General features: G+C 54.2%; 2 protein-coding genes and 1 pseudogene across 7 annotated transcripts; 2 read left to right on the top strand and 1 right to left on the bottom strand.

Moving 5' to 3' along the window:
• Positions 1-19,464: 19,464 nt before the first annotated feature.
• Positions 19,465-62,990, top strand: PITRM1 (pitrilysin metallopeptidase 1). Of its 4 annotated transcripts, none has more exons than XM_027073311.2 (27): positions 19,465-19,619; positions 22,120-22,219; positions 24,698-24,804; positions 25,141-25,292; positions 25,802-25,916; positions 25,991-26,087; positions 27,256-27,416; positions 35,401-35,527; positions 35,793-35,881; positions 36,590-36,718; positions 37,313-37,426; positions 37,609-37,705; positions 38,235-38,369; positions 50,054-50,192; positions 54,322-54,438; positions 55,076-55,208; positions 56,198-56,318; positions 56,420-56,496; positions 56,749-56,914; positions 57,162-57,262; positions 58,851-58,971; positions 59,645-59,716; positions 60,149-60,261; positions 61,140-61,265; positions 61,933-62,078; positions 62,380-62,482; positions 62,578-62,990. In XM_027073311.2, exons 1-27 carry the CDS (start codon positions 19,567-19,569, stop codon positions 62,669-62,671), a joined length of 3,105 nt encoding a protein of 1,034 aa, XP_026929112.1. In that variant the 5' UTR covers positions 19,465-19,566; the 3' UTR covers positions 62,672-62,990. The 4 variants fall into 4 exon arrangements, with proteins under 4 accessions (XP_026929112.1, XP_053081171.1, XP_026929113.1 ...); XM_053225196.1 differs by having other exon boundaries at positions 58,815-58,971; XM_027073312.2 differs by lacking the exon at positions 22,120-22,219 and having other exon boundaries at positions 19,527-19,619.
• On the top strand, positions 51,667-51,835 carry LOC113603746 (uncharacterized; annotated as a pseudogene).
• An 803-nt stretch (positions 62,991-63,793) lies between the features above and the next one.
• On the bottom strand, positions 63,794-116,900 carry PFKP (phosphofructokinase, platelet). Of its 3 annotated transcripts, XM_053225198.1 has the most exons (23): positions 116,699-116,900; positions 104,579-104,652; positions 94,571-94,648; positions 91,405-91,594; positions 90,308-90,473; positions 88,905-88,949; positions 88,685-88,793; positions 86,007-86,102; positions 84,787-84,879; positions 84,084-84,209; positions 81,700-81,764; positions 81,177-81,246; positions 80,905-81,051; positions 78,541-78,611; positions 76,812-76,899; positions 76,165-76,317; positions 72,482-72,634; positions 70,200-70,364; positions 70,068-70,129; positions 69,273-69,384; positions 68,059-68,158; positions 64,461-64,563; positions 63,794-64,201 (listed from the first exon to the last, which is right to left on the bottom strand). In XM_053225198.1, exons 1-23 carry the CDS (start codon positions 116,808-116,810, stop codon positions 64,054-64,056), a joined length of 2,526 nt encoding a protein of 841 aa, XP_053081173.1. In that variant the 5' UTR covers positions 116,811-116,900; the 3' UTR covers positions 63,794-64,053. The 3 variants fall into 3 exon arrangements, with proteins under 3 accessions (XP_053081173.1, XP_026929114.1, XP_026929116.1); XM_027073313.2 differs by lacking the exon at positions 72,482-72,634 and having other exon boundaries at positions 116,699-116,898; XM_027073315.2 differs by lacking the exons at positions 72,482-72,634; positions 104,579-104,652 and having other exon boundaries at positions 116,699-116,840.
• Between the last annotated feature and the right edge of the window lie 23,750 nt (positions 116,901-140,650).

The raw sequence follows: 140,650 nt of genomic DNA, 5'->3' as shown, positions 1-140,650 counted from the left end.
TTTCCTTGTGTCTGTGATCACTTAAACCCTGCTCCTGGTTTACTCCCGGAAGCTCAAGTCTGCAGCACACGACTGGTGCCGTCCACGCGTCCACGACCACCGTATTTCAGTGATACAAGCAGGTGCGGCTTCCTTCACATTCCTAGGACCCAATACCACCACCACCGGGTTGACTTGCGCAGCCACTGAAGTACGTCCTGGTAACATCACAGTAAGTAGAGAGGACAAGCCCCCAAATTATCATTTTATGGTATCATATCATCTCATACGAAAGAAAGAGGGACTCTTGAAAACTGAGAATAAACTGAGGGTTGATGGGGGGTGGGAGGGAGGGGAGGGTGGGTGATGATCATCGAGGAGGGCACCTGTAGGGATGAGCACTGGGTGTTGTATGGAAACAAATTTGACAATAAATTTCATATAAGAAAGAAAGAAAGAAAGAAAGAAAGAAAGAAAGAAAGAAAGAGAAAAAAAGAACAGTTTACGATGGCATACAGGTGTAATACAAACGAGTAAAAAGTAAAGCAAGGATAACGTTTTCTTGGGTTGCCCGGGAGGGGATGCTCTCTGGGAACAAAATTGTTCTTGTCACATTTTAGAACATTGCAAACACACACATGTACGTTGTGACGGGTATTTGTACGATCGAGTCTATCCATCTAGTCTATTTCTCAGCAGAATTTTTGTCGTGTCCGATGTGAAACCGGGCGTGAGCTGCTTCAGGAGGGATGGAAGGGACACGGGGGACCGAGATCTGTTTTCTGCTGATGTTTGCAGGTTTCCAAGAAGAGAGGGGTCCTTGTGTGTAAGCTGGAGTTCTTCCCAGCGTGATCGTTGCTGTCCAACAAATTCCTCGAATAACAGAATGTTAGAGCAGAAAGAGACCTTGGAGGTCTGCTGGAACCTCTTTATTTTGTAGACAATGCAACTGAAGCCCAGAGAGGTTATGTGCTTTTCGCAAAGCCACACAGCTAAGCGGAAACCAGGCCTCAACAACCAGCCCAGAGCTTGTGAAGCACACTTCTCTGCTGCCTCCCAAACACTATTCAAGACCAGAATTATGTCCCGGCCCTTGTTCTGTGCGGCCTTGTTGACATTCAGTTGAAACTTGCAAAATGCCTGCCAAAAACCTGGGAAAGAACAGTTTATCTGTGAAATCAGAAACAGGACAGACGCTATTTATGGAACAGCTTTATTTTGTCCGGAAACTGAACAGAATTGATGGCACACAGAAAAGACTTATTTTCCTTATGAATTGTTTCGTTAAATTATTTCCACCTTACGGATCCATTGGCATTAGATCGCTCATCTTAGAGTTTGATACAAACTTTTTTATTAGCAATCACAAGACAGGGGCTCCTGGGTGGCTCAGTCGGTTAAGTGACCGACTTTGGCTCAGGTTATGATCTCGCGGTCCATGGGTTCGAGCCTCGCGTCGGGCTTGGAGCCTGGAGCCTGCTTCGGATTCTGTGTCTCCCTCTCTCTCTGCCCTTTCCCCACTCACACTCTGTCTCTCTCTCCTTCAAAAATAAATAAACATTTAAAAAAATTCAGGAAAAAACAATCACAAGATAATGTTTAAATATTCCTTATTGAACTGTGACAAAAATATCACTTTGGAAAAGAGAAAAAATGGCCTATGATATTCAGTATTCATGGAAAATAAAACAAAATGATACCGAACGTGAAGAACCAGGTAATACGTGGTCAATCTCCACCCGCCATTTACATTTTAAAACACGTTTTTAAATGCTCACCGTTTTGCTTTTAAAGGTGCACTAAGGTTTCATCAAGGAGAAAGTGTTAAGGATTTGCATTGCCTAGATTTTGAAAAACTTGCAACTTTCGTTCAGAGTGAAGAGGACATATGCTCTTGTGCCCTTGACTGACTCAGCCCTGACCTTTGATAATTGGTTCAGCTTGCCTATGTCGATCACAGGGGATAGACGCGCTCAGGCTTGATTATGTGAGGAGGTGTCGGCTTGAGTGCCCGTGAGAGGCAATGAGGAGATTGAATCTCAGAGAAACTTTTAAAAAATCATAAGAGTCCCAGCTTGTATGGAGGTAACTGCATTATCACCCAAGGCCACGCCAAGATCCCACAAGGAGGGACCCTGGGACCCCACTCCTCATTAACATAATTCAACTACTCGGTATTCTACACCTCCCTTCCCTTCCTACTGGCTTGGCCTTTCTTTGGTTTCCAATATAATCATTAGGAGAAGGCTTCAGTAGACTCAGGTAATAACATTGATTCATCACATCTGAGTGGAGCCTTGGGCACTGAGTCGTAGCACAGACCCGCAGGCAGCCTGTGAACGGGTGGTCACTGGCTGAGGGGCCCAGCCTGGGCTGAAGGATCTGGTGGTGGGACTCATTGTAGCTGACAAACACTGGCCGCCCCAGAAATGGTGGCCGTTTTCTTGAGGGGCTGTGGATACACCAGGCCCTGTGACTGAGTTGTCTCACATGTGTGTTAATTTAAGGAAGTACATTGTGCATTCCCTGTGGAAATGCGAGAATAAGCCTTGGGGAGCAACGTTTTGTAAAGGGCATCGCTCATCTGGCCTCTTGGGGAGCATTGGTCTGGTACCTGTGTGGTTCAACTGGTATCTCTTAAGTTCAAAAGTACTTTTGTAGCAATACGTTGAAGTATATACAGTAAAGAACTAGCCATACCCAGAGAGGGCTGGCCTTTGCCCTGGGCTCCTGGAAGATCACCTCTAAGCCCCTGGAATGTTCTTCCTGATAGGACTATCTCTGTTTACCTGAGGCCTCGGGCCACACTGATAGTCTAAGCCTGATTTAAGGTGGCGGCTGTGGGCCATGTGGTATCAGTCAAGTTCAAAAGGGTCTGGAGACTAAACGTCAGACAGGCGGACAGTCAATTATGATGGAATCCTCATAAAAATTTCCAAATACAAAGGCTCCAGAAGCTTCCCTGTTTGGCAAAACTCCATGGGTATTGTCACTTGTCATTGCCAGGAGAAGGCAGCCCCGGCCACAGTTCCAGGGGACAGGACACTGCCCCAGGGCCCCTCTTCCCTTGGCTGACTTTGATCTCTATTCCTCTGTCGTAATAAAACACAACTATGAGCAAAATAGCTTTCTGTGATTCTGTGAGTCCTTCCAGGGCGTGGTCAAGTCTGAGAGTGTCTTGGGAACTCCCAAACTCCGCGAAGCCTTGTTGTCCTTTATTGAACTTCTATCATTTCAACGACTAAGTCAAATGCGTGTGCAATTTAGCCAAATGACAAACATACACGCACGCAGGATACACCGGGCATCACATCTCTGGCATCATCATCCAACCTTGCTGGGGAAGCGCCTTCATCCGAGGCGGCCAGGGGCTAAGAGAAACATCCCTGGCCCTGCCGACTTTTCTCCGTGCTCTTGTTCCGGCTCACTGGAAGTCCTTTTCCGAGATCCATGCCGTTCTGTGTGGACATTGTTACTTTTTTGTATTCACCCCTCTGCAGTTGCCGGGATATTTAGCGTGGCTCAAGGGTGCACTGGAGCTGGCTCGGGCAGGGTCCTGTGGAGTCACCCGTGATGAGTGTATTTACACCCAGGGGAGTCTCCAGAGGCTGCAGATAGGGCTTTCCCTCCCTTACCACCCAAGGCAGTTGTCCAACATTGACCTGCAAATCACAGTCTCCAACAACTCATTTCCACCTCCTTTTGTGGCCTTAACCACTGACTACAGACCAGCAGCTACGGCTCCCTTCTAGACTAGAATCCCACCTCTGCCCAGCACACCCCGACCTGGGTGCTTGTATGTCTCTGTTCCAAGCTGCCTCTCTTATGTCACACTGTAGGGAAGGAGGTATGTAGACCCTGTCTTTTTCAGGAGATAAGTCACCTGCAGGTGGCTGGGAGACCCGTGAATGAGTGTTTCCCATTGTGCTCACATGTCAGTATTTCCCAAACTACCCTCGACATGGGACCGGTTCTGTGTTTCTTTGATTTCCAGTTCTGGTGGATTGAATTTTTTCTAAAATACAAAAAAAAAAAAAAAAAAAAAAAAATCTTAGATAAAAAATAGGAACCCTACATTTTCATCTTATGTATTATTTATTTATTTATTTACTTATTTACTTATTTATTTATGTATTTATTTATTTATTGAGAGAGAGAAAACATCAGAAGGGAAGGGGCAGAGAGAGGGAGCGAGAATCCCAAGCAGACTTCATGCTCAGCACAGAGCCCGACTCGGGGCTCGATCTCATGACCGTGAGATCACGAGCTGAGCTGAAATCAAGAGTTGGATGCTTAACCAGCTGAGCCACACAAGCATCCCAGGAACCCTACGTGTTTAATATGCGATTCAAAGAAATAACATTTCTGTTAGAATGTCATAAAAGTTTCTAAACTTCCTAACCCAATTTCTACACTCAACTTTTGGAAACGTTTTGGTTTCCAAACGCTTTGATTTCAATGGTTGACCCTCTGCACGCTCTGCTTTTGGACTGAACTTGCTATAGGCCAGAAACAGACTGTTGGTGGACCACACTGAGCAGCCCAGAACACACTTCTTTGTGATGATGTACGAATGCGGCCAGTGCAGGGGACCGCTCAGCCGTTACCACTGCTGCGCTCCCATTCAGGAAGGCTCCACGTTCATATCTCCCGTCATCAGAGACCAGGCCTACTGAATGAAAGTAAATCACAATTTGAAATTTGGTTTCACTTCACATAATACTGATCACGGACAAGCGATTGAATCCCAACCAGGTTTTCCAATTAAGTACATCTGTCTGTACACCCACCGAGTCCTGACCTGGAGGCTGGCTGTACAAGGCAACGTACAAACGAGCTCTATTGGAATTCACAGAGATAATTACAAGGCAATTGATCAGATCGCCAATTAGTTGGCCCAAATCACTGAAAATGACAACCAAGACAGCTCAACGGGTCCCCTGGTTACATCTATACTGTCTCTGAAGTTTAGCTTGATGTTCCTCTTATAATATTCTAAGCATATGAATATTCAAAAGGTCTCCTAAAAGCCAGAATCTGTGTTGAAAAGGTTTATCCATAACTTATGTTGCAAAAAGAAAGCCCCAGGTGGGATATATTCATTCGGTGGTTAGATGATCTAACACAAATGAATGCATCCATGTACGACCGTGAGCACGAGACGGCATTTAACGGAAATTAGTGGAGACTGTTACAATGGGCTGCACCTTTATTCCTAGCGGGAAAAATTTCGTTAAATCGGGTAATTTCTAACTACACCCTTCTGTAGTCTGATACAGTGCGCGTTAACATCATAACCAAAGTGTCAGAAAATCCTTTGGAAGCCTTGCTAAATGCACTTCCTGAGTGGACACCCTCTGGCGTGGCCGAACCCCTGGAAGAAGGGTGCGAACAAGGACTCCCAACGGCGTTCTCATTAGGGGACAAATACAGTACAACCACAGGAGCGATTTGTGGGACAATGTGATTAGCACTTCAGATACATTATCTCCTTAAATTTCCGCAAAATGTCATGGCATGAGTTCTAGTGCGATTAGACCCATTTTATTTTTCAAAGGAGGGTCGTTTTATGCAATGTAGTTTCAAGGGTTACTCACATGTCTGGAAAAGTCTATTGTAATCTGTTCCTTTGGGTTAACGACAACTATCTCTAGAATATCGAGTTCAATGTAAGTATTTCCAAGAGAAGGAAGATCTTCAGCATTTGTCAAAATTGTGAAGGAACAAAGAATCGCAAGCAGTTGTGCTCTGTTTATGTGGATTTTAAAGAGGCATTTCTTAACTAAGGAGCAGACCCTGTAAGAAATCTATTTGGGATAATTTCGATTATGGGGAGGCCAATTATCATTATAGCAGTATCGATGGGTAAGCAGCTCTAAAGCTGTTGAAGTACCATTTAGCCTTCCCGGTAAGAGAAATAGGCTGAATATTTTATATTTTCTGTGAGATAGGTAACAGGAAACCAAAATGTTATGAATTCAGGTGATGAGAAAAAAAGGAATTTAGGTGATGTGCTGAAGGTCGAATCGTTCCTAAGTGGTGGAACTTTTCTGACTATGAAACTGTATTCAATAATCCTAAGAAATTGGCGGGAATCATATTTTATGCAGTCTGCTCAAAAGCAGTAGAGTCAGATGAAGAAATGTTACATGAATAGAGGCAATGAAGCAAAGTGGGCACGGAGGCACAGGGCATCCAATAGCGTCTTCCCGGTCTCAATGGAAACAAGACAGGATGGGGAGGACAGGGAGGACGAGGAAGAGAAAGGAAAGAGAGAGAGAAGGAGAGATGAGAGAGAGAGACAGAGACAAGTGACGCAAAGGGCATAGAGTTGGGGAATCGCTCTACGCTTACCTCGGTGTTTTCAGGGATTAGCAAAACCCCCAAAGACAGAAACACCAAGCCCTCTGTACATGCTAGAAATGGCCCTGGGAACGGACGGCACGAATACAAATTAGACCCCGTCCCTGCCTTCAAGGAGACCCAGACAAGTGGAGGAATATAGTTCTTTCCCAGGAAAATTAACACAGAAAAGCAAAAGGTGTGCACAGCATAAAGTCACATGAGAAAGGAGCCGTGTGGAAGCCAGAGGCTTTTCTGTTTCATGGTTCCCATGAATCTGTTGGGGAGCGTGTCTATAGAAACAGTACGCACTTACTTGATGTAACTATTGCAGTATATACACATGGAAAAAAGTTTTAGAAAGATGTAAAGTGAAAGATAAATGTTCTCTATCCCTCACATTCTTTCTACCCCTACAGATAACCATTCTTTTCTAAAAAAATTTTTTTTAATGTTTATTTATTTTTTACAGAGAGAGAGAGAGAGAGAGACAGAGCATGAGCAGGGGAGGGGCAGAGAGAGGGAGACACAGAATCCGAAGCAGGCTCCAGGCTCCGAGCTGTCAGCACAGAACCCAACTCGGGGCTCGAACTCACAGACTGTGAGGTCATGACCTGAGCTGAAGTCAGATGCTTAACCCACCGAGCCACCCAGGCGCCCCTCCCATTTTTATTTTAATTTTTGTTTCTTTAGTCATATCTTTGAGGGTCTTTCATTTTTTTATTGGTCACTTGTAATTCTATTTTTGAAATAACTCTGCCAGTTTTTCTTATTGTTTGCAGTTTTTTTAGAGATTTGTAGAATTTATTTGTGTACTAAGGACTTCTCTGTCATGTGATTTGCAATTACTTTTTTTTGGTTTGTTGTTGTTTTGTTTTTTTTTTTTTGTAATGATACTTTTGTTGTACACATATTTTTAAATTGTATGTTGACAAATGGACCAGTTTTGTTTTTTTTTTCGGGATCCTGGATCTTTATATCATACTTATACACAATTCCTAAATTGCGTTTTAAAGTTACCCATCTTTCTTTTATGTTTTTATGAGCTCATTTAAAAATTTTTTTTTCAACGTTTATTTATTTTTGTGACTGAGAGAGACAGAGCATGAACGGGGGAGGGGCAGAGAGAGAGGGAGACACAGAATCGGAAACAGGCTCCAGGCTCTGAGCCATCAGCCCAGAGCCCGACGCGGGGCTCGAACCCACAGACTGCGAGATTGTGACCTGGCTGAAGTCGGACGCTTAACCGACTGCGCCACCCAGGCGCCCCTATGAGCTCATTTTATACTAAACTCATTGACCTATCTGGAATCTCTTTTGCTGTAAAAGATGGGTTGGTTTTGAACTGACTTATTGCAACATCATTTCTTAAATAATCTTGACTTACTTGTATGATTTAAAAACTTTTTTTAATGTTTATTTATTTATTTATAGAGAGAGACACAGCACGAGGGAGGGAGGGGAAGAGAGAGAGAGAGGGAGAGAGAGAGAGAGAGACAGAATCCAAAGCAGGCTCCAGGCTCTGAGCTCTCAGCACAGAGCTCGACACAGGGCTGGAACCCATGAACCTTGAGATCATGACCTGAGCCAAAGTTGCACGGTTAACCAACCAGCTGAGCCACCCAGGCGCCCCATTACTTGTATGATTTAAAATGCTTCCTTGGGGTGCCTGGGTGGCTCAGTCGGTTGAGCGTCCGACTTCAGCTCAGTTCGTAATCTCACAGTTTGTGGGTTTGAGCCCCGCGTCGGGTTCTGTGCTGCCAGCTCGGAGCCTGGAACCTGCTTCTGCTTCTGTGTGTCCCTCTCTCTCTGCCCCTAACCCACTCACATTCTGTCTCTGTCTCTCTCAAAAATAAATAAACATTAAAAAAAAAATTTTTTTTAAACGCTTCCTTTATCATAGATGAAAGCTCCATAGGTTCTGTTGTCTTTTTCTGGGCAACTATCTGGGGTCCCTGAGATCAATCTGTCTGTTCCCTCTGAAGCAGTAGCCATCTGTGCTGGGTTTCTGGGGCCACCAGAACAAGGGGCTCAGACAGCAGACTTTATTGTCTCCCCGTCCTGGAGGCTGGGAGTCTGAGATCCAGGCGTGGGCAGGGCTGGTTTCTCCCGGGAACTCTCTCCTGGGCGTGTAGATGCCGTCCCCTTCCCATGTCCTGAGGTGCTCTCTCGTCTGTGGGAGTCTGTGTCCCAATCTCCTCCTCTTAAAAAGGCACCAGTCAGATTGGATTAGAGTCCACCCCAGTGACCTCATTTCACCTCAGTCACCTCCACGGAAACCCCATCTCCAAATATAGTCACATTCCGAAGTCCTGGGGGTCCTGGGGGTTCAGCATATGAGGCTGGCTGGCAGCTCATAACACCATCTTATAACCAGAGACAAAAGATAGTCCCAGTGGAAAGATAAAATCAGTAAGAACATAAACGCCTGTCGTGTGAACCATGACGACCCAGCATACCCGTCGTCTGCCATCCGAGCTTTGCCAACGACCACAAATGTATATCCCAACCTTTGATTTCTCTAGACATATATCAGACAGCAACACAAAGTCAGTAAGGGGTCTGTGAGTCAGAGGGTCCAGCACACCGGACATCTGCCTCCAGCTCGTCTGAAAGGCCAAACGTCTGTAGCCATGCCACCTGCCACCTGGGGCTGGGGCATGATGGAAGAGGAGACTGAGTACTCACTTGTGATGTGCAGAAGTCCCCCAGGGGCCCACGCCTGGTTTCTGGCTTGCTTCTCTCATCCAGTTCCTGATTCTTAGTTCTCTCCCTGCTTGCATTTGGACTTAATATTTGAGTTGAGACCTTCCCACCTTTGTGTTTTCAAACTCAGGTCCCCTAAAGACGCGTTCGTTAGAAATGGGGTCATCCTGCAAGGCCAGATCCTACCCTTCGTGATCCACCTCTGGCACAAATGTATTTGGCTCTTGACCCAAAAGATCTTCACGGGTTCCCCAAGAAGGGTATGTCGGCAAGGAAATGACCCCTTCGTTGTCAATATTATCAATAAAGGAGTGATTAATTACAATGATGGGGAGGTTGAGAGATGTGTTGAAATGAACCTACTTTAACGATGATATGTTTTCGGAGTTAAAAAAAGAACCAATTCGGAAGTAACAAAAACACCTTTTCCCCCATGAGCTTTATGTTGTATAAATATGCTCTCGCCTCTGGCTTGTTTCCACTAAAAAGACATTTCGCTAATGAATATTTATTCCACTGCCACGGATAATAATGCACAAAAATGCTAAATAAATGCTGTCGGGGGCATTCTTTCCCCTCCCCCCTCCTCTGATATGTGCCTATTTGTTCTTTCTCTAACTGACAGGTATTTGTCTCAAAGCTCCAAAAAGTGATGTCTGGAAATTCAATTATAATATTCATTTCCTTCTATTTCTGGCATGTCAAAACTCTCCCTTCAAACAAATAAGCTAGACTATTGTAGAATGTTCCGCTGAAAATACCAACAATTTGCAACAAAACTTGAGACTTGTGCTGTGAAATCATGATTCTGACCAGTAAGTGAAACTCAAAAAAGAGCTCAGGGGAAAAGCCCTGGGCGGGGGGGGGGGGGGAAAGCCCTGGGGGGTACTGAATGGGGAGCCATTGACGTCCTCTCTTTAGGATAGAAACCTGACAATTATATTCTAATACAGCAACAACAGATAGAACGATAGAACACAAACATCAGTATTTTAAAGATTCTTCTAGTATTTCTAGTATTTAGTCAATACATCAATTTATTTTAACCTTGTGGGAGGTAACGTAATGGTCTCCAGGTGTGTCCACATCCTAATCCCGGGAATCTGTCAACACCAGGATCCATGGCCAAGAGGATTTAAGGTATCGGATGGAATTAAGGTTGCCAACAAATGATCTGAAAATAAAGAGACTACCTTGGATTATCTGGATGGGCCCATCAGTAATCACAAGGGGCCTTAAATAGGGAAGCAGAAGGCAGAAGCATCAAATACAGAGAAATGGCGTTGGGAGAAAGACCGGACCAGCCATCGCTGGCGTAGAAGATGGAGGAAAGGGCCACGGGCCAAGGAATGTGGGTGGCCTCTCCAAACTGGAAAAGGCAAGGAAACATATTCTCCCCGGAGCTTCCAGAGGAAGTGCCCCTTTGGGCTTCTTGATTTTAGCCCTGCGAGACCCGTGCCACTTGTGGCCTCCAGAACTGGAAGAGAATTAACTCGCGTTGTTTTAAGCCAGAAAATGTGTGGTCATTTGTTACAGCATCCATAGGAAATAAAGATGAACATGTTACACTGTGATTAACTCACCCTTTGGGGAAAGTCCAATGTGTCCCCTTCTCGAGGAGGGCTTCTCTGAGCCATCATTTGCTGATAGAATCTTCACCTTGGCGGTCCCAGAGGCCACTGCACCGGATGACACAGTAATTTTCCATTTATTTTTCTGTAACCTGTGCTAGACCAAGGGTTCCGTAAAAGTGGGGACTGTCTTTAATCTCTGCTTGAAGAGCTAGTTTCTAAACCTTTATCCAAAATTTAGCAGTAGCTAAGTAAGTAGCCTGTCCTAGGAGGTCAATAAATATCCAACCAAAATGATGATGGACCCATTGCACTCCTACCTGGAAACCAGTTACAAACATAAAGTGTTAAAAGTTTTATGAAATGACTTGTCATATGAAAGCTGTAACCCATGACCACAGAGCAGATGAAAGGTCAAACACAGAGCCTGGACCTGAATAGCTCTGTGTTGTAACCACCTGACAGCTGTGGGTTCGTAACACCAGGGACAAGTCTTTCACCTGGAAACAGTAGCATTTGAGTTGCAGTTAAAACATCAGAAATATACAAAGTGATTAGAATGTGAGTAACGGCCAGCCTTGGAAAAGAAACATTTGAAGGAAATAATCATGGCTTTGGAACTTCCCAGGGTTTCATTTGCCCTCTTCGTTTTATCGTTTCTACCTGGTGAAATCGTGCCATACTTAACACCTCTTTTCCTTTTCAGTAGTTTCTTCCCGCCCACCGCTCAACAGAGGTCATTCGGTCTCGGTGTGAATTTAGGGGAATGAGCATTTGCACTTCAAGCATCTTGCCCGATTTGGAACTCGAGTCTGTCTCCTACTAAAGTGTTTCCGGCACCGGTAAATTACATGCTAAGGACGAGATGGGGTGTGGGTATCTTTTCTGCCTGGGTTCCACCTCTAAGACCTTGGGGGGTCCAGTCTAATGACTCATTCTGTAGTCATTTTATTTATTTATTTATTTATTTATTTATTTATTTATTTATACATTTTTTTTCTTTATTGAGAGACAGAGACAGGGCATGAGCAGGGGAGGGGCAGAGAGAGAGGGCATCACAGATTCCGAAGCAGGCTCCAGGCTCCAAGGTGTCAGCACAGAGCCCCACACGGGGCTCAAACTCCCAAACTGTGACATCATGACCTCAGTGGAAGTCGGAGGCTTCACCGACTGAGCCCCCCAGGCGCCCTACAGTCATTTTCATCTTGAGGATTTGTTACAGGAAGCAGAAACAAAACTCAAATCGTGTGTATTAAAAGCATAGGTGAGAAAAGTAAAACTTCAAAGCCCTTTGAAGAGACACAATATCACTATTGCCTTGGGGTAGGTACAGAGTGACTTTAACCAGAAGTTCGGTTTTTCCCAGATAAACTACAAGACTTATTGAATCTGTTCTCCACTGACCTACTTCTAGGTGTCTATTCCCGGCTTTCGTTACAGTCCTTTAGCCTCCCTGCCCTTCTCTGTGCTAATATTAACACACTGTCTTATTTGCTACAGCTTTTTATAGACTTAGTACGTCTAAAAGTCCTTGCTGGTAAGATTTGTCTCAATAGCTGCTAAAATAATTTCCCCACATTGTCCCTCTTCAAAATTGCTATGCAGGGTGCCTGGGTGGCTCAGTGGGTTAAGCGCTTGACTTCAGCACAGGTCATGAGCTCATGGTTCATGGGTTTGAGCCCCGCGTCGGGCCCTGTGCTGACAGCTAGGAGCCTGGAGCCTGCTTCAGATTCTGTGTCTCCCTCTCTCTCTGCCTCTCCCCTGCTTGTGATGTCTCTCTCTCTCTCTCTGAAAATAAATAAACACTAAAAAGAGAATTTTAATTGCTTTTCCTGTTCTTGAATCTTTTCTCTTTCATCTGTATTTTAGGATCATTTTGTGCTCCTGATCTGTTGGGATTTTTATTGGAATTGCGTTGCATTTTTTTTTTTTTTGCAAAGAAATGTTATCTTTATCACACGGTGTTTCCTGTCTATGAACATAGACTGTCTTGCCATTTATTAATTCTTCATAAATTTCTTTTATTCAAGTGTTATGTTAAGCATAATCAAATCACAACTAAAATCTCCTTTTGACTTGTTCCCCTCAAATGGGAGTATATTTTTCTCACTCAGTGAGAGCTTCACCCCCATCTAGCTTTTTTTTTTCTTACTAATTTGTGGTATATATGTGAAAGGTAACGTATATCACTGTTTTTAGTATCTGTGCAGTATTTAATTATATGGATGTGTTATATTTTATTTAAGAAAACTTTTCTTGGTAGACTTTTTTCAATATTTGCTAAAGTTAAAAATGCTGCAGAGAACATCTTTACTTATACATCGTGCTCTTGTGAGGATACAGATGTAGGATAATTTTCATTAAGTGAAATTTCTGCTGAAAGTACATTCGCTTAAAATGTGTATAAATAGTGCCAAAGTGCTTTCCGAAAGGTAAATATATATATATAGAGAGAGAGAGTACCACATAGTACCCAGAGCATAAAAGTACCAGATCTTGGGACACCTGGGTGGCTCAGTTGGTTGGGCGTCCGACTTCAGCTCAGGTCATGATCTCGCGGTTTGTGAGTTCAAGCCCCGCATCGGGCTCTGTGCTGACAGCTCAGAGCCTGGAGGCTGCTTTGGATTCTGTCTCCCTGTCTCTCTGCCCCTCCCCTGTTCACAGACTGTCTCTCAATAATAAATAAATGTTTAAAAATTTTTTAATAAACTAAATAAATAAATTAAAAAGTACCAGATCCCCAGAACTTCACAAGCCTCCCTTAGGTTTTATCAACTTGTTTTACCTGATAGATAAAATAATATCCCGTTTTATATCAATGTACCTTTTCTTTAATTATGATCAATCCTGGACTTTTTTTCACATCTATATACATAAATGTGTAAAATCTCTAAAAATTATTAAGATTCTTAAAGGCACTAGCCAAGGGGCGCCTGGGTGGCTCAGTCGGTTAAGCGTCCGACTTCAGCTCAGGTCATGATCTCACAGTCTGTGAGTTCGAGCCCCGCATCGGGCTCTGTGCTGACAGCTCAGAGCCTGGAGCCTGCCTAGGATTCTGTGTCTCCCCCTCTCTCTGCCCCTCCCCTGCTCATGCTCTGTCTCTCTCTGCCTCAAAAGTAAAAATAAAAATATTTAAAAAGAATGTTGTATAAAGGCACTAGCCAAGAGGAAATCTCAACAACATCTGAGGTTTTCTGAGACAATGGTTCAAAACACCTGAAATCAAACTCCATTCAAGGGGACAGCTTATCTCCCTCAAAGGTGGATATCGGACAGCATACCTAGGAGCAGAAATGAAACTAAAATCTGCCAAATTCATCTGAATTTCTTCCTTCGCTTCATTTTAAACACGCAGAAAAAAATGAAGCTGAAGGCTGGAGTCCATGCCGTACCAACGTCACAACAACCTGAAGTAACAAAACCTTGGAAACGTAGGGTTGAGAGGAAATGAGCAGAAAATCGCAGCCCAGTTGTACAAGTTCAGCAGGAAGATGAAAAAGGCTTTATTCAAAGTCATTGTGGCAAAGCTCAGGCTGGCAGATAGATGACACTCAATAACAACCTGCTGAATGGCACAAATGAGTCCTGGCACAGAGGGCTCGCTGGTTTTTGGACAGGGCTTTTCGCCTTACTCTGTGCTGTTAGCATTGTTTGCTGACATTGTATACATTTCTATAATTTTAAAGTTGGAGGCGCTGAGCTGATCTCTTATCGCGCGTTTCCAAACCCCGCCACTTGTGGTTTATGACAGACTCAGCAATAAAGGATTTCCAAAAAGCAAGCCTTCTGTCGAGGACATGCCATCCTGGAAGACAACATATGCAGCCAAAGTACTTTGTGTCCTTCTTCGGGGGGTGAAGGAACCTTGACTTCTCTGTCTTAGCTTGCTGGGGCTGACATCCCGAGGTCCCGTAAACTGGATGGCCCAGAACAGCAGAAATGTCTTGTCTCATAGCTCTGGAAGCCAGAAGTCTGAGGTCGAGGTATCGGCAGATAGGCTTGTGCGGAGGCCGTGTCCGGGAATCAGTTCTCTCCTGGCCTCTGGGGCGCCCAGCCATCGTCGGTGCTCTTTGGTCTGTAGAAGTATGACCTTGATCTTTGCCGTCCCCTCCACATGGCCTCCTCCTGTGTGTCAGGGTCTCCAGGTTTCCCCTTTTTATAAGGACACTGGTCACATTGGATCAGGGCCCTACCTAACGACTTCATTCTAATTTGATTACCTCTGCGAAGACCCTCTTTTCTTTCTTGTTTTAATCTTTTTTATGTTTATTTATTTTTGAGAGACAGAGAGAGAGAGAGCATGAGCATGAGGAGGGGCAGAGAGAGAGGGAGACACAGAATCCGAAGCAGGCTCCAGAGCCCGACGCGGGGCTCGAACCCACGGACAGTGAGATCATGACCTGAGCCGAAGTGGGATGCTCAGCTGACTGAGCCCCCCAGGCGCCCCAAGACCCTATTTTCAAACGAGGTCACAACATCTTTCTGGGGAGATACAGTCCAATCTGTCACACTCACACATTCCCTTGATTGCCTTTCTGCATCCCAGACACCACCTATTCTGATCATTGCTCCTCTGATTAAAACAGTGAATTTCATTGGGGCTTTGGAGGTGGTTTCGAAATATAGGATACTGCATAGACAATTATTTATTTTTAATTTCTACATTGTAGTGATTTTGAACATATATGGAGATTACATGTGACTTAAAATTATATCGGGCACTGTTCAAAATAATTATCTATAAATTCTTAGTGTGTGTGTGGGTTGTATCCTGTGGGAATATCCCAGTAAGTGACAATTACTGGATGGATGTGGCATACCCATTCTTCAGAGAGGTCATAATACTGTAACTTCCCAGTGCTCATTTTCCTGAACACTCACAGCGGGGCTAATAACACCCCACTGTCCCCGCAGGGTCACAGAGGTGCTGTGGTGGCCCAGTAACCTTTCTCACCCAGCTTCTCCATGCAGTAAAGGGACATGCACAGAGTTGCTTCTAAGCATCACCTGTTTGCTCTGGTTCAGCTGGTTTCTCCTCCGGTTAAAGAGGTACTGGGTTACTTGCAGAATCCACTGCACCGTGAAGAGCTTTGGGGAGACTTTTGGTGGCTGTTCAATGCAACGTTACCCTCCCCATCATTGCCAGAGCATTTATGTATTCAAACAGATGGCACCTGTCTACTCAGGAGCCTTTCTTCAGAGCCCAGAAGCAGGGGCAGGGAGATTTGAGTCCATTTGCACGAGTGGGCCGGGGGAAGGAATGAAGGAGGAAAAGAGCAGAGAAGACCAGGGCCCTGTCAATCGATGCAGGAAAAGCATCTGACAAAATCCAGCATCCTCTCTTAATAAACACCCTCAAGAAAGTCGGGATAGAAGGAACATACTTAAACATCATCAAAGCCATTTGTGAAAAGCCCACAGCTAACGTCATCCTCAATGGAGAAAAATTGAGAGCTTTCCCCCTGAGATCAGGAACACAACAGGATGTCCACTCTCACCACTGTCATTTAACATACTGTTGGAAGTGCTAGCATCAGTAATCAGACAACAAAAGGAAATCAAAGGCATCAAAATTGGCAAAGAGGAAGTCAAGCTTTCATTTTTTGCAGATGACATGATACTCTACATGGAAAACCCGACAGACTCCACCAAAAGTCTGCTAGAACTGATACATGAATTAGCAAAGTCGCAGGACAGAAAATCAATGTACAGAAATCAGTTGCATTCTCATACACTAACAATGAAGCAACAGAAAGACAAATAAAGAAACTGATCCCATTCACAATGGCACCAAGAAGCATAAAATACCTAGGAATAAACCTAACCAAAGATGTAAAAGATCTGTATGCTGAAAACTATAGAAAGCTTATGAAGGTAATTGAAGAAGATATAATGAAACGGAAAAACATTCCGTGCTCATGGGTTGGAAGAATAAATATTATTAAAATGTCAGTACTACTCAAAGCTATCTACACATTCAATGCAATCCCCAATCAAAATTGCACCAGCATTCTTCTCGAAGGTAGAACAAGCAATCCTAAAGTTTGTATGGAACCACAAAAGACCCTGACTAGCCAAACTAATATTGAAGAAAAAGACCAAGGCAGGAGGCATCACAATCCCAGACTTTAGCCTCTACTACAAAGCTGTCATCATTAAGACAACATGGTTTTGGCACAAAAACAGACAGACCAGTGGAATAGAGATTCCAGAATTGGATCCACAAATGTATGGCCAACTAATCTTTGACAAAGCAGGAAAGAACATCCAATGGAAAAAAGACAGTCTCTTTAACAAATGGTGCTGGGAGAACTGGACAGCAACATGCAGAAGGTTGAAACTAGACCACTTACACCATTCACAAAGATAAACTCAAAATGGATGAAGGACCTGAATGTGAAACATGAAACCATCAAAATCCTAGAGGAGAAAGCAGGAAAATAAAAGAAACTTCTCTGACCTCAGCTGCAGCAATTTCTTACTTGACATGTCTCCAAAGGCAAGGGAATTAAAAGCAAAAACGTACAACTGGGACCTCATCAAGATAAAAAGCTTCTGCATTGCAAAGGAAACAATCAACAAAACTAAAAGGCAACTGATGGAATGGGAAAAGATATTTGCAAATGACATATCGGACAAAGGGCTAGTATCCAAAATCTGTACAGAACTCACCAAACCCCACACCCGAGAAACAAATAATCCAGTGAAGAAATGGGCAGAAGAACAAATAGACACTTTTCCAAAGAAGACATCCAAATGGCCAACAGACACATGAAAAGATGCTCAACATCGCTCCTCATCAGGGAAATACAAATCAAAACCACACTGAGATACCACCTCACGCCGGTAAGAGTGGCTAAAATGAACAAATCGGGAGACTAGAGATGCTGGCAAGGATGTGGAGAAATGGGAACCCTCTTGCACTGTTGGTGGGAATGCAAACTGGTGCAGCCACTCTGGAAAACAGTGTGGAGGTGCCTCAAAAAATTAAAAATAGACCTACCCTATGACCGAGCAATAGCACTTCTAGGAATTTACCCAAGGGATACAGGAGTGCTGATGCACAGGGCCACTTGTACCCCAATGTTTATAGCAGCACTCTCAACAATAGCCAAATTATGGAAAGAGCCTAAATGTCCATTAACTGACGAATAGATAAAGATGTGGTTTACATATACAATGGAATACTACTTGGCAATGAGAAACAATGAAATCCTGCCATTTGTAACAATGTGGATGGAACTGGAGGGCGTTATGCTAAGCGAAATCAGTGAGGCAGAGAAGGACAGATACCATATGTTTTCACTCATATGTGGATCCTGAGAAACTTAACAGAAGACCAGGGGGGAGGGGAAGGGGGGGGAAGTTACAGAGAGGGAGGAAGGCAAACCATAAGAGACTCTTGAATACTGAGAACAAACAGGGTGGATGGGGGGGGTGGGTGATGGGCATGGAGGAGGACACCTGTGGGGATGAGCATTGGGTGTTGTATGGAAACCAATTTGACAATAAATTTCATATTAAAAACAAAACAAAACGAGAAGACCAGGGCCCTGAGGATCTACGGAAGGAGGCGGGGCCTCTCCCCACTCCTGCAGGGCCCAGATGTGGTTCATCCCAAAGGTCTTCCACCTCCACAGCCACAGTGCGCAGATCCGCATGATCTGCACTCCTGTTCAAGGGCCCGTGGGTACTTTGGACCCTTAGAAGTGTAGAGTCTTGGGGCGTCTGGGTGGCTCAGTCAGGTGAGGGTCAGACTCTTGATTCCAGCTCAGGTCGTGATCCCACCAGAGTTGTGGGATCGAGTCCCGTGTGAGGCTCAGCGCTGACAGCATGGAGCCTGCTGGGGATTTTCTTTGTCTCCCTCTCCCCCGCTTTCTCTATCTCTTTCTAAAATAATTAAAAATAAAATAAAATAAATAAGTGTGGAGTGCTCCCAGACACGAAATGCAGGTAGGGAAAGCGGTGAGTCTAAGCACCCTTGCAGGCGCTTTGTTGGGGGGGGGGGGGTGGGAAGGGTGGTCCTGGGGTTCCCTGGGGACATCCTGTACCAGACCAGTCTTGAGGACGATGATGTCATGGTACCCCGGCCCTGGAAATCTTCTTGCGCAGGCCTCGGGCCCTTTCCACAAAGCCAGGTAGCAAGTGGGTTAAGGCGCTGGAGGCCCTACTCTCACTTAACTGCTCCAGTTAGACCTGTGAGCGCCCACAGCGCAGGCGCACAACCTTCTCCAGGAGACGACGCCCACACGGAGGCTGAGGAACACGCCTCTCACCCGGCCAGCGTGAGTCCGCCCCTCCCCTGCAAGGCCCGCCCCTCGACTTTGCAGTGTACGCCCCTCCCGGCCCAGCCCCAGCCCCAGCTCCAGCCCCAGCCCCTCCTGTGCAAGGCCCGCCCCTCAACAGTACAGTCCCCTCCCCTTCGTAGCGCAGTCCCCTCCTGTTCCACGCAGGCTCCGCCCCTCGACACCATTGTCCCCGCTCGTCCCCCTCAAGCCCCGCCCCTCCCCGGCATAGTCCCCTCCTCTCCCGGCCCAGCCCCCGCCCCCCCGGAACAGTTCCCCGCTCCTCCCCGGCCCAGCCCCCGCCCCTCCCCGGCACAGTCCCCGCCCCCTACCCTGCACGCTCCTCCTCAAGTCCCGGACTCCGCGCCCAGCTGCCGCCCTCCCTCCCGCCGGACTCCACCCCTCTCCCGCCCAGGACTCCTCACGCGGGCCCCGCCCCTGCCGCGCTCCGACGCTCCGAAGCCCGCGACGTTCCGCCCCCTACCGCCTTGGCCCACTCCGTGCCCACCGCCCTCGAGTCCCGCCCCGCCGCATCAGGAGCCCGCCCTTTTCCTCGGCAGCCTATTGGAGAGAACGTCGCCGTGCTCGTTGACCAATGGCAGTCGCGGCGGGTGCGTCTCGCCCCCGCGCCCTGCGTCGGGATAAATCAAGCTGCGTCCGGCCCCGTGTGCTAGTCACAAGCCATGTGGCGCGGCGGCGTGCGGACGCGCTGTTTGCTGGAGCGGCTGAGGGGCGGGTGAGAGCAGGCGGGTGGGAGAGAGGGAGGAAGGGGCGGTCCCGACAGCGGGGAGACTCCGGGAGGCTCTGTGGTGTCGTCCGGGCCCTGAAGGGCCGCACCACCGTTCCCTGCTCTGGGAGCCCGGGCCCCGACCGAGACCCTTCCCCTTGGGGAGCCTTGACCCCAGGGCCCATCGTCAGGGAGCCCGACCCGAAACCCTTCGTCCGGGAAGCCCGGACCCGGAAACCCTTCACCTGGGGAGCCCGGAGCCCGACCCTGAGGCCCATCGCCCGGGGAGCCGGGAGCCCGGGAGACCTTTCTCCCGGGGAACCCGGAGACCGACCCTGAGACCCCTCTCTCGGGGAGCCCGGACCCGGAGCCCTTTCTCCCGGGGAGCCCGGAGCCCTACTCTGAGGCCCATAGCCCCGGGATCCCGAAGCCCGACCCAAGAGTCTTGCAGAGCCTGGATGAGGGACCGCAGAGACGTCCTTCCATCGCTTCCCCCTAGCAAAGGAAAGAGGTTCCTGTCCGGTTGCCAGGGTTGGGAACTGCAGCCTGAAGTCTGGGCAAAGCGGGTCCTGGCCCAAGGAGGCCTTACCCCTGGGACCTTAGGCGATCCCAGAGTGGGTGGCCCTGTGTGCGGTTGTCGGGGCTTTTGAAGTGAAAATGGGCATTGATGTGGATTTTAATAGGCGTGATTAAAGTAATTGTTGGCTTGCGGTTCTCATTAACCTGGCTGCCCCCGTGTCACCAGTTGTTGTGGGCAGGGAGTCCTCGAGACACCTGAGGCTTCCACACGGAGTTCTTATTTAAGCTGCGGTGTTCTTTTTTTTTTTTTTTTTTTTAATTTTTTTTAACGTTTATTTGCTATTGAGAGACACAGAGTGTGAGCTGGGGAGGGTCAGAGAGAGGGGGAGACGCGGAATCCGAAGCAGGCTCCAGGCTCCAAGCTGTCAGCACAGAGCCCAACGGGGGACTCGAACCCACGGACAGCGAGATCATGACCTGAGCCGAAGTCACATGCTTAATTAACCGCTTGAGTCACCCGGGTGCCCCTGAGCTGCGGTGTTCTTAATACAGCTGTAGCTTCCAGAAATGGACTCGGTTTACGGAGAAAAGATCCACTCCAACCTTGAGCGATGGTGGTGCGCCAGGAGTGTGTAGATAAGATCCCTGCTAATTCGCAGAAGCTTGTGTGGCGGGCGGTGCGGTTGAGCAGTCGGGCGGCGAAGAAGCATGGGGGTGTCCTCGTGCCTCGTGTGACTATGGCGGCAGGGGCCTTCCATGAGTCGCCGGTGACCAGAGAGTACGGGCGGGAGAGCCCGAGGTGCTGGGCTGCTTCTGCGTGCTCGGCGCCAGCATTTGCTCCCTGTGGTTGTGCTCTTGATGGTAAAGAACACCTGCAAATCCTCTTCTGTGATTGCGGAATCGGCCGAGTCAGGAAGGTGACGGCTCATCTTGGTGACGTTGCCTGATGGCGACCGGCTCGGCGTTGTTGTTGTTTTGCTCCTCGGTGCGTGTCTCAAAGGAAATACTTGTGTCAGACAATGCTAACGTAGAAAACTCTGTAAAGCAAGCATCTGGTGTGGTCGTGTCAGCGTTACGCAGATCACCTCCAAACGACTGACTCTCCCACCCTCTTAGATGCGATTGCTCTCTGGTCTGTTCCTGCTCCTCTTGATCCGTCTACGTGTGTATGTGCATATACAGAATTCAGTTCCAGTCATACAGTAGCTACATGGCAGCCGCTGTTTTATTTCACCCACCCCCACCCCCTCCCCTCTGGCCACCGTCAGTTCTTGGTTTTTTTTTCCCAAGTGCGTTGTTTTAAAGATTATTTATTTATTTTGAGACAGAGAGCAGGGGAGGGGCGGAGAGAGGGAGAGGGAGAGTCCCGAGCAGGCTGTGCGCAGTCCGCGAAGAGCCTGACCATCCCACCAACGTGAGACCATGACCTGAGCGCACATCAAGTCAGACGCTCAACCGATGGAACCGCCCAGGCGCCCCAGTGATTCTCATTTAAATGGTGCCAAATGTTATTCCAGGATTGTTACCGTTTGCACACCTAATTGCAGTGTAGGAGTTCCCCGTGAAGCGAGACTTCTTGCTTTTTACCAGTTCAGTAGATGTGTAATAGGAGTTTGAGGCCACATCGTGTACCTACATGGGAAATGTCGTGTCATGTGAGAATTGTTTTTGGTGCACGTGAGGGAAATTGGTATCGTAATCATGTTACAGTTACTTACGAGCGTTGACGTATAAAAGGCTTGCAACATGCATTTATTAGCTTGATACAGTGAAGCTTCAGCTGAGTTGAGATAAAGGTCTTAAAATTGAAAGAACTTTACTAAAAACTGCAGAAATTCGTTTTCTGAAATGTTTGCAAAATGTAAGTCCTGCTTTTTCTTTGAAATGTCTTTGTCACGTACAAATGCCCTCATGATGTTGCAGAATTACGTTAGCCACACAGCGTCCTGCAGAAGCGTCTAACCTCGATTGCTTTCCTTCCTCGGGGCAGTGCCAGCCTGGGAGCCCGGAGGAGGAGGGGCACCACAGCCTGTGAGCGCGCCTTGCAGCACGAGGTGGGGGAGCGGATCCACGGCTTCACCGTCAGCCAGGTGCGCGGGGCCGCCTTGCTGCGCCACCCACACACCCTTGGGGTCTCTGTCCCAGGCCCTGGCTCGCCCGATTCACAGTGGGCTCGACGAGTGGGGTTTGCCAGCGAAGGGATTTCCCGATGCTTCGATAAGTGCAGTTCCCCGGCCCTTCCCTGATCCCAGCCCCTCCAACCCAATGCCTCTTTAGGTTTTAGAAAGTGAGTCCAGCCCATTGATGTTTCTGCACCCAGACACCTGACTGTTCTCTGCGCCGAGTGAAGACGGCCCACGTCTGCCCCACATGTACGTGGGGCTGCACGTTCCTAGCACCAGTTTGTTCCGCACTTCCGCACAAACTTTGGTTTCGAGCCATTGGGGTTTCAGAATTATAGAAGATGGATTGTGGTCCTGCATTTATTTAATTTTGTGTTCACATTGGTTTTTTTTTTTTTCTTTTACGCAGTGATGGAAAACTATGTATTTCACATCATTGACTGGCCATCGGCCTCATGCCGTGGGTAGCACTTAGCGCAGGGAAGGGCGGGCAGCTCACAGCCCAGGGGGACACAGGTGCAGCTGTGATACAAGGAGAACTGGACGGGCATCCTGGTGCGAGTGCGGAGAGCAAAAGGACGGGGGCGGGAGGGGGGCAGGTTCCGGGAGAAGGGAGCGGTGCGTAAGGACAGCTGCCTCCCTGTAGGCTGGACACACGGGGGGGGACACAGTTCCCCGCAGGGCTTGGGAATGGGCAGTGGTGCAGCTTGGGTGAGGGGCTCCTGACGCGGGCGCGGGAGGGCCTTCGTGCGGTCCCTAGGGCCGTGCAGAGGCGTTTGCACTCGAAGTAGTTACTGTTCTTGAGGACCTCATTCAGAGTTCTTTCCTCTATTTTTCAAGTTTTATAGAGATTTATGATAAAATACGATCCTTGTTTGAGAAGCAGTCACCATGAAAGCTGTTAGGGGGCAGACAGTTCACATAGCGACTGATTGTAAACACATTGATCATCTCTTACGAAGTAAGATATAAATAATTTAATGGTTGTAAACTCAGCAGGTATCACAGGCCTCTTTAAGCAATGTCATTTGCGTGGGCGGTCCCCAGAACACACTCAGGACACCCGGGTTCTAATGTCTGCCCTGCTGGCAGCTTGCTGTAAGCACAGACAGCCCCTGGAAAGTGGGGGTGATAAACAGTGTGGTTGTCATAGTGATGCTCTATTGTGATGGGGGGGGGGGGGGAGAGGCCCCCGGCACGGTGGGGACAATACAGCCGTTTCTGAAGTGCCTTTGTGCAGGCTTTCGTAGATAGGAGACTACCATCTTGGGGGTGAGGAAGCATTTGTTTTTTTCCCTTAAAATTTTTAAATGTTTTATTATTTATTTGAGAGAGAGAGAAAGAGAGAGACAGTGTGAGCAGGGGAGGGGTAGAGAGAGAGGGAGACAGAATCCGAAGCAGGCTCTGAGCTGTCGGCACACAGCCCGCGGGGCTCGAACTCATGGACTGCAAGATCGTGACTTGAGCCGAAGTCAAAGTCGGATGCTTAACTGACTGAGATACCCAGGAGCTCCAAAATATGCGCAAGTTTAAAAAGGAAGAGCCTGTTTTTAGCCTACCAGGGGAGGAGGCAGGCATTTGGTCTGGTCTTACAGAACTGCAGATGCTTGGAGGGAAAACTATCTAGAAGTATTTTATGTAAGAACTTATTCTTTTGTTATTATTAAAAAAATGGTTATCCATTTTGAGAGAGAGAGAGAGAGAGAGAGAGAGAATCCCAAAGAGGCTCCATGCTGTCAGTGCAGAGCCCGACATGGGGCTTGATCTCATGAACCTGTGAGATCATGACCCGAGCCAAAATCAAGAGTCAGTTGCTTAACCAACTGAGCCACCCACCTGGGTGTCCCAGGATGCGTTTGTTTTTATCGGAGGTGATTTGTACCCTCCTGGACCCTCCCGCTAGGAGCAGGTAACTGGTCCTTAGAACTCTGTGAACCAGACACAGCAAAGTTCCGTCCCAGGCTGTGGGCGCTCCAGCACTGAGCTCCCAGCAGGGCCATTCTGCGCTTTCCCGAGCTGGTGTGTATAAAAGGAAGCCACACAGTGGGCATTGCCAGTGGGAGTAGGACTCGTCCAGGGCGGCCTGGTGTGATGGATGGAGTTGGACTACCGCTCTATGACCACGGCTCTGTGCCTCAATGTTTTCGTCTGTAGATGGGGCTGAGGATCCCTCTCTCATAGGATGACCCGTAAACTCTTGGGAAAATGTCTCGCAAACAGTAAGCGTTCAGAAAGAAGAGATGCATAGCATCGTCAGCCCTTGGCTTGTTCATAAGGTTTAGGGTCTGAAGGAGGTGGTTTCTGATGTGCCCCCAGCCCCACCATGCCAGCCTCCTGGTGCTGCCTGATTAAAGGCAGTCAGGCCAGGCCCTGCAGTGCAGTGAACGTAACTGCCCTGAGCGCTTTTCCATCTGAGTCTAGCTGTTTGCGTCTTTATTCATTCAGGTAACGGACATCCCTGAACTGTCCCTGACCGCGGTGAAGCTTAGCCATGACTGCACAGGAGCCAAATACTTGCACTTGGCCCGAGAAGACACAAACAACTTGTTCAGGTGTGTGGTGCATCTTGGGAGCACGTTCTCGAGTGTCTCCACCGAGAACGTCAGCCGTCCGTTACGTGGTTAAAGGTCCCGGTTCACGAATGTTTTAGTTTTGTTGGCTGCATCCTGAAAACATGAGGAGAAGGTAAGTGGATTTGTGTCTAAAGCCACAGCTGGTGCAAGTTTGCAGCCCGAATTAGCGATTTCATACTCAGTGGTCGAGACTGTTTTCGCGAAGGGTTACGATGTTACGGTGACCCGATCTGGTAGCCGCGGGTGTCACAGGTTTGAAAAGTGCGCCGTACCACCCGCCTGACCTTCCCGCCTGCCATCTGGTCTTTGCCGCAGCGTGCAGTTCCGCACCACCCCCCTGGACAGCACCGGCGTCCCGCACGTCCTGGAGCACACGGTCCTGTGCGGCTCTCAGAAGTACCCGTGCAGAGACCCCTTCTTCAAGATGCTGAATAGGTCCCTGTCCACTTTCATGAACGCCTTCACAGGTCAGCTGGCGTCTGGGACCGGGGCCGCGCTGGGCCTGGCTGCCGCACCCACCGGGATCCTCGCTGGGGAGGGGGGAGCCGGCAGCTGTGGACCAGCACGGATTTGCCATTCTCTAGTCTGCTGGAAGTTTAGTCTTCCAGGAAAGCCGCATGGGGGTGGGTTTAGACAAACTGGAGTCTTAGGGGAGGGGCAGCTGAGATGTTTCTGGGAAATTTGCTACAAAATTTGACATCTGTAGCGTCACGTTAATGCCCTGGTGGCGGGGCTTGGAAACCGGGCAGCCGATAGACTGATGGTGTGCACGGAAGTGCGGTGAGGGCTGCGGCGAACGCGCATGGCATCAGCTGTCTGTAGATGAGGTCGTCTTTCTAGGCGCGTGAGGTGTGGCCTCTGCGCCCTGGGCAGTGAGGGGTCCCTGTTGGCGGGGGGCGGGGGGGTAGGGGGAGGCTGCAAGTGGCCAATGCCCCGGGAATCTGGCGAGTTTTAAAATCTTTTCATTTATACCCAGCTAGCGATTATACTCTGTACCCGTTCTCCACACAAAATCCCAAGGACTTCCAGAATCTCCTGTCTGTGTACTTGGATGCAACCTTTTTTCCCTGCTTGCGGGAACTAGATTTCTGGTGAGTGAGGACAGATGGATTTGGACTTCAGTGTTAGAGTCCCTGTCACTGTGTAATCATTGATTGTTATTTAGGCAGGAAGGATGGCGACTGGAACATGAGAATCCGAGGGACCCCCAGACACCCCTGACCTTCAAGGGAGTCGTCTTTAATGAGATGAAGGGAGCATTTGTGAGTTTTTCCCTTTTGTAAAATTGTGTAGAAATGATATTCCCGTGTAAAATACCGGAACATAAAAAGGTCTGGGGGAGAGTCGACATTCTCTCAGGTCATGTAATGTGCTTACGGCACGGGCCCTGTTGGACTAGCCAGGGGACTGGGCAGTGAGCACCGGCCGTAAGACGAGATGGCCAAGCTCCCGATTTTCTAGGACCCGGTGTTCCAGACCAGCAGCTCCCCCACTGCGGTCTCGGGCCCTGGCATCTGGTCTGCGGGAGTCTGGGAGATAAAAGTGCGCGCGGCAGTGCTAGGACATGGCCATTTTTGCTCGTTCTTGCCCAAGTGCAGTTCCCGAGCCTGTGTTACGTGTTGTGTGATAGCATTTATCGGATCCGGAAGCAGATAGGAAAATCCAGCGGTCTCCTGTTAAGCCAGACATTAAGAAGATTTATTTGCAGAATGTGCAGAAACAGTGCTATTCTTCTCAGTGATATTTCTGCTTTGTTAAAAAATGTTTGCTAACGTGTAGTGATGGGTTAAGATCATGAGTGAACAGGTAACTTTCTTAAAAGGTCTCAGCTTTAATTTGTAACAGAAAAGCTATGTGTACACACACTCCTATGTAATCAGGAAACCCACCTCATGGAAAGCTCTTTGGGGGCCTCCCTGAGTTTTAGGATATGAGGCTCTGGAGACCAGGTGGTGTGAGAGCCTCTCTCCATGCCCCGTCCTCACAGCCCCTCGCGCTTTGGAGTTCTGCCCTGACGCGGGCTGCTTTCCTGCCCCGTGCTGCTTCCTTAGCCATTAATACTTGGTTCGGGCCCTGTGCCTTCCAGCACCTTCTGGAAATTCAAGTTAGAGTGACAGCCTTTGCTCCGGAAGCCCACGGACCCCCCCCCTGCAGCTCGCGGCAGGGACTCTTGCGCACCGTTGTGCACTGCTGTGGGCCATGCACACTGCATAGTTTTCTTTTCTGAGACACGTCATCCCTGGGTCCTGTGCAGAAACCCTGGGTGGAGTCTGTTAGACAGTGTCTGCACCCACGGCCTTGTTTACATCGTCACAGTTTGAATCACAAGGTGTTACAGGTGTATCGCCCAGAGGGTTAGTAATTTGCTGTGTTGTAATGTAACAGTGTGTGTTGTTTTACACTTCTGTGTATAATTTTTTTCGTTTGAAGACAGATAACGAGAGGATATTCTCGCAGCACCTTCAGAACCGACTCCTGCCTGACCACACGTACTCGGTCATCTCCGGGGGCCATCCGTTGTGCATCCCGGACCTCACGTGGGAGCAGCTTAAACAGTTCCACGCCACCCATTATCACCCTAGTAATGCTAGGTAACGTTTCAGTTTTAAAGCTGAGTAAATGGTGGGTTCATTCAGAGTTGTTTGCATGCAGCGAGTGACACGGCTTCTCCCACGTGTGGCCAAGAACTGTTTGCTCAAGAACTCTGCAAGGTTGGATGATTCTTAATGGATTGCCCCTCTCGCGTACGTGGATGCTCATCCTGAAAGTCTGCGGCAAGAACTTTTTATTGTTATCTTTTTTTAAAGTTTTGTGTTTTTTTAATTCTTGGGAAAGAGAGCGTGAAAGCAGGGGAGGGGCAGACAGAGAGGGAGACTCCCAAGCAGGCTCCGTGCTGTCAGTGCAGACCCCGACGCCCGGCTCAGTCCCACCACCCGTGAGATCGTGGCCTGAGCTGAAATCGGACGCTTTAACCGGCTGAGCCACCCAGGGGTTCTGGTGGTTTACTTTTAATAGTTAAATCTGTGTCCCTGGAGCACAAGGATGTGCCCTGCTGAAGTTCCAAATCCACACTCGCTGATGCTTGCCTGAAAGCACCGAGTACTTCCTTCCGGATTTTCAGGTGGTCCCCGGAATGGTCGTCTGGCCCAGACGAGCCGCGGTTTTGTACAGCTGGTTTTCTCCGTGTAGACACATCTGGCGGGTTGGTGTTGTGGGATCCTGTGAATATTCTGTTCCTTGTCTGTGCTTTTATTCACTTATGGACTGACCCATGTTTATTGCCTGGAGCACTTCCTTTCATAGAGTTGGCAGAGTTTTCCGAAGAATTCTCTAATTTCTTTTACGTTTAGCGGCTGGATCTCGTGAGGAGGCACTTCCCTCCTCAGTAGGGGCCGCCGGGTCACCCTGAAGTACAGTCTGAGGGCAAGGGCGGGTGCCTGCTGCTTCCTCGGCTGTTCTAGGGGGAGATGGTGACGTAGCTCCTCCAGGGATGACAGAAGAGGCTTTGTTTTTATAAATGTTGGCCTGTTTTATTGTAATACCACGATGACCTCATAGAAATATTTTTGTGTATGTGTATAGTTGAGATTATATAATCAAATGAGATCTGTTGTCTTTTTTTTTTTTCCCCTTATGCTCAAATTGTTTCAACTGTGGCCCGAGGAAAGTCATTTAATTGCCTTCTCTTTCTTACGGCTTCTTTGGTCTTCAGTACTAGCTTCTGTCCCCCTGCCCTGATCCAGGCGTGGCCTGCTCCAGATCTGTGGTCAGTTCTTCGTGTAAGGAGCCCTGCGGCTGCATGGAGGCAGCCATGGTCTTTAGGGCCCGGGGTCTCCATGGACGCCAAGGATGCTGCTGCTTACTGGTTGTCACTCTGGAAACCAGGAGTGGAGAGTTCCAAAGGATCTTTCAGATATTAGTTCTCAAAATCCAATTTATTTATCTCATTGGGATATAGCTGACAGATGGCATTGCGTTAGGTTCAGGTGTGCAGCAAGGCGGTTTGGGTCACGCGGGTCACACGCAGTCCACTGTGGTGACCTGTGGTCGCCATGCTGTCCTTTATATCCCGGGGACTCACTCGCCTTACAACTGCAACTTTGGACCCCTTTGACCCGTTTCGCTCACCCCCTCCTTCTGGCAGCCACCACTCTGATTTCCTATCCGTGAATCTTCGCTCGGAGAACAATGTACTAAAAAAAAACAAACCAGATCAACTCTGTCTTTGTGCCCTTTGCCCCCTGGATGAATGTGCTGTCTTAAAAACTTGTAATCTGGAATTTGTAGGCTCGGTCTAAACTTTGTGAATTTCTTCAGTTGTCAGCGTGACGGAGGACTGCGTTCCTGTAGCTAAGGCCGTGAAACGTTTTAGCGTGCAAGTTACTTCGTTGTTGGAACACCTTTATATAGTATGTTTAAAATAAACTTTTGGCAGGTTTTCATTTAACTACATCTTTCTGCAGGATTTATGTTGTGTTTGAGCCACCTATCTTCTAACAAGATCAAAAGCCTGTATTTGGTCTTTGTAGTTATAAAGCAAGTGAAAAAAATGTGTTTTTATAACAGACTTCATCTCAGTATGGGACACATTCGTCATTAGCTGCTCTCGGTGCATAACTTCCATTTTTACATTTCATTTTAGTTCTACTCTGGTCAGCGTCTCATGTTGTGGGAGTTTCAGGTGGACGGTATTGTGATTCAGCAGTTGCACACATCAGTCGGTGCCCACCGGGGCTCCTGTCACCCCTTTCACGCCCAGCCACCTCCCCTCTGGCGACCGTCTGTTCCTTTTCTGCCCTTAAGACTTGTTCTGGTTTGGGGGTGCCTGGGGGGCTCAGTCGGTTAAGTGCGGGACTCTTGATTTTGGCTCAGGTCGCGGTCTTGTGGTTTGTGCATTCGAGCCCCACGTTGGGCTCTTTGCTGACTGTGTGAGGTCTGTTTGGGATTCTCTCTCTTTCTCTCTCTCTGCCCCTTCCCTGCTCACATGCAAGCGAGCTCACCCTTTCCCTCTCCCTCTCTCAAAAGAAACTTAAAACTAAAAAAAATTAAATAAAGACTGTTGTTTTGGTTTGTCTCCTTTTTGTTCCCCCCTTTGTTCATTTGTTTTCTTTCTTAAGTTGTACAAATGAATGAAATCACGTGGTGTTTGTCTTTCTCTGACTGGGGTATTTTCCTTCGCATTACCTTCTCTAGCTCCATTCGTGTCGTTGCAAATGGCGAAATGTCATTCTTTCTTATCATTCCGTTCTGTGTATGTGTGTGTATTAATATGCACACTGCGTTTTCCTTATCCATCTGTCGGTGGACACTTTGGGACTTCCATAAATAATTATGCTGCAATAAACACAGCGGTACCTACCTATATCCCTTTGAATCTGTTTTTGTATTTGGGGGGAAATACTCAATAGTGTGATTACTGGATAATATATGGGGTTCTTTTGTGGTTCAATACAAATTTTAGGATTATTGTAGTTCTCTGAAAAATATTGGTGTTTGATAGGGATTGCATTAAAGCTGTAATGGCTTTGAGTGGTGTGGACATCTTAACAGTGTTCTTCCAATCCCTGAGCGTGGGCTGTCTTTCCACTTGTTTGTGTCGCCTTCAGTTTGTTTCATCAGTTTTTTATATTGTCTTTGGAGTACATATCTTCCACTCCTTGGTTAAGTTTTTTCCTAGGTATTTTATTATTTTTGGTGCAATTGTAAATGGGATTTTCTTAAACAAAATTTCTTTTTCTGCTATTTCGTTATTAGTGTGTAGAAACGCAACAGACTTCTGTATGTTGATTTTGTATCCTGTAATTTTGCTGAATTCACGTACCAGTTCTAGCAGCTTTTGGTGGGGTCTTTAGGGTCTTGTATTGCATAATGTGTCATCTGCAAACGCTGAAAGTTTTGGTTCTTCCTTAGCAGTTTGGACGCCTTTTATCCCTTTTGCTTGTCTGAGTGCTGTGGCTTGGACTCCCAGTGCCATGTTGAATAAATGTGTGGTGACCAGGGTGGACATTCTCATCCTGACTTTGGGGAAAAAGCTCAGTCAGTATGACGTTAGCTGGTGGTTTTTCATATATGGCCTCTGTTATGTTGAGGGGTTTCCCTGAAACCTGTTCTGTCGAGGGTTTTTATCATTAATGGATGTTGTTCTTTGTCGGATGATCTTATGGTTTTTAATCCTTTTTTTTTTTTTTTTTAAGTTTATTTTGAAAGTGAGAGAGAGTGAGCACATGCGTGAGTGGGGGAGGGGCTGAGAGGGAGAATCCCAAGCAGGCTCCACACTTGCAACGTGGAGCCGGCTGCGGGGCTTGACCTCATGAACCATGAGATCATGACCTGAGCTGAAACCAAGAGTCAGACGTTTAACTGACTGAGCCACCCAGGTGCCCCTTTTATCGTTTCTCTTACTGATGTGTGATGTAGCACAGTGATTGATTTGTGAATATTGAACCATCTTTGCATCCTGAGAATAAATCCCACTTGATCACGGGGAAGAATTTTTTAAATACATTGTTAGATTTGGATTGCTAATACTTTGTTAAGCTTTTTTGTGTCTGTGTACATCAGAGATAATGGCTGTAGTTCTCTTTTTTTGTGTGTGATTTTTTTTTTTCTGGTTTTGGTATCGGGTAATGCTGGCCTCATAGAATGAATTTGGAAGTTTTCCTTCTTCATCTATTTTTGGGAAAAGTTTGAGAAGAATATTTATTAACCCTGCTTTAAACGTTTGGTAGGATTCGCTTACGATGCCATCTGGTCTCAGACTTTTGTTTATTGGGGGTTTTCAGTTACTGACTCAGTTTCTTTCCTGGTTATTGGTGTATTCAAATTTTCTGTTCCGTTTTTGGTAGTTTATATGTTTCCAGGAATTTATCCATTTTTTCTAGGTTGTCCAATTTGTTGGCATATAGTTTTTCATAATGTTCTCTTATAGTCCTTTGTGTTTCTGTGGTGCTGGTTGTTACTTCTGTCTCGTTTCTGATTTTGTTTGAGTCCTCCCTTTTTTGATGAGTCCATCTAAAGGTTTATCAGTTTTGTTGATCTTTTGAAAGAACCAGCCCTTGGTTCCATTGATGTATTCTATTTTTTTAGTTTTGTGTATCATTTATTTCTGCTCTAATCTATTATTTCCTTTAATCTGCTGGTTTGGCGTTTTCTTTGTTATTTTTCTAGCTCCTTCAGGTGTAAGGTTAGGTTGTCTGTTTGAGGTTTTTCTTGCTTCTTGAGGTAGGCCTGTATTGGTACAGACTTCCCTCTTAGAACTGCTTTTGGTTTATACCAACCAAAGGATTGGACCATTGTGTTTTCATTTTCATTTGTTTCCATGTCTTTTTTGATATCCTCTTTGATTTCTTGGTTGACTCATTCATTTTTTAGTAGCACATTATTTAGCATCCATATATTTGTGCTCTTTCTGGTTTTTTTCTTGTGATTGATTTCTAGTTTTATAGTGTTATGGTCAGAAAAGATGTATGACTTCAGTCTTTTTGAGTTTGTTGAGACTTGTTTTGTGCTGTAATATGTGATCTATACTGGAGAATATTCCATGTGCATTTGAAAATAATGTGTATCCTGCTGTTTTAGGATGGAATGTTCTGAATATATGTTCTATCCATCTGGTCCAGCATATCATCCAAAACCACAGTTTCCTTTTGATTTTCTGTTTAGATGATTTGTCCATTGATGTAAGTGGGGTGTTAAAGTTCCCTACTATTACTGTGTTACTATTGATTACTTCCATTATGTTTGTTATTAGCTGCTTTATGTATTGGGTGCTTCTGTGTTGAGTGCATTAATATTATAGTTGTTATATCTTCTTTAAAAAAATTTTTTTTTAACATTTATTTTAGAAAGACTGCAAGTGGGGGAGGGACAGAGAGAGAGGGAGACACAGAATTGGAAGCAGGCTTTAGGCTCTGAGCTATCAGCACAGAGCCCGATGTGGGGCTCGAACCCATGAACCGTAAGTTCATGATCTGAACCAAAGTCAGACACTTAACTGACTGAGCCACCCAGGTGCCCCTATAATTGTTCTGTCTTCTTGTTGGGTTGTTCCCTTTATGATTATATAGTGCCCTTCTTTGTTTCTTGTTACAGACTTTGTTTTCAAGTTTATTTCATCCAATGTAAGTATTGCTACCCTGGCTTTCTTTTCACTTCCATTTGTATGATAGATGTTTCTCCATCCCCTCACTTTCAGTCTGCAGGTGTCCTTAAGTCTGAAATGAGTCTCATGTAGGCAGCATATAGATGGGTTTTGGTTTTTTATGCATTCCATCACCCTGTATCTTTCGATTGGAGTATTTGGTTATGTATATTCAATTATTGATAGGTATGTACTTACTGCCAGTTTGTTACTTGTTTTATGATTATTTTTCTAGTTCTTCTCTCACTCTAAGTTGGTTTTCTTTAGTGATACACTTGGATTCTTTTTTGTTTGTTCTTTTCACATCTGTTACTGGATTTTGATAAACAGTTACCATTAGGTTTGTATATGTCCTCTTTAGCACATAGCAGTCTCTATTAAGTTGATGGTTGCTTAAGTTTGAACCCATTTTTTATCCCTCCCCCATATTTTGGGTATATCGTGTCCTATGTTACATCCTTTTATGTTGTGAGTCCCTTGACTGATTTTTACAGATACACTTGTTTTTACTGCTGTTGTGTTTCTTAATTTTCTTACTGTCATTAATGGTCTTTCCTTTTCACTCAGAATCCCCTTTAACATCTTGTAGGGTTAGTTTAGTAGTCATGAACTTCTTTAATTTTTGTGTATCTGAGAAACTCTTTATCTCTCATTCTGTTATGAATGATAGCCTTTCTGGACAGAGTGTCATTGGCTGCAGATTTTTTCCTTTCAGCACTGTGAATACATCATGAACCTCCCTTCAGGCCTGCAAAGTTTCTGCTGAAAAATCCACTAATGGCCTAACAGGGTTTCTCTTGTATGTAACTTTATTTCGGGACTTTTAAAATTTCCTCTTTATCACTTTTTTTTCTATTTTAATTACTAGGTGTCCTGGTGTGGACCTCCTTGGGTTGATTATGTTCGGGGCTCTCTGGGCCTCCTTGATCTGGATTTCTTCCCCCAGATTAAGGAAGTTTTCAGCTGTTATTTCTTCAGATAACCTTTATGCTCCCTTTTCTCTCTTCTTCCTCTGGAATCCCTAAAATGCAGATGTTAACTACAGTTGATGATGTCACTGAGTTCCCTAAGTCTGTTGTCGTTTACAGAATTCTTTTCTCTCACCCGCTCGGATTGATTGATGACTTTCCATTGCTCTGTCTTCCAGGTTGCTGATTCCTTCTTCTGCTTCCTCCAGTCTGCTGTTTCTTCCACCTAGAATATTTCAGTTTCACCTGTTGTGCTCTTCATCTCTGACTGGTCCTTTCTGGTCTGTGCTGGGGCCTCACTGAGGTCTTCCTCTCCTTTCTCAAGTCCAGGGAGTGTCTTTATGACCATTACCTTCAATTCTCTGGCAGGCACGTTGCTTTTCTCCATTTTGCTTAGGTTTCTTGCTGTCATTTTGTCTCCTTTCAGTTGGGACACATTCCTGTGTGTCCTCATTGTCTCGCTCTCAGTATCCGTTCTGTGTGAAAGTCAGCTGTGTCCCCCGCTCTTGAAAGTAGTGGGCAGGTGCACACTTTTAACAAGGCGACACTGGTCCTCTGCCAGAGGGGATGTGCTGCCGTGCAGGAGACCGGGGTCAGTTGGGGAGATCTGCAAAGTGTGCGTGCGCGGGGCATGCAGTCTTACCGGGGTGGGTGTCCTCCGCTGGAGGTGATCGGCTGCTGTGGCTGCCACCCCTGTAAAGCATGCATTTAGGAAACACGGTGATGGGAAGGTGTGCCCTGGGCTCCTGTGGGAGGGGATCCCCAGCACTGGGGCTGAGGCGGGCGGGGGGGGGGGGGCGGGGGGCACAGCGTAGGCAGGCCTTTGCTCCTGGCGGAGTCTCCCGTCGTCTCTGTCCCTCGGGACACGCTCTGACACCCTCCTGCATGCCCCTCTGTTTTTCAAGCTGCTGCTGCTTTGCATTATCTCCACTGGCTGTTTGTTATGCCCTCTCTTCAAGGGCAGGGACCCCGCTTCCTATCACCTCCAGGTTCTCCCAGAAAGAAAGAGCCTGCCAATTTTTAGAGTTCCGGCTTTAGGTCTCGCTAGTTGTAAGAACTCGTGAGATCCGGCCCCTCCCATTTTCAAAGCCAAATATGACGGGGATTCATCTTTCCACGTGCTCTCCCCTGAGTGACGGTCTGTTTCTGTCCCCTCTCCCCGCCCATGGGCCCTTCCTCCAGCAGACGGTGTGCTGGTCCATTCAGCTCCCCACAGCGGCTCTGGCCCCCCTTCCCTCTGCAGCGTGTGCTCTTGTCTGTGTTTAGTTGTGGCGTTTGTTCTGGCAGTGTGCGCGTGGTTTCCTGGGTAATTGACCTGGATGGGAGTGGATCTGGTTGTGTCTGGGCGATGAGGCGAGCTGAGGGTTTTCCTCCTCTGTGTACCTTCCGTTTTATACGGAAAGACATCTGTGTAGATTCCCAGTCGTGTAAACTGAGCTGGACTGATATATTCTCTCAACATTTCAGGTTCTTCACTTACGGCAATTTCCCGTTAGAACAGCATCTGAGACAAATTCACGAAGAAGCGCTGAGTAAATTTGAGAAAATTAAGCCAAATACTGCAGTGCCCACTCAGAAGCCTTGGGATAGGCCAGTAAGTGCCCCATCCAGAGAATAGACACTCAGTACATAGAAATGGAGAGCCAAACTGCATACTAATCACAGGATTTTCAAATGTTGAGGGCTCTGCCTTGAACGTAAGAGCTTCTTGAGCCTAAGGAACAGTTGTGTGTCTGAGAAGAAAGTTAATTTGGTGAAAAGCATCTCCTGGGCCACGTTATACACACACAGGGAACTTACTAGATTAAACCTAGTCTTTCCTACTCTGTCCCTACTTAAAGCATCGTGTCGCTTTACAGAGGGAGTTCCAGATAACATGTGGCCCAGACGCACTGGCTGCAGATTCCTCTAAACAGACAACCGTCGGGGTCGGCTTCCTCTTACCAGAGTAAGTGTCCGCTGTGAACTGGGGAAAGTGCAGGTTAGCAGCTTTGGAGGTGAGTTCTCCAAGTGTAAATGGGTCGGCGGTCGGAATTTCCAAGTCCAGCAGCCGGTGGATGTCAGGGAGGGCTTTAGCAGCATCTGGGGTGGTTTGGGGGAAATCACTTTCACTAGCTGTCCAGAAAAATGTAACTTCTCTTCTCGCTGCATTGTAAAGCTCGTTTCTGTGGAGAAAGGTGGCTCGGACAGCGGTTAACATTTGTGGGGTGGGATCCCCGATGCCATTGAGCGGGAGAGGAGCGCAGCGAACGCTGGCTTGACAAAAACGTACGACACACACGATTCTGTAGTTGTGGAGACGTGGGGCACGCGGGCAGGAAGGGGTCCTCCGCCGTGCTGCTCCTGTCGAGGTGTAGACCGTGCAGTTGTAATTGGGATGATACAGGTCGGAGTGCTTGGCACACTGTAGTAGGATAGCATTCGATATGCGGCTAAATCAGCTTCATGGTTAGGGACCCCAAAATAACGCGGTTTACTAGAACTTTGCAAACCCAAAAAAAATTATTTTCTCTTATGCATGTAAGTCAAAACTAGAGGTTAAAATGTAAGAATTTGTATTAGGTCAGCTTTGGAAACGAAAGTCGATTTATTGGTGATTTTAATGATTTTGAAAACGTTAATGAGGGCCTTTTTCTCCCCTGCCCTTTGCATTAAGCATCACTGATACGTTTGAAGCCTTCACGCTAAACCTTCTGTCGTCACTCTTGATCGGTGGGCCTAACTCCCCCTTCTACAGAGCATTAATTGAATCTGGGCTTGGCACAGACTTCTCTCCTGATGTCGGGTAGGTTTCACGATCGGGTCAGTAGTCGCGGTGGGGGCCAGTGTTGACATTCGACGGGGTCTGCACACAGTTTTGGTCGACACGACTGGGGAGGGGTGTCGGCACCTGGTGGGTGGGGTCAGGGGTGTAGCACGCCCCAAGCACAGAACTGTGCCTTAGATTGTGGGTCCAGTACAGACAATTCCATCTCCTGGAGGGGACGTTTGGAAAAAGAGAAGAGAGGGATCGCTTGTTCCAGATCTCAGGATGGCATACTGCTGCCCGTTTGAAAAGCCAGGTGGTTAAATACTCTTTCAAATCTTAAAATTTTGTAAAAGCGCAGCCGTTCTGTTTTTAGATTTAATTTTGCCATAACTCTATAAAGTTCAAATTGTACTGGTTTTCAGAAATGTTAAGGGGACACGCGTGTGACAGTGAGCACTTGTGTGCGCGGACCAAATGTCCGAGAGCACCGCTGTCACTGGCTTTTTCTTGGAGGACTCGGGAGCCTCAAGCGTCCGTGGCTGTGCGGTCGAGAGTGCGTGATCTTCCAGCGAGCACACCGCGCGCGGAACGTGTCCGCGGTCTGCCACACAGTCTGCCTTTGTGTCGTAGGTACAATGGCTCCACGAGGGAGGCCTACTTCAGCGTGGGCCTGCAGGGGGTCGCCGAGCAGGACGTCCAGGCCGTCCGGGACATCATCGACAGGACCATCGAGGAAGTACTCCAGTGCGTGTGGCTGCTGGCCGCCGCCGGGCCGACCTTCTCCATCCCTGATGCTTTCCACGCCGGACCCCCCTCCCCACCCCAGCCGCTTCGTTGGGCTTTTTTCCTCATAAAACGCGTATTCGTCCACTTACGGTTGTTTAGTGCCTCATTGCAAATCATCATCTCCGTTCTCTGTTTTTTAGGAAAGGATTTGAAGATGATCAAATAGAGGCTCTTCTACATAAAATCGAAATACAAATGAAGCATCAGTCTGTCAGCTTTGGACTCACCCTGACGTCTGTGTGTAATTTCTCACCTACCTCCTTCCTCTCGTGCTCTGTTTGTGGGTTTTGTTTTGCTTTAACTTTCATGACCACTGGGCATTTGACAGCTGAGGATACAGATATTCACAGCGCCTCTCATCTGAACCTTGAAAGCTGTGCCATTTTGGATCGGATATGTTTACTTTTAACTTAGTTTTATGATATGTTGTGTCTTTTTACCAGTGTAATCGGCTTTTTGGTAGCTTATGTTTTAAGGCAAGATAAGTTGACACAGAATACTTATGGATAGAGGTTTATAACTGTTGACTGTTGGTAATTATACTTCTAAGAATTATTTCAAAACCCGTTCTTTATTTTATTAAGAAAAAACAGATCTGAAATTTTCCTGACCAAAGAATGACTTAATCTTTGCTTTGAACCGTCACCTGTGGTATTTTTAGCCACAGAAGCTGGTGTTTTAGTAAAATGTCCCGTTGGCTGTTTACTGAGCAAGCGCAGAGCTCACAGAGTGAGGCGCGCTGTGGCTTTGAAATTCTCGGTTGCAGTACATTGCTCCCTGCTGGAACCACGACGGGGACCCGGTGGAGCTCCTGAAGCTGGGAAGTCAGGTGGCTCGATTCAGGCAGTGCCTCCGGGAGAATCCAGAGTTCTTGCAAGAAAAAGTAAAACAGTATTTTAAGGTAAGAAACTTGGAGGATTTATGTGAATGGGGGCAGCCTTTCTTAATTATTAATTAATGCTCATAATAACTTCAAAAATGTAGTTTTCCGGATCCTGATGCAAGTTGGCTTTTTACGTGAATACCTGAGTGTGTTTTTTACAGAGGAATATATGTGTGCGTGTGTACTAATTAACGAAACCTCTGTGGGCATTTTTTTCTGTTTTGTTGAAAGAAAGATGAGACCATTCACCGCAGTTTTTTGGAAGGTTTTGATAAGAATTAGTGTTCCCTTGTCCTTCAGAGTTTGGTGGAGTTCACCACGAAGAAATACTGTACTGGGATTTTCTTCATTGGGAGTCTTTTGGTTTTTATTTTATTATTTTTTAATTTTTTTTTGGCAAACGACTGACTCAGTGTCCTCGGTAGTTACTGATTTTCTCAGATCTTTCTGTTTCTTCACACTTCAGTCTGGGGGGTGTGGCTTTAGGAATTCGTCCATTTCTTCCAGGTTGTCCAGTTTGGCGTGTGATCGTCCAGTATTCCCTGGCATTCTTATTCCCTGATTTTTGTGATCCTGGTACTGTTGGTGCTAAGGCACCCCTCTCCATCTCTGCGTTTACTTGAGCCTCCCTTTTTTCTTGGCTGTCGAAAGGTCCGTCACGTCCAGTAGTCTGTGTGAAGAAGTCTTGGCCGTGATCTAATTTTCATCGTTTCCTTTATCCTGCTAGCTTTGTTTTGGGTGGATCCCACTTTTCTGTTTTCTGAATGTGTAGTGACAGGTTACCCATTGGGCTTTGTGGCCTTTCTTTGTTTTCAATGTACGCGTTTACTGTGTACACATCACTCTTAACGCGATTTGTGGGAGCCTATAGTTTTCAGTATGTTCTGCCTGTAGGCTCACCTGTCTCAGAGTATTTTTTCTTTAACTTATTGGTTGTTTAAGAGTGTGTTGTGTAACTCCCTGTATTTGTTGATTTTCTAGTTTTCCTTCTATAAGCAATACCTTAGAGATACCGTGTGTATGGTTCCAGATCACGGCAGTAAAGTGAATATTGAAATAAAGCGAGTCAGGTGAATTTCTTGGTTTCCCAGTGCATGTAACAGTTATGTTTACTCTACACTGAAGTCTGTTAAGTGTGCATTAGCATTATGTCTAAAAAAACAACGTACATATCTTAGTTAAAAACACTTTATTGCTAAAAAATGCCAACCACCTGAGCTTTCAGGGAGTCCTAATCTTTGCTGGTGGAGGGTCCCGTCTCCATGGTGATGGCTGCTGACGGATCAGGGTGGCGGTTGCCAAAGGTTGGGACGGCCGTGGCAATTTCTGAAATAAGATAGCTAATGAAGTTTGCCGCAGCGACTGACCCTTCCTTTCACGAATGATTTCTCTGTAGCAGGTGATGCTGTTTGGTAGCATTTGGCCCACAGTAGAACTTTCAAAATTGAAGTCAATGCTCTCAAACCTGCTGCTGCTTTACAACTGAGTTTGTGTCATATCCTGAATCCTCTGTTGTCATTTCAACAATCTTCACAGCATCTCAGCAGGAATAGATTCCATCTCAGGAACCCATGGGAAGCAACTCCTCATCCATTCAAGTTTTATCCTGAGATTGCAGCCATTCAGTCCTATCTCAAGGCCCCACTTCTGATTCTGGTCCTCTCGCTGTTTCCACCTCATCTGCAGTGACTCCCTCCACTGAGGTCGTGAGCCCCTCACAGTCATCCACGAGGGCTGGAACCAACTTCTCCCAACTCCTGTTATCCTGTGAATGTCGATGTTTTGACTCCTTCCCACGAATCATGAGTGTTCTTAATAGCATCTGGAATGGAGAATCCTTTCCAGAAGGTTTTCAATTTATTTTGCCCAGATCCATCGGAGGAATGGCAGTGATAGCCTCATGGAATGTATTTCTTAAATAATAAGACTTGACAGTTGAAATGACTCCTTGAGCCATGGGCTACAACATGGGTGTTGTGTTAACAGGCATGAGAAGAAGAATAATGTCATTATCCATTTCCATCGGAGCTCTTGGGTGACCAGGTGCATTGTCAATGAGCAGTCATATTTTGAGAGGAGTTGTCTTGAGCAGTGGGGCTCAGCAGTGGGCTTAAAATATTCAGGAAACTATGGGGCACCTGGGTGGCTCAGTCAGTTGAGCGACTGACTCTTGGTTTTAGCTCAGGTCATGATCTTGAAGTTCATGAGTTCGAGCCTCACGTCGGGCTCTGTGCTAACAGTGCGGAGCCTGCTTGGGATTCTCTCTGTCTTTCTCTCTATGCCCCTCCTCTGCTTGTGTTCTCTTTTCATTTCTGTTTCTCTCAAAATAAATAAAAAAATGTTCAGTAAGCCATGTTGTAAACAGAAGTGCTGTCATCCAGGCTCTGTTGTTTCATTTCCAGAGCACAGGCAGAACGGATTTAGCATAGTTCTGAAGGGTGCTGGGCGTTTTGGAATGGTCAATGGGCATTGGCTTCAACCCGAAGTCACCAGCTGCATTAGCCCCTGACAAGAGTCACCCTGTCCTTCAAAGCTTTAAAACCAGGCGTTGACTCCTGTCTAGCTATGGTAAGTCCTAGGTGGTGTCGTCTTCTCTCTATGGCCGTTTCGTCTACATTGATCATCTTTCATTTAGTGTAGCCAACGTTAATAACTTCCTGGTTAATACCTAATACTTACCTGGGTAACTCGCTCCTTCCCCTTGCGCTGCCGTGTTTGGAGACGACTTTTCAAAGCTCTGCCTGCTTCAAGCTCCTGCAGCTTCCCCTCGCCTGTCAGCCTTCCTAGAATTGAAGAGAGGTCGGGCCTCGCCCTGGGTGAGACTACGGCTTAAGGGAATGTTAGGACTGGTTTGATCTTCCGTCCAGACCCCTCAAACTTGTCTCTGTATCAGTAGTAAGGTGATTTCATTTCTTACTTGTGTGTTTCCTGGACCAGCACTTTTCGTCTCCTTCGAGAACTTGTCCTTTGCATTCACAGCGTGGCCAACCGGTGCAAGGGCTGGGCTTGGCTTCTCCCAGCTCTCAACATACCTTCCTCAGTAAGTTAATCATTTCTAGCTTTATTTCATTTTGAGAGAGAGAGAGAAAAAAGAGAACGAAGGCACAAGCAGGGGAGGGCAGAGAGGGCGAGAATCCCAAGCAGAGTCCGCACTGTCAGAGGCCGTGTAGGGCTCCATCTCGTGGACTGAAGTCATGACCTGAGCAGAAATCAAGAGTCAGACGCTCAACCAACCAAGCCACCCAGGCACCCCTAATTGTTTTGAGCTTCTTTGTGAGAGATGTGTGACTTTTCACTTGAAGACTCAGAGGCCGTTGTAGGGTTAATGTTTGGCCTAATTTCAATACTGGTGTGTGACAGGGGATGGAGAGGGAGAGAGACCAGGGAATGGCGGGTGGAGCGGTCAGAACACACACCTTTATCCAGTAAGTTCACCGTCTTGTGTGGGTGTGTTCACGTCTCCCCAAAACGTTACAGTAGTAGCCTCAGCGATCACCGATCACAGATGAGCATAATAAATACAAGGAAACCGTCTCAAACATGGCGAGAATTACCACAATGTGGCGCAGAGACAGGAAGCGAGCAGATGTGGCGCAGCCCTGAGACCTTCAGTTTGTGCGAAAAATGCAGTATTTGCAAAGCTCGTTAAAACGGAGCACAAGAAAATACGCCTGTGTAGAATACAAAACAGTCCCCTAACTCTGGGAACATTCTGGTTATTTTTAGGAAGGTTCTCTTCTTTTCCCCGTAAGTGCAGCTACCGTCTGTCACCTGCAGTGCAGTCACAGTATTGACTGTTCCCCATGCTGTTCCCTCCATGCTCGTGACTTGTTCATTGCATAACCGGAAGCCTTGACCTCCCACTCCTCGTCACCCGTTTTGTTCATCCTCACCCCTCCCCCCTCATGGCAAGCATCAGTTCTCTGTATTTATGGCTGCGTTTCTGCTTTTTTCTTTCTTTTTTTAATGTTTATTTACTTATTTTGAGAGAGAAAGAGCCCATGCGAGCAGTGGAGGGGCCGGGGGGTGGGCGGGGAGAGAATCCCAAAGAGGCTCCGGCAGAGCCGATCCTGACACGGGGCTGGACCTCATGAACCATGAGATCATCACCTGAGCGGAAATCAAGAGTCGGGCACTCAACCACCTGAGCCACCAAGGCACCCCTGTTTCCGCTTTTGTTTTTTAGATTCCACATGTAAGTGAAAACGCGTCCTTTGTCTCTCACTGACTTGTTTCATTTAGCATAATGCCTTCTGGGTCCCTCCACATTCTTGCAAATGGCAAGATCTCCTTCTTTATCACTGAGTAACATCCCATTGAACGTATAGCACATCTTCATTGTTTATCAGGCACGTTTAGGCTGCTTTCGTATCTTGGCTGTTGTAAATGAAGTAAACACACGGGCTCGCACATCTTTTCAAGTGAGTGTTTTCGTTTTTTTTTCTGTAAATCTCCAGTAGTCGCATGACTGGATCATAGGTTATTTCTATCTTTAGTTTTTTTTGTTTTTTTTTTCAACGTTTATTTATTTTTGGGACAGAGAGAGACAGAGCATGAACGGGGGAGGGGCAGAGAGAGAGGGAGACACAGAATCGGAAACAGGCTCCAGGCTCCGAGCCATCAGCCCAGAGCCCGACGCGGGGCTCGACCTCATGGAGCGCGAGATCGTGACCTGGCTGAAGTCAGACGCTCAACCGACTGCGCCACCCAGGCGCCCCAGGTTTTTTAGGGAACCTCCATACTGCCTTCCGCAGTGGCCACCCCAGTTTACATTCCCACCAAAAGCGCGCAAAGGCTCATTTTTCTCCACATGCTCGCCGACACCTGTTACTTCTTTTGAGTCCGGCTATTCTGACAGGTGTGAGGTGGTACCTCATTATGGTTTTGATTTGCACTTCCCTGGTGGTGAGTGATGACGTTGAGCATTCATTGTGTCTCTTGGCCATCTGTGTCTTTGGAGAAGTGTCCTCACTTATTTTTATGCCAGTACCGTAATGTTGCAATTGCGCCTGCTTTTGTAACATGACCGGAAGTCTGGAATGGCGATGCCTCCAGTTTCCTTTTTCAAGGTTCCTTTGACTAGTCAAGGTCTTTTGTGGTTCTATACAGAGTTTAGTATTGTTTGTTCCAGTTCTCTGAAAAATGCTGTCGGCATTTGAACAGGGATTGTATTCAATCTGGAGATAGTTTGGGGCAGTATAGACATTTTAACAGTTTGTTTTTCCAACCCATGAGCATGGAATGTCTTTCTGTTTCTTTGCATCGCCTTGAATTTTTTTTATCCGTATTTATAGTTTCCAAGTATGGGTTTTTCAACTCTTCAGGTAAGTTTTGTCTTGGATATTTTACTCTGTTTTTTGTGCAGTTGTAAATGGAATAGTTTTCTTAATTTCAGTTTCTGTTGCTTTGTTATTCGTATATAGGAATGCAGTAGATTTCTGTGTGCTGATTTTGTATCCTGTGGCTTTGCTGAATTCATGTATCAGTTCTGGTCTTTTGGTGGAGTCTTTAGGGTTCGCTGTATGGTCACATGTCCTCCATAAATGGTGAGTTTACTTCTTCCTTACCAGTTTGGATGTCTTTTATTTCTTTTTGTCGTCTGATTGCTGTTAAGGCCAGGCCTTACAGTACCGTGTTGAATAAAGTGGTGAGAGTGTACATCTCTGTCTTCCTTCTGACCTTAAGGGAAAAGCTCTCAATTTTTCACCATTGACTATGATACTAGCTGTGGGCTTCTCATATAAGGCCTTTATTATGTTAGGTATGTTCCCTCTCAACCTGCTTTGCCGAGGGTTTTATCATGAATGTATGTTGTGCTTTGTCGAATGCTTTTTCTGCATCTGTTGAAATGGCCGTATGTTTTATCCTTTCTCTCGCTGATGTGATGCATCACACTGATTACTTGCAAATATTGAACCACCCTTGCTTCCCGGAATATATCCCCCTTGATTGTGGTGTATGATTTTTTGTTGTTAACTTGCTGAGACTTGTTTTGTGATCTAATATGTGATTCTGGAGAATGCTCAATGTGCGCTTGGAAATAATGTGTATTCTGCTGTTTTAGGATGGAATGTTCTGGATAATATCTGTTAACTCCTTCTGGCCCAGTGTGTCATTTCAAAGCCACTTTTGCTTGTTGATTTTCTCTTTTGATGATCTGTTCATCCATTGTTATTGTATGATTGTCGAGTAGATCCTTTATATTTGTTATTAACTATTTTATGTATTTGGGTGCTGCCATGTCGGGTGCATAAATATTGACAATTTTGACAGCTTCTTGTTAGATTGTCCCCTTTAATATCATATGGTGCCCTTCTTTCTCTCTTGTTAGAGTCCGCTCTAAAATCTGTTTTATCTGATGTAAGGATTTCTGCCCCAGCTTCCTTTCACCATCTGTTTGCACGACAGGTGTTTCTCCATTCCTCTTGCTTTCAGTCTGCAGGTGTCTTTCTGTCTGAAATGAGTCTCTTGCAGGCAGCATGTCGATGGGTCTTATTTTTTTTTTTTACTCATTCTGTCACCCTGTTTCTTTTGATCGGAATGTTTAGTCCGTTCACATTCAGAGTAATTATGGGGACACCTGGGTGGTTCAGTCCGTTAAGTGTCCATTTCTTGATTTCATCTCATGTCCATGATCTCGTAGTCGTGAGATCGAGCTCTGCATCGGGCAAGCCTGTTTGAGATCTTTCTCTCTGTCTTTCTCTCTGCTCGTTCTATACTTGCGCTCACATACACACGTTCTCTGGAAAAAAAAAAAAAATCAAAGTAATTATTGATAGGTGATGTGGGAAACAGAGGCAAATGACAAATTAAATGTCCTTACTGCCTATAGTCCATTGACCATCTTTGACACAGGCAGAGTGACCTCCCTCTGCTGCCTCGACAGTGACTCTTTGCTAAAGGGCAAAAGGCAATCGAAGCTTAACATTATCCTGACCTCCAGGATCCTGTAAGTCTTCTTTAACATATAAAAATTACTTTGAAAACTTCCTTTATCTCTGCCAAATATATGCTAGCAATCATTCCCCAAGCACATGGCTCACTGATGTACATCTCTAGGGTCTCATGACCAAAGTTTACTAAACAGTAATAAATGATCTTTTCCTAACAGTAGCTAGTCCCCTCAGGGTCCTGGAAACCTTGTTTCCAAAATACCTTGGAGGTTTGTGCTGTCCCTGATCCCCTCCCAACCTGAAGATAGTCAGTCACCCGTCACAACCCCGGTGGAGCTTTCCGCCCTATGGGTCCCACCCCTGGGCTTTAATAAACCAACTTTTTGCACCAAACACACCTCATGAATTCTTTCTTGGCCATCGGCTTCAAACCCCAACATTTTCTACATCAATAGGTGTGTACTTCTATTTTGTTACTTGTTTTGTGGTCGTTTCCATAGATTTTCTCTGATCCTTTCTTCTTGTGCTTTCATGGTGTGTTGACTTCCTTTAGTGATATACTTGGATTCCTTTTTGTGTTTGTGTATCTATTACTGGTTTTTGACTTGTGGTTACCATTCAGCTTGTGTATAACATTTTCTCCATTCAGCAGTCTGTATTAAGTTGACTCATCACTTAAATATGAACCCATTCTTTAACATCTCTTTCTCTCACATTTTAAGTATGTGGTGTTGCACCTCTTTTTATTTTATGAATCCCTTGACTGATTTTTGCACAAACACTTGTTTTTACTGCATTTGTGTTTTTTACTTTTCATAATTGCACTTGGAGTCCCCTTTAATATTTAATATCTCTTTGCAGGGTTGGCTTAGTGGTCATGAACTTTTTTAGTTTTCATTTTCTGAGAAACTCTTGATCTCTCCTTCTGTTCTGAACGATAGCCTTGCTAGATAGAGCATTCTTGGCTGCAGAGTTTTCTTCTTTCAACTGTGAATATATCATTCCACTCCCTTCAGGCCTGTAAAGTTTCTGCTGAAAAATCCATTGATAGCCTTGTGGGGATTTCCCTTGTGTGTAATGTCTTTTCTCTTGCTGCTTTTGAGATTTTTTTCTTTATCACTACTTTCTGCCATTTTAATTACTGTGTATCTTGGTGTGGACCTCCTCGGGTTGATTTTGGGTCAGAGGGGCATCTTTGTGCCTCCTGGATCTGTCATCTGTTAACGTTCCCCAGATTAGGGAAGTTTTCAGCTACTATTTCTTCAAATAAATTTTCTGCCCCTTTTCTGTCTCTTCTTTTGGGATCCCTATACTCTGTTGGATGGGAGTCACTGAGTTCCCTAAGATTATTCTCAATTTGCGTAATTTTTTCCCCTCTCCTGTTTATCTTGGTTACTTTCCGTTACTCTGTCTTCCAGGTCACTAATTCGGTCCTATGCTTCATCTAGTCTGCTGTTTATTCCATCAGTTGTATTTTTTATTTTATCTGTTTCACTTTTGTCTCTTGCTGTGGTTTGGTCCTTTCTTTTCATTTGGGATATATTCCTCTGTCTCCTCATTTCGTCCAACTTTCTGTATCTGTTTCCGTGTGTTTAGAAAGTGAGCTACTTGTCTTGCTCTTAACAGTAGTGGCCTTATGAAGATGCCCTGTTGTGCCCGGCAGTGCAGTGTCCCCTGCTCCGCAGGGCCTGGCACTTCAGGGGGTGTCTCCTAGGTGAGTTGTGTGCCCTGCTGTTGGGCCCTGTCCTCTTCTTCCTTCAGTCTGCTTGTCTGCAGAGGCTCTCTCTGCCTTGTGGGCAGTGTTTGTTCTCCAGCAGGTGTGGGGCACGATAGAACAAGCTATGCAGTGGTCTGCTTGAAGAATGAGTCCTTCCCCTGCTGCCACTGGAACTGAGGTCCTTCAAAACACGTGGGTCGGAGATGTGGTGTTGGCAGGGTTTGTGCCAGTCTTCTGGGGGAGGAGCCCACAGTGCCAGGACTGAGGCGAGTGTGATTAGGAAGAACAGATCCCTGGAAGCATGGGGGAGGCGTGGCTTGGTGCAAGCCAGTTTCATAAAGAGTGTCAGTGTGCTGCTGATTCCCATAGGTGGCCATTGTTTGTGCTGGGGATGGGAGAGGAAAATGGTACCGGTCACATCCCTTGTTCCTGGAGGGGTCTCCCTTGATCCCTGTGTCTCTGGGCCTCGCTGTGAGTCGATCACTCTCCTTCCTATCTGCCCCTGACATTTCTCAAAGTGCTGTATTTGCAAAGACTTTTTGGTGTGCTATCTCTTTAAAGGTGGGAACTCCACTTACTAACATCTTCTCATGCTGATTTTTAGAATTACAGGCTTCGGGTGGTGCCTGGGTGGCTTAGTTGGTTGAGTGTCCCAACTCTTGATTTCAGCTCAGGTCACGATCTCACGGTTCGTGAGATTGAGCTCTGCTTCAGGCTCTGTGCTGACAGTATGGAGCCTGCTTGGGATTCTTTCTCTCTCTCCCTCTCTCTCTTCCCCTCCCCTGCTCATGCACTCTCTCTCTCTCAAAATAAATAAACATTAAAAAAAAAAAAAAAAAAAGAATTACAGGCTTCAGGTGCCTGGGTGGCTCAGTCAGTTGAGTATCCCAACTCTTGAATTTGGCTCAGGTCATGACCCCAGGCTCATGGGATCAAGCCCCATGTTGGGCTCCATGCTGAGCATGGGCCCTGCTTAAGATTCTCTCTCTCTCCCTCTCTCTGCCCCTCCCCTGCTTGCACACAGTCTCGCTCTGTCTCTCAAATAAAAAATATTTTAAAAAAATAAATAAAATTCCAGGCTTTATGCCCCACTAGGTGTAAGAACTGACAATTCTGCCAGAGTCCAGGTCGTTCTCTGGGTTATGTGCACTGATGTGGGTGTTTTTTCCTTGTGTCCCTGGGACCAAGTGAGCTTACAGTCCTCCTCCTCCGCCATCCGACCTCATGCTGTTTTGATGACTACAGTTTTGGAGTAAATCTTGAGATCTAGGATTCTATGTCCAGCTTTGTTGTTTCTCAAAATCGCTTTGGCTGTTTGGGGTCTTTTGGGTTCCGTAAACATTACAGGATTATTCTAGTTCTGTGGAAAATGCTGTTGGTGGTTTGATAGGGATTACACTGAATCTGTAGAGTGCTTTGTAGTGTAGGCACTTACCAGTGTGATTTCTTCCAGTCCGTGAGCATGGTGTGTCTTTTCTGTGTGTGTCGTCTGCAGTTTCCTTCATCAGTGTTTCTGAGTTTGCAGAGCACAGGTCTTTCGACTTTTTGCTTAGGCTTATTTCTGCGTACTATTCTTTTTGGTGCACTTCTAAATGGAACTGTTTTCTTAATTTCTCTTTCTACTACCTTTGTATTGGTGTATAAAAACACCCAATATCTATGTATTAACTTTCTGAATTCGTTTATTCTCGCAGTGTTTTTGGTGGACTCTTTAGGGTTTTCTTTGTATGGTATCATGTCATCTACACACAGTGACGGTTTTACTTCGTCCTGCCTGATTTAGATGCCTTTATATTTCTTGTCTGATGGCTACAGCCAGGACTTCAGGACTGTGTTGAATGAAAGTGGTGACAGTGGACATCCTTGTCTTGTTCTTGATCTTGGAGCAGAAGCTCTCAGTTTTTCCCCTTTGAGTGTGATGTTAGCCCTTGGTGTGCCGTACATGGCCTTCGTCATGCTCAGCTGTGTTCCCTCTAACTCCACTTTGTTGATAGTTTTTATCATGAACATATGTTGAATTTTGTCAAATGCTTTTTCTGCCTCTATCAGCGAGTAATCATTTTAATGTTAGTGTTGAATGTGGTTTGCTGATAATTTATTGATGATTTTGCATCTGTGTCTATCAGGGATACTGGCCTCCTGTTTTCTTTTATGTAGTGCCTTCTGGAGTAATTTGAGGAACATAGATGTTAACTCTTTAAACGTTTGGTAGAATTCACCTGGGTGAAGCCTTGACTTTGGTCGAGAATACAACAGTCCCCTAAATGTGTGGGTATTTTGGTCTTTATGATGGATTCTTTTGATGCTTGCTCATTTGTTTGCATTGCTTTAGGGCATTGTACTTGGTGTGTGTTCCGTGGAAGATGACCATGAATGTGGTGGGACTTAGAAGGCTTCACCATGGGGCTTGGACTGTTGTGTAGTGAAGGGTCGCTCGGTTGTGCACTGTGCACATATTATGGGCACATATTTTGGACGTAGGGCATAGGTCGGCCACTCGACCTGCCATCTGTTACTACAGGTTACTTTGTATAAAGTTTGTATTGTAGTGCGGTGCTCTCTCCTCTCTGTAGTGCTACAGACAGGTGTGCTGTGTGCGTGTGTGTTGTTGAGTGAGAGACGCACATTAAATAGTCTAACGTTTTTACGTTAGGTGGATATTTACTTTGTCCTCATCATTGACAAAATCCTGAAGAATTTAGTTCTAACCTTTAAGAAGTCTAGATAAACATTACATTAGTTTCTTCAGTTCTTTTTGATTTAGACTAAAGTCAAAGATTTATAATGTCCAAATGTGCAAGTAAGGTGTAAAGAGAATGTTCAACATCGATAGGTTCCTGGTTTAGACCTAGTAACCGTAACAGTAAGCACCCAGTAGTGAGAAGAACAGCGTGTGTGAGGGTGACGGCTGGGGTCTCACGCGGCTCGTGCACTTTCCGTAGGGCCACCTTTGAGGTGTGTTCTATCGTCATGGCTATTTAAAACGGGTGGTGCACCTGCCGGCCCATGGAATGGCGCTAGCGGCTCGTCAGCAGGTTGGCCTCCAGTGAAACTTGTTTCAGCTTCTCTTTTTGTTGCTGTGCCTTTTGCAGAATAATCCGCATAAGCTGACTTTGTTGATGAAACCCGATGACAAGTATTTTGAGAAACAAACACAGAAGGAGACAGAAAAACTGAAGCAAAAGATCGACTGTCTTTCCCCGAAAGACAAGAAGCAGATCTATGAAAAAGGTCAGATGTTTAGTTTCGTCCTAATTCCCTAGCCTTCCCCCAACCCCAGTGAACTTTGTGAAACGAGAGGATAGTTGGAGGCAAGTATCATTTGAACTAACACGTATTTATTGGGCACCGACAAAGGTCACAGTTGGATGCGATGGCTTCAACCCCAGTAGGATCGCCCTGTTCTCAGAAGCTTCATCCTGTGGGTGAGGAAAGGAGGAGCACTAGAGAGGAAAGGCACTGTGGTCCGCCCCCCACACACACACCCTGTGACCCATGGTCACCCGAGGGCTGGGAGCGATTCTGCTTGTGCGTTGTCAGAGCTGTGTCATGGTGCCTGCATCTGTCATGTCTTTCACCCACAGCACAAGGACGCATTTGGAGAGAGCCAGACACCGCGTTCACGTAACCTTTTTTTCAGTTCATCGTTGTCACTGCTCTGTGTCGCCATCAGTTGTTGTCACTCTTGCTGTGCCGAGTTTATGAATTGAACTTGATTATGCGTACGTATATACAGGGTTTGGCCCTATCGATGGTTTCAGGCATCCACGGGGGAGTTCAGAACATACTCCCCCCGGTCGTGACACACGGCGGGGGGCCGGGTGGCGCAGGCCTGGGTGCAGACAGAGACGGGTACCTAATCCCTTCCTGGGCTAAACACACCGTAAGGCCCAGTGGTCTCCTCCACATGATGTGCCCAAAAGAAACGATAGCACATGTCCACACAAACTGGAAACCGCTCACATTTCCATCAGCCCGGTATATCTGTGCAGTGACAACACTGTTCAGCCACAAAGAGGAGCAGAGTATGATGCACTTCATAGGGACGAGAGCCTCAAAAGCATTGTGCTAAGTGAAGTTAGCCAGGCCGAAACAGTGCCTGCTGCCCAGTGAGTCATTTACATGAAACTGTAGAAGCGGTAAAACTATACTGACAGAAGGCGCGTGAGCCCGGGGGTTGCCTGCAGGGAGCCAGGAGGGAACTTTTTGGGGGCGGAAATGATACCGCAATGTGATGATTATACAACTTTACGCGTTTGTAGAATTTATTGAATTGTATCTTTAAACCTGTGGGTTTTAGCGTAGGTGAATTACACGAATAAATAAAGTCTATCAGAATAGATCTGCAGTACACAGGGACACGGCCACCCCGCCAGGATAGCAGTTGGCTGGGATCACGTGAGGGATTATCAGGTTTATCGGGCAGCGGAGTTGGCTTTAGGTAGGAAGTCAGTAACGCCAAGGTTCAGATGATTTAGTCTATCTAGTAAAGGTAATTTGAGCATGTAAGTTGTTACTCTTGACCTTGGAGTTCTGGTTTTTGCATACAGCTCTTTTAAGCTCTTCATGAATGTAGCCAGCTAATCGTGAGTAATCGTAAACGGAGCTCGCTAATTGTGAGTAATATAATAATAATTCCTTCTGTTTTATGAGTGCTGGTCGTCAAGTTCCGTCTTCCTTTTTTAAACTGAGGTGTAATTAATTGATTGCTTCTTGGCCTTTTGGCTGAGGTCAGCTGTACTATCTGTTCTGATACGTTTAATATCTGATATGTTCTCTGTCCGAGGACAGTCTTCTAAATGGATTTATTAATAAGTTCATAAGGAAGAGATACAGCTGGTACAGCATTATTTTAGCTTCAGGATATAGCAGTGAGTTGACATTTGTACATCTTGCAAAATGATCACAGGGCAGCTAGTCAGCACTGTCCCCACACGGTTGCAATTTGTCTTTCGTGGGATGAGAACTCGTGACATCTGTTGTCTTAGCCACTTTCACACATGCAGCACAGCGTTCTCACCTATAGTCCCCGTGCTGTGCGGTCCGTGCCGTGACTTTAGACTGTAAGTTTGTACCTTTTGACCCTTTCACCCATCCCTCACACGCCTCCCACCAACCTCTGGCATCCACCAGTCTGTCGTCGCTGCGAGCTTGGCGTTTGCTTTTTCAGATGCCACATGTGCGTGAGATCACAAGGTGTTTGTCTTTCTCCGCCTCATTTCACTTAGCATGATGCCCTCTGTATTGTCATAAACGGCAAGATTTCATTCTCTGTTTACGACTGAATATAATCCATTGTACGTATAACCACATCTTCCCCCATCGATGGACACCCAGGTGGTTCCCTTATCTTGGCTGTCGTGGACAACACTAACGGACGTGGGGGTACGGACACCTTTCAAGTCAGAGTTTGTTTTCTTTAGTTAAATGCCCAGCGGCAGAATTGCTCGATCCTGTGATGGAATGGGACCTCCGTCTGTTTTCCGCGGCGGCTGCCCCGCGCTCCGTCCACCAGCGGTGCCCGAGGCTCCCCGTTGTCCACACCCTCACCAGCCCACACTTCTGGTCTTCCTGATTCTGGCCACTCTGACAGGTCGTGGTGGTTTTGATTTGCATTTCCCTGGTGGTTGTGATGTTGAGCATCTTCTCATTTTGGCCTGTCGGCCTTCTGGATGACTCCTCTGGGGAAACGTCTGTTCAAATCCCCTGCCCACTTTTAATCAGGTTATTCAGGCTTTTTTGCTGCTGAATTGTAGAAGTTCTTATATATTTGGCTATTAACCCCTTATCACATGTAATTTGCAAATATTTTCTCCCATTCCGTACTGCTTGTCGTTTTGTTGATAGTTTGCTGTGAAGAAGCTTTTAGTTTGCTGCAGCCCCACCCGTTTTCCATTTTTGATTAAAGCCCTTTGTGGCCTGGAGCGTAATTGTAGGCCTAAGCAACAGGACCTGGTACATTCCTTGAGTTGCCAGACTCTTGGCCTGGCCGCCGAGATGTGCTCGGTTCTAAGAAAACCCATGTGCTCTGGTCCACATTCGCATGTGAGCAGACGGAGGCCCACCTTACGGAAACGTGGTTTTCGCTTGCAGATCACTGCGCAGTTCTGTTAAGTGTGACACGGTGCTGGGGCACGTGAGGGGTCTTTCTGGCCAGTACGTCCCGGGTGTGGACTGCAGCTCGAGTGGTCTGTGCGTCCGAGTTTACTCTGTAGAGGAGCGCGGTGCGAACGGTGGGGCGGGACACTGACTCTGAACGGTCTTCCAGTTTGAGGTGTCCGCGTCACCGGTCACGTGCCTTGGCCCCGCCGTCGGGAGCCGGGAGCCTGTCACCTGGCAGAGGACGGGCTGCCGGAGAGTTCTGTGCTGACCCCGGGCACTCTGGGAGAGCAGGTGCTGAGGTGAGGGTGCCTCCCAGGACCAGGGGGCCCTAGACCTGGACGGGGCAGGCTCCTGAGCTCCCGCCTGCACACCCCGGTGACGTGGAGGGGCAGGGTGGGGGAGTCAGCCCACAGCTGGTGGGGGCCTGGCAGTCTGCAGGAAGCCGCCAAGAGCCCACTCCTTGGCGTCTCCTGGAGCGAGGGCTATGGGCCAGCCTCGGCAACAGTGCTGTGCCGGGATGGGCCCCCACGGGACAGGCTGGCAGTCTGCCGTCAGGTGTCGGGACCTCGGAGGTAGATGCGGAGGCCAGGTCCACTCAGCTCCTCGGACGCGCGAGAAATGAAGCAGTTTGTTTGATTGACGGAACTGGAGACCGTGCAGTGTTTTTCCCTCGTGCACCGTTGCAGACTCTGCGCCGAGCCTCTAGGGTTCCCGCCTTGACGGGCTGCGAGGTTCTGTGACTCCGGAAGGAGGGGCCTTTCCCCTCTTTCGGGAGCTGTGAGAGGTCAGGCCGAGAAAATGTCTGCTGGAGCATTTGCAGAACGTGCAAAACCCGTGGTTGCACACGCACCGTGCTGAGGCTGGCACGGCTGAAAGGAGACGAAGCAAGTGCGAAAGTTACGAAATTCTGGTCCAGCAAGGAATGGGTTGGAAGTCTGAAAGCAGTGGGCTGAGCATTCAGGCTCTAGTACAGTCTGGTGGGGTGGAGAGGAGCCTGAGCAAGCCCAGCCCGGCCCTCAGCACAGCAGTGGCCCCAGCACAGCTCTCCGTTCACGTCGTGGGCAGGAGGGCACTTAGGAAAGCTCGGCCTCCCGGGCAGGCTGTTGTGCCGAGTTGGGTTTGCTCGGCAACGGCAGAGCTGGCAAGCCGCGGTGCCCCGGGTGGCTGCCATCCGTGAGGGCTGGCCCGAGCACAGGCGAGCGGGTCGTCAGACCTCCCAGCTCATGCCCTGATTGCTCGTCACTCTGCGTGGTTCTAGGTCTGGAATTACAGACTCAGCAGAGCAAAGCTCAGGACACGTCTTGCCTGCCAGCGCTCAAGGTGTCGGACATTGAGCCCACCATCCCGCTCACGCACCTGGAGGTGGCCCTGGCAGGTCAGCGGGAGGCTCGGTCTTGTTTCTGTGTCCACGCTGGCACCCTCGTGCCCAGCCAGCCCCGTCCGGGGGAGGTGGCCGGCCGCGTGGGGAGCTGGAGCACGTGGCCGTGCTGGGAGTGGGGGTGTGGGGGGGGGGTGGCGATGCCCCCTGCCGGCTCCTTCCCGTCTTGCCCACTTTGCCGCTCGTGGGAAAGTGGGGGCACATGCCTGAGGAGCCCACACGTGGGCTGTGTCACTCGGGTTATGGGATCGCCTTGATCTTGAGAAGCACCCTCGCTTCCGCTTTGTCTTAACGCGGCTCCTTTTGTTTACCACCACCGGGTAGTGTGTGTGCACATAAGTGGACGAGGCCTCCGGGAAGCGGGGTTAATGTCCCCCACGTCTTCACCGTGGGACGGGGGGCACATGGGACGGGCAAGGGAGCGGGGTCGGGTGTTGCCAGCCCCCCCGAGACCGCGCAGACGGCCGCACGCAGTGGGGGGGGGGGGGTGTGCAGGGCAGCCGCAGGGCCCGAGGAACGCCCCTTCCGTCCGGGCCTGGCCGGGGGTGTGGGTGTCCTCGGTGGGGAGCATTTGAGGAGGGCATACCGAAGAGTGAGGAGGTGACTGAGAAGTGGGCTGCTTGTGCCCCCGCAGCCGGCGAGACCCCCGTGCAGTACTGCGCCCAGCCCACCAATGGCGTGGTGTACTTCAGAGCGTTTTGCAGCCTGCACACCCTTCCCGAGGAGCTCCGGCCCTACGTGCCCCTCTTCTGCAGCGTCCTCACCAAGTAAGGGCCTGGGGTGGGTCTCTGCACGGACGCGCAGCTGCTGTGTCTCGGTGTGTCGGCGATCACCTTTTAGCGAGTCGTTTTAGTTTGGAAAAGCCCTAGTGCTTTTGTGAAAACAACGGTGTCCTGATCAGAAAACATCCGCACGTCGGCCACGTAGGCGTGGGGTGACCCGGAGAGGCTGTGTGGCCTCCACTGAGCTGTGTGACGCCATGACCCCTGGTAGAGCGGGCGTCCGGGTGGATTTGAGATCACAGCAGGCCGCACGTGGCCCCACGGCCCGCTCCTCTTCTGGGTCTCCGTGTCCGTGTGCTGGGACACCAGGGGGATGGAACCCTGTAGCAAGTAGGCTGGTGACCCGTCACACACGTGGGCTTCATGTCCCGTGCACCCTAGCAGAGGTCATGGGAAGGCACCTCCGACCCTTGCGGCGTTCTTGCCCTTGCTTGAACACAGCCCCCCCACTTGTCCTTCACGGCACAGCCGTTTCTGGGGGGGCCTCACGGGTGTCACCGTGGCCTCCGGCCTCTCTTACCTTGGGAGCTAGGGTTAGGCTGTTTCTTGCAAAAGCATCACCCGTGCCTAGAGGACTTCTTTTCTTAAAAGCTCACAGAGGCCGGTTCTCCAGATCTCCTTTCTGAGACCGAACACAGGAGCAGATGAAATCTGGGCCAGAACGTTTTAGAAGCAGAGAGAACAGGAAGCATTAAGAACGTGGGAAGCTCGGCCTTGCAAAGCAGGGCTTAGGGTTCCGTGCTTGGCGCCGGGCAGTGGCCGCCTGTGGGCCGGGCGGGCGGGATGCCGCTGACTGGAGTCCCCGCACACGTCGTGGCCGCCTGGAATGGGGCGCGAGCGGTGGGCAGGTGTGGTCAGGGGCGTGGACGCGGGTCGCTGGAGGCTGTGGCCACGGTCGTGCCAGCGGCTCACAGCGGAGGGTGGCACGGCCCAGACCACACCGGCGGTGGGGGAACCCTTCTTTGCTCTGACAGGCTGGGCTGCGGCCTTCTGGACTACAGGCAGCAGGCTCAGCAGACCGAGCTGAAAACGGGGGGCATGGCCGCGTCGCCCCACGTGATCCCTGATGGCACGCACCTGGACGCGTACGAGCAGGTAGTGGTTCCCTCTGCGTCACCGGGTGCTCCACGGCGTTGCTGCAGCGTGTTCGTGTCCCTGAAATCAAGTCGTCATTTCTTCCCTTCTGCGTGGTTTAGGGTGTGCTGTTTTCATCCTTCTGCCTCGATAGGAACCTGCCAGACATGATGCAGCTGTGGAGTGAGATATTCCACAGGTAACTATCTGTAAAGACCTTCCTCCTGGGGCTACATCAGGGGGCTGAGTCTCCAGTGTTGTGAAAGCAGGAGTTGTTACTCGTTTGTCGTTTGTGGTTTCTGCCGGCATCCTAGTTGTCATTCCTGTGGATGTGTACAATTTCTGACGGTGTTCGCATCGTCTGGAAACCGACATTTAATGAACTTTCCGGATCTCGAAAGGGGTGTGGCCAGGTCACCAGGAACTGAATACGTTTTTATTTTCCCCGAAGCCCATGCTTCGAAGAAGAAGAATATTTCCGAGTGTTGGTTACGATGTCCGCTCAAGAGCTGTCCAACGGAGTGCCTGACTCGGGGCATCTGTACGCGATGGTCCGAGCCGGCAGGACCCTGACACCGGCGGGGGACCTGCAGGAGACCTTCAGCGGGATGGACCAGGTGACTCACCGGCCGGGGCCTCCAGCGCTGGTGCCGGACTGTTGTGTCCCAGGAGAGCTAACTCCAGCCGATCGCATTTTACAGGGAAAGATTCCTGTAATTGACCTTCTTCCCCCCCCCCCCCACCCCCAAGCCTGGCCGGCGAGTCCCACACACGGCACGGCCAGATTCTCGAGTCGGGGTTTGGCTTCCGGACGGGCACGGGTGCCTGGGGGCCCGCGTGCAGGTGTGGCTTTCTCCGGCTCAGGTGAAGCTGATGAAGAGGATGATGGGCATGAGCGACATCGGGCAGGTCCTGAGGAAGCTGCCTCGCATCACGAAGCACGTGCTGAACCGTGACAACATGAGGTGGGGCTCCCGCCGGCTTCGTAGCAGCCCTCCTCCTGCTCTCCCCGTTCCCCCAAGTGCGGCCGTCAGACGTGTCTCCCTCGAGGCGGCAGCACAAACCTGCCTTCCGCTCGGCAGTCGCATTCTAGCCCTCACGCCCTCTGATAACCAAGAACGCGTTCTTCACGGGAGAAACATATTTGAGAATAATAACAGCTGTGGAGGGTGGGGAGGAAGCAAGCTAATTTAACCCAACAACTGCAAAGTAGAGTTCTTGCACACGTTTAGTTACGGTGGTTCCAAAAGTAAAACCGCAGATGCTCCATAAGCAAGCAGTCGGTGAGCCCGAGGGAAGGTCCGCTCGCTCGAGACCAGAGTGAACACGCAGCGTCTCTCGTGAGAACAGGTGCCTGACGGGATGAGGGAAGCCGTGGCAGCCGTGACTGTCAGTCGGCCCTGAGCCCTCAGGTCCGTGAGCGTGAAGGGAATTTTAAAATGACTGACGGTGTATTTTTGGCATCTCACTGTCAAGGACACAGATCTAGATTAGCCTCCAGTCTTTCTAGAGCTCCCCAGTGTCTTCCCCTTTGGTCCTCAGGAATCACGGCAGGTTCTCCCCGACCACTGGGAAGACAGTTGTCGTCAAAAAAAAATTGTTTTCATGTTTATTTACCTTTGAGAGAGAGAGAAAGAGCACAAGCAAGGGAGGGGCAGAGAGAGAGAGGGAGAAACAGAATCCGAAGCAGCTCCAGGCTCCGAGCTGTCGGCACAGTGCCCGACGCGGGGCTCGAACCCATGAACCATGAGAATCAGGACCTGAGCCAAAGTCGGACACTTAAACCGACTGAGCCACCCAGGCATCCCTGGGAGGGCAGGTGTCTTAAGCGCTGTGACCACTCGGACCTTCTGTTTCCTTCTCCATAAAACACTGCTTCATGTATTTATGGCAGGGAATGAACGACTGTGTGCGAAGCAGTTGGTGTAGCGTCTGGAACAATTAGCACCGATCTGGGTGTACCTACAGTTAGTGACAGGAACTCAGGGGCTAGGGTCCAAAGGAAAAGAGGGACAGCATCTGTGGTCTGTACCGTTCAAGCGACCGGTACGTGATAGCAGGGTTTGTGACGCCGTGGAATTGAGGAGACTCTTGTGTGAGAATAGTTTTGGAGAGCATGGTAATTCCTTGGCAACTTAAACTTCTCCGCTTTAATGACCGGTGCATGTTTTCAAATTGATTTTCCTCCTAGACGGTAATTTAGGTTTTCCACCTTCAGATAATGTAAGCCCTTGGCAGATGGCGATACGTTGGGTGTTCTCCTTAAGGGACAAGGACACAGTTCAGTCAGTGTCAGGCGTGCGGCCACTATGTCCTGATGGCTGCTCCCCACCTGCAGCACTGAAATAACGGGGGAGCCTTTTTGGAGAAGACGGCTCTATTACTTCTGTATTTGGCTACTGTTTCTCTTTAACAGTTCAAACATTATTTGATACAAAAAGTAAATACGTAGTATTCACTCCTTTGTGTCATTCATACAAAACGTGATGAATTAGTAAAAGTGTTTTATTTTTTCAGTAAAGCTCTCCTACGTATATATGGCTTTTTGAACAGATGCTCCGTGAATGCTATGCCTCAGCAGATGTCTCTGGCAGAAAAAGAGGTCGAAAAGTTTGTTCGAAACGTTGGTCGGAGTAAGGCGGAGTGGAAGCCGGGGCACCTGTCCGTGGTCGAGGTGAGCCCTTGCCGGGCATGGGCCCCAGTGCTTACATCTGCGGCCGCCCCCATCATGTCCCGTTGAGGGGAGGGAGCAGAGGACAGCAGGGTTAAGTAGCTTGCCCAGTGTCAACCCAGGTGAGAGCGTAATTCAAACCCCACTGTCCGGCCTTCCATCCTGCGTTCCCTTCTTGTCACGTGGGCCTTTGCAGTAGGCGCTTTCCTGATGCGGAAAAGCAGTGGGTTTGAGAGCCTCTGTGCTAGCGGGAGAGCAGCCAGAAACCCTCCTGCTCAGGCGGGTCTCCCGGCTGCTGGCAAGTCCCCTCAAGGGGACTCTGTATCGCACGGACGTTTGTCCCGGCCTCCCAGGCAGAGGCCAGTCTGCTCTGTTAGCTTGCAGAGTGCATCTTCGTGCGGGGAAGGGTGACCATCCACAGGCTTTGCAGACAGGACTCTGCCCCCCCTCCGCTGTGTCCCTGTGCCCGTTCCCCGGTCAGGACTGGTCGGCCTGTCTTCCAGCAACAGCCTTGCCTCTCCCTGAGGCTCTGAGAACCTGCAGACATTACACTGGTTTAAAACACTTAGCATGTGTGCCCTCACGCCTGTCACTGGCTCTGAATTTTCGTGACCAGACCTGAAGTGTATCAGGTGAGTTTGGGGGCTTTCTCACTTCTCTTGGAAACTATTTTCAGAAACCCGCCCCCAGTGGGTCCAGTGGAAGCACGCACATTAGCGGCCCCCGAGTCCTAAGGAAGCTGATCACGGTAAGTTCACACGGCCCCTGTCACCTGGGAGGAGCAGCGCGGCCTGTGCGTGCCCTGCTGGTGTGGGGGACACGTCCCGGGGGCCTTGTGCTCCTGTCGCGTCCCAGCTGGCCGCCTTCACCTCAAACTGTGCAGTCGGCACTGCAGCCCCTCCCACGCTGCCTTAGGGGCTGTGACGGTGGTGTGGTTCATCACAGATACGAAGACTTAACGTGTGTCTGGGGACGAATGCAAAGACGGGGTCACGCAGCAGGCTGGGTGGAGACCACGTAGGAGGGAATGCTCCTAGTTGAGGAACTACGTGTTCCTTGGGTCAGGGTTGGGATATTTCATCGTAAAGCAAGAAGCTGTGAGGAGTGACAGGGGTCAGCGCCCTGCCCTTGGCCGTGAGCCTGCAAGTGGGAGCCAGCACGGCCATGCCTGTCCCCTCAGGACCCCACCTTCAAACCACACCAGATGAAGACACACTTCCTGCTCCCCTTCCCCGTGAACCACGTGGGCGAATGCGTGAGGACCGCCCCCTACACGGACCCGGACCACGCCAGGTGCGGGGCCCAGGAGGGTGCAGGGCTGCTGCTGGGCTCGAGGGAGAGGGGGGTCTACGTTCGTAGGAACTGAACTTGTGCTCTGCACACTAAGCCACGCAGACCAGGCCACGCACTTCTACTCTTAAGTACATTTAAAGCACGAACGTGTCGTAAGCACTCCTGGGGAGGAGGAGGATCGTTTTTCCCCCTTCCTTTGTATTTTACAGTTTTCCAACTGTGAACTTGTGTTCCTTATATAACACAGAATATTTGACAATACATGGGGGTGAACCCCCGGTCCCTGCTGGGACGCGGGGAGCCCGTCTGCCCAGGTCTGGCCCGGAGCGCCCACGAGGCGAGCGCCTCCCCCACCGCCGTCCGGAGGGGCACCCGTTCACTCCTCCAGTTAACGTGTGGAGGCCTGGGGGGCTCCGGGCGTGGCCGCTCTCTGTCCTGTGAGGATGCCTGCTGGAAGCTTCCAGCTCTCTCTCCCAGGACGTGAGTCCCCAACAGGAATGTGGGACCCACCGGTAGAACTCGCTCTGTTGGAGTGTTTTCTCAGGGAGGGTCCCCGTGTTTCGGGAGAGAGCGAGAGAGAGGGCAGGTGGGGGTTTACATGAACGAGGGTCTGTACGTGTGCCCAAGCGATGAGGTTCGTGACCTCACCTGATGAGACCTTCAGTGCCCCCTGTGCGCTGTCCCAAGTCGAGAGGGGCGCCCCCACCCCTGTCCCCACCTCTCCCCGCAGCCCCCGTTTGAAAATTCATGTCCGATTTTTCTCCCCGTGTGTGTTCTCGGCCTTAGAGAAGGGGAAGGCGTAGCGTGTGTCACTGTTAAGTGAGAGCCTTCTGGCGGGAAGGGTACGGTTGTAACACGCGGTCTTCAATCCATCTCAGCCTCAAGGTCCTCGCGCGTCTCATGACGGCCAAGTTCTTGCACACTGAAATCCGAGAGAAGGGCGGCGCTTACGGCGCAGGCGCTAGACTCGGCCGCGACGGGATGTTCACGTTTTACTCCTACCGGTGAGTGGGCCCCGCGCTCCCCGCCACCGGCCCCGCTCACCACCCGAGGGCTGCGTGTACGCGCGGTGGGCGAGCCTTTGAAAGAGAAGTGTTTCCCCTTGTTTCTCGCTTCTTGGATGCAAAACCACACCCAGCAGTGTCCTCTGGGTTGTTCGTGTCTAGGAGACGCAGTAGTGACGGGAAACATTTTGGCTTAAATACTGCGGTTACCGGAGACCAAGATTTAGTTACCGAGGACAGGAGCTGAGAGCTTTCCGGGCTCCCAGCGATCCCAGAGGCCCAGTGTGGGTGCCAGGCGTGGAGCTGTCGTGCCCTGACTGCTCCCGCCCTTTCCTTAGACCAGTTCCTGAGTTTCTGCGGACCCGAGTTAGAAATCCGCTGGAAGGAGGAGTTTGCCGCCCCGGCCTCCCCCAGGTCCCGCAGGGCCTCAAGGACTTGTGCGCAGAGCGGGGAGGGCTCCCCGGCTGTCCTTGCAGACTGGCCCGCTTACGGCTGCTTATGAGGACATTCTGGGTGCTCCTTAAGGAACGGAGGGGCTTTATCCAACCATCCTCAGCGGGTCTGGTCCGCGTGAGCCTTCTTCCCTGTCCACATGGTTTCCTCTGTTTGTGAAATCAGAGGGTGTAAGGGTGAAGGGGCGAACGCGTGAGTCTCTCTGGCCTCCTAGGGACCCGCATTCGACAGAAACGCTCCAGTCTTTTGCGAAGGCCGTCGACTGGGCTAAGGCTGGGCGATTCACACAGCAGGACATCGACGAGGCCAAGCTCTCTGTCTTCGCCTCCGTGGATGCCCCTGTGCCTCCTTCAGACAGAGGTATTTGCTGTTCCTGACGGACACGGTCTGAGCTCTGCCAGGTCCCCGCCTCCTCGGTGACACACATGCTCGGGCAGGGTCTGGGGGCTCCATCACTCCAGGGCTTGAGTGGCCTGAGGCCCAGGGGTGCGGGGCGGAGGTGCCAGAGGGGCACCCCCCCCCGCAGCGTGGTTCCGCCCCTGGCGGGGGGAGAGGCTTTGCGGGAAGGGGCCACGCAACAGCTTGACCTTTGCTGCAAGAGTGTCCACTGGGTGCCCTTGGAGCAGGTCAGCGCGGGAACTGACTTTTCTGATGCCCGCAGGGCTGGACCACTTCCTGTACGGCCTCTCGGACGAGCTGAAGCAGGTGCACCGGGAGCAGCTCTTTGCTGTCAGCCACGAGAGTCTCGTCGCCGTGAGCGACAAGTAAGTGCCGCGTGACGAGTGTCCGGAGCCTGCGGCCCGCGAAGGCTCGCGTGCGGAACGGCCCTGACCCTGACCTACCCCCACCCTCCCTCCAGGCACCTCGGCGTCGGGAGGGGCACACGTGGCCTGGCCCTGCTCGGACCGGAGAACGCAAAAATCGCTAAGGACCCGTCATGGATAGTCAGATAACACGTCTGTGCTCGGGAGTGGGATGGGATGACAGGCAGGCATGGCCCTTGAAGGGAAGCCTGAGCTAATTTAACTTGAAAGGTGGGAAAGTTACTGTCCCTCCCTCCCCCCACCCCATCTTGGTCATGTGTCACTCTTGTGTGGCCGGTCAGACCAAACGCCTCCCTTAGAAGGAAAGAGATGATCATGATGGTGTATTCAGTGCTAGAGACACACAGATTATAACTCAGAGTTTCTCATCGTCTAAGTGCTTATTTTACCTACAAATCATGGAGTATTTTAAAAATTTAAAAATAAAGGCAACTCTGATTCACCTGTACTTTCTTTAGTCATTATTTTAAATGACCTTTTGCTATAGGAGCTCCTGGGGCCCTTATTAAAAAATGAGTAAGTGAACAGAGGTATCCGACGTGCATTGATGTGTGAACCAGTGTGGTCACAGCCAGGCCCCGTGGGAAAGTCTGGAACAGATGGGTGATACCCAGGGCGGCCTGGTAAGCATGACCCTTCTCCCACCGTCTCCCGTGTTGCTCACTGTGCATATTTCAGACAGAAAGCGCGCTCGGTGCTGGTCCCCGTCTGCCTCTCCGCCCCTCAGCAGATCTCCGGACGATGCCTTTCCTGCATTCGGGTCTGTAGCCCGGGTCATTTCACGTCTCTAGATGACAGAACAGGCAGGAATGCTTTTCACTGAACACAGATGTGAGCTGACCATCTTACTGCCCTCAGGGAAGCAGGGCCGTCCCCGTCCCTCTGCCTGTGACTGCCCACAGCCCCGAGCGTGGGTCCCACCGGACACTGACTTGCTTCTTCGGTAGGAGAACCTTGGCGTCAGTGTGCAGCTGGGAATGAAGTCCGCTGTGTGAGCTCACCTCATTCTGAAGACACCTTCCCAGTTTCTATCACTTACTCCACGTGTGGAGTCACTTTGGGTTGGGCCACCTCCACGCACCTGGCAAGTGTACCGTGTGTCAAAGCGGCATCTCTGTTGCCCGCGATGACTCGGAACGTGCACTGATCCCTGTCAAAACACTCCGTCAATACCTGCCCATAAAACTGCCGACAAAACCTTTATCCTGAGGATTTAAGTGCCTACCTAAAAAACTCAATTGAGTCCCATGGTTGGAGTTTTAGCCAAACGTTTAATTCTACTGGATACACATGTTTGAAAGCGGGAAACAGTAGGAGACGCAGCAGACAAGTCGTGCTGGAGCCTTGGGGTCCGCGGGGAGAGGGAGACAGGACGGGGGGGGCTCTGTGACCGGATGTTAATGTCAGCAGAACTCACGCGAAGTGCCGATAAATAACTTAAGTGTTACAAAAACGGGCGGTAAACGGGAAGTCGGAAGCAGCGCCAGCCGGGCGGTGCGGGCCGGCGGCGTCTAGATGGCGGCAGGCTCCTCGTGGCCTCGGTGGTGCACGTGCTCCAGCTGGCCGGGGTCGGACACCTCGTAGCTGGCCTTGTACTTGGCCAGGATCTTCATGAGCGGCCGCAGCTTCAGCCACCACTGCTCCTTGGGGATCCGGTGCCTGGGGACGGGAGGAAGCGGCCGTGAGGACTGCCCGCGCCAGCCGAGGCGGCCCAGGGAGGCGTGGACGATCGAGCAGTTTCACGAGGTACGCAACACCATTTTATACGCTCCTAGAAATCCTGCGGCTTCTACGTCTCGTGTTTATTCCGAGTCACCTGCGATAACGAGTTACTGACCTTGACCCCAGCAGCGGTGTCCCTCTGTCGCTCACGCTTCTAAGGGCAGTGAGGTTTACACGCGCTGTTTTATTTACTTACTCAAAGTCTGTTTCCTTCTTCAGTTGTGCCACAGGTTGGAAAAGGAGGTTTCTTTTGCTTATTCCCAGCACGCAAATGCAATCATCGGTCATAAACCTTTTTCCTGTAAAATAAGGGGTGTCAGAGCAAATGATCTGTCACGCTGAGGACAGAAGGAGCAGCGAGGGAGGAGGGGGAGGGGTGCGGGGCAGAGACCCGATGCCTGGTGCCCCTACCCCACCCCACCTCTGAGCAGAGGCAAGGCCCCCGATCTCTCCCAGTGCTTTTGACGAGGTGGGACAAGTCCTGGGGGACCACTGCACACGACTGTGCCAGGGGCGGGGGGCGGAGGGCAGAGATGAGAAAGTGTCTGGGTGGAGGCGTGGCCTCCTCGCCCACTCAACCCGAGCAGTGCCGTTACCTGCACTAAGTGATCCGCCCCCAGAATGCAGAGCCCGGAAAGGAGCGCCCTAAGAGTTGGGGCTGAGTGTCTCCCTAAATGCTGGAATCAGAACACTGGCGCCAACTGCAGAACGAGCCGGCCTCGGTGAAATGTTACGGGAGGCGGAGGCTCACGAGCGCACCTACGAGACCAGCTGGAAGTTAAGGGCATGAGCGTCCTTAGGGAACTGGGAAAAGAAGACCCCAAACAAGAAATGTATGAAACCAACGGTCGTGGAAAGAACCAAAGCCCGAGTCGGTCCTTTGAGACCAAAACCAGGCTGGATGCATTTGCATTACTGGTTCTTAGACGTTGCTAATAAACGCAGAGATCTAGTCAGCCCCGGTCAGGAAAACGGGGTGAGGACAGGCACTGACACAAGTAACCAGCATCTTCAGGAAAAGGGGGTTATGAGCGCCACAGGCACCCGAAAATTCCTAGAATAGAGCTTCCAGAATGGATTAAAGACAGCAGGAGCAGCTCTGTAAACGTCAGGGAAACCGTGCTCCACTCTCCCTATGAAGGAAGCAGGAGGCTTGAGGGGGCGGGGTCTCAGCCCTCCAGAAAGCAGGGCAAAACTCCCGTCTCCCCGATTTCCGCAGGGAGCCCCCACACCCCTAGACCTCCTACGACAGAGCAGGCTGGCACCCCGCACCTGCCGGGGACAGGACAGCGGTAAATCACCGAAGGGAAAGGCCATCACAGGATATTGCACACCGGCCTGTGCGGGGCCAGGGAGCAGGAAACCAGGTGCAGAAAAGGCACGCGACCACCTCGGTCTACACAAAAGTGTGTGCAGCTACCCTGCTTTTATGAAAGACCGCGTTGGTACCTGTTTCCGTTAACTAAAAACCAAACATTTTTTCTTTTACAAAAAACGTGACAAAAAGTTCAAAGAGCATTGAGCTTTGTTTTGCAGGGAGTGGGCAGGGGCAGTGAGACTGGTGCCAGTGGGCGCCTTCCCTGGGACCTGCACACGAGACCTGCACACCAGCCATGCGAACCTTGAGCTGTGTGTCCTCTAGGCTTCACCTCAATTTCTTTCGTGCACCTTTAGCAGCGTGTGTGTCCTAAGTGGTCGGGGGTGGGGGGGGGGGGGGTCTAGGGATGCTCAGAAATTTTCTGGCATAAATGAATCGTTTCTTCACTTTATACCATTTTGGCTTACGAGATGGTTTCATAAGATACGAAAAAGGCAAAGTATCCTTTTGTGACCAAACGAACACGTAGTGAACACCAGTAGCCTCAAGTATCGGAAGTTTACCAAAGACCAACAGCAAACGCTAACTGCAGAGAGACCTCAGAGGACAGTGATGCTTCGTCAAGGAGCACTGACAGTGTCCCCTGTTCTCACTGGGGCCGAGGCCTCAGCAGGAATCCCGCCATTAGAGCAGCTCTTCAGAGTTCTCTGGAGTAAAATGCACACCCGCGAGTGTAAGGTTGGATGCACACGGAAAGATGTCCATGGATGTGAAAAACACATCTATGATCTAAGAGTGTGTAAAACATTACTGATCATATGCTCCATTTACAACAACTGTATTTCTATATGTCAGCAATTCGTAAAAACAAAACAAAAAAAAAACCTTACATTTTTTTGAATATCAAGAAGTTAGGAGTAAACTTAGCAGAAGATATGTAAGATCTTTATGCTTTAATAAGAGATAAGGGGTGCCTGGGGGGCTCCGTCGGTTGGGCGTCTGACTGTGGCCCAGGTCATGATCTCACGGCTCGTGAGTTCGAGCCCCACATCGGGCTCTGTGCTGACAGCTCAGAGCCTGGAACCTTCGGATTCTGTGTCTCTCTCTCTGACCCTCCCCCGTTCATGCTCTGTGTCAAAAATAAACGTTAAAAAATTTTTTTAATGTCAAGTCTACCTGCAAATTCTTGATTACATGTAATTCTCTCAAAAAACCCCACACGGTTTTTGGTGGGCGCTAACAATCGGCTTCTGTTTCTGTGCCAGCTCACAAGGCCAAGAATGGCTGGAAAGTGGAAGGAGGAGCGGCTTATCCGTAATTGTTCATAAACCTGAACGCTGCAGGGGTCAGTAACCGAGTGCCCCACGGTGACTCCAGTAGCCCACGGATGGTCCCGGTAAGTTTGCACATAGCTGGTCTGTGATGGAGACTAGACACTTCGCACATGGCACCCACGTGACTCTCCACGTGAAAATGAACTCAGACCTGACGCTTCCTATCAACTCCAGCGGATCAAACACACTGACATAGAAGGATGCTTTAGAAAAAAAAGCTCAAATCGTAAAGGAAAAAGTATGCCGGCTGCATAAAGATTCGGAGGACTTCGTTAAGAGGCGAGAGTACTGAAAGACCCCACGGAACAGCAAGACCTTGAGGTAAACATGAGGGAACCTGGCATTTCCTTCATCGCTTTGGAAGGTCGCCTCAACGCCACGGCAAAGCTGCCTCGCACCCACGTCACACCAGTCGTCCGAAAGTGACGGGGAAATCGCACACCGCGAGGGTGAGCCTGTGGCTGGTGAGCAGTCTCCCCTGCCGGACCGTGCAAGCCAGCGGGCCCCGGGGGCGGGGGCGGGGGCGGGGTTCCAGCGCCGGAACCCCAGACACGCGCACACCCACGCGGCAAATCTCCAAACCCTAAGGCGACATCAGAGGGCCACGCACGCTGTGGGCTTATATGCGCTAAACCACGAGAGCCTTTGAAGGTTTCGTGCCAGGTGGCGGGACTCCAGGAAAGAATGGTTCTGCGATCCTGAGGCCTCCCCCTGGTGGGAGGGAGTGGACCGTGCGGGAAGGACACACTCCGGCTGTGAAGGCGCAAACGGCCCAGGCACCTGCCAGTTCCTGGTGTTCGCCGAAAAGAACGGTCACGAGTGAATCCAAGTCTCAGGTGTGCTAAGTACAAGCCAGATCAGTGTCGGAGGCACAAGGGAGGGTCAGCTGCTGGGGCCTGCCACCGCAGCCCGGCGTGTGCGCGGCTCCCCGTGGCTGTGGCGGAGGGACGCCACGCGGCCACTTGAGCGCCTCCGCCACTCCCCGGCAGGGGACCGCATGGATTCGGACACCCCTGGTCACAACCCCGAGGCCAGATGGCTAGCGCGGAGTGTCGCACGCGGCTCGAGGCGGGACGAACCGAAGCAGGAGAGGCGCCCCCCTCCCCCGCGCGGGGTTCCGCCCTCCCGCCGGCACTCGGCACCTTTGCCCTGAGCCTCCTTTAGCTTTGTGCTGATCCACTGCATGGCTCTGGCGGAGATCTTGGTTCCAAAGTTTCTGTCAAACGGTGAAGGCGCTCCACCCTGTCGGTCAGAGTCACAGGAAACGTCATTTTAAAACCGCTGCGAGAGCCGCGAGTATCGAGCAAAACGGACATCGTATTTTCAGGAGACTGTGTAAGCAGCAGTTCTGGGGGTTTCTGTTTTGCTTTTGCAAGTTTTCATCTCCTTGTGTGTAGTGTCGGGGCCTGTAGCCGGAGCCCAGCCTGTGAGGCGGCACCCCAGTACTCGCCCCACCCCAGCCTGGGCTGCGCCACCCGGGCTTCATTATTAGAATCTTCTTTCAGGATTCCTTAATCGTATTTGGGGATGGGGAGCGGGTCACGGTTTCCTTTAAGAATGTGATCCCCTCTGTGGGCCAGTAGCGTCCACGAAAATACACAGATGGGCACCAGGTCGCCACATAAGTTCAGGACGGTGACGGGCCCTTTGGAGGAATGAGTAGACCCGAAGTTAAAACCCCTAAGAGGGGCGCCTGGGTGGCTCAGTCAGTTAAGCGTCCGACTTCGGCTCAGGTCATGATCTCACAGTCCGTGAGTTCAAGCCCCGCGCTCTGTTCTGACAGCGCAGAGCCTGGAGCCTGCTTCGGATTCTGTGTCTCCCTCTCTCTCTGCCCCTCCCCCACTCACACTCTGTCTTTCGGTCTCAAAAATAAACATTAAAAAAAAAAAAATTTAAAAAAAAAACCCCTAAGATACCGGGGGGGGTTTGGGGGGTGGGGGGTGTCAGGGCCAGGACAGGCATGCCGCCCTTGGTCCACACCCGCCTCCAGCTTTGACCTCTGGGGCACGCCTGCAAATCAGAGCCACCCCAAGGCTCCTTGCAGATCATTCTGACTTGTGCAAACCTCAAGGATCGGTTGATCCATAAATAGGAAGGCCCGGTGTCGCGGGAAGCACTTGACTGTAGGAAAGTTGAGAGCTTTCCCTACAGCGCCCTTCCCCCCGAAGGCAACAGAATTCCTAAAGCCGGTGGTGTTTAGTACAGCTTTCCAACAGAACATCGCTGAGCGAAGGAAGCGCCAACGGGATTAAAACCACCTTCCGAGCACACATTCCCCACCGCGGCTCAAACAAGGCCTCCCGGTACAGAGCCTCCGGGGCGGCGGCCACGGGTCGCCTGTGTGTCCCGGCCCCACCTGCTGCATGTGGCCCAGCACGTTCTTCCTGCAGTCGAACACGCCCTTGCCCTCCTCGGAGTAGAGGTGGTAGATGAAGTCCGTGGTGTAGTGCTCGCTGCAGCTCTCGTTCCTGCAAGGGTGTGGGGGGGTGGGTGTGGGGTGAGGGTGCGGGGTGTTCAGAGCACGCGGGTGGGGGAGGGGGTGCTCAGCGGCAGGGGGTGGGGTGAGGGGGTATTCAGGGGAAAGGGGGAGGGGAGGGGGTGAGGGGGTGGCTGGGCGTGAAGGAAGGGGTGGGGGAGGGGCTGCTCAGCAGGGCGTGAGGGTGTGGGTGTGGGGTGAGGGTGCCGGGTGTTCAGAGCATGCCGGTGGGGGAGGGGGTGTCCAGCAGCGGGGGGGTGGGGGGCGGTGACCGTGCGGGGTGTTCAGAGCACGGGGGTGGGGGAGGGGGGGCTCAGAACATGGCAGCGGGTGGGTCAGCGCTCAGGGTGTGGCCGGGCAGCCGGTTCCGTTGCACCCCACGCGCCCTTCCCTGCAGATGCCAGGGACTTAAGCACATACTTGGTGAGATGGTAACAAAAACAAAGCTAACTACAAAGCAAAAGTGAATTTTTAAAACGTGCCCTTCAGTGACTTAAGCGCACGCAATTTTTAATGCAACGCGCAATTACTACCGCGTTTCTTCGGGACCGGGGCAGAGACCGGACTGCTGCCCCTGCGCGCTCAGACCGTGAACCCGGATGGTTCTGAGAAGTCAGGGCCGGGGGGGGGGGGGGGGGGGGGGGCGGCGCGGGGGCGAGGAGGGGGCGTCCGTACCTGAGCACGAGTCCCCTCTGGATGGTGGTCTTCATTTTCTCGGTCAGGTGCTCCACGTTGGCCTAGGGAAGAGTGTTCCGTTCGTCAGGCGCCCTCCCTGTCGCCCGCGGCGGCCCCGTGGCACGGACGCACCTGCAGATCGCGGATGTCGAAGGGCTCTTCGAAGATGTAGGCGGCGTCGGCTCCGGCAGCGAGCCCCCCCATGTTGGCCAGGTAGCCGCAGTAGCCCCCCATGGTCTCGATGATGAACACGCGGCGCTTGGTCCCGCTGGCCGACTGCTTGATGCGGTCACACGTCTGGCCACAGAGGAGGACACGGGTCATCCCATCCACCCCCGGGCCCTGCCGCTGCCCACCACGGGGAGGGGGGAGGGGGCGCCTGGGACCGGCTCACCCCCGCTGCCCACGTGGCCCCACGGGACGTGGGCACCCTGACATCTGATGGGCTCAGTGGGAATTTCTGTTCCGTTGGTTTCTTCCGAAAAGCTCCCCGTGACATTTGGGTTTTGGGTATCGTCACTCTGTCTGTGAACGGCACGTCGTGCAAGGGCACCTGTGTTCTGGGCCAGATAGCAGCTCCTGGACCAAGGTCCTGAGAACCCTTCCAGATCCTCGGCCTACAGGTCTCCCACAGGCCCTCCTCGAGACACTGGTTCAGGGACCCCTGTCCACCGCCTTCCCACTACCCCACCAGTCCGGACCACCACGCACGCTCGGGGGGCCACAGCGCCGCTCACCGGGCCCACCCAGGACAACCGCTCTGATCCAGCGCTAGCCTTGCCGGGCCCCAAAACAACACCTTTGAGTACGTACGGGTCAGAGCCCCTCTCCGGGATCCCCAGGCCGGCCCTGCTCCCAGGGTGTGGAGTCTGGAGGACAGGAGCCCCCAGTGTCCCCGGGTCCTGACCCGGCTATTTCAGCCAGCCGCCCCCTCCCGGGTTCCTAAACCAGCATGGACAGCAGCCCTGTCCCGGGCTGGTGGTACACGCAGGGGGCGCTCTGCCTTTTGTGGGGAGCAGGAGGAATCCAAGGGTGCTGATACGCCCCCTGGCCTGCTCACGGTGGGAACGTCCCCTCCCAACCGTGGGCGCCCCGCAGGGGCAGCCGGAAGATTCTCCCAGCGCGATCCCTGGGCTGGTCCCACTGGCTAACATTTCGCCTCACCGGGGCTTCAAGACCACACATCACGCAGAAACAAGGTAGAGCTGAGAGCACAGTGAAGACGGAAAAGGGCCTGTGGACCTGGGTGTGAGGACGTGGTCCTGCCGGGCCCAAGAGCTAGCCCTCAGGACAAGGTGTCTGCTGAGCGGGGCTTGGGGGAACCAGACCGGGCAGGGCAGAGGCGTGGTGGGTCCCACCCAGCACAGACCCCTGGCGGAGCCACGTGAGCACCAGAGGCCCGACCCCTGGAGCCTTGCCGCGCTCCGTGGCCGCTTCCTGGCCTGCCCGAGGGCCTACCGTACCCGCGGAGAAACAGAACTCCAAGCAGGTCATGGGTGGGAGCTGCCAGCCTGGGAACGAGCCTCTCGGGGGCCATGGCCCTACTCAGAAACAGAACGAGCTCCCCTCCCAGCAGCAAATTCGGTGAGCAAACGAGCATGACACTACGGTGCACGTGTCACGAGCTAAAGGCTGCGGCACAGCGCGTTGGGGACGGAGGCCCGGAGACAGCCGCCCCTGTCCCCTCACCGTGATCCAGCTTCAAACTGCCAGCCGGGACCCAAGCTGCCGTGTGCCCAGGGCCTCCGGCAGACAGGGGGCTGTGTGTGGCAAGCGTGGGAGCCCGGGCCACATGAACGTCAAGGACGCGGCCGACCCTGGGCCACCGCCCCACAGCAGCCCGCCGATGGGCGACAAGTCCTCGGTGAGCACGGACCACCCGGGGCCAGTGCAGAGCCCGCCGGACCCTCCAGCACGGGACATCCTCCGTGGGAGCAGCGCCCCCCACTGCACAACCACGGGCGGGTGGTTCCACGCCGTGGCCGTGCCCCGCTGCCCCCGGAGCGCTCACCCTCGCAGTCCCCTGACCCCCGTGGCGTGCCCCCCCCCCCGGACTCCCGCCAGGCCCTCCCCGGACACCACGTCCGGGCCGGCTGTCGTCCTGAGCGCAAGCACAAGCCCGCGCAACAGCAGGGCCTCCGGGGGCTAGGGGTGCAGACCCCACCCAGGACACAGGAAGAGGCTCCCTGTTTAGCCGATGAAGATCAGCGCTCCCCACCACAGGGAGGGTCACGCAGCCGTGGAAGGTGTGACGTGAACTCCGGCCGGCGGGAAGTAACGGGAACTGTGGCTCGTTACTCCTGCAGGCCCGGGGGGGTTCCTCCCCTTGCCTCGCGTGTCCGGGCAGGAAGAGGAAGTCCCTAGAGTCCGGCCTGACCGGCAGTGTCGCCGGAGGGGCGACAGGGCCCTCTTACCTCTACCACCACATTGAGGCCAGTGTCAGAACCCATGGAGATGTCTGAGCCTGGGACGTTGTTGCTAATGGTGGCCGGCACGATGCAAATGGGGACGCAAAACTCCCGGTGGCTGTCACGTGCCTGGGCCAATAGGACCAAGCCCTCGAACGCCTGAAGCAGTGGGGCGGGCACTCAGCGGGGCGTCCCCGGCACCTCCCTGACGCCACCGGGCAGGGCCGCGTCCTCGTGGGCCAGGGGGGATGTCCTCACGGGCCAGGGTGCGGCAGCTCGGGGGCCTCAGTGGGGTGAGATGTGGGAGCGGGGACACCCACGGGGTGTGGGGCGTAGGGTGGGGGGCCTCCTGGAGGAGGGGACGCAGGCAGGTGGCAGCAAAGCAGGGGCCGGCGTGTCAGTGGAGGACAAACAGCCAGTCGCTCCCTTCTTGGCGTCTCGGAGGAGGCGAGGGAGGCCGATTGGGAGGGGGCTTAATTCAGGGCCGGCCTGGCAGCTTTGTGCAGCGGGTGGGGGTGCAGGGCCCTGCCAGCGAGGCCTCCACGATGACCCAGGTCACTGGAGCGGGTCGCCCCTGCCCCAAAGGTGGCCGGAGGGCTTGGGCGCACCTCTGCTGGTCCCCGGGCCCTTGTCACAGGGGCAGGGAGCCCCAGCGCTGCTCTGGAACCACAAGGTGAAAACGTTTGCATCTGATGTCACAAAAGGGAGCTGTTCTCAAGCAGGGGGCAGGTGCTTGCGGTCTCTGCCCTGGCGTGTGTTAACCGGAATGTTCGTGAGCGGCCACGGGCCCACCGTCCACCGTCCCTGAGGCCCCCAGGCTCGCTGAGCAGCTGGACACTCTGGCAGGCCACCTGCGGGCGAACGGACCCCCGGACGGTCTTTCCTCGTTCCGCCTGCAAGGCCCCTGTGCGCCTGCTACAGGGACGTGCACGTCTGAGGGTGGCGGAGGGGGACCCACGCCTCCTGGAAAGGCGTGTGCTCTCTGCTGCCTTGTGTCTCCCCCGAACACATAGGGTTCTAGGGCGGCTGTGGCCCGAGGACACGTGGATGGTGGGCCCGTGGCAGGTTAGTTCGGGGAGCGGCCCCAGTCCACCTCAGACCACGTAAGTCACACGGGGCACCGGCAGGGGTCACGGGGAGTCACGGGGGGCAGCCCCTGAGGCCAGGAGGGCTCTCGGCTGCAATAAATGGGGTGTCCGTAACCAGAAGCACCTTCCACGTTCTGGTTCCTGTTGCTCCTTTTTCCCTCACGTCCCGAGAAAAGGAGGGGGACCCTCCAGCGGGGACGGGGGACGGGCCAGCGGGGAAAGCGAGCGCGCAACTCTGGGGACAGACGTCCCGCCCGAGGCCCTGGGGGCAGGGACACAGACGTCCGCTCTGGGCGCGTCTCACAGCACAGCACCGCCAACCCAACCCGGGCGCTCGGAGAAAAGGCAAGACGTTCTGGGGGCGAATAACACTGCAGCCGCCTTCTCGGCGTCCGCAGCCACACGGGGCTCAGCCGCCCTCAGCTGTGGCTCTGCCCACGTAGGAATAGCGTTCAAACCCCTGCTCGGACGGGGTGCTGTGACGCACGACACACAGAGATCTGTCAGGACAAAGACGAAACAGCCGAAGGACAGGACCGTCACAGTAAGATCGCCTCTGGGACCCCCGCGGCGGCTGGATGGCCAGACCCATCCCTGGGCACTGCCGACATCCCCTGGGGGCAGAATCTCAACAAAAGGGGGGGCTGGCGCTGGAGATGCCCCCGGGGCATCTGGACACGAGGCTTCAGGCCCGCGGGTGGCCTGTCCGGGAAAGAGGTGTCCTGAGTGCGGGGAACGGGCCCACGCGGAGCCCACTCTAGTCCCGGATCCCCCGAGGGGGGTCAGGAGGGATGTGGGACGCCTGTGACTCGTCACGTCGGCCCCTCAGCGGGCTTCCGGCCCAAACCCAGACCTCCCCCAGACCACACCAGTTCCTTCTGGCTCTCACGACCACAACCGGCAAGAAACCAAGCGACGCACACACTCCAGACGGAGTCCCTACACCTCCAGGACACGGCGAGCGGGGCGGGAGCAGGCGTCACCCCGAGCGCCCGGCTCACCACCCGTCACAAGCCAGGCCCGGCGCCGTGGTGCCACCAAAGCCTCCTGCGGATCTGGAGCAAGACGCACACGCACACGGGCTCGCCCACTGCGGCCCCGACCGCGAGCCAGTGCCTTTGTCACCGGTTAACTGGCTTTGAGAGACTCCGCGAAAGATCAGCTCCAAACAGGCATACGCCAAACTTCCGCAACCCAGGGAAGCAAGCAGGTAACCTGGGGTCCCCCCGCCTATTCTGGTTTTCGGATTGTCAGCAACACACGAGTATCAAATCTCTCTAGGCCGTAAGCAGTTTCTCGTAGCAGAGGGAGCCTGGACGGATGAGTGAGAGATTTCGTGCCTCGAAGCGCACATCAAATGTCACGGGGAGATACACCCCACCCGGGGCCCAGACATGCAGGTGACAACCTCCGGAACCCCCACCCCCACCCACCCTGAAGAGGGGCTCCAGTCAGGTGACCGTTAGGAAACACGAGCTCCCAGCTGCTTCCACAGAGCGTAAGCAGGCACAACCTCCAGCCAGGGCAGGGAAAAAGCAGGAAGACAGTGACGGAAGTCACGGCCAGCGGCCCTTCAGTGCACAGGTGAAGCCTGATCAGGAGCTGAATCGGGTCACAGCAGCAAAAGCAGGGTGGCTTGGGTGACGGCCCAGCGGGGCGCTCCAGCGAGGGGACACCGGACACACGGGTGGGGCTTTTTAGTAAAGAAAGCACACAGGGTTTAAGAAGCTCAGGAAAGAAAAGCAGAAATGAAGTTCTAAGCGTTACTTACCATGTGAAATTTTAAAAGCGTTTCTTTTATTTACCAGCACTAGAAACAAATTTTTGACGCCGTGGGTTTAAGAAAAAAAAATGCTAGAAAAACATTCATGGGATGGGTGTCTCACAAGGAAAATAAAGAGTCGTGAATTTGCTGAAAAATCTTGGACGCCAGATGAAAAATTAGAAACGTATTCTGTCGGTCACTGCGCTTTAAGCTCCCACGCCATTTCCCAAGTGTGGTTTTCACACATGGTAACACGGGCGTGTTTCTGTTGTGTTACTGCCTTTTGGCAGATAAACTAACGTACTATCCGTGTTGTTTTCGGATGCGACTGAACGTGGCCAGGGTACAACGGGGGAGAATGATGCTCACGGCGATAGCCAGAAGCAGGACGGATGTACCCGCGGATTCAGGTGGGTGAAAAAGTGACACAAAACGGAGCTCGGGATCCGTCCCCAAACATCCATGCAGGGGCCACCGGACCCAGGATCCGTCATACTAAGTTACGTTCCGGGACTGAAGTAAATTTGGCCCGGTCAGAAAAACGAACGGTCGCGGTCATCCAAGTCACGAAACCGTAACCCGCCGCGACTTGAGTGCCGCACGCTCCCCGTCCGTGCGCCCAGCAGGGACACGTCGTCCTGGCCGAGGCACAGGAAAGGGGGCGCTGGATTAGAGATGGCCAGACTTCAAAACAAAAAGAAAACAAGACACTGCTGTTCTGGAAACAAGCCCGGGTCTGGTTCCCGTCTCTAGCGCGCTGGCAGATAAAAGCGGGCCAGGAGGCGCCCTCCCGCTCAGCGTCCGTGGCACCCGCTTTGCTGGCCACGCAGACTTACGTCGGTGATGGTGTTCAGGGCGGTGTCCGCACCGATGCTGAAGTCGGAGCCCGGCACGTTGTTGGACACCGTGGCGGGGACCGTGACCATGGGGACACGGAGCTCCTCATACTTCTCCCGGGCCGCTGCCAGTTCCAGCAGTCCCAGGTAGGCCTGTCACGCGTGCGGTTGTGGGGAAGGAGGGAGGGGAGCAGAGGGGCCGTTAAAAAACACCAGAGGGCGTTCGCGTCAGCGGGGACCAGCAACTCCGAGCGCAAAGGAGCCCAGAGGTCAGCGTCACGCAGAGGAGACACGAGTCTCCTGCTCGCAAGGGTCTCATTACTTGAGGCCCTCACGCTTTCTTTAAGGCGAACGGAAAGCTTATCGGTCGAACGAAAGAGACATCAGGCCTCGGATTCGAGAGACGCCGTCATTTCTGCAGACTGCAGATGTGTGAGGCTCACCGCCAAGGTGCATCCCCCGTGGGGAGCCCAGCTCTCGCTCCCCGATCCAGCTGCTCCGTGGGAGCCGGGGAAGCGTCCCACGGCAGCACGACGCCTACCCAGTGGCAGCTGGGCCCGGGGGACCACCCCCCACCCCGCCCTGTGCTTGCCGCAAGCCTCCCCCCCAACCGACGGCCCTGCAGGTGCACAGAGACGAGGACGTACCTCAAATCCACCAATGATCAACAGCGCGTTGATGCTGTGGGTCCGCATCTGCTCGGCGATCGCCTCCAGGGACTTCCCGGGCAGCGTCCTACAAACAGTGCAGTCACACGTGAGGCCAGACGGACGTCGCGCAACGGACGGACCCCGCCGGCACCCCCACCCCGCTCCCCGGGCCGGGCCCCGCGGCTGGACGCAGAGCCGGGAAATCAAGTCTCCCCGGGAGCGTTGTTTAAAAAAGGAGGAGGGGCGCCTGGGTGGCTCCGTCGGTTGGGCGTCCGACTTCGGCTCAGGTCGCGATCTCGCGGTCCGTGGGTTCGAGCCCCGCGTCGGGCTCTGGGCTGACGGCTCAGAGCCTGGAGCCTGCTTCGGATGCCGCGTCTCCCTCTCTCTCTGCCCCTCCCCTGCTCACTCTGTCTCTGTCTCTCTCTCTGTCTCTCTGTCTCAAAAATAACCATTAAAGGGGCGCCTGGGTGGCGCAGTCGGTTACGCGTCCGACTTCAGCCAGGTCACGCGTCCGACTTCAACCAGGTCGCGATCTCGCGGTCCGTGGGTTCGAGCCCCGCGTCGGGCTCTGGGCTGACGGCTCAGAGCCTGGAGCCTGCTTCGGATTCTGGGTCTCCCTCTCTCTCTGCCCCTCCCCTGCTCATGCTCTGTGCCTCTCTGTCTCAAAAATAAATAAATGTTAAAAAAAAAATTTTTTAAAAAAAGGGAAAGAAACGCTCATCGTCCAGTAGTTGGGCCTCAAAAGAACCCCAGTGCCTCATCAGAAAAAAACAACGCGCCCCAAAAGCTCGTGAGCGTTCACGGGAATTGTCTGAACGGAAGCTTCCTGTTTCCGAGTCCGGTGCGCACAGCTCGCCCAACCTGATCTCAGCTCACGTCCACACGCGTCCACACCTGCTGGTCTTCTCCTGTCCTACCTCCTGGTTCGAGCCCCACGGCCCACGCGTGGAACCAGACAAAGCGCCGCCGGCCACCCCCCGCCCCTCTCTTCCCTCTGTGCCGGCTTCGCACAACGTTCGCCCTTCCGGGCCGCTTACGGGGACCCTCAGGGCAAACCCTCATGATGTCAGCGACAAGGTCGCCCCGTGTCTACAGTGAGCTCAGCCCAGAGCCAGGGCTGGGGCTGGAGAAGCAGACACAAGTGGGTGTCGCAGGAGCTCGGGAGGGGCCCGGGGGGGGGGGGGGCAGGCGCCCACCTCCGAACAGAACTTTGCCGCCCAGATGGCTCGACGGCCAGCAAGCCGCTGCGGAGGAGCAGTGAGCTCGCGAGCGGCTGGGCACGTGGGCACCCGCCATGCTGGGGAGGCTCACTGGAGGCAAAACCGCTCCCAAGTCATCTGCCTCGGCTCTGGTCCAGGGCCCAGCCGTGGGCTCCCCAAAACGTGACCCGGGTCCCTGGTGGGGTGGGCTGGGGCATGGATTCCTTCACAGCAAGGGCAAAGCAGCAGCTTCTGGGGTGTCTGTCGGCTGAGCGTCTGACTCTCGATTTCAGCTCAGGTCGTGAGATCGAGCCCCATCCGAGCGCAGATTCCGCTTGGGATTCTCTCTCTCTCCCTCTGCCCCTCCCCCGCTCACACTCTCTCACCCTCTCTCTCAAAACAAATAAGTAAATTTTAAAAAAACAAAAAAAAACACCCCAAAGCAGCAGCTTCTGCACCAGCTGCTCTGGCAGAACATGAGCTTCCTCCTCCCAAAGAGCAGGTCAGAGTCCAGACGGAGAAATTACCGTTTGGTCCCAAGAATGGAGCCTCCTTGGCCGGTCCAGCCTCCGACATCCGCCCAGCCGATCTCCTTTATCTGATGCGCAAACACAGAGTCAGACGGCAGAAGGGACAGAGGACGGGGTAGCTCTGAGGCCGGCTCCCAGGCCTGGAGCCTCCAGCGGGCCGCTCGTCCCGAAGGGCCCACGCACCCCTCGGAAGCCGCTCCCGTCGCGACACCGAGCAAGTCACGTGGGTCCTGGGGTGAACCTGGAACCCAGGCCGCCAGGGCCCCGCCCTCCCGCCGCGGGCTCCAGAGCCACACTCCACGGGCCACACTCTACCCATGGGAACTAAGGAGCGATGGATATTGTTTTTCTAAACTGATGTAACTTGTTTGACTAAAAACTGAGAAGCATCTAAGGAACCCTGCTGAGGCCCGCCGGGCACGGCCTCCCTGGCCAGCTCTCCCCTCCCTCCCTCAGAGGGGAGCCCGTCACGCCCACGTCCTCAAAGACCCCAGCACACAGCCGTCTGCTCCCTGGACGCCTCCCCCAGGGCATCCGGTAGACACACGCCTCCCACGAAACCACTTGCCACTCGGGCCGCAAATGGAGTCATTCTGGCTTCCTTCTCTCATACCTGTGTCCATTCCGGGGGTGAAGCCCATTGGCCCTGCCTTCAAAACGCAGCCGGTGCTGCAGACGGCTCGCCCACTCCACCCCTGCCAGACGGAACAACCGCCCTGGCTCAGCACCTCCCCCTGCATCATCTCCCCCTGGCTCAGCACCTCCCCCTGCCTCACCATCTCCCCCTGCCTCACCATCTCCCCCTGCAGGATCATCTCTCCCTGCCTCACCATCTCCCCCTACCTCAGCACCTCCCCCTGCCTCAGCACCTCCCCCTGCATCATCTTCCCCTGGCTCAGCACCTCCCCCTGCCTCAGCACCTCCCCCTGCATCATCTCCTCCTGGCTCAGCACCTCCCCCTGCCTCAGCACCTCCCCCTGCATCATCTCCTCCTGGCTCAGCACCTCCCCTGGCTCAGCACCTCCCCCTGCAGGATCATCTCTCCCTGTCTCACCATCTCCCCCTACCCCAGCACCTCCCCATGCATCATCTCCCCCTGCCTCAGCACCTCCCCCTGCCTCAGCACCTCCCCCTGCATCATCTCCCCCACCTCAGGACTGCCCCCTGCCTCAGCACCTCCCCCTGCCTCAGCACCTCCCCCTGCAGGATCATCTTCCCCTGCCTCACCATCTCCCCCTGCCTCACCATCTCACCCTACCTCACCATCTCACCCTGCCTCAGTACCTCCCCCCTGCATCTCCCCCTGCCTCAGCACCTCCCCCTGCCTCACCATCTCCCCCTGCCTCACCATCTGCCCCTACCTCAGCACCTCCCCTGCATCATCTCACCCTGCCTCAGCACCTCCCCCTGCATCATCTCCCCCTGCCTCACCATCTCCCCTGCCTCAGCACCTTCCCCTGCCTCACCATCTCCCCCTGGCTCATAGCAGAAGCCCCAGCTCATCTTCCTGGTTCTGCTCCTGCTTTTGGTCAGAGACCCTCAGCATGCACTCACACACCCCTGCTCAAAGCCCTGTCTGCTCCCGGCACAAGCCCAACTCTATAATCACCTATGAGCCACCTGCCCCCCAGCCGCCTGCACTTCCCGACTCTGCTGCTGCGGCCGCCTCCTTCGTCTGTGGTCTGAGTTCCTGTCCCCGCGGCCGACCCCTCCTCTGTGAGTCTGGGCAGCGACCACGCCCTGTGAACCATCTGTTCCCTCAACGTCCTCTCCCTCCTGAAGGTGCAACCCCGCCGAGCGAGGCTTTGCCTTGTCCCTAGCTGGATGCCCCCTGGAAGAACTCCGCGCGCTGTTACCATTAAATAACGGGGGGAACAGACGCTGCCCTGCAGGGTACGCTGGGTTACGGGGTGGGGCCTGCAGCCTCCCCGCTATCTGAGCTCCTGAGTCGTGTGACCTCGATCAAGTGAGCAAAATGGGGCTAACACGGCCGCTCTGCTGCGAGACTTAAATGGGTTGACGTGCGGATCCTGTAGGATCAGGGAGTGTATACAGCAAGCACTCAAGAAGCGCCCGCTCTCTCCGGCAAGGCTTTCGTTCGGGTGCTTGCCGTTCTTGAGCACTGGGCCTGCAGCATCCCCCACGCGGACAGCCTCGGGCCAGCATCCACAGGCCCCACGGGCGTCACTGCCGACTGTCCCCTGAGAAAACCGGGCAGTGCATTCCTTGCCGAGCGCCACGTGGCCTCGGACGTGTGCCTCAGGGCGGATCTGGGCCCCGCGTGCGTCACATGACACAGCCCCAGGTTTCAAGCCTTGGAAGGGAGGCCCCCGTTCCGCACGATGCTCCCCGGGGACTCACCTGGCCCTTGGCGAAGCCCTCGAAGCCGTCGTAGATGGCAAACATCTTGTGCCCTTCGGAGATGCCCACGCGCACGGCCGAGCGCACGGCCGCGTTCATCCCGGCGGCGGGGGCGCCCACGTTGATGACTGCCACGTTGCAGTTGCTCTGCAAGACAGCGGAGGGCTCGCACGCGGGGGGCTCACAGCGGGCACGCAGCCCGGGAGCCCAGGACGCCAGGGTCCGCGGGGGACACGGGGGGCCTCACGGGAGCGACCCGCGGCGGCACCCACCTTTGGGATCTGGTCATCTGGCATCTTGATGGCGAGCCGCTTGTAGGTGTTCAGATTGCTCTCGAAGCTCCTGGAAGGAGAGGCCGCCGTCGGGGCCAAGGTCAGGGCGCGAGGGGCCGGGTCGGGGAAGGGCTTGTGCCGAAGCAGACCGTCCGCAGGGGCCTGCGCTGGGCTCTCGGGGCCGGCCACCCCACCTCCCGGGCCCTGGTGCGTCCAGTTACACAGGAGGCACGTCGTGTCCGCGGCCAAGGAACCAGGCCTCTCACACACTCGGTTTTCTTTCTCGAGATGCCAGCCCCGTGCCACGTCCGTCCTAACCTCGCCAAGTCCTCAGCAACCCCGCCAGCCAGGACACGGACAGCAAACTGCTCCCGCGGCTCCCCATCAAGGCCTGCAGGCGGCAGAACGCTGCCCGAGGCTGGGCTCGGCCTGACTTTCTCGGCTGGGAAGGAGCACCGCCCTGATGGCGGAGCACCACCGAGGAGCGAGGGCCCCAGGACAGCAGCGCCCTCGGGAGAGTCACCTTCCGCGGAGTCGCACGGCGTCCTTAAATCTCCTCTCGTCCATGGCCTTCTGCACGTCCTGGGTCTTCAAACCAGTCAGGAAAAGAAGGAACACGTCACGACTCCGACACCGGGCCCTTCCCTCCTCGCCCTGCGCGCCGTCCGACCGTCCGGGCCGGCAGCCCGGGGTCGGCGAGGCTGCACCTGCGCCTGCCCGGCTGCGAGGGCCGAGCCCAGGCTGCCGTGATAAAGCAAGGCCGGGGCCACAGACCCTGAGGCCCCAGGGACAGCAGCACAGCCAGGGCGAGCTGGAGCTCGCACACGGCCTTGGGGGCAACCCCCGGTTCGGGAGGGGGGGCCTCCCGGGGACGGAGCAGGGGCGGGCGGCCCGGGGAGCACCACTCACACCGCCTCGGCCCTTCCAGCCCGAGGACCTCAGGCAAGTTGTTCACGCCTCTGAACTCCATTCCCTCATCTGTTCCCTGAGGAAAATAGCCCAACTTCCAAAATTATCTGGGTTGTAGGAACGTGCGGGACCCCGGGGACAGTGCCTGACAGACACCGGGTGCACACACACACGTGCAGCCAGGCACTCATATACACACGTCCACACACACAGCCATCCACACTCGCACACACAGGAACACGCACACGCAGTCATGCCCACTTGCACATACAGAAACATGCACACGCAGCCATGCACACTTACACAGAAACGTGCACACACATGCACACATGTAGCTGCGCACGCACAGAAACATGCATACACACACACACGTAGCCATGCACATTTGCACACACGCAGCCATGCACACTCGCACACACAGGAACACGCACACGCAGTCATGCCCACTTGCACACACAGAAACGTGCACACACAGCTGTGCATACTTGCACACATAGACACGCACACACGTGAACACACACGCAGCCGCACACACTTGCACATACAGAAACATGCACAAGCAGCCACGCACACTTACACAGAAACATGCACACATAGCCACGCACAGGTGCACTAGCAGAAACATGCACACACATGTACCCGCGCACACTTGCACAGAAACATGCATACACGTACACACACATAGCCATGCACACTTGCGCGCACACACAGCCATGCACACACGGAAACACGCACACATACACAGCCGTGCGCACTTGCACACAGAAACATGCACATGCAGCCGTGCCCACTTGCACACCCAGAAACGTGCACACCCAGCTGTGCATACTTGCACACATAGAAACACACACACGTGAACACACACGCAGCCACACACACTTGCACATACAGAAACATGCACACGCAGCCATGCACACTTACACAGAAACGTGCACACACATGCACACATGTAGCTGCGCACGCGCAGAAACATGCATACACATACACACACGTAGCCATGCACACTTGCACACACGCAGCCATGCACACACAGAAACACACACACATACACACACAGCCGTGCGCACTTGCACACAGAAACATGCACACGCAGTCGTGCCCACTTGTACACACAGAAACGTGCGCACACAGAAACACGCACACACGTGAACGCACGCAGCTGCACACACTTGCACATACAGAAACATGCACACTTACACAGAAACATGCACACGTAGCCACGCACAGGTGCACAGCCAGAAACATGCACACAATATACACGTGTAGCCATGCACAAACACGCAGCTGTGCACACACATGCACGCACACACTGCCATGCACACTTGCACACACAGAAACATGCACACACATACACACACGTAGCCATGCACACTTGCATACGCATTTATTCACTCCAAAGCCTTCTGGCAATTACGTTTCTACGGCCACTTGCAACAAGTCCAAGACCGAATTGCTTCATCACCTCTCTGCACAGGTTATAAAGTACAAACGCCTCAGAGCCACCGGAAAGGCCAAATAAAAGGACAGTAACAAACAGGCCTCGGGAAAGACAAGACACTGACAACATCTGATGCAGCTCGCTGCCACCTCACGTGGTGCCCAATTGCCTCGAAAACCCCAGCCCGCTTTGCTGCGTGCAGGGGCCCCATCCCCAGGGCCCGAAGGAGGCCGGTGCACCCCAGGATGTCACCCCAGCTAGGCATTCCAGCGCCACGTCTCAGATGGGAATGTCCTCGGGGACAGAGGGCAGGGGCGGCTGCCATCGGAGAGGCTCCGCCCCATCCACCGCACCCCGTGAAGCCCCCCGCCCCGGATGCCTCACAGACCCGCGTCCCGACACATCTCGTCTTGTTGGCAGAAACGGGTGATGTGCACACGCTCCTTCCCAACAGACGGAGCTCATCTTGGGAGAGGTTCCGCTGCGCGCTGCCTCCGTCCTGGTGTCACCGAGCCCCTGCCTCCCCCACGGACGGCGGCCGGCGTCCCGGGCGAACTCACCATCTGCACACACTCCACCAGGGGCAGGCGGACGGCCTGGTTCCCGCTCAGCGACACCACACAGGCCGGGGTCTCTGGGGTGGCCTGGAGAAGGGCGACCACGGCCTCCACCCCCATGCGACTGGCCTGTAAGTGACAATCGCGAAGGTCAAAGGCAAGGTCACGGGTCCGGGCAGCACGTCCACCAGCTCCAGGGAGGCACGACCGTGAGCAGACGCACCTGTGAGCAGAGGCCTGGCCCGTGTTCAGCCGGACCCAGCGTGCCCCCGTCCCCCCGGCATGGGTCCTGATGAGCTCCTTACGGTCTATCCTATCATGTCTAACCCACCGCCAATGGGGAGATTTCGACGAGATTTCGACCCCACTACGAGGTGGCTGGCGGGGGGCCCTGAAGGGGGCTCGGAGGTGCAAAGAGCACCCAGACCAATACCCACAAGTCTGGACTGGCCTCTGCTGACCCTGGGGCCTGCATCTAGAAACCTGCATGCGTCACCCTCCCCCTCAGCACCCCGTGTTTGGGGGTCCCCCAGCGTCTGGGTGACGGGGGGGCCGAGCGGGTCTCCAGGACGAGCCACGGGCTCTGCAGGCAGGGACGCTCTTCACCGGATGGCCACCGGATGGCTCTGTGAGCGTCGGACTTCCCGGTAACACGTTCCTTCTCGCTCCTGGGGGGAGGCGCCCCACGACGTCTATCCTCACTCACCAAAATCCTGTCAAAGGCCGAAGGAGTCCCGCCTCTCTGCACGTGTCCAAGGATGGTCACCCGCGTGTCGTACCCCAGCTGCGTGACCACAAGCTGTGGGAAACAGAGCGACACAGGACGTCATCTCGTGCTCTGTGCCGGGGCTGGGGACTCGGGAGTCCTTTCCTCGGACCTACGCGGGGGAGACTTCCGGTGTCTAAAGTTCTCTTCCTAGAGGAACGTTTAGGTGAATGGTGAGCTGAGATCAGGGCACATCGTTACTAATACCTTCTAGAAATGCAGACGTTTCCCCCCCAGTCACCGTAAGTCTGCACAGCTGTAAATGCAAAGCACAGCGTGGACGCCGTGGTCAGCCACGGGGTCCCCCCAGGGCGGCCCCACGTGAGCGTCGCCAGGCCGGGCTGCCATCCACACTCACCCCTCTTACTCCTGTACCAGCAACGGGCCAGGCCAGGTGGCGCCTGTGGTCCTTCCTGCTCTCGTATCCCATGATTCAATCTCAACTTTGATTAAGCGGGAAGAGGAAAGTCTTTGATCTTATTGATTACTTCTTGTCGATAATGGCAGAAAACTTTCCCAGACAGATCCCCCTGTTCTACTACTCAGCTGCACGGCTGGTCGGGGAAGGAACGAAAGGCAGGACCGAGAAACCAGTTCGCAAAGGCAGCCGATAACGTCCTTTGCCCTGATGGACAGCTTCAACCGGAGGCTGCCTGCCCGTCTGTCTGTCTCCCCCGCGTTCTGTCCAGACATGAGCCATCGCCGGCCTAACCCATCCCTCCCGTCCCGGGTCCTTGTGACAAGCCAGCGCCCTCGGGCGAGCCCTGCTGCAACAAGGCTGCCCTGGAGGCCGGACGCAGCACGGGCGTGAACCCAACAAGGTAATCTTGTTTGTGAGAACACTGGGCCCGACCCCTGTCGCTGGCGGGCAGCTGGCGCCCGGAGCCGGGACCCCCTGTCCCTGTCCCTCCCCTGCTGCGTTTCAACTGTCAGGGTGGCTCCCAGGCCTCTGGAGATATTGAGGACAGTACGCGGGAGCCACGGGAGTCTCCTGCCATTAAAAGTTATGAGTCATTACCAAAACATTTTTAAACATCAGGAAGAACAAAAAATGTTTTCATGATAGTAACACAATGTTCCAAACGCGAACCCCGCCAGCCTTGTTAAAATCCCCCACTTCTAGGCTGGCGCCTGAGCATTACGAAACCAGACACACTCACCTCCTTGATTTGCTCAGAGGTAATGGGTTTATTTTGGGTGTCGATGGCACCTTCTGCCACAATGATGATATTCAGTCTTTTCTTCCGGGCACGGTTCTAGGAAACAGGACACCGAAATCGTTTTTAACGAGAGACAAACCCAGGGCCCTTTGCCCCAAACGCACTGGCCTCTTTCCAGGTAGAGATCTTCATCCAAGTTTGCACACGGGTCACCGACTACCGCGGGCGGGTGAAGGCGCTCTGGGTGAGGGGGGTTGGGGTGGGGGGAGGCTGGTCACCCCGGACACAGGCCAGCATCCAGGCTGGGGACCACGCTCGTTTGCCATCTGGTCCCAGAAGGCGGTGAGCTCAGCCATCGGCCCCAGCAACGCATCTATACCACAAACCAGGCTTCTGATCTCCTCCTGAAGCCAGAGCCTCCCACCCACTCACTGTGAACCTGGCAGGGAATTCCTGCCCCTGCAAAGGGAGCACAGAGCCCCAGTCTTGTGCAGGGGTGGGGGGAGGGGAGCACGGAGCCCCAGTCCCGTGCAGAAGGTCGGGGGGGGGGGGCGGGTCGCACAGAGAGTACGCGTGTGGGAAAGCCGCACCTGTGCAGGACCGGCCAGCCTGGCACTGAGCCCACACCTGCTGTCCCCGCAGCCCCCTGGGGGGGGGGGAGGGGGCTGTCACCCAGCGATGTGCTGAAACCACAGTCAGCAAGGACATTGTCTACCGAGTCCCAAGTTAAAGACCCTCCCGGGGAGGCCGGGAGACGTCACACAGGTGGGCAGTCCCTCGGGGGGAAATGGGGTGTCCCAAGGACACAGGCTGTTTGCTGCGGGGTGGTTTTCCCCTCTACTAGACAGATACTAAGCTGCCCCACTTGGAGGAACTCAGACGTGCGAAGATGTGGTCGCAAGTGATTACGACGTGTCCACGAATACGGGATTGGCCACGTGGACACATGCCACCCACACTCACGTGGGGAGGGAGGCCCCAAGCCCTGAACAGGGCACGGCAGGAGCCCTGGCTCCCCACTGGGACCCGTGCACCCACGAATCCCCCCGGGTCACTAGGAGCTGAAGCATCTCCCCGCGGCACAGCGGAGGAACCTGGGGCCGGGGCCCGAGCCCGGGTCTTGCCTCGGGGCAGCCTTTCCGATTTCAAACCCAAGTAGCCAGAATCTGGCGGACGCTGTGAGGTGTGCTTCCCGGGCCCGTTTATCGGGCAGGACATTTGGGGAAATGCTCCCAGCGCCACGTTCACGCCCGATAAAAATTCCTTGCGGATAGAATGATCAACGGTACCACACAAGCGCGCTTAAACCACCCGCCCTCAGTCTGCCGACACCTAACGCGGGGACCCCACCACGTTCTTGTCCTTGTCCCAGCTCGCAGTGCCGTTTACAAAGTCTGAAACCCAAGGACATTTGCAGAGAAGACCACACGGTTATGGAAACGACGGGCAAAGCTAAACACGAGCGCCCACCCCCCAGGTAACAGCCTCACCGCTGCCCCTCTGACCCGCTGTGCGCGGCCCCAGAGCAGGCCTGCATCCCCTCGTCCCAAAGGCCAGAACGTGGCCCGAGATGGCATGGTCCTGGGCCAGGCCGGGGGCAGGGGGACCGGTGGCGGGCAGGGACGGGTACGGACCCCACGGGGGGGGGTGGTGGTGAGCCATGCAGAAGCACTGTGCTTCTCACGCAGCCAGCCATGTGTGGCCCCACGCCAACAGGCCGGTGGGGGTGCCTCCCACGTCCCCGGGTCAGAGGCGAGAAACACCAAGCGTGTCTGCTACGTCACTGGTAATGCCCGTACCCGGGACGTCGGTGGCTTCATCGGTCCCCTGCCTAAGCTTCATCTTCCTACGTGCGGGGCTCTTCCCAGCAAGGGTGCGGCGTCCGTCAGGAGTTTCTTACACTGTTTTTAGGTCAGAGAGTACTCGGTCTGTTGCCCACAGTCCTTTCTCGGAACCCGTCCCGTTGAAGGTGACGGCAATGTCTTACCGCACACGTGTCCCTGCTGCACCCTCAGCCCAAGTGTCTGCTAAGTGTGACCATCAGTGGCCTACGCCACACGCTTAAAGACATCCCCGCAGGGCAGCGGTGACACGGCAGGGAAATTCACCAGGCACGGGGACTCTGTCCTGAGAGCTGACCTCGTGTGCTTCCCCGGGGCTAATAACGAAAGGCGGGAGACACAGACGACAGACGCGAGGACGGGAAAAGCCTGGTTCTGGGCGACCGGTAAACGATCCAACCGGAGGCACGCCCAGAGGGGCAGGGGCCACAATGGGGAGCTGGGGGGCTGTGACCTGGGCCGCATGGCATGTGCGGAAACGGTCAGAGCGCAGGTCTGTTCACGCTGGTAAGCGCAGGAGAAACAGGAAGCAGATTTCCTCCCCAGGTTCGACCTCTCTTACGGCCACGGCCTCTACGACCTCAAGCACAGCGGCCGCCGTGCAGGGAGAACAGCGTTCTGGGCGTTTCTCTCCCGCACTCTGCATCGCTGGGGAGCAGACGGACCCACGAGGAGCCGGCAGACCCGACGCCCCGAGCTCAACCTCGCTTCAGAGCCCCACACTTTCCACGTGTCTCCAAGTCCGTCCCCGCCGGAAATCCCACGGCTGTCACCCGTCACGGTTAGAGCGGTGTGACCCAAGCCGCTGCGAGGCACGGGAAACAGGACGCGCGTTACCTCCGAGAGCTTGACACACATCTTCTCCTGCCAGCCTTCTTCCGGGGGAGATTCTGGAAGGAACACCCAGTCTGCCCCGCAGGCCAGGGCGCTCACCAGCGCTAGGTACCTATTTGGAAAGGGCAGTGGCTTCGTAAGGCAGCGGCGGGCTCCCGCGTGGACCGGCCAAGGGGCCAGGCTGAGGGTCCTCGCCACGCAGACGGCACGTGCACATACATACCCGCAGTGTCTCCCCATGACCTCAAGCACAAAGGTCCTCTGGTGGCTGCAAAAGACACAAGGAAACATCCACTTACCACCCCTGGGAACAGCATGAAAAGCCCAGAGAGAGGCACTGTGACAGCCAAGTTAGAAGCAAAGCCTGCTTCCTGCCGATGGCAGTGCCTAAGTTCAGAGAGCGCCCACTTTCTACAAGATGCTACATCGCAGCCCAGAACGCCCACCAGGGACCTCCCGGGGTCGGGACTGAGGTCCACACCGCAGCCCAGAACGCCCACCAGGGGACCTCCCGGGGTCGGGACTGAGGTCCACACCGCAGCCCAGAACGCCCACCAGGGGACCTCCCAGGGTCGGGACTGAAGTCCACCCCGCAGCCCAGAACGCCCACCAGGGGACCTCCCGGGGTCGGGACTGAGGTCCACACCGCAGCCCAGAACGCCCACCAGGGGACCTCCCAGGGTCGGGACTGAAGTCCACCCCGCAGCCCAGAACGCCCACCAGGGGACCTCCCGGGGTCGGGACTGAGGTCTACACCGCAGCACAGAATGCCCACCAGCGTTAGGACTGAGGTCTACACCGCAGCACAGAACGCCCACCAGCGTTGGGACTGAGGTCTACACCGCAGCACAGAACGCCCACCTCGGGACCTCCCGGGGTCAGGACTGAGGTCCACACCGCAGCCAGAACGCCCACCAGGGGACCTCCCGGGGTCGGGACTGAGGTCTACACCGCAGCACAGAATGCCCACCAGCGTTGGGACTGAGGTCTACACCGCAGCACAGAACGCCCATCTCGGGACCTCCCGGGGTCAGGACTGAGGTCCACACCGCAGGCCAGAACGCCCACCAGGGGACCTCCTGGGGTCGTGACTGAGGTCCACACCGCAGCCCAGAACGCCCACCAGGGGACCTCCCGGGGTCGGGACTGAGGTCCACACCGCAGCCCAGAACGCCCACCAGGGGACCTCCCGGGGTCGGGACTGAGGTCCACCCCGCAGCTCAGAATGCCCACCAAGGGACCTCCCGGGGTCGGGACTGAAGTCCACCCCGCAGCCCAGAACGCCCACCAGGGGACCTCCCGGGGTCGGGACTGAGGTCCACACCGCAGCACAGAATGCCCACTAGGGGACCTCCCAGTGTCAGGACTGAGGTCCACACTGCAGCACAGAACGCCCACCAGGGTTGGGACTGAGGTCTACACCGCAGCACAGAACGCCCACCACGGGACCTCCCGGGGTCGGGACTGAGGTCCACACCGCAGCCCAGAACGCCCACCAGGGGACCTCCCGGGGTCGGGACTGAGGTCCACACCGCAGCCCAGAACGCCCACCAGGGGACCTCCCGGGGCTGTCAGGGACATCTGCACCGCGGCCCGTCCCAGCCGGGCGCTCGCTCCCCGGCTCACCTCTGGGCGGTGGTCATGATGGCGTCCACGACCTCGATAATCCTGTGCAAGGCGGAGTCGGTGCCGATGGTCATGTCAGTGCCGCAGAAGTCGTTGTCGATGGAGCCAACCATGCCCACGACGTTGAGGTAGGCGTGCTTCTGCACCTCCTCCCTGTCGATGTCGCCTGTGTGGGACACAGACCTCAGGCCCTGAACACGGGCCGCCGCCGACCCCGCAGGCACTCGGCCAGCGAGAAGCGGGGCGTCCCGGGGAGACAAAGCCGCCACTCCGCCCCGGTTTCCCACGTGTCGTTGTGTTTTCTGAACAAGCTCAGTCTGCGCGCTGAGGGCACGGCAGCCAGCCTGCGGCCAGGAGATGTCACCAGCCGGGCACAGGGGCTCAGCGCAGAAAGGGAATGGGGAGCACGCCGCGTCCGGCTTTAGTAAAACCCGACGTCTCTCCGTCAGCGGCCTCGGGCAGGTGTCCCTCCGTGTGAGGGGGTGTCACTCGCACAGACCCGGGAGCTTCGGGACGCTGCGTGTGCTCCCGCAGATTTCTCACCGACGCGGGGGGCAGTGGTGGGGACCCGCTTCCGGGTCTTGGGAGAGAGCTGCCGAGGGGGGCGCGGGCAGGGACTCGGCGGTGACCCCCCTGTGCCGCCACAGAGCCTGCTGTGGGCCCGAGTGCAGCGGGCGGCAGGTGCCGCGGGACCTGACGGCCACCCGCCCATCCACGGACAGACGGCACAGACTTGGGGCCCCTGCTCCTGCCAGCTTCCCACCCGTCAGAAGGGGCTGTCCCTTGAGGCCATGAGCTGCCGCGGGCCGTGTCGGATGCCAAGCCTCACCTCCGCATCAGCACCCTTCCAAGGCACGGGCCGCGGAACACAGAAGGTCCTCCACTACAAGTCACCTCAAGTCTCACAACAAGGCAGACACCGGGGGGTCCCCGGCAGAGCCGGACGCACGGGGTGGTGGACACCCGCACCCTCACCTCCAAACGCCCCGCGACCGTCAGCTGGGCGGACGCATGAGTTCGGAGCGCTCCGAGGGGAACGGCAAATGAACGGAGGGAACAGAAAACCCCCCGGGGCACAGGCGGGCGCACAGACGTACCATTTTCGGCCAGCTCTTGGAGCAGCCCGCTCCACTCCTTCCGGAAGATGTTGGCCCCGGTGAGACTTCCGTCCCCGCCGATCACACACAGGTTGGTGATGCCCCGCTGAACCAGGTTCCCAGCGGCTTTCAGCCGACCCTCCCGGGTGCGGAAGGCCTTGCAGCGAGCGCTGCCTATGATGGTGCCTCCCTGGAAAGAAACCAGACCACGTGTCCGTGCCTTCTCCCCGCAGGAGCTGACACGGGGCATTACCAGCGCGTCAGCAAACACGCAGAGAACACAGGAGCCCGCAAGATAACCCAGCCGTCCCCACGCCTGGGCTGAAGCAGGACGGTGGGGGCGGCCACGCGCCCCCATCCACCGAGCCTCCCACGGGCGGGTGCGGGCCAGCGGCTGTGACCGGAGAATGGGCACGGCCAGCCGCCCGGGTACCAAGGCCCCTGTTCTCCTGGAGCTCCCCATGCGGGCAGAATAGAAACCTGTGAGCCAAAGAGATTTGTGTCTTAACATCTCCCCCCCCCTCCCCCCGCCCTTTATTAAAGGCTAAGTCGTAAGAAAACTTCAGTTGGATCACCCACATTTCCAGGAGAGACAAGTCAGGGCTTTTCACACTTGGTCTCTCAAAACCGAAAGACCCCTAGTCACGAGTTAAAAGAAAGCAGGGGCGCCTGGGGGGCTCAGTCTGTGAAGCGTCCGACTTCGGCTCAGGTCATGATCTCACGGTTCGTGAGTTTGAGCCCCACGTCAGGCTCTGTGCTGACCGCTCGGAGCCTGGAGCCTGCCTTGGATTCTGTGCCTCCCTCTCTCTCTGCCCCACCCCTGCTCATGCTCTGTCTCTGTCTCTCAAAAATAAACATTAAAAAAAAATTAAAGAAGTAAAAAATAAATAAAAGAAAGCAGGATTTCTTTACATACATTGTGAATTCATTTATAACACCTCCATTTGCACACAATCCTTCACGTACGGGCTCAGTTCATAAGGCACAGTGCTCTGCACCCCAAGGAGCCCGTGCGACTGATGGGGAGTATGGCGGAGACAGCGGCACGGTGTGGCCCAGCAAAGGTGAGCCGGGGCGGAAGGTGCTGGGCAAGGACAAAGAGGGACTGGTCACTCTGATGTGACCGAGAGTGACTCGAGGGTCCTGGGATTGCTGACAACTGGAGGTCAAGCGGGCACAGCCCATAAACACCAAGGGGCTCGCGGGGCCTCAGGAGCTAAGCCATGACTGAGGATCGCCAACGAGTCGCCCTCCACGCCCCGCACAACCCCGCCTGGGTTCCTATCTCCCTGGGCGGTTGCGGCACCAGACCGGAAATGGTCCTGTCACACGTGGGTTTGCTGCCTGGAATTCAGAAGACGTGTCCTCATTTTTTGCAAATAGCGTTCTAAGTGCTGACGGCTGTAAAAGTCCCTCCGGCCTGTTTCCGGGGAGGGCAGAGGATAGGACCTACGAGTGTGTAACCAGCCTTACAACGTACACCCGGCGATCCTCTCCCCACCGGGGGCCACGGAGATGTAACGCACCTAGAGCGTGATGTAAGTCGGGGCGCACAACGTGCTGATTTGATACATGCACGCGTTGCGAAGGGATCACCACGAGAAGGCTCACCGACCTGCTTAGCCGTTCACGTTCGCTTTCTTTTGTGGGGAGAGCGTTTAATATCTACGCTCGGCAACTTTCAGCATCATATCATACAGCGTTGTTAAGAGTGTTTAAGGCCTAGGACACGATGATTCAACGCACATCTACACTGTGAAATGATCGCCATAACCAAGTTCATTACCACCTCCAGCACCTCCGTAACCTCTGTGCGCGCGCGCGTGTGTTGAGAACGAAGATCTACTCCCTTAGCAACTCTCGAGTGTACCAAACAGAATTATTAAGCATAGCCACCATGCTGTACGTTAGGTGTGGAGGTTACTCACCCCCAACCTGGGAGTCCGTGCCCTTGGACCAGAGACTCCCCGTTTCCCCCACCCCCAGCCCTGGGCGGCCACCGCTCTGCTCTGTTTCTGCGGGTTCAGCTTTTCTAGATCTCACCTGCACGTGAGACCGTACGGACGTTGTCTGGGTCTGACTCATCCCCCCTCAGCACAACACCCCAAGGTCGGCCCGTGCCGTCCCGAGTTGCGGGACTTCCTTCCTTCCTACGGTGAATACATTCCACTCACAGCCAGACACCATCTACTCCGTCCGTCCTTCTGTCGCACGAGCACCTTCAGCGAGAGTCTATCAGTCTGGTTTCCTTCTACTGAAAAACGCTCAACGTGAGCGACACGTTAACTGGTGCGGAACCACCAGTAAAGACCTGTGTTGTGAAATCCATTCTCCACTGGTTCGGGCCTTCACGGAGCGACCGTGTTTGGGGAATTCATCCGGCACGAGACATCCGGGCAGGCTCCTTTTACGTTCCGGGTCGACACCCGTCTTGCCCACAGCAGCACGGTCCCACGGCTGTGCACGGCCAAAGCCAGCAGCCACATCTGGCTCAGCCCGGCACAGGGAGCTGTGTTCCCACTGAAGCCCGCAGCCCTCGGGGGCCAACAGCGGGGATCGTTCCCAGGCCCGGTGACTCTCGAAAATCCAGCAGGCACCAACAAGCTGAAGCTGCCTCAACATTAATCCGGCCTTAAAAAACCAGAAACAGGAGCACCTGGGTGGCTCAGTCGGTTGAGTGGCCGACTTCGGCTCAGGTCACGATCTCGCGGTCCGTGAGTTCGAGCCCCGCGTCGGGCTCTGTGCTGACCGCTCGGAGCCTGGAGCCTGCTTCCGATTCTGTGTCTCCCTCTCTCTGACCCTCCCCTGTTCATGCTCTGTCTCTCCCTGTCTCAAAAATAAATAAAACGTTAAAAAAAAAATTAAAAAAAAAAAAACCAGAAACAAACCCGAAATCCACGACAAGGCCCACAAGTGAACCCCAGCTGTCACGCGTGACTCTCCAGTGCAAGAATAATCCTCTGCTGGCACAATGCAAAGTGTGTTGAAAAGTTTAATTAAGCCACCGATTGAGGATGTGTCCCTACCACAGAAGTGGACGAGGACGGTAATGCCAGCCAGCACGTTAACGCGCCTCCAGCATCACCGGAGCCGAAGGACCAAAGGTTTCCAACTACCAGAGTGACTTACTTTGGAGACACAGGGAGTATGGGAAGTGAGCACGTACCACTTGCAGAATGCTGGAGACGCTTTCCCAGTTGGCTTCCATGATGTTACTGCCGCCATCAACCATGCCTTGGTAACCCTGCGGAAAGAGGGTGGACATCCTTGTAAAAAAAAAAAAAAACACACACACTGGGTTCAACTCTACTGAGACGTCAGATCCACCTGTACATTCTGTGAAAAAGTAAGTGCGAGGAGTGAGGAAGGACTCTGAGCCCCTAGGACCCCAGCGGTTCCGAGCAGGGCGCCACTCGTGCTGCTTCTAGGCGGCAAACGTGCACAAAAGCTTCCTCAGTCTAACCCCCAACAAATGGGAACTTCTTGCCAGACTCGTCCGGGGCACTACGGGGACTAAGCCAGTTTGCCTGTCACCTGACAGGTCCACGCAGGCTGAAAGGGGAGATACTTCCCCCAACGCTGATCGCAATGTGACAAACTCACGTGCAAACAGTGGTGTCAATCGTTGCGCGTGCAAGAAAGCATTCCTGTCTGGGCCTCAGTTTCCCCGGGCCGCTATCCGTGCCGCTCTCGACACACACGCCGTACCGTGTTCGGCTTCTGAAAAGCACGGCTGAGGATCACCGCAGCCATCGGTCGGCCTCACCCTGTGCTTAGCTGCATCTGACTCGCCGGAGGGGGCGGTGAGCCAGCGGGGGTCAAGGCGCCCGAGGACCAGGACCTTCCGGCTCTAAGGGCGTCTCGCTTTTCCCCACAGACTGCACGAGATCGAGGAAGACAGACACACCCGTTTGCGTCTTTACCGCCCAGACTCTCTCCCCAGGACATTTAACCTTAAAAAGGAACAGGCACTAACCGCTTTGAAAGTTGATCATAATAGATTGTTACGGTGGATTCGTATCTCCTACCCTCGTGGAGGTCAAGAGGAAAGAAAAAAGTAAGGATTTTTTCAAAATGAAATGGCCCACGAGTAGGGAACCGTGTGTGAAAGTTAATCAACAGGGCAGGAGCCTTTACGGGCAATCACTGCGTGAACCTGTGCTTACCTGTCAAAAATATGTTCCCATGTGATGTAACGTACCATGTTAATACACTGTATCGTAATAATAGATGATACACGTTAACATATTATGTCGTATACCATGACATACAATACATTACTGTTATCTCTACATCCTGAAGCATTGTATCATAGAACTTATTATTTCTGTGTTATATAGCGAGAATACATTCATGACGTATGTCTATAAATTACACAGAATGAACCTGCCTTCAACCTCTCTGTTCTATTTCACTCCAGACCACCTCTCTCTTTCCTGTTTGTCACACACATAACACCAGGCTATCAACACACACTTGTGTCTGGTATATATTTTTATAGGCTATATAGATACGCATTGTACGTAACACGTAATATGTTATGTACGATATACAACCATATACGTTTACAAAATAGCAATATAATTACAATCGTAAATATAGCAAATACATACTTTATATTTTACACAGAACATAGGTTGCATACAATGTATTATAGTCACATAATGTTTTACACCGTATAGTATGCGAACATCTAAATACACATACACCCATGCACGTGTCACAGTCTGGTGTTCTGTGTGACAAACAGCAGAGGGACAAATGGAATGGACTAAAGTGGGGCAGAGGAGCCGTGAGCAGATTCGCCTTGGAGCTGGCGGGCCTCCCCACGCCTCCTGTACTGAGGACGTGACCCCCGGGCTCAGGCTCCCCACAGCCCCCCAGAACAGGCCGTCTTCGTGGGGCAGCGACAAAGCCTACCGGGTGTGCGTTTTTAGCCCTGTCCATATAACGTATGGGGCTGCCGAGGATGTCTGTGGAGAGTGACGTGGGCCAGGCCCGGCCCCTGGAAGGGGGGCTCCCGAGAGGTGTGAGTTGTGCTGTGCCAGCTGTGAGTCACCAACCACACACGCTGCCCCGGGACCAATGCAAAGGCAGGCCCTCCCTGCTTCTAAGGGACTCCCAGGGACAGTGAGCAGCGTGTTACAAACAGGTAGAGAGACGGGTAGCTAGACAGTAGACAGGCGACAGACAGACAGACAGAGAGCAGGGAGAGGACGCAGAGGGAGGGAGCCTCTGGCCTCAGGACTGCCTGTCACCAAGCCCTGCCAAGTAACTCCCCAGTTTCTGCTAAGAACTAACCCCCCCACCCCCCGTCACTCTGCACGCACCACACGCCATGCCATTCCTCAGATACGGGAACAGCACTCAACGTCCGTGGCGGTGCCGGCTTTCCGAGCTCCGTTCTCCGAAGCCTGGGATGCAGGGACACAGCACGTGTCACCGGACACAGGCCTGCGCTGAACTGGACCCAGCGCACAGCACGATGCTTCAGCCCCAAACCCGCGCGGGCCTGACGACGAGAGAAAACATCTTGAACGAGGCCAGAACGGCAGGTGAAAACCAGGGCCGTCCCATGCACGGCAGGGTGACGCGCGCCAACCCCTCGGCAACACCCAGAGAGCCAACACCCCGCTCCCCCGCTCCGACGGCCGCCAGAGTAATTCCGGCACCCTCCGTCCTGAGGTCACCAAGGACACCCAGGGGAAGGGGCCGTCCCGGGCGCCCCAGTGCCGGCGAGGACGCGGAGGCCGGGACAGTGTCCCCAGCTTGTCGAGGGCCGTCTCCGCTGCACCTGGCTGGCGGCACGGTCCCCTGGACAGTTCGGGCAACTCGCGTGCCCCGCACGGCATTCCACAGCTTCTGCCCCCAGGCGCCTCTGCGGGGAATGCAAATTTCCCTCTGCCTGTATTGTCACCGCCCAGCCTTGAACACTGACTCAACAAAACCATTTCCGAATCCCTTTGCTCCTGGAGTAGGAACATGGGAAATCCTCCTAGAAAACATGACACACATTTGGAAAGGCAGAATAGCCTCCCAAGATGGTTTATCTCGCGCGGCGCGGCTGTCTACGGGAAAGGAAGCGCCCGTGGGCTGGGCCACAGGAAGTGACTGGCAGGGGCCGGGGGCTCGGGCACATCTGAGCGCAGTTTTAAGCCGTCCTTCGCTTCCCAGGAAGACGTGACTAAATCAAGAAGGCCGGTTTTACACAAACGTACCATAATTTACAAGCTCGGACGAGCTGTTTTCCACTGAAGCCTCTTTGGAGGTTTGAATGCCTATTCCAATACAGCCAAGAGCCCAAAATATTTTCTGCCATCCTCTTTGGAGTCTGACTTCAGAGCGAGTTCCATGACTCACACGGGAGTAAAGACACGCAAAAGTTGGAAGAACCACACTGAGTTTCTACCCCAGAGTAACGCTCCCCGCCTGGCTGGCCCTCGTTTGCACGGTGTTGAGCCAGAGACCGACCCTTCGCGGCCGCACCAAGTGTGACGACCTGTGGAGGCTTCAAGCGGCACCTCTTGGTGACGTCCCCAAACGTGCCCCAGACTCTGAAGTCAGTTTGACCCCCTTGGAACCGTCCTGAGCAATGTCCAGGGAGGCCCGGGGGCCCAGTCTGTCCCCAGGGCCCCGTGCTGCCTTCAGAGGTCACTCTGACCTGCATTTTTAGGCACCTGTTAAATCGGCTCTGAGGAGAGTCGGAACCAGTCCACGGTGGGTGGCTTCCTCTCACAAGAGACCTCATACTGCGTAATTTTTTTTAATTAAAGGCCCAGAAGGAAACCGGAGTCCCGTGCTATGGGAAGGACGCTTTGTGATTTAGAAGGCTCATGTTGCAGGCGTCCACCCTTCTCCTCCTTCTGGATCCCGTTTCTGGCATTTTTCGCCCAGCATCTCGCCGTCTGAGTGGCACACGTTCCAGCTGCCAGCGGAGACGCTGTAGCCAAGATCGCGACCGCGAAGCGTCTTCTAGATGTGACCACTGATGCCAGAGACCTCTCCCGGGCTTCTGCTGCCTTGCGTAGATACGTGTTTTGGCTTCCCGCTTTAGTCCTTCACAAACGAGAGCACGTCACCGACAGGACTTAACGGCAAGCACACGAGAGGTGCGCTCTCGACCGCTGGAGGCTTTGGAGTCAGGAAATGCCATCCTGCTAACCCAGGTGGGCGTGAGACAGCGGCGGGCACGGGTCCTCCATGGTGGTGCCCTCGAAGCCCAGGAACGTCAGCTGTTTTGCTACAGGAGGTTCTGGGCGGACCCCCCGGTGACACAGCAGGCCCTCCCAGACCCAGCGCCCAGTTCACCGCACCTCCCCCAACCCCAGGGCTCTTTGGGACCCGGATGCTCCAGCCTAGCGGGCCTGAGAGCGCTCAGGGCGCCGGGACCTCGGGGACGATGCCCCAGAGCCGCCTCCGCATGTGTCCCGCCGAGCTGCGGTCAGACTCTCGAATTCTACAATTGGTTAGAACAGGACGGGCCCCGGCGGAGCCCCACACGGTGTGCCTGTGGAGACCGGCCGGTCCACCAGCGTGCTGCGTTAGCCCCCTGGCGTTATCGGATGTCTCCACGCCGAAGCGGATAACACAGAGTCCCAGGCCGGTCACAAAACCCATGGCCACAGCGGGTCACGGCAAATCAGCATGACACGGCCCCGCGGTGATAACGCAGGGCGGGGCAAACGCCCAGAAGGAGATTATATTTCCGAGATTAAAACACTAAACTGGGAACCGGGGCAAGGCCGTGTCAAGCAGGACCAGCGTGTGGACGGTCCGAGGACGGGTCGCGGAGAGGGGCCCTCAGCGGCAGAGACGCTCAGCCCTATGCCCGTTACCTCTGTCATCCGACTGCGGCTGCGTGCGGCCACAGGACCTTTGTGAACCCAGTAACCGTGCGGACGGGCCTGCTGGAGCCGGGCAGCCGACCCCGCAAGTCAGCTGCAAGGGACACACACTTGACTGCTCGTTTGGGCCATCCTACTACTGTTTTTAGACAGGTGCTTTGTGGGTTAGTAGTTCTGACTCTAAGGAAGTGAAAATGTAGAAACAGTTAAGTGTCAAACCTGCAGGAGAAGAGAGTGTGGTTCTGGTCACCTGGCCTTCCCAGCACTCGGGGTGGAGAGTGGGGGGAGGCGGAGGCGGAGGCAGGGGTGGGGCGGGTCTGAGCAGGCCAGCACGCCCCCCAGAAGTCACCCTGGGCACCCTGGCCTGCTCGCCCCCCCCCGGTCAGGAGCACGGGGGGCACCCACGTCCCACCACACCCGGACGCCCCACGCCCAGCCGAGGAGGGCAGGCCAGGAGGGGACCGCTGCTGTCCCCCCCGGCCTGGCTAGAAAGTGGGGGGTTAGGTGGTCACTGTCTTTCTGCCCCGAGCATGACGTTTCCTGCTTAAAGACGGTGAACGCAGGCAGCCCGTCAGAAGTCACGTGCCCCGTGGCAAACGGGGTTTCTGTTCGGAAGGGGAAAATGACGCCCCTCTGCTAACAGACAGATTGGAGCTGGTTTATCAGGGTATTACGTCAGCTCTGACGAGCAGGGTCTCTGCCTGCAGCCCAAGCCGGCCAGGCCGGGGTCGCGGCTCTGACCTGGCCGAGGCCCCTCTCTCCAGGAAGTCTGACATACGTGCTTTTAACAAGAAGGTCGGCTGCTGAATGTGCTGGGAATCATTCCTGCCTTTATTCAGGGTTCGGAAGACCAGAGATGGGCCTGTGGGTATTTCCAGGTCTGTGTGCCCATGCCCAACTGGTAAGCGCTATCTCAGCGAGGAGAGACTCCGGGCGCCTGGGGTGGGGGCTCAGTCCCCTGAGTGTCCACCTCTTGGTTTCGGCTCCGGTCATGATCCCAGGGTCGTGGGATCGAGCCCCGCGCCGGGCTGTGCTCTGAGCAAGGAGCCTGCCTGGGATTCTGTCTCCCTCTGCCCCTCCCCAGCTCCCCGCCTCTCTCCGTAAAATAAAAAAATAAACACACAAAAAAGAGGAAAGACTTTTAAGTGAGTCATGTTTAAAGAGCTATAGTTTCTGGAAATCTGCAGAAAAACCTTCTGCTAATAGGATTTTAAGTCTGCAGATTATAGGAGACAGAACTGGCCTCCTGTTTCCAGCAACCAAACACAGGAGGAACAGAGGACTTAACGGCCCTCCTCAACCCCGGGACCTCGTCCTGGGCACAGTCCTGTGAAACCATGTGACGTGCTCGTCATCGCCGTCCCCGAACAGCTAGAGACACCTGTAGGTCTCTAAGGAAAAACCCGAGCCCGAAAGGAAAAGGAGAAATAAGCGACAACTGACTCACCAGGTGGAAAGAACGGGTTAATCGGCCACCCGCCCCCTCCTCCCCAGACGGTGCCCAAGGGCTCAGCGCAACAGCACGTGGTCCTGGCCCGCATTTACTGCAGCCAGACAGAACAATCCGGGTGCCAGACCTGGAGCAGGACTGCCAGCGTTTTCCCATCAATACGCTTCCCACAAACTTTCTGCTGAGGGAAAAAACCCCAAAACCCTTCCTTTATGTAACACTAACCCGTTTAACTCTTTAGGCGTGTGGGGAACCTCGAAAGCTCCAGTCAAGCTCCGGGGGCGGGTGGGGGCGGGGGGCTATACACACCGACGGGCAGCTGGATAGCCTGCTGAGTGTGGTTTTGGAGAAAGAAAACCAAACGTCTTGTAAATCTGAGCCCCAAGAGGTCTCGGACGGCCGCCCCCAACGGGGGTCACTGTGCCCACCAGCACCACTGCCCGCGTCTGGAGACACTTCTGTGACGACTGTGGGGAAGGGGGTGGTCCCGGCCGGTGCCCCCTGCCCGTCCTAGGGACGGTCACACTAGACGGGTGGGTAAAGGATGAGCATTCTGCTGCCCAAATGAATTAGGAAAAAAACCCAGCAGATTTCAGAGTCGGTTGGATTTCAAAGACAGGGTCCTTTACGTCGGTGACAAAGAGCTGATGGCACCTGAACGGATTCAGTTCGATGAGATGCTATCGGTTCCCAGTGCAAAGTCCGAGGGTGGGAGGCGACAGAGTTTTGAGTGAGCCCAGGACGGCCCCCCATGGGGACAGAAAGGACAGGCTGTTCCCTAGAATTCCTCTTTTGGGGGTGGGGGGGAGGGGTGTCACGAGAAGCAAGGTGTCTTCTCCCAACAGATGCCTTCGGTTCAAGGGAGCCTCTCTCCAGGCTGCCCCCGTTAGCTCCCCATCGCTGGGACTCACGGGCCAGCCGTTCCTGGGGCCGAGCCACAGACACTGCCCTCTGCTCTTGTCCCCGGCACCTTCTTCCCGAGGTGCCAGTCACCAGTAAAGCACTTATTACACCACCCTGCACACAGACCCTCCCTGAAAGAAATGGGATCCGTTCAGACTCAGGACTCCGCACTGCCCACCTGCGGGGAGGGGCGGGATGCCAGGCTCGCCCAGCCGACAGGACCCCACCCACCCCACCCCTCCAGGGAGGGCACCGAGAGTACGGCCCCAAAAGCGATCGGGACGAAAGCGGGCAGCGGAGCCCACGATGGGGAGAAGAAGTCTGCTTTCCTGTGTCAAGACTCTTCCAGAGAATACCCAAGATGCTCTTCTCCCAAGGAACCCACGTTCCTGGGGGCGGGCATAGCTGATGTGCCCCAAGGCGATTCCTGAACTGGGGACACTGTGAAGTCTGGTGGTAGAGATCTCATCTGACTATCCCATCTCAATACCCTCAGGACACAGGGCCAGTGACGACAAACAAAACCACAACAGAACTCTTAAACCAGACAAGGATTAATGCTGACAGCTACTAGGCCGGATTCAACACCCAAAGGTTTGGCATGCACGCGGCCACCAGGCCCACCGCACGCCCTCCGCCTGTTGACCTGGGCAGCGTGGACATTCGGGGCCAGGTAACTAACTCCCTGTTGTGGCCGCTGTTCTGGGCACCGCAGGGAGCTGAGTGGCGTCCCTGGTCCCCAGGCACCACATGGCGGGAGCCCTAATAACGTGACAGCCACGAAATGTCTGCAGACATCAGCGTCCCCGGGGGTGGTACGTCCCATCCCCGTCACTGGCCGGATGGGGGACTGGGGCTTTCTCCCCAGCTCTGCCCGTGACGAAAAGACACAGAAAAAGCAAAGTCTCTTTTTTTGAAAGACACACACCAGTCAGTTTCTTCAACTATGAAATAACGGAAATGACTTCCTTCCCCTCCCTCCAGCACCCGCAGTCACCCTCCAGTCCCAGTGGCCGCTGGTGACAGAGCTGGAGCCTGGAGAACCCCCACAGCGTCCCTAGCGAGGGGGACAAACACTGTGGGGCCCACGTGCTGCACGCCCAGAGTCCAGGCAGAATTGTCTGCACTGAATCGAAAACACGCTGTCGGTCACAAGAGAGGAACCTGGTCCGAGTCCGCCCCAGCCCCCAGCAGGCAGGAGAAGGGGGGGGTTCCGGCTGGAGCTCCAAGGCAGAGGCAGCCCCTCCCCAGGGTGAAATGGAACCAAACGGAAAGGCAGAGGGCATCGGTGTGCATGCACGCGGTGCCCGGCAGCGGCAGGAACACACGCGGGCAACTGTAGCAAGCTAAACACCCACCGGAGGTGCGGGCTCTGTCCACACCAGCGCCCCCGCCCAGGGCCAACGGCCACAGGGGTGACGTGACCCCGAAGACACCCCAGACAACGCTTTGATTGGGCCCATCCTTTTCACAGCTCCCAAATCGGAGAGACGCAAACCCCAGAGCCACAGAGCCACAGCTCGGAAGAGCAAAGCCAAGAACGGGGCAAAAAAAACACCTTTCCAGCAAACACACAAACTGTTATCCAGCCCGACGAGCAAAGGCTTGTGACCCGCCCCTTCCCAGAAGGAGGAGAGCCCGGGCCAGCTCTGGGGGGCCAGGGCAGGGTGGGGGGGAGGTCAGGGCCTGGAGCCGGTTTCAGGAACCACTGTGGCAAAATACCAACACCCCCCCCCCCCCCCCCCCCACCATGCCTGCCGCACGGGCCATCCCGTCGGCGCCCTGTGCTGGGATCACGGTAATCGCACAAAACACCTAATGGCTTCACACACCATCACGGGTCTCCTGTGTCAGGACATTTGAAAAGTGGGGTGTCACCAGTCGCACGGGAGAGGAATGATCCCACAAACGAGGGGTCACGTAAATGCGAGTCCCCAGTGGTGGGATATCGCAGAAACCTGAAGTGTGGAGAGGGATCGTGGTGGAAAACACTGCACAAAATATATTTGCTGTAGTTTTTTTTTAATTTTAAATGTTTATTTTTGAGAGAAAGAGAGAGCATGAGCGGGAGAGGGGCAGAGAGAGAGGGAGACACAGAACGAGAAGCAGGCTCCAGGCTCTGAGCTGTCAGCATCGAGCCTGACGTGGGGCTCGAACCCACGAACCGCGAGATCATGACCTGAGCCGAAGTCGGACGCTTCACCGACCGAGCCCTCCAGGCGCCCCCCTATTTGCTGTAATTTTTTAACATTCAGATCCCCTTCTAGACTCTCACATACAGTCTTGGGGAGGATCAGAATAAAAGACGAATGTGCTCTTTTCTTTCCGTGTTTTCCGCTTTGTTAGGTTTCATAAATTTAAAACCTAAATAGAGATTATTTATCCCTCATAGTTTTTGACGTAAACGCCCGGGTCCAAACTACACGGGCGCCTCCCCTCCAAACCTCGCCTACTGCTACGTGGTCAGCCCCTGGAAAGTGGGACATCACAGCCCGTGGCCCCCGGCTCACCTCAGACTCTTCATTTGAAGTTGGTACGGAAAGGGTTGCCGGGGAGGTGGTCTGGGTTTCCCGGTGGTGACACAAAGCTCAAAGTGGCCTCTTTCTCCCATTTACCTCAATGTTTATTCACGTTCAGCCCCATAATGAGTGACAGATCACTTCCGTAAGGAAGGAGGGCTGCAGACAAATACGGTCATCCCACGGGGCCAGCAGGTAACACGAAGCGGCATTTTGCGCCCCGTGTGGTCCCCCCCCAGCCCCTCACCCCTGGCACAAACCTCACAGACCTGCACCCAGACCAGGAGTGCGACCTCCCCACTCCCTGGGGCACCCCCCCCTCCCTGCACACGGGGCCCTGCTGTGGCCTGAGGGGCGTGCCCACCACCCGTCATCTCGTGTTGGGTCAACAACGCCCGGGCAAGCGTGAGGCACGGTTCCCCGAGTCAGAGAAAGCGGGAGGGAGACGCAACACTGACCTCATAGATAAAGTACACCTTGGCCCCCACGTATATTCCCATGCGCACCACAGCACGGACAGCAGCATTCATACCTGCGGAAGGAAGGGGACAGAGTCAGTGACCAGACTGTGGCGATTCGCGTGCTGCCATTTAACCCGCTGTGACCATGGGGGACCCACGAGCCCGTGCAGTGGGCTCCTCACACGGACGACGGGCCTGGCGTGCACGTCCGGGGTCAGGGCCAGGCGGCCGGTGCGCTGAGGGCACACGGCCGGGGCGCGTCACTGTCCGAGAGCCCGGGGCACCCTGACGGTCACCGCAGACAGAGGCGGGACCCCGGCCCGGAGGAGTTGGTAGGCAACACAGCCCATCGGCGAGACAGCAGAGGGACCGGGGCTTATCTGTGGTTAGACAGACTCAACTTGACACGGACAAGGGCTGCCTCTGCGACCGGAGGAGGAAAATCGTTATTTCGTTAGCAGCTGGCGGTGTAAAGAATGTCTCAGTGAAGGGCCTTAAATTCAAACTAAGTCACGCCGTTTATTAAAAGAAAAGCCAGACCAATACGGTATGAATAAATACCTCCTCAAGATAAATCTCGGACATGCTCCACACTTGCCCAGAGGACACTACCTAAAGGGGATTAAAACGGTTTTGTGCGACACAGCCTCGTGCTCTCACGACGCCCCGACTCGCTCTCCACGGGAGCCCCACTTTTGAGCGGCGCACCTGGGCCGGGTAAGCCCTGGGGAGAGCAGAGGGAACAGGAAACTGCAAACCCTGTGTCATCACTAAGAGGCCGGCCTGCGAGGCCAGGATTCGGGAGGGGACAGTCGGTCTCAGGCCTCGAACAGGCAGCTCCTGGCTCCTAGCCGACATGCGGGACACCGGGTCGCTCCCCTGCCTCCCCCGCTAACTCACGTTTCAGACACAAATGTCAGGACTGCAGAGGCTGGAGAACACGGGCCACGAAGGAAAGGCCACCCCTGGTAATACACGGAAGGCACCTGGCTCCCAGGAGCGTTACAGACACGGACACGAAATTCGTACGTACTGGGTGGGCAGAGCCACCCAGAAGACAGGCAGAGAAGGTCACAGCTGAGCCACGTCTGAGACCCGAGAACACGGCTGTCGGCTCTCAAAGGCTACAGTAGTCACGTGGCTGGACGAGCATGGGGCCCAGACCTTAGAAATAAGTCCACGTTTAACGCACACATAAAACGTACACGTCCATGGACACGTGCACATCTGCAAGCCATCACTTCCTGGTCGAACCCCGTTTGAGGACCTATGGATTAACAGCTGTTCGGTCCTCCGACCCTCAGACGCTGCACATCAGGGCACAGCCTCCACACCCCCCACGTGCTGCCTTTCCCATGCTCTCCGTGCTGCTGCCCACGCTGAACCCACACACCACGACAGCCTCTGCCCTCGAAACTCGCATTTCTCCCCACGTTTGCCCCGCATCCCGCCCTGGAACGGCTGTATGTCTTTGGTTAGTTACGACACAAGTAATTTATAAACACATTCTTCTTGTTAAAAAACTACGGGGCGCCTGGGTGGCTCGGTCAGTTAAGCGGCCGACTTCGGCTGAGGTCACGATCTCGCAGTCTGTGGGTTCGAGCCCACGATCTCGTGGTCCGTGCTGACAGCTCGGAGCCTGGAGCCTGCTTCGGATTCTGTGTCTCCCTCTCTCTGCCCCTTCCCCTGCTCACAGTCTGTCTCTCACTCTCTCAAAAATAAATAAACATTAAAAAAAATTTTTTTAAATATTACAAGGCACCTGGGTGGCTCAGCCAGTTAAGCGTCTGACTCTTGATTTCGGCTCAGGTCTTCATCATGGCTCATGAGATTTCGGCTCTGCGGGGTCAGCAAGGATTCTCCCTCTCTCTCTGTCCCTTCCTACCCCCCTTCCTCTCGCTCGCTCTCTCAAAATAAATAAGTTCATTTATCCATTTAAAATGTTTATTTTGAGAGACAGAGCATGTGCACACGTGCACACACACACACACACACACACACACACACACACAGGTGGGGGAGGGGCAGAGAGTGAGAATCTCAAGCAGGCTCATGCTTAGCACAGATCAATGACATCATGACCTGAGCTGAAATCAAGAGTCAGATGCTTAACCGACAGAGCCCCCCCAGGCGCCCCGGGGTCTCCTGCGTTGGCACCCACAAACTCGGATATGCCCATGTCCCTGCCCTCGATCCGACAGGGCCTGCACGCGTCGAGCCAAACTCCTCAGGGACAGGGTGTCCAGCACGGGGACTCTATCTACCTGCTCGGCCCCACCTGGATGCTCGACCTTGAATCTCACAGTCGGTCGTCTCCACAGCACAAGCCCACAGCTCCCCCCGAAATGTCACCGCGTCCCAGTCAGACACGCTGGATGCCCTCCCTCGACCTGCAGATGGGGCTCCAGACCCCCAGACAGACTCCCTGCGAGCCCCCACCCACCCCTCGTCCCTGGAGGAGTGGCACAGTGTGGGCTCTCACACCTGTGCGGGCGGCCTGTGGGTCCCCCGCGGCCGTGTCAGGTGGGCGGCTGGAGGGACAACACAGCTGCTTAGCTTCCCCCCCAACAGGCTCCAGGATTCCGGGGCTCACGCTGCAGCCACCGTCACAGGGAAACTGACCCCAAGCCCTTCAACGGCACCATCCCCGGGTGGGAAGTATGATAAACACCGACTTCCGGGCCGTCACCCTCCTGAACGCCCCTCCTTTACAAGGCGTCATTCCCAAGGGGCCCCTCACACAGGCACGATAAATGGCGTTTTTACGCCATGTAAGTGGCTGAAGGAAAGAACTGTGACAAGTAGACATGATCCGGAGGGGACGCCCCCGAGTCCCTGTGGGATAAAAGCCTGCCCCGACTGTAACCTGTCATGGGAGGCCCCTTGCCTGCCTCCCACCCCTGCCTCCCACCCCTGCACTCACCTCTGCACCCCACCCACCCCTGCAGTCACCCCTGCCTCCCACCCCTGCACTCACCTCTGCAGTCACCCCTGCCTCCCACCCCTGCATCCTCCCTCTGCACTCACCCCTGCACTCACTTCTGCACCCCACCCCTGCATCCCACTCCTACACTCACATCCCACTCAGTGCCCACCTAGCACTGGGTATCCCCCTGGGCCCTGGCAGAGTCCCTGGGGGCTTCTGGGGGAGGGAGGAGCCTGAGCATTTCCACCAAGTTCCTGGGGAGGGGCAGACGGAGAACAGTCCAGCCAGTACATCCTGAAAACCCCCTCCAAGACTCACTGGGCTTTAACTCACTTACTTGCAAGTGAGTCATCTAGTGAAGCCAGCCGGCCTCTTGCCACAGCTCGGAGCTTCGCCTGGGGCCTGGGGAGGGGCCATGCCTGTGGCTAATAACCAGCTGGGGTGGACGCTCACAGGAAGCCTGTGGGGTCCGGAGACCCCCTGGGTGGATGAGGAAGTCAGGCTCCGAGCACAGAAACTGAGCCAAGGGAACAAAACCCAGCGGGTAAGCCTTGGCCTTCAGTCAGACTTAGAGCTGGTGCAGATTCTGCAGCAGGAAGGCTGTGCTGGAATCCCCAAAGCCAACCGCGAGGGATCCAGATGCCCCCTGGGCCCCAATTCCTGTCTAAGTGCTCGGGGCGGGGCCTGTGGGTTAGTCAGCCCTCGTGGGTCCTCCTCCCACCGGGCGGGGTTGGGCCCGGCAGGTAGCCACCTTCCAGGGAGGGGACCCAGGAGGACAAAAGCCAGGGAAACGGGAAGACACCCCTGCTCCCCAACAGCTTGCATCACAGGGCTCCTTCCTCGTGCTTTCGCTTTTGCTTCGGTGGCCACGTCGGGGAATTAAAGCAACTCTCCTAATTGTTATCATGGGGAAATGTTATCTTGCTGGCGAGTCAGAATCTTAGTGCTTCGAGAGCAGTCGCCTCGTCGTTCGCAGAAATGTAAACCCGGCCTTCAGGGAATGTGGAGTCTGGTTACGGGCACCCAGAATGACCAAACCTTGGGAAGACGAGGGGGCAGCGAGGTGGGAAATGTGTGCTGGTGACTTGGGACGCAGCAGAAAGATCGGACCCTTAAGTTGTTCTGATCTTACGTATTCGCTGCTTCTCACCAAACTAGGGTGCGGGTAAGAGCGTCTGGTCAGATCTTCCCTCCCTGAAGGTCAGGGAGCGCCGTGGACCTGTTTCCAAACGCTTCCTGAGGTCTGTTCTGATGACGTTTAAACTCTGAGGAATCTTGGGGCGCCTGGGTGGCTCAGTCGGCCAAGCGTCTGACTCGCGGTTTCAGCTCGGGTCCTGATCTCAGGGTTTGTGGGATCGAGCCCTGTGTCGGGCTCTGTGCTGACAGTGCAGAGTCTGCTCGGGAGTCTCTGTCTCCCTCCCTCTCTGCCCCTCCCCTTCCCTCTCTCTCTCTCTCTCTCTCTCTCAAAAATAAATAACAAGTAAACTTAAAAAAAAAAAGAAAAGAAACTTCATCTGTAAGAAGTAAGGGATATGCTGATTCTAATAAAACGGGTGGGGCTCATCTTGTGTTTCCCACGTGATCAGAAGAGTATAATCAACCTCCTGACTTAACCCTCTTAACGGTATGGAGTGATTTTCCCCACTCGTCACCTTCCCTTCCCTAATTAGTCCCTACTTAAATTCCTTTTGGAAAAATAAAGCCCAGCTGTTCAGCCCTCTCACCGGCCTCTGTCTGAATTCACGCGCCTCTTTGTACCGAAGCAGCCGTCAGCGTGTGTCAGAAAACAAGCTAAAGGACCATTCTCTTGCTCTTGCTCCTGCTCCTAAGATTCTCCATTAAGCCTCCCCGTTTAATAATGTAGGTAGGAGGGGCGAGGGGAGGAGGTCACAAAGAGAGCTGTGTCCAGGGGCTGGCTCCCCCGGGATCAGTTGGCAAGCCGGGAGCTCCCCCACATCCTGTGCTATCCACCTCACTGCCCGCGTGAAAAGTCGGGGGAAAACGTGGGCACGCGTTCACTCGTCCAGCCGTCCGGTGCACACGGATGGGGCATCGTCTCCTCGCCAGGCACTGGTGCCTTACATCCCTGGCCAAACAGGACGGTTCCCGGGCCCGAGAAACCAATACACTGCCAAGGAGGAGAGCGCGGGCAGAGCGGGGCTGGGGGACTGGGTGCGGGGCCCGGTGGGGGGTGGAGCGGAGCCAGCGTGCCCGCCCCGGGGAAGCCTGGGTGACAGGGAGCGGGAGAGGCCGGGCACTCCGAGCCTGCCACACGCCGCGTCCCAGTGCCCATCACGGACACCGAGACCACAGCCAGCAGTCCCCTGCACGCCATCCGAGCTTCCCCACGAAGGCTCAGGGGGACCCTTTATATCCAAGCGGCCGCGGCCACCGCGGGGGTTGAAGCCCCACTGTCCCTGGTGCGGCCCTGGACTGTGCCAAGATGCACTGTGGCAGATAACAGAGCACATGTCAAGGCTCAGCACGGAAACAAAAAAGTGAAATGTCCTATTAATGGTCTTTATATTAATGATGGACTGAAATACTAGATTGAATAAAATACACGTTTACAATTAACGTCTCCTGTTTCTTTCCCCTTTTTAAAATTTGTTTATGTTTATTTATATTTTAGAGGTAGAGAGAGAGAGAGCAAGCACGAGCAGGAGAGGAGCAGAGAGAGGGAGACACAGAATCCAAAACAGGTTCCAGGCTCCGAGCTGTCAGCCCAGAGCCCGATGTGGGGCCCGAACCCACGAACCGTGAGATCATGACCTGGGCCGAAGTCGGACGCTCAACCGACCAAGCCCCCCAGGAGCCCCTGTTTTCCCTTCTGTAATGCGGTGGCTACACGGTGACATCCATAATGGGCCTCATGTGGGAGCCTGGTTTCTATCGCACAGCAGTGGAATCTACTTCTGAATCCACACCGTAACAGCGGTGTGGTCTCTTGCCGGGAGCGTCAGAGCAAAGCTCCTTGGAAAGGCAGAGAATATTCCAGGCACCTAACAGCTCATCCCCTGCTGATGGGTTTTCCCTGGACCTCCCATTGTTCACTAGTCTAAGCAAGGCTATCAAGAACATTCTACCAACCTGCCTGCTTCCACCGCTGCTCCCGGCTCTGCCTTTCTTCCTGCCCTACTGTGAGCTCCTACCTGAGGCCAAACCCTCCACCTGCAAAGTCACCAGACCCTCCTGGGTCCCTGCCATAGGGGCATCTTGCCAGGGGCCCAGCTCCAGTCCTGCAACCCTCCAGCTATGGTCCAATCCTGCTCCCCATGAGACCCTAAACTTGGGCTTTGCACCCACACCTCAGGTGGCTTCCCTGAACCCACAAGGCAAATCCAAAGTCCTCACTGCCTGCCCCTCCCCGGAACCTCACCCACCTGGCCCTGACCTCTTCCCCCAGCCCCTGCACGCCCCCCCCCCGCCCCCATGCCGGGGTACTGTGCGCTGGTTCACCCCTCAGCCCCCCATGGGGCGTGTGGAGAGTCTCTGCACACAGGTGTCCCGGGCCTTCCAGAAACAGGCTCTCTGCCGGGTCCGGCTCCCTGACAGAGGGCGTCCGCCGTCTGCCCCGGGCATCACTCCACACCCAGGCAGCCTCGCTCATTGATGGGAGGAGGACACGGGAAGGGGAATCACACCCCAGGAATATTAATCCAGAGCTGAGCCGAGGAGGAAGGGCCGCGGGCGGCCACCGCACCTACTCTGCCAACCGTTTCCCCGTCGAAGACACGTCCGGCCACATCACTTGTTTCCACGCTCTATGCAAGGAGTCCTATGCGTAACCCTCCCAGCCAAGGTCCTCGTCCTGATGGGCCGAGCTGCCCCGTGGACCCCGACTCCAGCGTGTGGCCCTGAGCCGACCAGAGGGACCAGAGGTGCGGTGCCCAGACCCGCGACACCAGAACGCGCCTCAGCAAGACCCCTGGGTGGCTTCTGCGAAACCAGGGAGACAAAGCTCCAGAGCCCCCAGGGGCAGCAGGGCGGGGCAGCGTCCCTGGATGGAAGACCCTCACTGGGGAGGAGGGGAGAGGCAGGGGGAGCAAGAAGGGAGAGGACAGCAGGTGAGCGATTCTGCGGCTTTGTTATGCAAATGAGCACTGGAGGCCCTGCCCAGGGGAGAGTGGGACCCCAGCGGGACCCTGGTGGAGAGCAGGAACCACGCTATTCACCCCCAACAGCCCCAGGGTTCTGGGAGGCCCCGCTCCACACTCTCTCCACACTCTCGTCCTGACAGGTACAACGTGTGTAATTCCATGCACGCTGAGTACATGGCGGCAAAGACATCTGGGAAAAAGAGGGGGGGGGGCCCCCTGGGCAGGTGCACCAAATACAGACAGTGCGCCCCGCGGAGCTTGCTGAGAAGAGGGAGGTGGACACACAGCACCCCGACCATTTTTAACATAAAGCCCCCTGCCCTGTGTCCAAATACACCCTCCTGACCTAATTACAATCGCAGCAAGCACACAGTTTTGGGTCTCCACGTTTGCTGTCACCCCGTCCCGGCCCGTCTCTGTGTTTCTAATGGTGATGGCTCCTGGTGGCCCCTCTGGTGGGCAGAGCGGCCCCCGGGGGCCCCCGGCTCCCCCCGATGAAACGTTTCAATTCCGAGCCAAAGCTGTTTGCTTCCCGTAACCGGGTTTGAGTTTTTCTGAAAGACGACCAAGTGTCCAGAGTCTAAGTCACCTGGGTGTGCCACACGGTGCGTGTGCCACAGTTCCAGAAAACGGTGCGATGGCTGATTGCCCGCGGCGCTCACGGGGTTACCGCTGTGATTCTAACACACCGTTGCCAGGACGCAACAGTTTTTGCTAAATTAATTATTACATCTTAAGTGGAAAAAAAAAACCCGTTACAGAACGCACGCAGACAGAGTTCCAGGGCAGTGAGGGGCCCCAGAGCCCTCGGAGACAAGATGCCCACCGGCCCCCGCTTCCCTCTGCATCGAGCTGGGCTCCTGGCGCGCACAGAAGGAACCCACCCGAGCAGGGCCCAGTGCGGTGTTGCGGCTTCGCGTGTTCAACGGCAGGACCACCCTCCTGCCCGAGGCCCCGAGACCAGAGCCTCACATTTCCGACTACGGTGCTCAAGTTCGAATCTTCGAGGCCTTGGCGTTCCCAGGCACCGCTCTGCAGAAGGACTGCTTTTGATTAGTGAGGTTCAGGCACTGAAATGACTTCATGAGAAAAGGAAGGAGCCAGAACCCCAGTCGCCCGGCATTTTGCGACAGGGAGTGGCCCACAGGCCTCAGGGAGAGCCAGGGGAGTCAGGGGAGCCGTGCAGCAAACACTCGAGAGCCTGCCCCGTGCCGCGTCCTGTGCTGGACCTCAGAAAACGCACTTGGGGAGAGACACTGGGGTCCCCCTCCTCCCGTGCCCTCTGCACCCACGCGGCCCGGCCCTGTATACCACTTAGAGCTGAAGGCAGGCAGCTCCCCACAAAGCCCGCTTGCCCCCGTGTGCACTAAATTAGCACAGAGTAGCGCCTGCACAGCCCAGACGGCAGGTACTCATCCTGCAAGTTATTCTTGCTGATGCTGGAAAGGCTGATCCAGACTCTGTTCATGTGAGCTCCCCGAATACTGTACTCATGCTTGCTTTGCCTCAGGTGAAAGAGGGACTCAGCCTTCCTAGCCTCGCTGCCCTGGGTTCCTGCACCTTCTCAGCTGCACCCGGCCTTCCGGAGCCCACACTCTGAATCATGTTTGGTGAGTGACACAATCTTGCTGGAGGGTGGCTGCTTAGTCATGGAAAGGCTGTCCATCCCGCAAGGTGGAAAATCAGTTTAAACTTGCAGACGTCCTTGCGACAACAGAAGAAACCCAAAGCATGAGAAGAACAATAAGGTCTAGAAACTGCCTTCCTTAAGGGGCGGGGCGGGGGGCTGTGAGAATACAGATGAGGGGATTTTTTTTTTCTTTCTTCTTCTTATTTTTTAAATAATTACACGAAACTCGAGTAGAAAACAAAAGCACTCCATCACTCTGGTATCGACGTGGGACTGCTTCGGCTACCCCAGTGCTATCGCTGTAAAGAGGCGTTTTCTGCTCCCCTCACAAAGCTGTGGAAAAATCATCCGTATAATGTTGAGCAAGCTGGGCTTTGCACACTTTGGAGCGTTAACTTGGACCTGAACTTTACAGCTTCACTGAAGAAAGGCCCCCGGAGAGCATGGCCTGCTGGGAAGTACTGGGGATTGAGAGCTCACAGGGCTTTGCCTAAATCCTGCCAAATGCCACGTATGAGCCACGTGACCTGAACGAAGTCACTCGCGAGTCTGTAGGACCTTCTCCCCACCTCGAAAATGAAGACATACGCACCGTGGAGCAACGTAATGAGGCCTGGAGGCGGGAAGCCTAGCGCTCCCGGCCCCCCAAATAGTAGCCATGGTCATCTCCACGTGGAATCCGACCATCATTCCACACCGGATTAGCAAACTACCTTGTGGGGCTCCTGGGGGGCTCAGTCGGTTAAGCGTCCGACTTCGGCTCAGGTCATGATCTCGCAGTCTGTGAGTTCGAGACCCGCGGCGGGCTCTGTGCTGACAGCTCAGAGCCTGGAGCCTGCTTCGGATTCCGTGTCTCCCTCTCTCTCTGCCCCTCCCCTGCTCATGCGCTCATGCTCTCTCTCTCTCTCTCTCTCTCTCTCTCTCAAAAATAAATAAAAAGATTTCTAAAAATTAAAGAAAAAAGAAAACTACCTTGAAATTAAGGCTTGCACATGCTCTCCTGGATCTTTAGCTATGAGCAAAATTCTCCTACCTTGGCTGACAGAATCTGGAATCAAGATAAAATGGGGAAAGAACAGAGCGTCTTAGACAGCATCTCTAGGAACAACCTTCTCTAGGGGTCTCTAAATCTGCTGCTGCTGAGACTGACCGAGCACACGCCAGGAGGAGCTTTCTCAGACAGAAGGGGATCGAGACCCTCAGTCAGAGCTCAAAATACCAAAGCAGGAGATGCTGCTTCCCATGGAGTTCCAGACAACACGGAGTCGAGGGCCTCAGCTCCGCGGGATAAATGCCCAGACCACGGGAGGCTCTCCCAGGGGCAGCCCGATGCCCACCTGAGAGTGTCAGGCGTTTCCCATTAATCTGACACCACCCGAGCGGCCTTCTCATGTCTGGGTCTCAACGTTTCCTCTCCCAGTGACCAGCTGTGTGGACTCAACTGGCCTCTTGTTACTTACAACTACTCACAGGTGGCTGAGCCAGGAGAAGGGACAGAAAATGCTGACTCTCCTGTGCCATCACCTCGAGTCCGTGCACGTCACCTACCAGGTAGCTGAGCAAGCTTTTGGACGGGGGTTCAAAAGAATGACCCGTCCATGTATTTTCACCAGACACAGAGCCTTAATTGTAAAACAACCTTGAAACTCTGACCCTGAAGCCCTGTGGTTTAAAGGCCAGTTCGACTTCCTGCCCAACGGTGCATCCCCCTGTCGAGGCCCAGATTAAGATTCACCCAGGATGCTTCCAAACGTGTGCCAGCCCACGTCTCCACACGCACGTGCTTTTCAAGCCGCCGGTTGACGGGGAAGCCACTCTGAGCCCCACGGCGACCCCACCCGGACTCCACGTGGCACACCTTGGGTGTTTACTTAAGCGCCAATACAGTGTTCCCCCGTGTTTCCAGGCCGGGCCAGTGCCCTGTCACAACACTTCGCGCCTCTGGAATGTTTACTCCCGGGATCACTTTACTAGGATACTAGGTCACTGGGGGAACTGCTCTATCAGCCGGGGGTCCCCCCTCCGGAAGGGAAGGCGGGCCTGTGTGGGTGGGGGAAGGGGGGCGGTGAGCAGCACGGCTTCCTCCCAGGGTGGAAGAGGCGGCTCCCGCCGGGACTCCCGCCGGGACTCCTGCTCCGCGGTGCGGGCAGCACGCAGTCCCCGCGCCGGGTGCCCAGGGCCAAGGGCGCAGGGCGCGAGGGTGGCGACTGGCCCGGCATCACGTAGACGCGCGAAGGGCGGGGCTGAGGCCACAGCGCCCCAACCTGCCGCCCCCGCGCCAGCCACGCCCGGCTCAAGGGCAACGGGAAGGTCACGGGCGCGGTGGGCGGGGGCGGGGAGGGGAAGTGCCAGGCAGCGCGCTCCAGCATCCTTCCGCCTCGCGTGGCCCAGAAACGCGCCCGCGTCCGGCTGGAGCAGGAGGGGGGAGAAAACACCAGCAGACCCAGCTGGATGGGCGCCTGCAGCCCCGGCCATCTCTAGGCTGCGAGGACGCCTCGGGTCCACTTCCCAGCGGTCGGCGTGCCCCACCCATCGATGCACCTGGGCCAGGAAACCCCACCGTCCGAGAGCCCCTGTGGCCCCACGTGCACCCAGCGCCAGAGGCCGGGCGTGGCCGGGTCACCCTCCCCCCCTTAACTATAAACATCTCTTGGGTGTCCGCAGCCCCGGGCTTGCGTCCCCCTCTCCCCAAGGCGGCCTCCACATGGTGGGGGTGGCGGGGAGGGCTGGAGTCCGCGCCCCGGGCGCTGGCGACGCCCCGGAGTCCCCGGCTTCCTGGTCCTTCCCCCCCCCCAGAGGAGGCCGGCGGGGCGGGCCTAGCGACCCATTCCCGTCTTCGGCTTTGTCAGCGGAGCGGCGGAAACAGGGCCCGGGGCCCCCCGCGCGGGTCCCCTCGCGCTCCCCGCCGCGCCCCGCAATGCAACAGCGGGGAGCCCGCCCGCCCGCGCCGCGCGGGGACGCGAATCCGCAGGACGCGCGGCGGGGACCGGCCGCTCTTCCCGCAAGGGGAGGGGGGGGTCGAGGGGGAGGGAGCCGCGGCATCCGGGGGGCAGCGCTCTCCCCAAGCCTCGGAGGGGCATCGCCCCGCCCTACGACTCCGAGGAGAAATGACCTCGGGAGACCCCGTCCCCAGCCCCAATTTAAAACATAAACGTGGGGGTGGGAAATTAACCGATCTTCCTGATAAAGCGTCCCCGGGCCACAACCCCCCTCCTCCTGCCCCCCCCCCCCCCGCCGCAGCCACCTCTTCCGAGGCCGCTCCGCCCACTCGTGCCCCGGAAGGCCCCCCTGCGGCTCCCGGGCGCCGGGGCGGGCCCCCACCCCCGTCTTATCCGCGCACCCCCTCCTCCTCGCCTCTTCGGGGCTCCCATCGCCGCTCCCCGCTCGCCCCGGGCACCCCGTCCCCGCTTCCCGGGCCCTCCTCCCATCACCCCTCCCCGGTCGGCCGGGCGGCCGCGCACCTTGGGCATCCCCGCCGCTGGTCAGCACACCGATGGCCTTGCCGGCCCCGGAGAGGTGCTCCAGGAACTTTCGGAAGGAGCCCTTGCGGGCGGAGACGTCGTCGTCGTCCATGGCGAGCAGGCCGAGCAGTGCCGGGGCGGGCGCGCAGCAGCCTGGACCCCGCCCGCGCCGCCGCCACTCGGAACCGTCCGCCCCGGCCGCGCCGCGCGCGCCAATGGGCGGCCTGGGGCGGGCTCCGGGGCGCGGGGGCGGGGCCGGGGCGCGCCAGCCGCCGGTGGGGGAGCGCGGCAGGTGGGGGCAATCCGGGAGGGGGGGCAGGCGGAGCGAGCGCGGCAGGTGGGCGGGGGCAAGGCGGGGCGGGGGGGCTCCAGGTGGCACGGGGTGGGGGACGAGCTGCAGGTGGAGGGCGCACCGCTGGTGGGCGGGGCGTCCCGGGTGGGCGGGATCGCAGCGGCTGGGGAAGCCTGGCAGGTGGCCGCGAGCGCCGCAGGTGGCGGGTGTATCCCGGTGGGCGGAGCATCGCAGGGGGCGGGCGTAGCGGGCGCTGGCGGGGGCGGGGGGGAAGGGAGCGGGCGGGAGAGAGCGCGGGGTGGGTAGGGGGCCCCGCAGGTGGCGGGACTGGCACCGCGGGTGGGCGGAGCGTCCTAGGTGGGCGGGATCGCAGCCTTTGAAGGGAGCGCGCCACGTAGGGGGCCGGAACCCCGACCGAGGCGCTCCCCGCTGGATTCTTCCCGGGCGGCGCTGCGGGCGCCCCCCGCTTTCTCTCGGGCTCTCCCTGCTTTCACCTGCGGCCCGGGGCGGGGGGACGTGCCGCGATCCTCCAGTCGGTGGGCAAAAGTCGGCAGCGCTGGCTGGCGGTGTCCAAGCCCTGGGCCCGCCCCCGGCTGGAGGAGAAGGAAGTGACCCCGCGAGGTGGCCTTAGCGACATCCTGGCGCCAGACCTGGATGTCCAGAAGCCAGTGGGCCTGGGGCGGGGGGCGGGAAAGGCTTGGGGTGGGGGGATCTAAGACCTAAGTTCTTACCTAAGGACCCAGACTAGCTCCTGCGTCGTCAGCCAGAAGCTCCCACACTCTGTTGGGAATGTCCAAACCTAAAACATTCCTATGCAGCATGTCGGTGACGGATGGACCGGCCGACTTTTTACAGAGCTCAGCTCACTGCCAGTTACCTGCTTCCGACGTGGAGCCGGTCCCTCTTAGAGGCCTGTGTGACCGGGCGCACGGCCCTGTGCTGGGTCACAGTTACCCCAAAGAAAACCGCTCACAGACGCCCATGGACCGTGCAGGGTGGGGATAGCACACGCCTGAGCCTGCAGCCGCTCAGGAAATGTTTGCCCAGTGGGTACAAGGTGGAAAAAGAGCCCCCGGACTCGTGGAGATAACCCAGAGAACTCTGTGATAGCAACACGAACAACCATTTCTGTAGGCGCCCCCCCAGCCAAGTGATGGGGGTACACACCTTTATGGGGTGCCTGCCTCGTCCCAGCTCCACCTCAGCCCCTAGCTTACCTCTCGGAGCATCAAAACTGTATTGTAAAAGAGACAAGGCTGGAGGTCAGAATTACTGGTGAGTCCCTAAACCGCGGTCATCAGAGCCACCGGGCCTGGTTTCCCCTCCCCCAGCACAACCCCTGAGGCCCACCTTTGGAGTGCGGCCGGCAGTATGTATTTTTAACAAGCCCCAGGAGTGTTCTGATGATTGCCAAGTCTGAGTGACTGCCCGTGAGCCTGAGCAGGGTAGGGGCTGCAGAAAAGGAAGGCTGGGCCTTTGGGGGAGGGTCCGGTAGATGGCTGGTGGGTGCCCTTCACTCTCCCAGGGCAGAGGAGGGAGCCAGGCTGCACCCACAGGCCGTGAACCCCCAGCCTCGGGTGTGTGTTCTAGAATCACTCACCCCTTCCTAGAGCATCCTACGCTTCAGAAAGTTGGTGCACACTGAATTTTATTTTAGCCAAAAGCCCTTTATAGCTTCTTGGACAATTGATACTTTTTAAATTTGAAGTTAGAGATTGGTCATCGTCATTGAATTGTCTGCAACAGACAAAACAATACAAATAAACGGAGTCCAAACGTGACGATAGGTTAAGTAAACTATTGTAAAAATATACACCTGAGGGGCGCCTGGGGGTTCAGTCATTAAGCATCAGACTGTTAGGCCATCATCTCACAGTACATGAGTTCCAGCCCCACGTCGGTCTCTGTGCTGACAGCCCAGAGCCCACGTGGGATTCTCTCTCTTCCTTTCTCTCCCTCAGTCTCTCTGTCCCTCCTGCACGTGCTCTCTCAAAATAAATAAAGAAACATTAAAAAAAGAAAAGAGTCACATGCCTCAAAAAAATACACACTGGAAGTTTTCAATTATTGTTACTATTCTGAAGATAAATATCTATTGACATGGAAATGTGTTCAGGGCATGTCATGAGAGACAAAAACCGCAAGCCTGTGTGTGTGCGTGCACACGTGCGTGCATCTACATGTGAGCAGATGGAGATATTTTTATTTCCTTTTGCTTATTGTGAGAATTCTCTTTTCCTGCAATGAGCAAGTGTGGTTTGGGAATAAACATGTGAGAGTGAGTTAAAAAAGAGATAAGGCCGAGACTTGTCAGATCCCCCAAGGTTTTGTCTGTTTTGCAAAAGCTGAGGTCTATGTGCGTGAACATTACTCTTCCCACCTGTGCTGGAGCTCAGACCCACCGCTCGGAGGATCAGCTCTCCAGCTAAGGTGGAAAGACAGAACCACGTCTCCTTTCTTATTCTTTTTTTTTTTAAGAAGATTTTTTTTTAACGTTTATTTATTTTTGAGACAGAGAGAGACAGAGCATGAACGGGGGGAGGGGCAGAGAGAGAGGGAGACACAGAATCGGAAGCAGGCTCCAGGCTCTGAGCCGTCAGCCCAGAGCCCGACTTGGGGCTCGAACTCACGGATTGCGAGATCGTGACCTGAGCTGAAGTCGGACGCTTAACCGACTGAGCCATCCAGGCGCCCCTCCTTTCTTATTCTTTTGCAACACATGTATCTCAATAGTTTTTTTCAAACCTTCGACTGATTTTTTTTATGTAGCTTTGGCCTTAGGATAGAATCCCTGGTAGGAGACGGGAGATTGCGGGCTGTAGGGACCTCCAGAAGCACATGACCTGAGGGCTAGTTCCCCATCGCTGCCTAAAAGGAGCCCCAAACTTTTGTGGCATACCAGCACACTCTCACGTCACAGGAATAACTGTCCAGGGGTCAGGGATTCAGGCAGCTCTGTTAGCCGCTGCCCAAAGTCTGTCACAGGCTGCAGCAAGGCGTCGGCCGGGGTCTCAAGGCTCATCTGAGGCTCCGCAGGGAAGGGTCTGCCTTCTGCACACAGCCCCCCACGCTGCTGGCAGGATTCTTTTCCTTCCGGGCTGTTGGTCGAAGGGCCTCAGCCCTGCCCAGGCTGCAGGCTCTAACTCTGTCCCTCATCTTGGCAATTTCCTTCCTTTCCGACCATGGGGACAGCTTGGAGCTAATCGGCAAGAACACTACATAGCCATCACCCTTTTCCGCATGCCTCACATCCCTTCTCCTTCTTCCCAGAATTTGGTAAGTCCTCGAACCAGTGCTCAGTCATCTGCTAGACTAGGGAATGCCTCGGCAGCCCCTTCCTCCCCCGGCCTGCTGTCTTTCTGTGTCCTTGTCCACGTTTAAAAATAATTCTGCTCTGAGTCTAACGGCCAAACTTTAAATTATATATAGAGCAGTTGGATGCTTTCCAGGACCTCGATGCAGAATCACGTTGCCCTGAGCCACTTAGAATATCTAGACGCTGGGGAAAACGTGGAAAAGAAGACGGTCTCCTTACATCTGCCAGGTACAGAGTTTTGGCAGTGTTTTGGCTGTTCCGAGTTTTGACCCTCGAGGTAACTCCGTCAGGGAACTGGAGCCTCTCGCAGAATAACGTTTTCCTTCTTGCGACGTTGATGCAGGTTGATTAGTGGAGACTTCCTTGTGCTTCTAACACATCAAAGTAACAGGAGGCCACAGTCCTGTGTGAGAGGGACGTGGTGACTGGGTGGAGGGCTTGACCCGTTCTTTCAGAGGCACATTGTCTTAGCACATCCACAGTTACCGGTGCGTGGATGAGGAGGGAGAGAGACGGCTTGAAACATAAGTCATAGAGGAACTTCCCAGCTGGAAAAGGAAACGCTGATTCAAGTGCGGTTACGGCCTCATGGGTAATTTTACGTGTCCCTTGAGTGGGTCATAGGCTGCCCAGATGTCTGGTTAAATATGACTCTGGGCGTGTCTCCGAGGCTGTTTCTGGATCCCGTTAGCATTTGAGTGCAGGCACTCAGTATAGATTTCCCTCCCGCTGTGGGTGGGCCTCCCCCAACCCGCTCAAGGCACGGATAGGCTAAAAAGGAGGAGAAAGGGGCATTGGTGCCCTCTGCGTGCTGCGTGAGCTGGGACATCCACCTTCTCCCGCACTCGCGGTTCTTGGCCTGTGGGTTTGGACTGGCTGTCCCGGATCCCCAGTCCGCACACAGACAGGGGGACATCTCAGCCTCCAGAGCTGCTCGATGACACAGCTCTTCGTGTGTGTATAAGTATATCCCGCTGCTTCCGTCTCTCCAGACAGCCGCGACTAGTACACACAGCAGGTCAGATACATGACCTGTGGTCGCTGCGCGTTACTAACCTGAATGCACGTTGGCATGTTGCCTAAGCACACCTGTGTCCTCTGCGGGCGTCTGAAAGTTTGAATTTATAACGACTGGTCTCTAGGGCTCCTTACTCTCGGAATGGAAGTGATTCGTGGCTGAGCCGGTGGAGGGCGAACACCGAAGTATCTGAGGCCAAAGCCATAAACAGTAACCGTTTTTCAGTTTGCAAACGGGCGCACAGACCATACGGGGTTTTAACATTTGGGGGGTAAACTTTCTGAGGGTCTGACGCAAGCCACAGACCTCCTCCTCTGCCCCCAAGTGCCTACATACACACGTAGCTGGCGCCCGCTGCAGACCGTCGAGGGGACTCATGGGCCGGGGCAGTGGGCGTGGCCGGGCCCGGGATGCAGCTGGAGGGCACAGCCCTGGTCACCAGCCCTGGGGGGGGGTGGGGGGGGGCGCAGACATCTCTGAGTCCTGAGTCGTGGACGGCCTCTCTCCAGCTGCCCACCTGCAAGCACTCTTATATTAGGAGGCTGAGCTCAGCTGGAGATGTTTGAGCCCAGACCGAACTAAGGGGTCTGGGAGGAAGCTGGCGGTCTTGGGCCTGAGTCTGTTGTGCTCAGACGGCGCCTCCTGCCCCGCCCCCCCCCCCCCCCCCACTCCACCGCAGCCCAGAAGCCCCCAGAGCCACCTCGGAGCTCCCGGGTCTCCCACTGAGAGGGGACATGTGGACGCCCTTGGACTGACTAGTCTTCTGCTGGCGACCCCCTCCGGCCCTGAGCCATTCCCTAGGGCCGTATTTCCTCAGTTCAAGCACGCGTCCAGCAGAGCAAGGCTGAGCACCTCTGCACAGGCCGCGTCCCTGGGACCTGCTTGTCCCCCTCACGGCGGTCCCGAGAGGCGGCAGGCCCGAGGGTCACTCCCCTGTTTCCCTGGCGCCCCACTGACCGGGTCACTTAGGCCCTCTGCTGTCAGGGCCCCTGTGAAGGGCGCATTCTGGGGCCATTCGCTCGTCATGGGGACAAGTCAGCTTGCTTAGCAGAGGGGCCTGGAGGACGGAGACAGACAGACAGACACACGGGCGGGAAGGGGGGACTGAAGCTCACCATCTCTGGTTCCCTGCAGCCCAGGCCAGTGCCTCCATCGCCACCAAACCTGCTCCGCCTTCTCCCACACTGCCCCTCCTCCAGTCATGCCCACCCCCCTCCACTCCTCACTTCCACCTCCCGACCCCTCCCACACCAACCCCTCCTCCCCTCGTGCCCAGGCCCCGCCCCTCCACACCTCCACCTCCCGACCCCTCCCATACCGCCCCGCCCACCTCCACCTCCCAACCCCTCCCACTCTGCCCCTCCTCCCGTCATGCCCAGCCCCCTCCCCACCTCCACCTCCCGTCCCCTCCCACACCACCCCTCCCACCTCCACCTCCCGACCCCTCCCACACCAACCCCTCCTCCCCTCGTGCCCAGCCCCGCCCCCTCCCCACCTCCACCTCCCGACCCCTCCCACACGGCCCCTACTCCCCTGGAGCCCAGACCCTGCCCCACCCACTTCCCCCTCCCGACCCCTCCCACACCGCCCCTCCCCACCTCCACCTCCCGACCCCTCCCACACCACCCGCCCACCTCCACATCCCGACCCCTCCCACACCGCCCCTCCTCCCCTGGTGCCCAGCCCCAGCCCCTCCACACATCCACCTCCCGACCCCTCCCACACCACTCCGCCCACCTCCACCTCCCGACCCATCCCACACCGCCCCTCCCCACCTCCGCCTCCAGGCCCCTCCCACACGGCCCCTCCCACCTCCACCTCCCGACCCCTCCCACACCGCCCCTCCTCCTGAACACTCCCACACTAACCCTCCTTCCTTCATGCCCAGCCCCGTCCCCACCTCCACCTCCCGACCCCTCCCACACCAACCCCTCCTCCCCTCGTGGCCAGCCCCCGCCCCTTCCATCTCCACCTCCCGACCCCTCCCACACCGCCCGGCCCACCTCCACCTTCCGACCCACCCCTCCCACACCGCCCCTCCTCCCCTCGAGCCCAGCCCACGCCCCTCCCCACCTCCGCCTCCCGGCCCCTCCCACACGGCCCCTCCTCCCGACCCCTCCCACACCGCCTGCCCACCTCCACCTCCCATCCCCTCTCACACCGCCCCGCCCACCTCTACCTCCCGTCCCCTCCCACACCGCCCCTCCTCCCCTGGAGCCCAGCCCAGGCCCCTCTCCACCTCCACCTTCCGACCCCTCCCACACGGCCCCTCCTCCTGACCCCTCCCACACCGCCCCGCCCACCTCCACCTCCCGACCCCTCCCACACCGCCCCTCCTTCCCTGGAGCCCAGCCCCGGCCCCTCCCCACCTCCGCCTCCCGGCCCCTCCCACACGGGCCCCTCCACCCGACCCCTCCCACACCGCCCCGCCCACCTCTATCTTCCAACCCCTCCCACACCGCCCCTCCTCCCCTGGAGCCCAGCCCCGGCCCCTCCCACATGGCCCCTCCTCCCGACCCCTCCCACACCTCCCCGCCCACCTCCCGACCCCTCCCACACCGCCCCGCCCACCTTCACCTCCCGACCCCTCCCACACCGCCCCGCCCACCTTCACCTCCCGACCCCTCCCACACCGCCCCGCAGACCTCTACCTCCCGTCCCCTCCCACACCGCCCCTCCTCCCCTGGAGCCCAGCCCAGGCCCCTCCCCATCTCCGCCTCCCGACCCCTCCCACACGGCCCCTCCTCCCGACCCCTCCCACACCGCCCCTCCTCCCCTGGAGCCCAGCCCCGGCCCCTCCCCACCTCCGCCTCCCGACCCCTCCCACACGGCCCCTCCTCCCGACCCCTCCCACACCGCCTGCCCACCTCCACCTCCCGACCCCTCCCACACCAACCCCTCCTCCCCGCGAGCCCAGCCCCCGCCCCTCCCCACCTCCACCGCCTGATCCCTCCAGACACCCAGCAGCTGGCTGCCCAAACAACCAAGAAATAAAGGAGCTTTTGAACGTGCTGACCCCACTTCTTTTTCCTCGGTTGTTGGAAACCATGTGGGGCCATGTGGTACCCTCCCGTCCGACCCCCCCCCCCAAAACCTTCTCTGTTGCCGGGTTCTGTCCCTGTTGCTCTGGTACATGAATTAACGTGAAGATAGAACAGAACACCTCCGGGCACCAGGGGGCTCAGTCGGTTGGTTAAGCGTCCGACTCTTGATTTCAGCTCAGGTGGTGATCTCAGAGCTGTGAGTTCGAGCCCCGCGTCAAGCTCTGTGCTGGCAGCGTGTAGCCTGCTTGGGACTCTCTCTCTCTCTCTCTCTCTCTCTCTCTCCACCACCCCCCGCTCTCTCTTTCAAAAAATTCAAAAAATAAATACATAAACTAAAAAAAAAAAGTCTATGTTAAAAAAAAGAACACATGGGGCGCCTGGGTGAATCAAGTCGGTTGAGCGTCAGACTTGGGCTCAGGTCACGATCTCACGGTTTGTGGGTTCAAGCCCCGCATCGAGCTCTGTGCTGACAGCTCAGAACCTGGAACCTGCTTCAGATTCCGTGTCTCCCTCTCTCTCAAAAATAAACATTAAAAAAATTTTTAGGGCCGCCTGGGTGGCTCAGTCGGTTGAGCGTCCGACTTTGGCTCAGGTCATGATCTCATGGTTCGTGAGTTCGAGCCCCGCGTCGGGCTTTGGGCCGACAGCTCGGAGCCTAGAGCCTGCTTCTGATTCTGCGTCTCCCTCTCTCTCTGCCCCTCCCCCGCTCATGCTCTGTCTCTCTCTCTCTCTCAAAAGTAAATAAAAATTAAAAAAAAAAAAGAATGACACAAAATCTTCTGGTGATGATACAATAAGGGAAGATCAAACCATCTCAGGAACGTTCTATTATTCGTCACGGACGTGGTGGGACTGATTTCTTTTTATGGGCTCCTGGGATAAGCAAGTGTGAGAAGCCTGGAATTTAGTTCTTCCTTTGTGGCACATAAAATGCCAGACAGTAGGCACGAATGTCACGGTGTCTCCTTCCATCCCAATGTTGGGTCCACGTTTTATTTTCATTCCCCTGGGTTAGCGCTGCCTGCTTCCTGTGTCCCAGAAATTTCTGGAAGGAATAGCATTCGGGAAGCCCCGATTAGTCCCGGGCCGTCTGTCAGACAGAAGTTCCTCATCGACATCAAGAAGGTGGCTCTCTCCCACAAGGAGGGTGTTAATGACTCAGCCCAGCCCCTGACAAGCCGCGGAAAAGCTTTCCGGGTGCAGATGTCCCCTGAATAGCACAGCTTTCAAACTCCAGGCGCCAGAAAACAGCCTCGAGAGCACAGAAGAGTCGGCCCTGATTCCTGCCACCTTCCTCCACCTGGGCTCAGGCCTCTTCCCAGCTCCCTCCTAACTCGCTTTGGAATGACCCCCAGGAAACAAATGTCTAATGATTAGAGTCGACATACACACCTTCCAAATTCAGGAAAAAGAAGAAAACACTCACAGGCATGGGAGTTTTCAGGCAGAGGAGGGCAAATTCTTAGGACCCCACACATCGATCCCATGAGTCTCTGTCTCGGGTCCGTGCTCATGATATTCTCCCTGAGCATCTATGGATTTCCAGCCCGTCCCTCAAGGTGCGACTCAAAGCGGAGGCAGCTAATTCCGTCCCCCTTCCTCTCTTCTAACGAACCACACAGACTGAGCCAAAGACTGCCCTTCCCAGGCTTCTTTGTAGATCGGCCTGGCCGCCCTGGGACTCTGTTCTGGCCCAGGAGGTGACAGTGGGATTGTTGAGGAGGACTTTCAGAAAGACTGCTTAAAAAAGAGTCAAACTACCAGCCTTTTCCCTCTTCTTGTTGCTTGGACTGCAGATGTGATGGCATGATCCAAGTCACCGCAGTGGAGCATTGAGGCACTCTCAAAGATCATCAACAGGGACAGCAGAGGGCGCTGCAGAAGAGTCTGGGCTCTGAGATCTCTGTGCAGCAGATGCAGGGGGTGGGGGTGGGGGGGTGCGTGGAGCATCGCCTGTCTTCAGATCCTCTTGATGGGCCAGGATAGACCTTTATATGTATGAGCTGCTCTGAGCCGGAGTTTTCTGTTACATGAGCTGAACCGGACCCTAAATGACACATGCCTCCTGCTTGTATTCTAGGACACTTTCTGATCTGTGGGGGGAACCGTGTTCTCCCAGAAACTCCTACACAGTGGAAGGGGCTTGCTCATTGGATGCGTGAGGACCTGAAGGCAGGGCGGGGTGGAGAAAATGAAATCGTGCAGCTTACACATCCCTTACCTCTTACTTCTTAGGGAGCGCTGAAATTGAACATCACCCCTGGCGGTTCGGGGTGTTCTTAGCAGAGGAAACACCTCGGTTAAGAGGGCTTACCTGCAGACACAGTTCAGTCCTGGGTCCTTGCTCCTGGGAGGCGTTCTTCCCCGCCCAAGTCCTGTGTGACGGTTTTGGGGGGCAGCACTCTGCCTTCTCGGAGCCCCTGACCACTCTGTGTCTGCTGTTTCACGGTTTATCACATTGTGACTCAGAATTACTGGCTCCTGGGACTTAGCGGCCTCTCCAGCCCGGCTGCGCCTGCCTAGTTCTGATCTGCTCAGGACACCTGCGGGCGCGGCACCGGCTGATATGGGGAGAGCCTAACGGAACGAGTTCCGCGGCTCCCGCCCCCTTCTTACACAGGAAAGAACACATAGAAGGCCTGCCTTCCCCTGCTCTTATTAAGTAGAATTGTTTGCCTTCTTTTTGCAATGTCTGCCCTTACACTGAGCTCTACAGGCCCGTTGCCGGCTGCTTTTGACGCCAACGGAAGCAATTCCAGAGCTGCTTCTTTTGAAGAAAGGGTCTAGATTGAACTATTTTATCATATAGCAGGTTAATTCTTTATTTTCTTGTCTCCTCGTTTAAAGCGCCTTGGGAGGAGGAGACGTCCCTGCCACCCTGCAGCTACAGACAGGGAGAGAGAAGGTTCTTCCTACAGTCCAGTGCACCTGTTGAGCAGAGCCAGCCAGGGTCAAGTTCGCGGCTGCCGGCCCTGGCCTCCGACAGCGGTGCGGAAGCCGGGCTGCGACCCCAGTGCCCGGAGGGACACCCCTCTGCTTCCCTTTCCTCTGCACGCAAACCTGCCCCCGTTTATTTTTAACTTGTCAAGTTGTCCAGCAGGAGTAGGAAAGGAACCTGCTTTTGTGAACACCCCCCACAAAAGCAATTGCATAAGCGACGGGGCACAGAAAAGGCCTACTTTTGCTAGTACGACTGTGACCACGGTTTCTCTCTGCCACATCCCCTCCTTTCTGTTACCCCCTTAGCGTGCCCAGACTTCCTTGACTGTGGTCGAGCTCAGCAGTGTCGCGGCTGTCTGCCGGGCTTCCTGCATCCACCCTGGCATCCATCCTGGCAACAGCTGAGGTCGGACCCAGTAAGAAGGGCGGGAAACCGGAGAAGAATTGTCGTCAGCAAGGAAGACCAAATTATCCCCACCAGTGGGGACCACCGGGGTTCCAGGTAAATTCCAGGGCTCGGTGTGGTCGGGACGGTGAGACGCGGGCCCTCACGGTGGCCCCAGTCCCCGGCGACGTGGGAGGAAGGTCTTCTCGGCATCAGAGTCTCCGTTCTCCCAGAGGAGAATCCCGTGGGCCTCAACCCCACTCCGAGGCCATTCTGTGTCATCGCCTTGCTCGACCGCTGCCTCTCTGGCCAGAATACACTGCCTTCCGCTGGGGACGGTGGAGCCACACACAGAAACCTTTGTGTCCCCGCCGGCCGCCCGGTCCCGGGCCAGGACGCTCCGCTCCCTGGCTGCCTGTCCGCGGGTGTTTGTTCCGCTTAGCTCCAAGATTCTGACCTTGTGGAGGGTTCAGAAACTTTTGAAACTTCCTCTCAGGTTTGTTGTTTTTTTTTTTTTTTTTTTTTCAAGCCAGACAAGTAAAGACGACTCAGCTTCAGGTGGGAAGTGTAGAGATTGACATGGAAAATACGCGCACGCTGACGGCTTCTGACCGGGAGGGAAACGTTCAGATTCTGTTTCACCGTAAGGTCTTCACGTTTTTGGATGATGTGTTCTGCAGATCTTTTTCTTCTCTTAACGTCTAGTGATTTGCAAGCACCGAAATAATACAGCAGGACCTTTTACGAGTGGCGTGGGCTTTTTGCGACTGGGCAAAGTAATTGGAAACCAATGCACAGATGAGGGGGCAGTTTGGTATATGGGAATGAGTACAAAGGATGTTGAATTATTTAACTTAAAAAAAAATTTTTTTTTTTATAAATTTTTTTTTCCAACTTTTTTTTTTTTTTTTTTTTTAATTTATTTTTGGGACAGAGAGAGAGCATGAACGGGGGAGGGGCAGAGAGACAGGGAGACACAGAATCGGAAGCAGGCTCCAGGCTCTGAGCCATCAGCCCAGAGCCTGACGCGGGGCTCGAACTCAGGGACCGCGAGATCGTGACCTGGCTGAAGTCGGACGCTTAACCGACTGCGCCACCCAGGCGCCCCCCAAAAAAATTTTTTAATGTTTATTTATTTTTGAGATGGAGAGAGACAGAACATGAACGGGGGAGGGTCAGAGAGAGAGGGAGACACAGAATCCAAAACAGGTTCCAGGCTCCAAGCCGTCAGCACAGAGCCCGACACGGGGCTCGAACTCATGGACTGCGAGATCATGACTTGAGCCGAAGTCGGAAGCTCAACTGACTGAGCCACCAGGAGCCCTGGATGTTGGATTATTTCGAGGGAGTTTCCCACCAAAGTCTTAACTGGAGAAAGAGAGACACAGAGGCAGAGAGACAGAGACAGAGAGGAAGAGAAGGACAATCACCACTTTTGCCCAAAGATCAGGGGCGGATCGTCCAGAGCCGTCCCCTGAAGCACTCTGGGGGGATGCTGGTAAAGCCGCTCTTCTGGGACATGACCATTCTCAAGCAGCTCTGTCCTGCTTTTCGTTCTCCACTTAAAAATGCGACTCTTATGGTTAGAGCTTATTTTCATGTCTTGTTAGCTATGTGTTGGTGACATTCCAGAAATGACTGTGATGACAGGAGCAAACAAGTCCTCGGATCACATTCTGTGAGAGGAGCTTCTGGAAATCTTCCCCGGATTTGGCTGACTCCTGATGGTGTTTATGAACGCCTGAGATCTCTCTCAAGTTCTCGTCTTCCCGGCTCGGGGGGCACGACTATGAGCGGGGGTGGGGGGGTGGGGGATGGGCGTGCAGGTGTGTGTTCACACCCACACACACCAGGCCAGACTGGCAGGCCCTCACCAGGCTGCCAGCAGCACCCAGCATGTGCCCCGGGTCAGGGAGCGCTGGGCTCCCAGCCCCTGAGCAGCCTGGTTTCTGGAGCAGGACTCCCGTGTCCCAGCCCCTTCCTGGCCTTGGCCTGCCTCTTCCAAGGATTCATCTGTCCTGTCTCTAGTGCATTGTTTTTTCCCTGGCTGCTGCCAGGCCAGGCCAGGGCTGGGTCTGACCTGTGCTCAGGGAGGATGACCAAGTCCCTTGGTGGGTGTTTGAGGGTGAGACTCAATCCCAGGAGCTTAACAGGCTTCCAGAAATGATAATGTGACTTGTCACGAGAAGGACAGGGAAGGATGGGGAATATTCTGAAAACAGAGGGGAGAGAGCAGGGAGAGTGTAGGGGGTGCAAGGGGAGGGCAGGGGGACGGTGGGTGAGAGCAGGGGGGAGAGCAGGGGGAGCAGAGGCAGTCCTGGCTGACAGTGGCAGGGTGGAGGAGAGGCGGGCCCTGGGAGTTCTGGGTCTGCCCTGGCACTGAGTTCAGGGGGAGGCGATGGCTGAGTTAGAGGTGAAGGTCAGTCCTGGCTGTGCTCTGTGCTGGTGGACGATGGGCTTCTCCTCTGAGGCGGGAGCTGTCCCCTGGCCCCTGTTTGGTGCCCCGGGGGCCCGGGACCCTCCTCCCTCCCAGACCCCGGCCCCCTCGGCTCTTTCTGGGCTGAGAGGAAGGTGGTGGTCACCGGGTGGGGACCTTTGCACCAAGGACACGTGGAAGGAAACCTGGCCTGTGTGTCAGCAAGTCGGCGAGGTCACCCTCCCTCCCTTGTCCGCGGGGCCAGCCCTCCCTCCGGGGGACCAGGGGTGAAGTCATCAGGGCAGGGACTTCCTTGTAAGGCCAAGCCCTGCGGCAGGCAGGCGGCCTGGGCAGGGCTGGAGGAACCAGTGATTCCTGGGGCAGGTTCCAAAGTCCGGGCGCGGGAGGGGTCGGGAGGGATGAGGAGAGACAGACGCGCCGGCTCAGGCTCAGGCTGCAGCCCCTGGGTCACTCGGGGGTGGGGGGCCCTACCCCAGCCGGCAGGGGAACTGTAACACCCCTGAGTCCTGGTGCAGAAGTCAGCTTGGTAGGGGTGACGACGTGCCCTGTCTGATGACAGGAAGGGTAGAAGACATGGGAAGGAGTAGCTGCTGCCTTGGGGGACGTGATCCTAAGCATCCCCGGTGGGACCCCGGTCTTCAGATAACAGGCTGAGAGACTCCCGTCTCGGTAGAGCTGTCACAGAGTCGTGGCAAAGTCCGGGACCGAGAGCCGGGACCAGGCCCCGTCGGGCCCACTGGGTGGGACGGCCACCAGCACAGACGTGGTCTCCGTTTCAGGACGAGTTAGACGCCTGCTCGCCGATGAGGCACGTGCTTCACGTGGACTTTACCCCCAGCTCAGCGACAGGCTTTTTGAGGAAGGGGCTGTGTCTCCTTCTTTGCACAACATCCCGTTCCGTGGGTCCCAGCGGCCCCCACGCTGTCCAACCTGGAGAGGCTTTCGCCACTGAGCTGTGTGTGCATTTCTGTTTGTATCACGTGGGGACCGACAGGAATCCGGATACTTTGTCTTTGCTCTCTGCTCTAGCCAGCTAACGTTGGAATTTAGGAAATAATACATATGTAAAAAGCAACTCCAAATAAATAAGCTTTATATGAGTGTTACCATGACTGGGATATTTAGAAAGCAAAATCTGGAGCAGGCAGACTCGGGATTTTATTCATTTCTGGGGTGCTGGCAAGCTTTCCGTCTCCTGGCCAGCTAGCTCTGGGCAGGAACACCAGGGGTCCCTATGCTTAGCACTCACCCCCGAGCTGGACGAAGCCAGAGGTTTTCACCACAATCAGGAAAAGGCGGCGTGTGTGTACGTATGCGTGTATGTGTGGGAGTGTGGAATGTGTTTCCACCTGTCCCCACTGCCTTCGGCGCCCCTGTGACGGCCGTGTGGTCTGTGCTTCTGGGACTGACATCCCTTCTAGGGGTGCAGAAGTTAAGGCATCATTTCAGCAAGATTCTGCGGGGACTTGACGCATGTTAAAATCTGAGAAGCACCGTCATCAGTTTGTATCGCTGACCAGGAAACGGAGACACCTGCTTGTTGATCACTGCAGCCTCCGGCAGCCCACGACGGCCCCACGACGGCCCCGTGACGGCCGCACGACGGCCCCACGACGGCCCTGGGCGGGCTCATGGACCCGCGCCTACACAGCCCTCCCACCACCCTGCCTTAGAGATTCCCTGGAGAGGTTAGAAGGCGACATCCTGGCCCGGCTGGGCCGGCGTCAGCCCCACGGCACAGTGTGACCAAGCAGTCCCCGCCCCGTGCCCCGTACTTCGGTCGGCAGAACGTCTCGTCTTACGCCTGAAGCTTTGTGCCTGCTGACCGACCTCTCCGTCCATTATACCTACTTGAAAGTTGAGAAGACGCGAAACGATTTCCCTGAAGACCAGGTCTGGCTCCCTTCCCAGGAATTTCCCCGTCCACACCCCCGGGGATTTGCAGGTCCCCATTAGTGCCATGGTTTCTCTCTCCATGAGGTGTATTTTCTCATCTGCGGTATGGACTTAATACGCGTCGTAACCGACCACTCCGAGCGTTGGCTCCGTTTTCAGGACCCTGAGACCACAGAGCCACCCCTGAGCTCAGGATTTTGGGAAGAACCTTAGGCTCTGGGTCCTAAGGTTAAAAGCTTATCGTGTATGTCGAGGCCTGACTAGCACAGACTATGTTTGATTTTTTTTTTTTTTGCTGTTTTATTAGCACTTTCCCTGTCCCCCCCCCCCCCCCCCGCCAGCTTTACTGAGGCATAATGGGCTCACAGTAAATTCACATATTTAAAGCTTCTGACCTATGTTTGCATTGAAAAAACTTAGACCATCGTCAGGAATATTACGTATCTGTCACCCCCAGAGTTTCCCCTGTGCCCCCCTCCTTCACCCCCACCAGCCCCCCTGCCCCCCAGCAAGCTGCTTTCATTCACCACGCATTTGTGTGCGCTTTCTAGAATTTTACATGAACAGAATGATATGCTCTGTACCTGCGACTGTTGTGGCTTATCTTACCGAGCGTTACGATTTGAGCTCCAGCCCTTTACAGCACGTGTCACCGGTTCGTTCCTTTTCACGGCCGAGAAGCTTTCCATCGTTGGGAAACACACGATGTTCATCCATCCACCTGCGGACGGCCGCTTGGGGTGATTCCTGGCGTCACTCATCACAGACAAAGCTGCAGCACACACTGCTGTCCGGGTCTCTGGATGGGGCTGAGCCAGCGTTTCCTTCGGGTACTTGTCTGGGAGGGAGGGAGCGGGTTACATGGGGTCCGAGTTTACTTTTTAAATGAGCTGCCCAGGCGTGTTTCACGGGGCTGCACCGTCGTGCAACTCCAGCAGAGGGCGTAAGACCACGGGCCGTCCGCGGGCACCGTTCAGGCCGCTGGTGTTAAACTCCACGCCCTTAGCGGCCAGGGATGTCATCATCTTTTCCTGGGTGTCTTTGCTATGTGCACCTCATCTTGAGTGGAGGCTCTGTTAACATCTTTTGCACACTTGCTTTTTTTGTTTTGTTTTGTTTTTAATTCACTTTTGGGAGAGTGCAAGCGAGGGAGGGGCAGAGAGAGGGGGACAGAGGACCCAGAGCGGGCTCTGCGCTGACAGGCTGACGGCACGGAGCCCAATGTGGGGCTTGAACTCATGAACCCTGAGATCATGACCTGAGCTGAAGTTGGCCGCTCAACGGATGGAGCCCCCAGGCGCCCCTCTTTTGCACACTCTGTAACAAGTTTCTAACGTGCATCTAGAAAATGCATCTTTGTGTCTGGGGAAACAGGTGCACACAGTACCCCTGCGGCCACTTTCACTGTATCTTTTTGTTTCTTGTTTGGTTCTTAGAGATGTTCAGACACTCTTCCGGGTAACGAGTCTGTCCTATGAAGTGCCTGCACAGAGCTGTGTGTGTCCTCCTTGGTGCCTCGAAGCTGGTGGCACCGTGGGCTCCGACTTTAGGAAAGTCCATTAACCAAGGCGCCCGGGTGGCTCAGTCGGGTAGGTGTCCGACTCTTGATTTCAGCTCAGGTCATGATCTCAAGGTTTGGGTGGTGAGATGTGAGACTGAGCCCTGCGTTGGGCTCTGCACTGGGCTTTGCCTGCTTAGGATTCTCTCTCTCTCTCTCTCTCTCTCTGCCCCTCCCTTGCTCTCTCTCTGTCTCTCAAAATAAATAAATAAACATTAAAGAAAAAGGAAAGTTCATTAACTTTTACCATGGCCCCTTCCGTATTAAATCTGCTTATCACACGACAGATTTGCCAGATTAATAGTTAAGAAGACAGGTAACTTCCTGGGGATGTTAAAATCTGCTTATTCCGACATAAACGGAGCTGAAGTTTGTCGCACATTTGCTGTGTGTAAAGCACGGGTCTGAGCCATTCGTGTGTATGATCTTATCTAACCCTCAGACCATCTTATGAAGCAAGGCTTCCAGGGTCACAGAGTCTCAGAGAGGTTACAGACTTTCCAGACTTTCCAGCGCTCACACAGCAGTAAGGGAGGAGCAGGATTGGAACCTTCCTGGGTTACAGCCAGGCTCTCGCCTGCAGGAACCCGGTCCCCTGCCCTCCCGCTCAGGCCACTTCACCTCGTGCCTGGGGTACGAGGCCACCTGAATCCAGCCAGCCATTCTAGTAAGGTTCCCAGCCTTTATATTCTGATAAAGAAAGCTTTAAAAATAAGCCATAGTTTCAGAGTTACCCATAAGTGAACAGACAATATTTGGTCGCCATCTTTCATTCTTTTCTCTTCATGGAACAGTTATGGATAATGTAATTTTTTATTTCTTGGTACTTAGCTGTGGCTTCGAATGCAGTGGCCTCAGCTGTGCCTCTGGATGAAGATTCTACACGGTCCTCAGCGTCCTAAACGGTCACCATCCTGGATCGCTGTGTTTTCTCTATTTACCTCCTCACCTGCCTCCTGGCCACGGACTGGCATATTATCTCCTTCAGCCTTTCGCTAAAAGTCCGCTTTCTCCTTCCTTCTCGAGGACATTTCCCAAAGGCTCTGAGACACCCCAATGTTTCCAGCTGCTGGTTCTCCCACTCTTCCTTAGTGTTCTTATTCTGATGCTTTGACCTCTGGGGTCTCGGTGAGGGACTGTCCCTACCAGAGTTAGCCAACCCCTAGAGATGGTAAAGGCCTTTGGGAGTGGGGAGCGGGGTGCCTTTAGAAAGCAAACCCATCCGTCCAGCCCAGCCTCAGCTCCTTTGCTAACTATTGTGCTCCCGGGCCCCTGTCCCCAGCCCTTATCCCTGCAGGGCCAGCTGTCTGACCTCTGGGGACGGCTGCTTCTCCTCGTAGCCACCAAAATTATCCAGTCCTGCCCCCATGCATGCGCCTCCTGGGTTCCCTCTGGCGAAACCACAGTAAAGGGTCCTGTCCACATTCGCCGCCCCCCTGCCCCATTCGGCCGCGGGCACAAAGGGAGGCAGGGGAGCCCCACCCTCCCCGCACGGTGACGGCCACACTCTCTTTTCCAGGACGGTCCTCCCCATCTGTTGGCCTCGCCATCCTGAATAATCACACAACCCACACTTAAAAATACATCTCCAGAAAGTATTCCTTTCTTCACACGGGAAAGACACGCGAGCGAGCCTGCAAACGCGTGTGGTTCTGCTGTATAGTCGGTGGAATCCCAACCCAGGGTGTTCACGGCTGAGGCCACCCCGCCCCGCATGTCAGGCCCCCACACAGACGCCTCGGCGGCGAAGTCGCTCGTCACTGCTGCACTGTTTGTGAAGCAAGATCCCATGCAGCATACTTTCCAGGGAAAAGCTCACACGATCACAAATTTATTATAATACATGCGTCGCGTCAGTCGTTTGTGAGGGTAGAACAACAATATTTCTCTTCGGCATCTTCCATTTGCTGGAAAGCCTCCCCGGGTCTGAAGTGGAACGCTTCCCGGCACAGATGGTGTTGTTCTGGTAAAAAGAAGGAGTTACCCGCCATGGTGTAGGCTGATGCTCTCTTCCCTGACGCGGAAGCTCGGATGCGACATCGAGCCCTGTAATGAATGGTTCCCATTATGCATCTGGCCAGCAGACACATAAATGTAATTATTGAGTCTCAGAGGTTCTAGGATCGTGTCTAACCCACATGACATTGAGCTCGAAATGATTACGCAGCGGTGTTCTTGAGCGTGAGAGAGACAGAGAGAGCCTAATGTCGCAGAGGACAAATCACAGCGCTACTCAAACGATTTGTTCTCAATTCCTCTTCTGGGTAGGATGTGGCTTCTTGGTAAAAAGGAGCCTAAAACCCCACCCTTGTTGCCATAACAGAAAGAAGGAAACAAACCCCTTTGGAGGAACAGAGGGAGTGCACTCAGGGTGGAGACGTATAATTCCTGCAAATCAAGTCCCCGGTCTTCTAGAACATACAGAAGAGAACAGCTTAGTGTGAATCAGCGGGATACACAGACTCCCCTCGGAACGAGCTTCCAGGCAAAGACCACACTGAGGGATAAGCATCTTGGAAGGAGGAACAGGCGTGTGAGTGGCCTGAGGTCCGGGGAGCAGGCAGGACCCAGGGAACACACAACCTTGACCAGCAGAGAATGTTCTGGCACAGCAGTAGATAAAGCTGCCAGTCACTGATTCTTTACTGAGCAGGAGTGAGTGGGTAGGATCAAGCCCTATAAATACCTTCACGGCCCCAAAACTATAAAACGTCAGCTTAAGCCCCCCCCACCCCCCACTCCCCCCGCAAAGAATGTGGACGTGAAGATGATTTCCAACTGAGGGTGCTGTGTTATGCGGGTGTTTCTACTGCCCGTCACGCCGTCCGAAGTGTTTCTCTGGATCCAGCGAAAGCAATATTTGCTTTAGAGAGAAATGAATTAATTATTACTCCGAGCCCTTTGGAGATGCTTTTTAGGGAGGTGCTGAGTCATGATGAAATGTCTTTTGGAGCTGAGTGTTTCCTCTGGGCACGAAGTTCCCGTGTTTATAGAAAAATCTGGCCTTTTAAATATTAAGATGGGGGAAGGGTGACGATGCCTTGAGGCACCGTTAAAAAAAAATGACTTGATTTAAAACTACATGCACACAAAATGTACAGTTTTTTTTTTTACTTTTTAAAAAATGTTTTTATTTATGTTTGAAGGACAGAGAGAGACAGCATGAGCAGGGGAGGAGCAGAGAGAGAGGGAGACACAGAATTCGAAGCAGGCTCCAGGCTCTAAGCTGTCAACACAGAGCCCGACGCAGCTGAAACCCACAAACTGTGAGATCATGACTTGAGCCGAAGCCAGACGCTCAACCGACTGAGCCACCCAGGCGCCCCCAAAATGTGCAAAGTTTTGGGAACAGTCAGCATAACGCTTTTTTGGACTCCAAGGTCATCATCGGAGAACACTGGGGATTTTCGTATCTATTGGTTTCAGTGATCTTATTTTTTTCTTTTAAAGGGAAGAGGAGACAGTGCACCTTGAAAGTTCATGGTCTCTAAAATAGTTTTAGCTGTTTTGGTCACAGGGAGCAAATGCAGTTCGGCGACGAGCGGACAGGGACTGCACAGAAAGGTCTTTGCTATTTTTCCTAATCGTCACTGGCCCTCGTGCGTGACTCACCAGACTCCAGGAGGCCCCTCAGAACTCTTAGGAAAACAAGGCTAATTTTTAAAAAGTTCTTAATGTCTGTTTATTTTTGAGAGAGAGACACACACACACAGCTCGAGTGGGGGAGGTGGGGCGAGAGAGGGGGACAGAGGATCCGAAGGAGGCTCTGCTCTGTCAGTGGGGCCCCAGGGAGCCCGACCCGGGGCTCACACTCCCAAACCGTGAGATCATGACCTGAGCCCAAGTCAGACGCTTCTTATTATGAAGTGTGCACACTTCTGACCCAATAGGAGCCAGTAAGTTTCTTCCGGGGGGGGGGGGGGAGGGGGCTCCCAGTAACGGGATCGTCTTACAGTCACCTGGCCCGGAGCCTCACCTACTAACGTTACTCAGTTTGGCATCAGCCTTCAGGCACAAACCGAGTTCCGTGATCGTACCCGGGAGCTATCTGTGTTGTCACTGCAGATTAAGCAGTATGTGCGTTCTTCTTTCTTCTACAGCATCGTGTTGACGGCTGAGACTGCACAGGAAGCCAGGCGGTTACATTTTTGAGGGGAAAAGCACTTCTTTCGTATTTTGCAGGGATTTAATATCGTTGTCACTGCTGTAAACAAGCCCCAAATCCTAACTTATTTGAAACTCAGGTGCGTGGGGCGCCTGGGTGGCGCAGTCGGTTAAGCGTCCGACTTCAGCCAGGTCACGATCTCGCGGTCCATGAGTTCGAGCCCCGCGTCAGGCTCTGGGCTGATGGCTCAGAGCCTGGAGCCTGCTTCCGATTCCGTGTCTCCCTCTCTCTCTGCCCCTCCCCCATTCATGCTCTGTCTCTCTCTGTCCCAAAAATAAATAAACATTGAAAAAAATAATAAAACTCAGGTGCCGGGTAATTCTGGTTCATTGGTATGATTCAGCATTCTAACAGAGTCGAGCCTAAGGAAAACTTACTCTGGCCTAGGGGGAAACGTGTGGGTGGCATTGTGTTAGGATCCACCACATTCACCGTTTTCACATTTTAAACGAATCAAATTGTAAATGGAATGCGATGGCCCTATAGAGCGGGCAAGGACAAAACCTCTCTCCGTGTTCCTTTATCACAATTATTTTTGCTACTTAAAAAATAGTTTTAAAGATAGATTCCCAGGGGCACCTGGGGGGGCTCAGTCGGTTAAGCCTCCGCCTTGGGCTTAGGTCTTGATCTCGCGGTGAGTGAGTTCCAGCCCCGCGTCCAGCTTTGCGCTGACAGCTCAGAGCCTGGAGCCTGATTCGGATTGTGTCTCCCTCTCTCTCTATCTCTCCCTTGCCACGCACTCTCTCTCTCTCTCTCTCTCAAAATAAATAAACTTAAAAAAAGGATAAATTCCCAAATAATTTAGGTTCTACAAAAACTGCAGAATAAACGTGATATTTCTAAGAGAAGTATTTTCTATCTATGGGACTATTAGGTTCCCTTAGGGAGGTCAGGTTATTTAGGTGAATTTATTTAAGGAGGGCTGTGTTTCATTTTGCCTTGAGCTGTCCTGGTGCACGTGCAGGGACTTTTGTATACCACCAAATTTCCTGCCTAGTCCCCAGTTTTGAGCATACGTACGTTAAAAAAAAAGTTAATGTTTAATGTTTATTTATTTTTGAGAGACAGAGAGAGAGAGAGACACAGAGTGCAGGTGCGGCAGAGAGAGAAGGAGACACAGAATTGGAAGCAGGCTCCAGGTTCCGAGCTGTCAGCACAGAGCCAGATGTGGGGCTCGAACCCACGAACCGTGAGATCATGACCTGAGCCAAAGTCTGACTCCCAACCGACTGAGCCACCCAGGCTCCCTGAGCATACCTGCATTTGTGTGTGTCCTAAAGCCAATGAGACAGCTCCTCGATTGTGAGATGTCAGGAAGGCTCTCTGGTTCCTTTCACAAAATGCCCCCCCCCCCCATTACCTGGGGATCCTCCCGACCCATACCCGGGGGTCCTCCCGACCCTTTCCTGGGGGTCCTCCCGACCCGTACCCAGGGGTCCTCCTGATCCTTACCCGGGGATCCTTCTGACCCTTACCTGAGGATCTTCCCGACCCTTACCTGGGAGTCCTCCCTATCCGTACCCAGGGGTCCTCCTGATCCGTACCCGGGGGTCCTCCCGATCCTTACCCAGAGGATCCTCCTGATGCTTGCCCGGGGGTCCTCCCGATCCATACCTGGGAGTCCTCCCGATCCTTACCCGGGAGTCCTCCCCACGGCCCTTATCGCCACTTGGCACTGTCTCTCTTTGTTGGTTTGCTCTGTCTGCCTTCCCCCCAGTCTCTGCAGATTCATCCCATAGGGCTGGGATATGTTTTGTTTTTTACCACAGGTATTTTGGGTTTTGTTTTCAAACGGCTTTATTGGGTTGTGATTGGCATATCAAAGGTGTGCACACAACTGGATTGTTTGGAGGAAAGTGTGCGTCCCTTCCCCTGCTCTCTCATGTGAACCTTGAACAGCGCCGGGAATGAGACCGACAAAGACCTGGGCATGAAGGGCAGGGCTGGTGTTCATGCCGCCGCTGACCTTCCGGAAAGCGCGTCAACTGACTTCTGAATGCCACCACCCAGGAGCGTTTTCAAAATTCCTGGGAACGACAGAGGTTGGTGACTTTTAATTTGGTTCACAGGGATAGTCAAGCAAACAGAACAATCTCTCATCTTCTATTCCTGCGACTTCATAAAAGGGTTTCAACTTCGGTGCCAAGACGTCACATTCCTGGAAGTAGGTACGAGGTGAGTGCACAGCACGTCGGCTTGAGCACAAGTGTCACCTGACTTTGGAAGACTGATAGTTCCTGAGACGTGTTTGTGTATCATTTCCTTCTTTTTTTAAGTTCATTTTTTTATTTTGAGAAAAAGAGACAGTGAGTGGAGGAGGGGCAAAGGGAGAGAGAGAGAGAGAGAGAGAGAGAGAGAGAGGGAATCTCAAGCAGGCTCCACATTGTCAGTGCAGACCCCGACCCCACAACCCTGAGACCATGACCTGAGCCGAAATCAAGAGTCTGATGCTTAACTGAGCCCCCCAGGCACCCCACGTACTACTCGTTTTTGAACAAGAATATTTCGTCACTGACTACTGTGCTGTGGCAACCACACTGGTCTTGGGGATGCGGAGGGGACCATCTGGTTCTTGCTTTCCCCGAGCTCGGTGGTTGGAGACAGGGGCCCCCGGCATCGCTGTGGAATTGGTCTGGTCAGGGGTGCGGGCAGAGAGAGGACGGGTGCTTTTCATTTTCCTCCCCTTTTATTTTATTTTTTTAATTTTTTTAAATGTTTTTATTTATTTTTGGGACAGAGAGAGACAGAGCATGAACGGGGGAGGGGCAGAGAGAGAGGGAGACACGGAATCGGAAACAGGCTCCAGGATCCGAGCCATCAGCCCAGAGCCCGACGCGGGGCTCGAACTCACGGACCGCGAGATCGTGACCTGAGCTGAAGTCGGACGCTTAACCGACTGAG

This window comes from Acinonyx jubatus, chromosome B4 (genome assembly GCF_027475565.1).
Source record: "Acinonyx jubatus isolate Ajub_Pintada_27869175 chromosome B4, VMU_Ajub_asm_v1.0, whole genome shotgun sequence".
Classification (NCBI taxonomy): domain Eukaryota; kingdom Metazoa; phylum Chordata; class Mammalia; order Carnivora; family Felidae; genus Acinonyx; species Acinonyx jubatus.
This window is presented reverse-complemented; position numbering and strand designations above follow the sequence as displayed.

What these genes read in the sequence shown, in the direction of transcription:
- PFKP (XM_053225198.1), bottom strand. Translation starts at nt 116,810, where the DNA reads ATGGACGACGACGACGTCTCCGCCCGCAAGGGCTCCTTCCGAAAGTTC. An exon ending in AGGTGTACTTTATCTATGAG is followed by an intron (nt 94,649 to 104,578) that starts GTCAGTGTTGCG and finishes CTCTTTCCGCAG; the next exon opens with GGTTACCAAGGCATGGTTGA. An exon ending in ATCATGACCACCGCCCAGAG is followed by an intron (nt 88,950 to 90,307) that starts GTGAGCCGGGGA and finishes TGTCTTTTGCAG; the next exon opens with CCACCAGAGGACCTTTGTGC.
- PITRM1 (XM_053225196.1), top strand. Translation starts at nt 19,567, where the DNA reads ATGTGGCGCGGCGGCGTGCGGACGCGCTGTTTGCTGGAGCGGCTGAGG. An exon ending in TTGCGGGAACTAGATTTCTG is followed by an intron (nt 25,917 to 25,990) that starts GTGAGTGAGGAC and finishes ATTGTTATTTAG; the next exon opens with GCAGGAAGGATGGCGACTGG. An exon ending in TTCACGTTTTACTCCTACCG is followed by an intron (nt 61,266 to 61,932) that starts GTGAGTGGGCCC and finishes CTGGCCTCCTAG; the next exon opens with GGACCCGCATTCGACAGAAA.